The sequence below is a fragment of the Dama dama genome, chromosome X (genome assembly GCF_033118175.1).
Source record: "Dama dama isolate Ldn47 chromosome X, ASM3311817v1, whole genome shotgun sequence".
Taxonomy (NCBI): domain Eukaryota; kingdom Metazoa; phylum Chordata; class Mammalia; order Artiodactyla; family Cervidae; genus Dama; species Dama dama.
The window spans coordinates 10,784,633-10,928,811 of NC_083714.1; the positions used below are offsets into that span (position 1 = coordinate 10,784,633).

The window sequence follows — 144,179 nt, forward strand, 5'->3', positions numbered from 1 at the left end:
AAGAAACAACACCTCTATACCCGGGCCTCACTTATTCGCTCCAAAAACCGCTTTAAACTTTTGATTGGCAAAATCCACTTAGCTAGTGGCTGGACTCGCTTTGAAAGCACCCGCACCCAGTTCTCACCCCAATGGATTTTGGGAAATGTAGTCCCGCGCTCCGGGTACTTGAGTACAGAAAAGCGGAAAGAAAACTACAATTCCCAGAAGGGAAAGGAACAGGACTATTTCCCAGTCGGGCGTTAGCGCTGTGGGAGGGAATTGGCAATCTCGCTGCCTACGTGGGAGAGAAGGGAGGGTTGGGGGAAGTGTGGAAAAGCAGAATTCGAGAGGCTGCCGCCTGAGGCAGATTTGGTGGGAGGAGAAGTAGAGGGGAGGAAAAGAGTGGAGGGGTGAGGTGAGGAGGGCATCTGGGTGGCTGCTCCAGGGAGGCATAAAGTTCTTTGGGATGTGGCTGAAGCCCGAGGAAGTGCTCCTGAAAAATGCGCTGAAGCTGTGGATGATGGAAAGGTCCAATGACTACTTCGTGCTGCAGCGGCGTCGGGGCTACGGGGAGGAAGGCGGCGGGGGACTCACAGGTAAGCTGTGGCCATTACCCCCACCCTCCCTGCCTCGGGCCTCGTGTTCGCTGGTTCTTAAAAGGAGGTGAGGGACAGTTACTCGTCGCCTCCCGCCGCCTGATCCTAAACCCTGAGCGGGGAGGGTGCGGGTGGGTGGGACTCGGATTCTTCTGCCCCCGCCGCCACCTTTCCGTCGCCCTCACTGAGTCCTGAGAACGCCTCCCTGTACCAGAAGTCGCTCTTTGGGTGGGACGGCGAAAGGGAGGAGGGGGTTCTTTCTGAAGCCAAGGAAGAATCTGAGGTAAAGGAGGGGCGGTTTCAGAGGCAGAGTACCTGCTCTGTCGCTTCCCATGGGGGAGGGGCTGGTGACAAGCATTAGACGTGGGCAGATCGCTTTTAGGCTAGTGATCAGGGCCAGTTCGCAGTTGTGCACTTAACTTTTTCCCACAACTTCTCCTCCTCCCCCATCTTTAACCATCACCCTGGCGGGGGGGGGGGGGGGGCGCGTAATTGTGTGGGAGGACGGATGAGGAGAAAGGGAGGAACTCCAATCACATCTAGGGGGATCGGCGTCAAAAGAGAGATTCCGGAGTCAGGGTTGGGGGGGAAGAGTCGGAGTGCGGGGGGAAGGTGAGGATTAGGTCTCAGAATTGCTAATTCCGCCCCGTTTAGCGTTTTTCACTTTGTCTCCAAGTTTTCGATCCTTGGGATCCCCGGGATCCCCTCCCAAAGTAACCGTTGTACTCGTTTCTCTGTTGAGTGTTTGGCGCTGGCTGCCCTTTCTTTCAGAGCCAAGGTTGTAAAGCAAACCGATTGAACAAACGCAAGATTCTCTTCCCGCCTAATCCATCCTGCCTTCACTTCTTTGATTTACAAATCAAGAACTCTATTTAGGTCTAGTCTGGGAACTTTGTTTTGAGACCAGCCTTCTTGGGCAGGTGCAAACTTTTGGTCACTGGGGAGACCAGAGCTCATTTTCGTGACAACTTCTAGTTTGATATTGTGGCCTTGAAGTGATGGTCCAGGATTAATTCATCAGCGAGATGGAACGAGAAGGAAGTGTCTCAAAATTTGCTAGTTAGTCCCATCATAATCTGTTGAATGATGTTCGACAAATTCTTTCATTCATTCAACCTTAAGAGCCTACCGTGTGCCATGTCGAATGCTAGTATACAAAGATAATTAATATTCAGTTCCCTGTCTTTGAAGTATTCATAATCTAGATAAGTGGCAGAGGGTCGGGTTTGAGGGAAATAATCAGCAAACCAGGCAAATTCTAATTATGACCTGTAACTGCTAAACCCGGCAAATTGTAATTAGAACCAAATAACTGAAGGCATTGCTTTTTCTCTTCTGTTAAATGGTGTCTACCTCAGAGTTGAGAGGATAAAATGAAAGATTATAGGTGCCAAATCAGTATATTGTTGAGATGGTGATGAACATGTGCTATTATTTCCTTTTTGTCTTTTTTTTTTTTTCAAGATCCGGGTAGTGTGGTGAGAATTCTGAGGTCCTATGGGACATTTAAAAAAATATCTTGCATGACCTATTCATTCTATTCAGCTTCTAAAAGAGCCCTCTTGAAAATACCACCACAAAAATTGTCTGATTAAACTTCATGTTTTGCCACTTTATAATTTTCAAAAATTAGAAGTGTTATTTTGCTGAGGAGCCTTTCCATTTAATAGATGTATATATTTTCCAAATTAAAATTTGAGAATCAATGTTCATAATTACCCAGTGATGTAATTTGCCCATTTGAGTCCATTGAAAACAGATCAGAATATATTTAAAATATATTTTCCAGCCCAGTGTTACAGCATAAAATTTTGGTTCCCCATAATTTTATTTGACCAGAGTTTTTCTGGTGCTCCTGTCCACATTTACCAAAGTTTATTTCACTTTGTTACAACTACTGTGTTCCTGAAAAGTAATAGGTAAATCATATTTTTGAGAATCAAATCACTGTTATGTAGTAGTAAATATGTTTTTACTTGTTGTAAATTTTCTTTATATAATCACTCCTTGTTTTCTTTATTTGGGTTTTCATTTGACTCGCTGTTTTGTTTGATTGATTGTTTGTTTTTTGCTCTGTGATTTGTGGGACTTTAGTTTCCTGACCGGGGACTGAACCCAGGCCCCTTGGCATTGAGAGCCCAGGAGTCATAACCACTGGACCACCAGGGAATTCCTTTGATGTGCTTTTTGTTAAAGCATGCATCAGTTGCACCAGTTTCTTATCTCTCTCCCACCCATTCACATTTACTCTAGCCCCATCTCTCTAAAAGAAGAGAGGGTTTGTCTGAAGAAATAAACCAAGATTTCTGTCACACCTGTATGATGAGAACAGGTATAGCCCCATTTTTGTGGTCAGTTGGTATCTCACCATATTTGTCTTTTATCTGTGGTGTGGTAGAATGCTTGAAATTACCACATGAGAGCTACCACTATTATAGTTAATATAAATTAAAATGGATCAGAGTGGAGCAAGGAAGGGTTTTTAAGGTTTATTTGGTTCTTTTTGGTCCAAAGCAAAAGTGTGCGCTGATTTTCATGGCTGCTCAATTACTGTATTCTTAAAATTGTGACTCCAACAACTTTGCTGTGCTTTACCACAAATACACATTTGGATTCACTCTCATAGGAGATTGATTCTGTGCCAGCATAAGCTTGCCTTTGTCCATTTTGTTTGCTAAAATCCAATGCTACATGCTCCCCCTTTAAGAGTTTTGTTTATATATTTTATTTTAATGCAGAAAATGAACACCTAGAGATGCTAATATTGTACTTTTTTTAAGATTTCATTTCTTGGCCATATGATAATTGGCAATAAGCACCAGCAATGTAATGAATTTAGCTGTGGATTTGGTGAAGTAAGTTGGCTCTTTTTTTTTTTTTTTTTTTAATTCTAACAATGGAATTGGAGTAACAGAGAACCCTAGGATGATTTTAGCAGGTGACTAACATGGAAGTTAGAATTCTGACGTCCTTCTAAATTTTCTGAAACAGTTCTAGTGGATATCTGGTAGATTACTTAGCATTTGCCTAACTGTACCTTACTTAATTGTCCTAGTTCCCAGCAGGGTGGAATATCTTGTGAAAAATTTTTTATACATAAGATTATTTTTCAGATAAAGTGATTTTCATTTAGAGAAGTAATTCACCCTTCTAGATTTTTGCAGTTACCTTGCAGTATTACTTGTTCCTCCTGGATGATAAGGGTAATGACTTTTCTCTGGCACCTAGATTTACCACTTGGCTTTATGTAATTAAAAATAATTTATGCATATTTGGCTTATTAAGCACAAATCAACAAGTTGCTTCTCAGATGGTAGCTACTACATGAGTAAAATTATGGGGCTACAGTCTATTAAGTACTCTAGTATGGGACCTAGGAAGGTCTGCCAATTAGGAAGCTTTAATTTAGATAGTTTGTTGAGAGTATTTTACTTTTTTTTTTCTTTTTTTTCCCTTTATTTATTTATTTATTTTCCAGTGGGTTTTGTCATACATTGATATGAATCAGCCATAGGTTTACACGTATTCCCCATCCCGATCCCCGCTCTCACCTCCCTCTCCACCCGATTCCTCTGGGTCTTCCCAGTGCACCAGGCCCGAGCACTTGTCTCATGCATCCCACCTGGGCTGGTGATCTGTTTCACCATAGATAATATACATGCTTTTATTTATTCGGCTGCACTGGGTCTTAGTTGCAGCATGTGGGATCTAGTTCCCTGACCAGGGTCTGAACCCTGGCATTGGGAGCTCAGAGTCTTAGTCACTGGACCACCAGGGAAGTCCCAGTATTTTACTCTTGAATTTTCCATATCTGAATAGTGTGAGCAGGTTCTTGTGTGTTAGGCTGACAGTCTCCTTCAGTAGACCTTATTTTTTTTGTGATGTAGAACTAGACTAAGAAATAAAACATGAAAATGGAGGATGTTTCCTTATCCCTTCTTGCATCTTGGCACTGCTACTTTGAAATTAAACTATCTGTAAGCAGTAGAACATGATAACATTTGAAATGAGCTTCTCATTTTATGATATTTATATAAACTTAATAAATCACTATGTGTGTTATTATAAACACATACATAAAAATCAATTAGGTAGCCTTTAAAAAAGTTCTTCATGACCATCCCTCAAAAATACAAGGTTTTCTCTCCCTTTTCCCTACTCCCAACTCAAGGACCCAACTCTGAAAATGTTCTCAAGTTTTCCTTAGCAAAATATTCCTGCATTCCATACTCACAAAGGAACCAGCTGATAAAATTTTGGCCTCCCAGATACCTCATTACTGGGACCTGGGTGCCAAATAGTGGCCTTGACATTTCATTTTACATAAGGAAAAATCAACCCTCCCACCCAGTCCATCGCCCCCACCCCACCACACTGTAAATTAATAAATATCATTTTGGCTTATTAAAGAGAAAAATCCCATGGGGCAACCCCTAGGGAGGCAAATCACACTGTATGCTCCCCTCTCTTCTTCCCTTCCTGGAACGTGTATCCATGTGAAATCCAGTAAACAGTTGCCTTTAAAGATCTCTTAGAATGATGAAGGACAGCTTTGCAGGAGGTTTTGAGACATAAAGGATGGTCAGTGTCATCACTTTTTCTAGGTAGTAACGGAAGGATTATTGAGTGCATACCTGTGAGCTTCAGGCCTTTCTTCAGATACCTGTTAATAACACTGCTCTCTTGCCCTTTTCCCTACTCTTCTTGCTGCTAGGGTCTTTCCTCCCTTAAGCATAGCCTGAGAACCACCACTCCAGTTCACTCTAGGGTCCTCAATCCTCAAGAGTTAAAGTGATAATGATGTGGATTGTGTGCAAAGAGGTTGATTTCTTTTCTTTTTTTGGTTAAGATATTGGAGGTTTATAATGTAAGTGGGAAATTAATATTTGCTGTCAAGTAGATTTCATTCTAATGAAAAATGAATGCTAAGAAGTGATGACACTGACCAACCTTCATTTTTCAAAACCTACAGACCTGTTCTTGTCATATCATTCAAAGAGATCTTTGAAGGTAATTTTTACTTAATTTCACCTGTATCAAAATGTCCCGGAAAGGGAAGTGAGCACCGTGTGATTTCCCCTCCCCAGGGGTTACCCTAATGAGATTTTTCTTTTTAGTAAGTCAACTACAAGCCAAAATCCACAAATGCATGAATGCACCACCTAGTCCAGTGATTCCATGTACCCCATTAACCCTATTTCATTTATCTTCCTTGATTCTTTAATATTTTTATGTGTCTGTTCAGTTGTAATTGTTTTATAAAAGCTTTGTCACGTGTAAAATGGGAACAGAACTTATCTTCAGTATCTCATGGCAATGTTACATGAGTTAAATGAGTTTTGAAACTTGTGAGCAACTGATTAAACATTTGACACCCATTTATCTGTTAATAAAGGAATGATTTGTTTAGTGCCATTTTCTTTTTCTTAATTAATTAATTTAAATTAGAAGATAATTTATTTATAATATTGTGGTGAGTTTTGCCTTACTTCAACATGAATCACCCATGGGTGCACATGTGCCTCCTGATCCTGAAACCCCCTCCCTCCTTCCTCCCCACTCCATCCCTCTAGGCTGTCCAGAGCACTGGCTTTGAGTGCCCTGAATCATGCATCAGGCTTAAACTCTCCATCTATTTCACACATGGTAATGTACATGTTTCAATGCTATTCTCTCAAATCATCCCACACTCCCCTTCTTCCACCTAGTCCAAAAATCTGTTCTTTACACCTGTGTCTCTTTTGCTGCCTTGCATATAGGATTGTTGTTACCATCTTTCTGAATTCCACATATATGTGTTAATATACTGTATTGGTGTTTCTCTTTCTGACTTACTTCACTCTGTATCATAGGCTCCAGTTTCATCCACCTCATTAGAACTGACTCAGAGGCATTGTTTTTTATAGCTGAATAATATTCCATTGTGTATATGTACCACAACTTCCTTATCCATTCATCTGCCGGTGGACATCTAGGTTGCGTCCATGTCCTAGCTATTGTAAACAGTGCTGCAATGAAGATTGGGGTACATGTGTCTCTTTCAGTTCTGGTTTCCTCGGTGTGTATGCCCAGCAGTGGGATTGCTGGGTCATATGGCAGTTCTATTTCCAGTTTTTTAAGGAATCTCCACACTGTTCCCCATAGTGGCTGTACCAGTTTGCATTCCCACCAGCAGTGTAAGAGGGTTCCCTTTCCTCCACACCCTCTCCAGCATTTACTGTTTGTAGACTTTTTGATGGCAGCCATTCTGACCAGCGTGTGATGATACCTCATTGTGGTTTTGATTTGTATTTCTCTAATAATGAGTGATGCTGAGCATCTTTTCATGTGTTTATTAGCCATCTGTATGTCTTTGGAGAAATGTCTGTTTAGTTCTTTGGCCCACTTTTTGATTGGGTTGTTCGATTTTCTGGTATTGAGCTGCATGAGCTGCCTGTATATTTTGAAGATTAATTGTTTGTACGTTGTTTTCATTTGCTATTATTTTCTCCCATTCTGAAAGCTGCCTTTTCACCTTGCTTATAGTTTCCGTCATTGTGCAAAAGCTTTTGAGTTTAATAAGGTCCCATTTGTTTATTTTTGTTTTTATTTCCATTACTTGGGGAGGTGGGTGCTAGAGGATCTTGCTGTGATTTATGTCAGAGAGTGTTCTGCCGGTATTTTCCTCTAAGAGTTTTATAGTTTCTAATCTTACATTTATATCTTTAATCTAGTTTGAGTTTATCTTTGTGTATGGTGTTAGAAAGTGTCCTAATTTCATTCTTTTACACATGGTTGACCAGTTTTCCCAGCACACTTGTTAAAGAGATTGTCTTTTCTCTATTGTATATTTTTGTCTCCTTTGTCAAAGATAAGGTGTCCATAGGTGGGTGGATTTATCTCTGAGCTTTCTATTTTGTTCCATTGATCTATATTCTGTCTTTGTTAGTGCCATTTTCTTTACCTGAAGAGCAAATAAGGATCTATATTTGTACCATTTTTTTCTAGTAGTTACTTTTCCCATGTTGTACCCGACAATGGTTTGTATAGTCAAAGCTATGGTTTCTCTAGTAGTCATGTACGGATGTGAGAGTTGGACCATAAAGAAGGCTTGAAAGTGAATGTGAAAGTCACTCAGTGGTATCTGACTCTTTGCGACCCCATGGACTGTATAGTCCATGGAATTCTCCAGGCCAGAATACGTGAGTGGGTAGCCTTTCCCTACTCCAGGGGATCTTCCCATCCCAGGGATCGTACCCACGTCTCCTGCATTGCAGGTGGATTCTTTACCAGCTGAGCCACCAGGGAAGCCCAAGAATACTGGAGTGGGTATCCCTTCTCAAGCGAATCTTCCCAACCCAGGAATTGAACTGGGGTCTGCTGCATTGCAGGTGGGTTCTTTACCAACTGAGCTATGAGGGAAGCCCTTAGTGCTGAAGAATTGATGGCTTTTGAACTGTGGTGCTGGAGAAGACTCTTGAGAGTCCCTTGGACAGCAAGGAGATCAAACCAGTTAATCCTAAAGGAAAACAACCCTAAATACGCATTGGAAAGACTGATGCTGAAGCTCCAATACTTTGGCCACCTGACACGAAGAGCTGATTCATTGGAAAAGACTGTGATGTTGAGAAAGATTGAGCGCAGGAGAAGGGGACAACAGAGGATGAGATGGTTGGATGGCATCATTGGTTCAATGGACATGGGTTTGAGCAAACTCTGGGAGATGGCATGCTGTAGTCCATGGGGTCACAAAGAATCAGACATGACTTCATGACTGAACAACAAATTATAGAAATTGATTTGGAGTAGTTTTTGTTCAGTCACTCAGTCATAGCCAACTCTTTGCAACCCCATGGACTGCAGCATGCCAGGCTTTCCTGTCTTTCTCCATCTCCCGAAGTTTGCTCAAACTCAGGTCCATTGAGCCAATGATGCCATCCAACCAGCTCACCCTGTGTCGCCCCCTTCTCCTCCTGCCTTCAATCTTTCTCAACATCATGGTCTTTTCCAGTGAGTCAGCTTTTTGTATCAGGTGGCCAGAGTATTGGAGCTTCAGCATCAGTCCTTCCAATGAATATTCGTGACTGATTTCCTTTAGGATTGACTGGTTTGATCTCCTTGTTGTCCAAGGGACTCTCAAGAGTCTTCTCCAACACCACAGTTTGAAAACATCAATCCTTTGGTGCTCAGCCTTCTTTATGGTCCTACTGTCACATCCATACATGACTACTGGATAAGCAATAGCTTTGACTAGATGGACCTTTGTTGGCAAAGTGAAGTCTCTGCTTTTTAATATGCTGTCTAGGTTTGTCATAGCTTTTCTTCCATGGAGCAAGCATCTTTTAATTTTGTCTGCAACCCCTGTCTGCAGTGATTTTGGAGCCCAAGAAAATGAAATCTGCCACTGTTTCCAGTTTTCCCCCCTTTATTTGCCATGAAGTGATGTGACCGAATGCCATGACCTATACAATATGCAACGATAACACTGCAAAATCAAAACAGTGGTATTTAACTAAAATATCAGGACTTAGACTAGACTAAATAGCAGGACAGCATTTCTTTTTGATCTATTATTGCCCCAAACCCAGAAGTCCTCAAACAGTGCTTCTACAGATACAGGCATCACTTGTCTTTCTGAGTGGTGTTGAAGAGTGTGTGTAACTCTAGTTGTCTTTGTTATATTTTTCAAAACATAATACTTGGAGAAGAAATAACCATTCAGCTGGTGAAAGGCCATGCTTCTGGTGGACAGCTGTGGAAGGAGTATGGATGTAAAATAAGCTAAAAATTAATAAAATAAAGGGGACTATACTGTTTCCCATGTTGCTGTACAGCTATGACATGGATTTTATATTACTTTTATGTTAGAAAATCTGCCCAGTTTTCCTCCTTTTGCTGCTGCTATGTGAGCACCACAGATAAGAGTAAATCCTAAATGTGATATTACAAGATGCATTCACTCAACAGATAATTACCAAGTGACTTCTAAAAATCAAGCACTGTTTTAGGTGCTACAGATGACAGCAGTGAGCAAAACAAAATCCCCGTTCTCCAGCACTGAAACAAGTATACTATCAAGGGTGAAACAGATCACCAGCCCAGGTTGGATGCATGAGACAAGTGCTCAGGGCTGGTGCACTGGGAAGACCCAGAGGGATGGGATGGAGAGGGAGGCGGGAGGGGGGATTGGGGTGGGGAACACATGTAAATCCATGGCTGATTCATGTCAATGTATGGCAAAAACCACTACAATATTGTAAAGTAATTAGCCTCCAACTAATAAAAATAAATGGAAAAAGAAAACCCATTCTCATGGGGCTAACATTTTAGTTGAGGGAGGCAAATTACTATATGGCTGGTAGCAGTAAACACTATAAAGAAAAATAAGGTATAGTAATAGAGAGGGGAGGGGATTGATAGTTTAGATAAGTGTGGTTTAGGAATGCTTCCTTAAGGTGACCTATGAGTAGAGACCAGAGGGACTAAAGTACATGAGCCAAGCAGATATTGTGAAACAGACTGAATATACATAATTCTGTCTAGGAATTTCAGTGTGAAAAGAAGCAGAGAAATGGGTGGTAGCTGGCTACTGGTTTGGGTGTTGGGTATACAGTGGTAAATAAAACAAAAATAGTTTCTACCCCCACAGACTTTATAATCTGGTAGGACAGACAAATAATAAGTAAGCAAGCAAATATATAATTATTGGGGTAGTCAGTAATAATATCTGCCTGGTTTGAGTGGCTTATAAATAGTCACACATGAGGAGTATTTAATACTCCCAAAGCAATTTTCCAGGGCCAGATCTGGTATAAAGTATGCTTTATCTAATTTCCTGTTAAATGATACAAAGATTTCCTAAAAGCAGTGATTAATATCAATAGGTGGTATTCTGGTGGCAGAATTCCAGTGTGACATCTGTGGAACAACTTGTCAAAAGCCAGTTTGGATTGTTTTTTTAAATTAAATCAGCCATCTCTCAGCACTAACAAGATCTGGGATGTGGCTTGGTAGAGAAAACTGGGGAGGACATTGTAAGTGGGAGGAATAATATGCTAGTGCAGAAGCAAAAGATGGCAGTTGTTGGGGACACAGTAGGTACTCCAGATTCACTTATTTGTGGCTGAAAATAGGAAACTCAAGATATATTGCCCTTAGCAACCAGAAGGGTTTGTTGAAGAGCAACACCCTCATCTATAGAAGAGGAAAACCTGGAAAACTGGAGATAGAAAATCAAAAGGACTTGAGAATGAAACCTTTGTTGTTTTTTGTCTCCACTGCCCTTTGAATTCCAGTCTAGATGGTTTTGTTTTTTTCTCTTTCACTCCAGTATAAAAAAGTGAAGTTTTAAAACAAGAGGTAATCACATTTGTTGATTTTTATCCTTAAATTAGTTGCTCTCTTGTTTTAAACTAACCAAAATCACAGCCAGCTTTAGTTCTTCCAAACAATGTTTTTAAAATACTGTACTATATATGAGTTTCCATTTGCTGCTACACTTGCTTTTTTCTTTGCCCCTAGGAATTCAGATGTTGTTATTTTCTTTAATTTTCTTAGGGCTACTCTTTTTGTGCCTTGATGCATAAGTCTTGAAGTGTATTAAGGTGCTGTAAATAAAGATGGTAACAATTCTCATATTTCTCTGTTTTAATCTTTAGAAATATAGCTGTATTTGATGGATAATTCTTACATTCTTTTTTTCCCCATGACATTGTAATCTGCCATTTATGCTCAGTTACTTACCTTTACAAAATTCTAAATCCTTTAATGAAACAAAGCTTTATTTTCAGTTAGGGAAGGAAATGAGTGCTTATGTATATCTAGTTTTCAAGTGAATGTCTGTAAAAAATGCAAGGAGAGGGAAAATAACGCAAGAGAATTATTTTTATTAACTGTTTTCTAAAGCTTTTAGTGTAAAGTTGGCAGCTTTCAAAGTGTCAACTATGTCTATTGGATTATTGTAAAAGAAGAGTTCACAATCTTGTTTTAAGGACTTAGAACTGGCAGCAAAAGCAGTAGAAAGAGGAAGACCTGTGGCCTTTACTGAGAGCATTACTTTCTCCTATGTGAATGTATTTCCTACTAAGTTTACCAGTTAGTTTGTTCATCAACATTTAATGAACCTGAGATTATAAAAAATTCAGTAAAGGTTTGACTTTGTAAACCTGGCAACTGAAGACAAGATACAGAATCCATTATAAAGTTTCGACAGTTATTTCTATGGCCAAAGCTTATAACTGAGTGTCTTACTTAGAATGGAAATTATATGTTCTTTGTATTAGGAAGTGCATTTTAATAACTTCTGCAGCTGGAGCAGTGTTGCCTTACACAATGTCCTCAATCCAGTGTACAGGCAGAAAAAGCCACTTGTCAAATGAAAGTGTACTAAACTAACACATTGATAATGAGTACCATCTTCAAGCTTTGGCTATTATATAGCGTCCCTTCCTCCAACACTCAGCCTACTTGTTCATATTATTATTAACCTAATGTAAGAAAAAAATGTTTATCAAATTTGCAGGTGTCTGAAAATTGAAAGTGACAGTTAATACCATAGCTCAGTTTTCTCAATACTGGCTGCATGTTAGATTCAGCTAAGACCCTTTTTAAACAAACTAAATGACACTGGAGTATTTATGGGTAAAATTATATGATATTTGGGATTTACTTTAAAATACTCTAGGAGGGAATAATGATAGAAGATTGGCAAAATGTTGGTAATTATTGAAGCTATGTCACGGGCACATAGAAGTTTTAGTTTATTATTCTCTTTTTGAAAATTTTTATAAAACACAGTTAAGGAAAAATAGAATACCTGGGCCCTACCCCAGATGAATTAAATTAGAATCTTCAGGCTTTAGTGGTTTTAAAAGTTGAGCTTGAGTAGTTTGTAAAACTCCTCCAGGGCTTACCTGGTGCCTCAGTGGTAAAGAATCTGCCTGCCAATGCAGGAGACATGGGTTTAATCCCTGAGCGGGGAAGATCTCACATGCCCCCGAGCAACTAAGCCCTTGTGCCATAACTACTGAGCCTGTGCTCTAGAGCTAGGGAGCTGCAACTACTGAGCCCATGCACGCTAGAGCTTGTGCTCTGCAACAAGAGAAGCCACCACAATGAGAAATTCTCAGACCACAACGAGAGTAGCCTCCACTTGCCGCCACTAGAGAAAAGCCTGTGCAGTGACGAAGACCCAGAACAGCCAAAAATAAAATAAATTAACATAAATAAATCTTTAAAAAAAAACTCTCCCAAATGATTCAAACTTGCAGTTACAGTTGAGAATCACTATCATGGAAAATAAAGTCAAGATTCAGATAGATCTGGACAAGTTAAAAGCTCAGTTGAAATCAATGAGATAAAATTTAACATATGTAAATGTAAACTGCATTTATGTTTTTTTTTTTTAAATCAGCTGTACAGGACAGAGAATACTTAGGTTGGTGCTTGTGTTTGTGAAAAAGATCAAAGTAGGTTAATTATCACAAGGTTAGTATGATGATAATATGACATCATGACTAGAAAGCTAGTATGATCTTTGACAGCATTAATACAACCATGTAGCCTACAGTATAAAAAACCTGCATTTGTTCAGATCTTATCTCATATTCAGGTTTGAAAGACACATTTTATGAGGCTTTGACAAATAGGTATGTTAAGAGAATAGCAGAAGAAATAATAAGAGACTCAGACAATCTCTTACAACAAACAGATGAAAGAATTAGGTATATTTTAAGCCAGAAGATGAGAAGAATAAGCACAGGGAGACAAGAGAACTATAATCATATTAATAATATTTGAAGGCCTACCATATTGAATAGAGCATATATTTTGTATGGCCCCAAAGTTGCAAAAGTAGTACTTATCCTAAGGAAGACCATCATTTTCTATTTTTTTAAAGTGTGTAAGAAATACTTTCATTTTTCTATCTTAAATGTTAAAAAATGTTCATTTCAGAAAATATGTATAGGTGTGAAAAAGAAAATGACCACCCATCATCCTGCTGCCCAGAGATAACCACTGTAACCCAGATTGGCTACCTAATGTATGTGGCTCAGTGCAAAATGAAAATGCAGGGGAAAAAAGAAAGAAAATGTGCAGGGCTCTATGTTAAAAAATTAAGAATTTAAAGATGTAACAGCAGAGTATTAAAGCAAGCATGGGGCCCTTCTGGCATGAGGCCCTATGGACAGGTCATAAGCTCATGAAACCAGCTTTAATTATATAACATCTAGAAATTTACAGTTCACCATTGAACAACATGGAGTTTGAACCGCACGGGTCCACTTTATGTGGCTTTTTTCCCCAATAAATACAACAGTATTATACAGTCTTCAGTTTGTTGAATCTGCGGATGTGGAGCTTCGGACATGGAGGGCCGACTGTGAAGTTATATGCAGTTTTGACTTGCGTGGGGTCGACTCCTCTAACCCCTGCGTTGTTCACGGGTCAATTGTAAAAATATTTTAGAAATAAGTTTCTAATTAGTAGAAATTCCCACCAATGCAATAGGCTGCCTTGGGAGAACTCTGGAGTTAAAAAGGGAAAAGCTAGGCTTCCTATCAGGGATACTATAGACTAGATGAATGTGTCGGTGGTTGGACTATATGACATGCTAGGATATTTTTTCATCTCTGACATCAATGGTGCTCTATCTCTATCCATCCAAAAATAATTGGTTCATGAACAGTTCATTACCTACAAGTTGTCTGTTTTTTAAAATCATAGAACCTTGCTTTTTGTTATCTTGCTGTATCATTTAATAAAAAATATTTCATATCAACTGTGGTGATGGTTTCTTTCAGAAGTTTGTTGCTACTTATATGGCAGAGTGCTATAAACTGCACAGACCTTTAACAGGGTATAGAACATTACCTTGCTCAGTTATAGACATTCAAAGAATGATTTGAGTTTCTTGATATTTTTAACTCTCTTGTTCTGTCCTGCAGCTGACAGACAGTATTCTTTTCCCAATTTACTATTGCTATGCATGCGTACTAAGTCACTTCAGTCATGTCCAGCTGTCTGCGACCCTATGGACTGTAGCTTGCTAGGCTCCTCTGTCCATGGGATTCTCCAGGCAAGAAAACTGGAGTAGGTTGCCATGCCCTCCTCCAGGGGATCTTTTCACTTAGGAATCGAACCCATGTCTCCTGAGGCTCCTGCATTGCAGGCAGATTCTTTACCTCTGAGCCATCAAGGAAGCCCATTTCTATTGCTATAGAGCTTCCCATATGTAAGCTGATTCATGACCTTGGATGTTCAGGCTGTCAGATGATAAACCTCTGTGTATATGGAAAAGCAACCCAAAGTTCTCTGCTCATTTTCTTGTACTTCTAGAACCCAGACTTTGGTACATATTAATTCCTGAATGGCTTGCAGGGACTTGATGATGATTATAGCTTAATGAGCTGTAAGACTTCCCCAAGGGATTTGAAATGTATTGCACTAGCTTCCAAATTATTTGTTGCATGGTTTTGCACTAGCTGCCAGATTTAAAGCACTTACCAAAACTGACCAATTTCCTTTCTGCATAGTGTAAAGCACTTATAATCTTGCAAACACTTCTGTTGCAAAAAAAATTACCTTTCATGACAGTGATTTTGACTACTTTGTCCCCAGTCTCAAACTTTCTATCAAGGAACTAATTTTTCTTATGTTACTCAGGAATGATGATCTGTAGTCTCTCCTTTCCTTTCTCCCTCCTCACACATCCACACTCCCATGTTAACTTTCAGCTGAGCCAAACTTTTCTTTACCTCTTTGTTCTTTTTGCCATTCTTCTAATACTGCTTTTTCTAGTGTATATGAAGAAGGAAATAAACTTTGAGCTCCTTTTCTTTGAAATGTGGCAAAATGTGCAATAAATAATTCTCCGTGCAAATTTGCAAAAACTTTTTTGAAAGCTTTTGCTGTTTTTAATTAATGCTTTTATTTGAACTCCTTATTTTGACAGTTTTGTTAAGTCATTGCATGTTTATTTACATAAACAGGCATTCATATACATGATTCCATTTTTTCAACCTGAAGATAGTTCCCTCTTTTGGTTTTCTTTCACTGCCTCTTTTATCTTTAGTATTTTCACTTTCCCATCTTCAAAATGAAAACATCCTCCTTTTTTTCTATTTCCTGAGTAATTTCAGTTACATTGCTCTGAAGAAGCTATCTGCATATGTTTAACTCCCACTTTTCTTTTTCACCAGCTCCCACTTTTCTTACTTTATCCCTAATCTCTTAGCCAGATCTCCAGTTTCTCACAGTCACTTTTTCATACTGAGAGTGATAGACTTATTTTTCCTTTTATCTCCAGCCCTTCAGTAATTCCCTCATTAGTTGACATAGAATCACTTCCTATGTCTCGCGTCTTCATTCCCATTCTCTCTTCCCCCGTACCGTCTCTTTCATAATATTTGTCTGGGTGTTCATATTTCTTTTTCTTAGTCTTCAATTCATATTATAACTTTTTCATATCAGATAATTGCTTTTTTCTATAAGCTGCACATGTTGTGATTGCCAAAATCTTCTAAGACTGGCCTCTAAGACTGCTAATTGATATGCTGCATTTGTGACCCCTGTTTTTACTTTTTACCAGTTCTTACATCTCTCTCCCACCCTTTCCTTTCAACTGAGCCAAGTTTCTCTTTATTTCTTTGTTTTATCATCTACTCTTCTAATTTACTTCCCTCTATGCTTATAATAACTCCCTACCTCACATCTGCCAATGTACCTATATTCTCATTCAAATCTTGCTTGAAATCTTAACTCCCTTTAAGTGGGTAAAGGTAGGAAAATAGCCAAAGGCCTGTTTTATAGTTGAGTTATTTTTTTCTCAAGTTTGTATGCTAAATCAAAGAGGAATGCCTCATAAAGTAAAACCAACACTCAACCAGTCAAAGCTTCCAGAAAAGAAAGGTTGATTTATGTTTCTCAGCTGGCTCATTGATACAGTCAAGTCAACAAATTTTGCTCCTGAAAGTCAGGGATAGAAACCTAGAGGTAGAAGACATGGTTATTGTCCTCAGGGAATTAATAATCTAAGTAAGGAGGTAAAATTAATATACATGAAGTACTTAGAAAGTAGTTGTAATAACTAACCTAATAATCAGAATGCTGGGTTATATCATACAGACTTTAAGTGCTGTGTGTAATCAGAGACAAGGGAAGGCATAATTGCTTGGGGTTGCCAATGAAGATTTCATAGGGGAATTGGGTCTTGAAGAAAACATAGAATTTAGATTTGCCACACTGGGCTACAAGACTTCCATTAACATTTCTAGGTAAAAAAGAGACTTGCTTAGCAGAGACTTTTTAAGTTTTTATTTATTTATTTATTTTTGGCTGTACTGGATCTTTGTTGCTTTGCGTGGGCATTTTCTCTAGTTGCAGAGAGCCCAGGCTACTTTCTAGTTGCAGTGCCCAGGCTTCTTTTGTTGCTGAGCATAGACTCTAGGGCACATGGGCTCAGTAGTTGCAGCTCTCCAGCTCTAGAGCACTGGCTTAATTGTTGTCTCATGAGCTTAGATGCTCCATGGCACATGGAATCTTCCATGACCAGGGATAAAACTGGGGTCTCCTACATTGGCAGGTGGATTGTTTACCACTGAGCCACCAGTGAAGCCCAGACTTGCTATGCAAAGACTTTAAGGGAGAAATTAAGAAAACAGGAAACTTATTCTAGGAGGAGTAGAAAATATCAGATAATTAAATTGAAGCTAAATAATCAAAACCTTGAATTTGAAATTGAGGAAGTAAATGTTAAAAAGAAAAAATCCCCTTTAAGCATTTAAATTAATCAAGATTTTTATCTTGTTAAAATTCATTGTTTTTCTTATAGTATTAGCTAACACTGAGTCTTTTACTATGTGCTAAACATGGTGCTAAGTGTTTTATGTGTAATAATAACTCATTTTATCTTTCCAACAACCTTCTGTGGTGGGCTCCAGTTTTACCCCATTATTTTACAAATGAGGATGAAGAAAAGGTAAGTACAACTGGGTCAACTTGACACAAGTTAGTACTAGGATTCAAACCTAGGAAATCTCTGGTACTAGAATCTACAGTCTTATCTGCTCTATACATAACCTTGTAAAGGAGGTAAATAAGTGCTACAAATATATCATGAGGTTTAGACAAATTATTATAATAATAATTATTATTATTATTATATTGAAAAATAATTTTTTAAAGCACTACTGACATTGGAACACTAATCTCTTCATCCCGATTGTATTTTGAGTTAGAAATTTTTAAAAAAATCCATTGGTTGTTAGTCGTGTGAAGCAATATTGATTTTCTCTCTTCTAAGATCCTTGTTTCAACAGTCTCTTTATTACAACAGGACTTTTGGTTGGGACTCTTGATTCAGTCTTAGACTCTACTGCAAAAGTAGCTCCATTTCGCATCCTACATCAGACACCAGATTCTCAAGTTTACCTGTCAATTGCCTGTGGTGAGTATGATTTTTAAAACATAGAATTCAAACAGATAAGGATCTTAAGAAACTGAATATTTAAATTTATTTATACTCCCCAGTTTTTTAAAATTAATTTTTATTGGAGTATAGTTGACTTAGAGTCACAGATGTAGAAAACAAATGAGGTATAGGGGAGAGTGAAGGATAAATTAAGAGATTGGGATTGACATATACACACTACTACAAAATGGATAACTAGTAAGAACCTACTGTATAGCACAGGGAACTCTACTCAATACTTTGTAATGACCTATATGGGAATAGAGTCTCCCCAGTTGTTTTGATTTAGAATTGAGTTAAATGTGCGGCTCTACTTTGAAAGACTAGAAAAATATTTAAGAAGGATTACAGAGTTTTTAAAAATCCATTAATATGTGAGACCTGAAGCATGTGTTCTGGCAGTGTTGATTCTGAGCAAATTTTGGTCAGTGCTACTGCTAATCTGACTCCTTTCTTCAAGTCACCTTTCCTGCTTAACCCAACTGCTAGGAAGATGAGAACCTCCCCCATGAAGTTCTTTGTTTCATCTCTAATAATGCAGATGAGGAGAATCAAGCCCAAAACTTAAAGGCTGATCTCTAAGAAAATATAAGCCTGAAAACCTGAACAAGGCATCATATCCTTGAAATATGAAGGGATAACTTACACGCAGTGCAACATATTCATCCATGAATAAAATGCATCCATATTCAGGTGGTTCAGATTCTTCGACATGTATCTATTGTGGTAGAAAAGGAATTAGAATGATTCTTCTTAACATAGCAACTCAAAATTAAGAGAAAATACAGTGACAATTGTTAATTCTTTAATGATGCCATTACAATGTTGGTCTAAATTAGAATCTGAGATTTATGGGTTTTTTTAATGTTGAAAGGTTGCCTTTTTCTTATTCTTTCTCTCTTCTCCCTCTTTTTTTAAGTAGATATATTTAAAAAATACAAAAGCATGTGAATTTCTGGACAGTTCATATGTGTGAATGTATAGCATACAATTAATTTTTAAAACTGTGTGGCTTGATTTTTGCATCTCCCTCTCAGTTTCCTTTAGTGTTTATGAGTGTTTTCTCCTGACTGTTTCAAATTGAATACCATTTAAACTAAATATGGAAGATATTATACTTACTGACATCATGAGACACCTATAACCTCAACTCTAAGTTGAGTTGGAAGAAATTATATCCTCATTTCTTTAAAAAAAAAAAAAGGATGATTATACAACTTACTTCCCAAATTAACCTGATGCAGAAACACAGTGCATGTGTGTTCAGTCACTCAGTCATGTCTGACTCTTTGTGACCCTATGGACTGTAGCCTTCCAGGCTCCTCTGTCTATGGGATTCTCCAGGCAAGAATATGGGAGTGGGTTGCCATTTCCTCCTCCAGGAGAGCTTCCCGACCTAGGGATTGAACCTGCATCTCCTGCTTTGGCAGATTCTTTACCTCTGAGCCACCTGGGAAACGCACAGAAATATAGTAGTTATCTATTAGTGAAGCTTCTTTATACCTAAAGGGCCACAATAAAGGCCTTAAAATTTCCCCATGGCTTTTATTTGTGGTTCATTAAAGAAAGTTATTACACATGGTATGATGACTTGAGTAACATGAATATAGTTCTAACTGATCTGTAGGAAATAGGCAGTTTTTAAAGTGTCAGTACTTTTTTAAAAAAAATTATTTTTGGCTGCCACTGGGTCTTCGTTGCTATGTATGGACTTTCTCTAGTTGCAGTGAGCAGGGGCTACTCTTCATTGCAGTGCAGACTTTTCACTGTGGTGGCTTCTGTTATTGTGGAGTACAGGCTCTAGGTGCGCAGACTCAGTAGTTGCAGTGCGTGGGCTCAGTAGTTGTGAGGTATGGGGTTAGTTGCTCTGACGTATGTGGTATCTTCCCAGACAAATGATAGAACCCATGTTCCCTGCATTGGCAGGTGAATGAATTCTTAACCACTAGACCACCAGGGAAGTCCATCAATAAATTTTTTAATGTATCACTCTCCATGTGTCATAAAACATACTTAGAAGTCAGGGTATTTCTTTTGAGTGAGATTTGTATAATCTACAGTGCTGGGGAGATCTTAAAGCTATGTTGGTTATAGGGGAAAGTTGATAGATATTAAAATGTTCTTCAAACCAAAGCAACCCAGAGTTAAGTGTAATACTGACCGTCAATGCAAGTACTCTGACCCTTGGTAAACCACCTAACCTTGATTCAGCAGATCACAAGGATTTAACCTTGCTGTAGGATTTCTAATCTCTTTCATAAAATTTCTGTAAGTTGACTAGGCTTTTTAATGAAAGAGTTGACTGAGAGAAGTCTTCATACTCCTGGGAGTTGCCACAGTTGAGATCCATGTTTATGCAGTGTGCATAGGATTGTCATATGCATGCTATTTTCAGTCACACAGGCACAGTGCTGACTATTATTTGAAGACCAAAGATTAAATTATGTATATTTACATTCTGGTACTCTATATATTTGGGCTTCCCTGGTGGCACAGATGGTAAAGAATCCGCCTGCCATGTGGGGAACCCAGGTTCAATCCCTTGATTGGGAAGATCCCCTGGAGAAGGGAATGGCAACCCATTCCAGTACTCCTGCCTAGAGAATCCCATGGACAGAGGAGCCTGCGGGCTACAGTCCGTGGGGTCACAAAGAGTCAGATACGACTGAGCAACTGAGCACACACTTGGTATATTCTCTTAAAAGAACTGGTTACTGTAGGTACCAGTTACTGGCACCTTGTTTTCAAAATTTTATATCTCTTCTCATGAGTTGTAGTTACTTTTCTCCACTTTCATTAAATATTTTATTCTTTCTATTTATAATGAAAACTAGTGTTCATACTCACATTTAGGGATGACATGGACAATAAACACTGTATCCTGTTCCTTTATGATGATCATTTTTTAAAAAGAGCAAATATAATTTTATATCTTTTTAAACTAAGCATATAAATATCAAGAGCAGTTTTTTGTGTGTGTGAAGTTTTCTTTGAGTCTCTCTTTCTCTTTTATTATTAATCAGGAGCCAACAGAGAAGAAATAACCAAACACTGGGAATGGTTAGAAGAAAATATCATGAAGACCTTATCTGTGTTTGATTCAAATGAAGATATTACTAATTTTGTACAAGGAAAGATAAGAGTAAGTGGCATGGATATAGTTTTTTAGATGGAATACTAAACTCTTCGGCCCTTTTATTTGAGGATGAAAGTTGAATGGAACCTCATTGTTTTACTGGCACCTTTCAGGACTGGCAGAAGCACACATATGAATATCAGAATCAGAGCTAAAGAGAGTTGTAAACTTAGTGGTTAGTCTTTGGTGCCCTTGTGAGTGCACTTAGGGATATTTTCATTTCAGAATCTCTTTGAATGAACCCTTCACCCAATCAAAATAATATTTAGCACCTGTATTTTTGGTAGCTTCTTTTGAGGCATTAGGAAAAGATTAAGTTACAAAATTGGAGATTTAAAGAAATTGAATTACAAAACTAAAGAAGATCTGACCACCTCTGTCATAAGAGATGTAGGTATGTGTGTGTGTGTGTGTATACACAGTTTTATTCAAGGAACTGTTTAAACATGTGAGGTACATTTTTGTTGATGGGTAATTACTAATTTTCAGAAATTATTTTGTCTCCTTTAGGGATTAATTGCTGAAGAGGGAAAACATTCTTTTGCAAAAGAAGATGATCCTGAAAAATTTCGAGAAGCCCTTCTGAAATTTGAAAAATGTTTTGGTTTGCCAGAGCAGGAAAAGTTAGTGACCTATTACTCGTGCAGTTATTGGAAAGGACGGGTTCCTTGTCAGGGTTGGCTATATCTTAGCACCAATTTTCTGAGCTTCTATTCTTTTTTGTTAGGATCAGAAAGTAAGTGGTTTCTGTTGTTTACTATGACTTTGAATTTATAAACTTACCTATCAACTTTATGATGGTATTAGGTTGCATGTAAAGTAATAGGATAGATATTAAAGGTAATTAAACTATTCATTTAAAAGTTCACTTCATCTGGGGAAGAATACTTTTAAGACTGGTTGTTTAACATAAGAACCATTTGAATTGTATATAGAATGCCTTGCCTGTTGTGGGAAGCAAATGAATATTAAACGATGATGGTAATCTGACATATCCTTTTTTTCCCTTGGTCTAAACTATGCACTTTCTTCAATCTATATTTAAATAATTGTTTTAAACATACAATACACAATGTATGTTGTGTAATCATACTAATGATTATAGTAATCATAGTATAGTACCTAATGTATAGTAATCATAGTACCTAATGGCCTACAGCTACAAAGCAGAATCAAGCCGTACTGTTCATAACACATGTATAGCTTTTATACCAATAGTTATATAATTGTATAAATTGAAATACCAAATTTAATATCAGGTTTAAATATCAAATCAGAAAAAAAAGATTAAAAATTATTTAAAATTAGGGACTTCCCTGGTGAATTATATCTGTTCCTAAAATCAGTTGTTGTATGTTCATTGTTATGCTTCAAAATTTAAACTAATCTTGAATTCAAAAGCATTTTAGTTGTTCATAGCATTTTTTAAGTGACTATTGTTTGTCTTGAAAGACCTGATTGATAAACACTAATCAACATTGAGAAATTTAATCATATCTGCTTATAACTCTAATTTGCAGTCAAACTCGTTATCGCCTGGGATGCAGTCTCAAAACTTGAAAAGACTTCAAATGTCATACTGACAGAGAGTATTCATGTGTGTTCCCAAGGGGAGAATCACTACTTTTCAATGTTTTTGCATATTAACCAAACATACCTTCTTATGGAACAACTGGCAAACTATGCTATAAAAAGAATTTTTGATAAGGAAACGTTTGATAATGACCCAGTCCTTGATGATCCTCTACAAATCACTAAAAGGTATTCAAAGCTTAATTAATATTTGTTTTTTAAAGTATTGTTCGACCAAAGAATGGTGGCATTGAATAACATTAAAAGACGAATGGATAAAAAAGTTCTGATACATATACACAATGGAATATTACTCAGTTATTAAAAAGAACACATTTGAATCAGTTCTAATGCAGTGGATGAAACTGGAGCCTATTATACAGAGTGAAGTAAGTCAGAAACAAAAAGCACCAATACAGTGTATTAATGCATATGTATGGAATTTAGAAAGATGGTAACAACGACCATATATGTGAGACAGCAAAAGAGACGCAGATATAAAGAACAGACTTTTGAACTTTGTGGGAGAAGGTGAGGATGGGATAATTTGAGACAATAGCATTGAAACATGTATATTATCATATGTGAAATAGATGACCAGTCCAAGTTTGATGCATGAAACAGGGCACTCAGAGCTGGTGCACTGGGACAACCCAGAGGGATGGGATGGGAAGGGTGGTGGGAGGGGGGTTTGGGATGTGGGACACATGTACACCCATGGCTGAGTCATGTCAATGTATGGCAAAAACCACCACAATACTGTCAAGTAATTAGCCTCCAATTAAATAGATTAATTTTTAAAAAGTTAACTGTTCTATGTTATATGATAGTTTTTCTTTGGAGTAATCATTGATGTGTGAGTTTTTAAAGTTTATTCATATGCATTTCACAAATAGTATCCTCTATGAGAAATTTAATGTTAAGAAGTAATAGAAGTTAGATTTGAAAATTATTTCTTAAGATCTCAGTAGGATTTGCTCTGGAGTGCCTTTAGAAACATAGAAGTTTTTGTGTGCATGGTTAGTCTGAGGAGTAGCCTAGATAAATTTAAGGCTGAAATTGTTAAATGTATTGTTTATTTTTAAACACATTTTATAGGTAGTTTCATTTTTTCTTTGTTTACAAAATTTTATTGACATATAGTTGATTTACAATGTTGTGTTAATTTCTGCTATATAGACAAGTGACTCAGTTGGCTATACATATATTCTTTTTTATACTCTTTTCACTTATGGTTTATCAGAGGATATTGAATATAGTTCCCTGTGCTATACAGTAAGATCTTGTTTATCCATCCTATATGTAATAGCTTGCATCTACTAATCCCAAACTCCCAATTTTTCCCTCTCCCAACCCTCTCCCCCTGAGAGTTTCACTTTTTAGTATAAGGATAAGTTAGTAGAATCAATGGAACATGAGCTTCAGAATAAGATTAGAGCAACCCTGGGAAAAGTTGTAACCTCTCAGGACCTCAGTTTTCTCATCTGTCATTTGTACCTCAGAGAGCACTTGTGAGGAATGAGCAATATAACATGTGAAAGCACTTTGTAAAATATAAAGCACTAGATAAATAGTAACCATTATTAGTGCTTGCATCAGAAGTATCTGTCTTAGAGTTGTTTGCCACTATATTTGGTTTGCTGAAAGCAGCCAGAGCCCTTTCATCCTGCTCAACACTCAGAACAGTTGACTGAAATGAGTGTGCCAAAGGGGAGAGGATCCAGAAATAGCTAGTGAGAACCGCTTCTGGCAAGAAGGATGAGGGTATAGACTGTATGGGAAAGTGTAAATAAGAGGAAACTAAGCTGCAGTCCTGTGGATAGACCAAAACCTGGATGCTGTGTGATTGTTACATAGCCCTAACCTGGGTACCGTTGTTCCTCTTGCCTATTCTTAAACCATTCCTAGAATCTGTAGACATAAGGGTTCCCTTTGTGAGCCTTCTTACTTTTCTGGAAATAGATCAGCAAGGTGAATTTGTTTTACACCTTACTATCAAAATTAGGTCCCAGTGTGCATGGTTTATCAGTAGAACTCTATAAGGATTAAGAGTATAATTTATGTTATAGTGAAGCATTTGTTTATATAGGTTGTTTTGATTGGCCACCCTAAGCATAAACATTTTAGCTATTTTATTTCCCTTAAAATATCCTAAAAGTCCACTTATCAATGAGTTATTCATTACCAAGTCTGTATTTAAATGAGGTATAGTAGATTCATTTTTGGCTATGTGCATTTTTAAAAGAACCTATTGAAAGTTAGGGCTTCCCCTGCATACTCAGCAGTAAAAAATCTACCTTCAATGCAGGAGACATGTGGGTTTGATCCCTGGGTCTGGAAGATCCCCTGGAGGAGGAAGTAGCAACCGACTCCAGTATTCTTGCTGGGAAAATCCCATGGACAGAGGAGCATGGTGGGCTGGTAGTCCATCGGGTGACAAAGAATCCGACATGACTGAAGTAAATGAGCACACGCATTGAAAATCATATATATCTAAATCCTTTTCCCTCAGTCAGTTCAGTTCAGTCACTCAGTCGTATCCGACTCTTTGCGACCCCATGAATTGCAGCACGCCAGGCCTCCCTGTCCATCACCAACTCCCGGAGTTTACTCAAACTCATGTCCATCGAATCGGTGATGCCATCCAGCCATCTCATCCTCTGTCGTCCCCTTCTCCTCCTGCCCCCAATCCCTCCAAGCATCAGGGTCTTTTCCAATGAGTCAGCTCTTCGCATGAGGTGGCCAAAGTATTGGAGTTTCAGCTTCAGCATCAGTCCTTCCAATGAACACCCGGGATTTATCTCCTTCAGGATGGATTGGTTGAATCTCCTTGCAGTCCAAGGGACTCTCAAGAGTCTTCTCCAACACCATAGTTCAAAAGCATCAATTTTTCAGTGCTCAGCTTTCTTCACAGTCCAACTCTCACATCCATACATGACCACTGGAAAAACCATAGCCTTGGCTAGACGGACCTTTGTTGGCATCCTTTTCCCTAGTACATTAAAAAAAAAAAATAGATTATTTAGTCTTCGTCTCCAAATGACATTTTTAAAATAAAATGGAATATCTATTGCTTTGGTTTATTGTTTCTACCAATATGTATTATAGTAGCTAAATTCAGTGTATATCCTTCCAGGCCTTTTAATGCATGAATTAAAAAATATTTGCCAAAAGCATGAATGGGATTAAACGTCACATATTATGCTACAGACTACTTCCCCCCTTAAAATAATATATCACAGACATCTTTTCATTCATATAAAAAGATCTTATGTTTTTTAATAATAGTGGAAAAACCCACCAAATTGCAATTTAAGTGAGGTGAAAATTGTGATTTTCTGTTCATATTTATCAGAATTATTTTTTAAAGACATGGTGAACTGCCACATATTCAAACAGTATATGCTGGAAGGATAAATTTAGTTTTAACTTTTTTGGCTTAGAGTTAGAACTTGCATAATTTACTCACTACCCCAGATGGCTTTGCTGCTTAGCACAAGTGTTTAGTGCCTCAAGAAAAATTGTGCTATTTTAAGCAATTGTTTTTTATTTATATATTTATGTGTCAGTTAACAAGACATCTGTATTTATTGACACCCATCCTGTGCCAAAAACTGTGCAAGCAATGTTGTTTTATTGTGTCTCTACTTTGAATTTTTAAACATTCATTTATATTTTTGCTTCATTTGATTTTAATGTTATTTTTATGTACTAGTCTTCCCATCTAAATTTTGATGCTGCAAATTTTCATCGTTTTGTTTGAACTGGGTAACTCTCTTGATTTTCCTGATAACCAGGTGTAAAAATTATTGTCTTCCAAGATTGGTTTTAGCCATATTCACATATGAATATAATAATAGAGTAGTCTCCTAGCAAATCACCCTTTAACAGATGGTTTGAAGACCTACGTCATCTCTAACCGTTGTGCATTGGAATCTACTAATAATACAAAACTGGAAAAGAGAACAAACAAATTGGTTAGGAATCAGTGTGTTTCTTCCATTCCATAATTTGTTGAAGAGTGTAGCATGTAGTGTTTAATCGTTCAGTTTTACAGTGCACTTAATCAGTGTAGACATGTGTACACTTTATAAGGCATCATTTGAGCCTCTTCTTTTTTTCTTTCCTATAGAGGTCTGGAAAACCGAGCCCACAGTGAGCAATTTAATGCTTTTTTTAGGCTGCCCAAAGAAGAGACTTTGAAAGAAGTACATGAATGTTTCTTATGGGTACCATTCAGCCACTTCAACACTCATGGAAAAATGTGCATCTCGGAAAACTATATCTGCTTTGCTAGCCAGGATGGCAATCTGTGTAGTGTAATCATTCCATTACGAGAGGTAAAGTAAGTTTAGTTGCATATCAGTTTTTAGTTCAAAAATGTTATCATTCAAAGAGTAAAATACCCTTTAATTTTGTAAATTATTAAAAACAATGTGCAGCATCTTTTTAGTAATTTTTAAATAATCTTTTTTAAAGTTCCATAATATTCTCCAGGATAAGAGTACCACTCCTAAGGATAAGAGTACTAGGATAAGAACCTTATAGCTCTTACTGAAAATGAAAACAACTAAAAGTTTATATACAACATAAGGGTTTGGGGTGATGCAACATGGAGTATAATTACTCAGACATTTATGACATGAATGCCAAAACTTACACTATCACATTTGATATATATACATGGTCAGAAAGAATAGAATTGATAGCTTTTCTATAAGTCAAAAATCAGTTGTCAATATTGCAGCGTTGAATTTTTACATTTGTCATTTTTAAAGGTTACGTGTTAGTTAACCTTTTCCTTAAGAAGTGAAATAACTTGCGCTGAGATTGCTTGTATCAGTGATACTACTAGTACCCAAAGTCTACTCCTTACTAAGTCCTACAACAGACCAAAACTTGTTGCCACAAAAAACAAATAATAATAAGCTAAGCCATTTTGCCTGACCTTTTTGAAAATGAGAAAAAAAGTGATTCACTTATGTTTTTATCCCCCAGGTCTTAGCTATAGATAAGACAAATGATTCCAGCAAATCTGTCATCATTAGCGTCAAAGGAAAAACAGCTTTTCGCTTCAGTGAAGTAAAAGAATTTGAGCAGTTGGTGGCAAAACTCAGGCTCAAGTGTGGGGCAACTTCAACTCAATATCACAATATTAGCACAGAGGTAATTATATACCAATCAAATCATTTTGAAGAAAAGATTTATGTTCATGCGGTCCACTCTTTAAAAGGAACTCATAGTACCTTTCCTATTTATACTTATGTTTAGTTTTTATAAGATGAATACCAAAGAAATTGTATTCTCTAAGTCACATCATAAAGCAGAAGTGAAAATTAGGGACGTTATCATTTTTTAGGAATTTAGACTTTTAAAAAATTATCTTGTTATTTTTCTTGACTGTATTTGTTGTTTAATCATATATACATACCTTGTACTTTCATATAACTTGGCTTTTAACAATTCAGACTGTGTTTGAGAATTCAGTGAGGCATTGAAAAAGGACTCTTATTGCTGTAGGGAGATGGTCTGACAATCTTTTTATTTAACATCAAACAGGTCAGCCTTATTTATATAATCTGGGCCAAAGCAAAATAGTGACATATCTATTTACTTGTAAACTATTAGACAAGGCAAATATTCTTGGCAAAGGATAATTAAAAGCCTGATTTCAATGTTTTTCTTTTATGGAAATGTAGTTGCAATTCAAATTAATGTTTCTTTTTCAATCTCATGTTTTAATAGATTGATAAAACATTACATTATAACTACTTTATTTTAATCAAAAATTCAAAGAAAAAATCAACATTGGCTTCACTGGCTATATTATTTTACTTGGATTGGATTATAGAGGCTTTTATTTCTTCCCCTAGAGCAGAGACTGAAAATATTATGCTAAGTCAATTAGAATGCAGAATTGACAAGACTGACTCTCTACTTGATAATAGAAAAGTGCAGTGAAAGCATATAATTAAAAAACATGTATATATTTCAGTTTAAGAGTTGGACATGACTTAGTGACCGAACAACAACAACAATCTCTGTTCCAGACACAGAACCTTCATGTTGGCCATTAAGAGTTTTCATGCCCCAACTTGCTAATCTTTCATTCTCGTCAAATATATATACCCACAATATACCACAGTTTGATGTGAGGACATAGGTCTTGCTTGATCAGTCTTGCTCACATATTCTTGCTTATCTCACTTTTGTTTTTCAGTCCTAAGTCCATTTCAGATTCAGTCTCTGTGTTGGATGTAATGCTCTGCTTATCTGCTTTCCTTTAACTTATCTGTTTCTCTTAAACCTGAATACCTGGAATTTTTTTCCCCTGAAAATTCTTAGTTCAATATGCTCAATTGTCAAGAAAGGATTTTGTTTCAAAATGAGTTTGCCGTCTTTTCAGATGTATGTCAAAGTTCTAAGGTTTTCTAGTTTCTCTTAGCCATTTTTAAAGGTTTTAACAAAGATATGTATGAAATACCAGTTAGTAAACTGGCTTGCTTGGGAATGTTTTTTTTTTAATTGACATAACATTCTATTTTCACTTAAGATTTTTATCTTTGCAATGAGGAGGAATATTAACTTGTTTTACTATAATGTGTACTACATTTTTAAAAATAGTAAAGAGAGTGTTTTAAAGAGGAGCTGGTTCCATTTGATTTCTAAATGGCAGACATTGTAGTTATTTTATAGCTACACCTAGCATACTGAAACAAAGAAAAAATTATATTAAAAAATTATACACAAACAACAAGACTTTTTATTCTAAATCTCAACAAAGTCTAAATCAACAAATCTATATATGAATACAGGAAGGACTAGGAAATTTTTCCCATGAGTATATCAAATTGTGAAACAAAGAACAAATGCTCCCAGAAACAACTGGGAGTATGCATAAGTATCAGGTCTGTCTAAATTTTTAAATATGTCAATCAAAATTCTCCACATTTTGTTAAGTTAAAATCTGGGTGCGTACACAGGTTTTGAAAATTTCCAATCAAATGCTTAGAAAACAGATTAATCTTTTATTTTTTATTGACACGTATATATACTCAAGAAATATTTTTCAGAATTATAAGTGAAAGAAAAATGGGCCCTTTTAAGTTAGTTTTAAGCAAAGTGACTTAAGAGGGAAAGTACTGCTAAAGATCCTTGATGCTTTGCATCTACATTATAAGTGGATCATAGGAACTATAGAATGTCAAGAAGAGGTAGAAATTGAGCTATGCATTGGAGTGTTTAAAAGGGCAAAATCTACAGATTATTGAAGTGTTTATAAATATGCTTGTTTCATTAGTTTTCATAACCAACCCTATCTAATGGCTTCCTTATCCTCCATGATAATGCAGATAAGAATAATACTTTAGGGCTTCCCTGGTGGCTCAGTGGTAAAGAATCTGCCTGCCAATGCAGGAGACAAGGGTTCAATCCCTGATCCGGGAAGATCCCACATGCCATGGAGCAACTAAGCCTGAGTTCCACGACTTTTGAGCCTGTGCTCTAGAGCCTGGGAGCTCTAGAACCCATGCTCTGCAACAGGAGAAAACACTGTAATGAGAAGCCCGAGCACTGCAACTAGAGAAAAGTCCATGCAGCAACGAAGACACACCACAGCCAAAAATAAATAATTTCTTAAAAAAGAATAATCTAACCCACACAACTGATGTTTTCCTTGCTTTGTCAGAATAAAGTAATATATTTTCTGTAGCTATAATGTGAATTAGAGATGCTTAAGCTGTGTGGAGTAGCTTTATTTCAACATTTCTTGTTCAGTTGCTAAGTCATGTCTGACTCTTTGTGACCACATGGAATGCAGCATGCTAGGCTTCCCTGTCCTTCATTATCTCCCGGAGTTTGCTTAAACTCATGTCCATTGAATGCCATCCAACCATCTCATCCTCTGTCATCCCCTTCTCCTGCCTTCAATCTCTCCCAGCTTCAGGGTCTTTTTCAATGAGTCAGCTCTTTGCATCAGGTGGCCAAAGTATTAGAGCTTCAGTATCAATCCTTCAATGAATAATCAGGGGTGATTTTCTTTAAGATTGACTGGTTTGATTTCCTTGCTGTCTCAGGAGTCTTCTCCAGCACCACAATTCAAAAGCATCAATTCTTCAATGCTCAGCCTTCTTTATGGTCTAACTCTCACATCTGTACATGACTGCTGGGAAAACCATAGCTTTGACTATACGAACCTTTGTTGGCAAAATGTTGTCTCTGCTTTTTATTTATTTATTTATTTTTCAAATCAAGAGTTTTTATTGTCTCTTTAAAATATCACAACTGAGTCCATAGAACCATCTGCTATCTTGTTTCTGCAGCAGGATCACTGAGATCTTATTCATCAGCCTGCTGAACTGTTCCTTTTTCAGAAACATAGATACCATCCAAAAATTTTCTGATATCCTTGTTTTTAACTGTGGTGGCTTGCTGAATCAAAGCAGCTGAATTTGACACAAGTTCAATGTCATTTCCTTCAAGAATCAACTCATCTTTCTGGGCTTGAGATACTGAACAGGCAACCCCTGGCCTCATTCGAACCCTGCGTATGTATTTTTCACCCAAAAAATTTCGGATTTCCACAAGAGAACCATTCTCCTGAATAACAACGTTGATGGGGAAGTGGGCATACACTGACCTCATCTTGTAACGGAAGCCCAGTGTAACACCCTTGATCATGTTCTGTACGTGACTACAGATTGTTCGAACAGTGGCCAGTTCCTTTCTGTTTCCCTACCATTTGTCAACACAGAGCCTCTTCTTTTTCTTTCCAAGGAGACTGAGTTCTACATTGATGTGATTGAAGTCCCTCCACAGGGTGCCTCTGGAGCCCTTCACAATAACTGTCCGTCCCTTTTCTGAGATGTCAACAGTCTGATTGCTGAGAATGGTCTTCATTCTCACAGTAGATGTGGCAAAGAAAGAGCTGTCTCTGCTTTTTAATATGCTGTCTAGGTTGGTCATAGCTTTTCTTCCAGGAGTAAGCGTCTTAATTTCATGGCTGCAGTCACCATCCGCGGTGATTTTGGAGCCCAAGAAAATGAAGTCTGTCACTGTTTTCATTGTTTCCCCATTTATTTGCCATGAAGTGGTGGGACCAGATGCCATGATCTTGCTTTGAATGTTGAGTTTTAAGCCAGCTTTTTCAGTCTCCTCTTTCACCCTCAGCAAGAGGCTCTTTAGTTGCTCTTTGCCTTCTGCTCTTAGTATTATCTGCATATCAGAGGTTGTTGATATTTCTCCAGGCAATCTTGATTCCAAGCTTGTGATTCATCCAGCCTGGCATTTCGCATGATGTACTCTGCATATAGGTTAAATAAGCAGGGTGACAGTACAGCCTTGACGTACTCCTTTCCCAATTTGGAACCAGGCCATTGCTTCATGTCTAGTTCTAACTGTTGCTTCTTGACCTGCATACAGTTTTCTCAGGAAGCAGAGGTAAGGTGGTCTGGTATTCCCATCTCTTATAAGAATTTTCCACAATTTGTTGTGATCCACAAAGTCAAAGGCTTTAGCATAGTCAATGAAGCAGAAGTAGATGTTTTTCTGGAATTCCCTTCCTTTTTCTATGATCCAACGGATATTGGCAATTTGATCTCTGGTTCTTCTGCCTTTTCTAAATACAGCTTGTACATCTGGGAGTCCTTGGTTCACATACTGTTGAAGCCTAGCTTGAAGGATTTTGAGTATTACCTTGCTGTTATGTGAAATGAGAGCAATTGTGCTGTAGTTTGAGAACATTCTTCGGCATTGCCCTTCTTTGGGACTGGAATTTCAACATTAGGAAATCAGAAGTTTTATTAAAAATAAAATTAGCACTAATTTAAAGTTATGTACAATATACAGTCAAACCAGTCAATCCTAAAGGAAATCAATCCTGAATATATTCATTAGAAGGGCAGATGCTGAAACTGAAGCTCCAATACTTCGGCCACCTGGTGTAAAGAGCCGACACATTAGAAAAGACCCTGAAGCTGGGAAAAATAGAAGGCAGGAGGAGAAGGGGACCACAGAGGACGAGATGTTGGATGGCATCACCAACTCAATGGACATGAGTTTGAGCAACCTCTGGGAGGTGGTGAAGGAAAGGGAAACCTGGTGTGCTGCAGTCCATGGGGTTTCTAAGAGTCAGACATGACTGAGTGACTGAACAACAACAATGTACAAGAGCATATTTTAAGATAAGCTTGTGATATCTAAGGGAAGTATTTCTTTGTATTTTTGTTGTAGTTTTTGATTTTACAGGTCAACTGTGGCCCCCAGTCATCATTATGCTGAGTTTAATGAGATATTTTAATTTAAATCTGTGGAAAAGTTAAAGTTACACATACAGAAATATTCATCTTTCCGCTGCCTTTTCTTCACTTTTAGAAGCCATATGCTATTTCTAAAGTCAATAGCAGATACCAAAAACCAAACCAGTCTAAGAATTCCCTTTATAAAGTCAGCAACCTATGTTGCTTCTTCATGTGATTGGACTTTGCTCAGGCACTAAATGTCGGAAGAGTGCCAAATTTATAACCATCATAAGTGTGAGCATATATTTATATACAGCATATTCTAGATATCTATATAGCTATATGGATATATAAAATTGTTATGGCCTTGGGGTAAAATCCTCCCTTTCACAGTGTCAGAACAAAAATAAAAGTTAAGAAATTTAAGCTTATCTTCCTAATTCTTTATTATGCTCTTCAAATCAAATATTAAATTGATTTTTAAACAAACATCTTTGAAGGTAAATATAAAACATGAGATGCAGGTTCAATCCCTGGGTTGGGAAGATCCCCTGGAGAAGGGAATGGCAACCCATTCCTGTATTCTTGGTTGGAGAATCCCATGGACAGAGGAGCCTGGCAGGCTATGGTCCATAGGGTTACTAAGAGTCGGACACAACTGAAGCAACTGAGCAGCAGCAGCATGTTAATGTGGCTTTTGTGAATACTTGAAAGGTAATCATGGAGAGAAGTAGCACACTTGCCATCTGTTTTATATGTTGATACTTTGCATTTTATAAGAGTTATTTTTATTTTCCTTCTTGGCTACTTTTACTATAATTTAGATACACAACTGGAGTCTCAGTCATATGTCCTAAATTAAGAGAATGCACTTTACTTTGAGATCCAGACTACAACCATGAATTTTTGAATTGGTTTTGGAAAAACATAATCCCTAATTAGAGCATCAAAATTTAGCATTAATAGTAAAGTACACTTGTCAAGTAGAAAGGAAGATGGCAACCCACTCCAGTATTCTTGCTTGGCAAATAACACGGACAGAGGAGCCTGGCCAGCTGTAGTCCATGGGATCACAGAGTCAGACACATACTTGTCAAAACAAGCTTTTTTAAAAAAGAAAGTGTAACACAGGACATATACTGACTAATTGTTTTTTTTTCCTTTCTAAGATTTTCTGTCCTACCCTTATATTCAGACATTGTTTTGAATACTCCTTTTAATCTTTCCCTGAATCCTCTTAACTTTCAACCCTTCTGTGTTATATGTTCAGTCACTCAGTCATGTCCAACACTCTGTGACCCCATGGGCTGCAGCACGCCAGGCTTCCCTGTCCTTCACCATCTCCTGGAGCTTGCTCAAACTTGTGTCCACTGAGTGCCATCCAACCTTCTCATCTGTTGCCCACTTCTCCTCCTGCCTTCAGTCTTTTCCAGGATCAGGGTCTCTTCTGATATGAGTTGGCTGTTTGCATCAGGTGGCCAAAGTATTGGAGCTTCAGCTTCAGCATCAGTCCTTCCAATGAATATTCAGGGTTGATTTCCTTTAGGATTGACTGGTTTGATCTCCTTGCAGTCTGAGGAACTCTTGAGTCTTATCCAACACCACAGTTTGAAAGCATTCTTCGGCGCCCAGCCTTCTTTATGGTCCAACTCTCACATCCGTACATGACTACTGGAAAAATCATAGCTTTGACTATATCGACTTTGGTCAGCAAAGTGATGTCTCTGCTTTTTAATATGGTGTCTAGGTTTGTCATAGCTTTTCTTCCAAAGAGCAAGCATCTTTTAATTTCATGGCTGCAGTCACCGTCCACAGTGATTTTGGGGCCCAAGAAGATAAAATCTTTCACTGTTTCTATTGTTTCCCCATCTATTTGCCAGAAGTGATGGGACCAACTGCCACGATCCTAGTTTTATGAATGAGGGGTTGCCTTTCCAAAATTTTATATAACATACATATTCTTTTCAGACTGACTCCTTGGCAGTATGCATTTAAGGTTCCTCCTCCATATCTTTTTGTGATTTGATATCTCATTTTTTTTAATTAAAAAAAAATTCAACAGATACTTGTTAAACTTCAACTATGTGTATAAGGAACTGCCAGGTTCTTTTTTTCCCCCCAGATTTATTGTGATAATTGACAAATTTTGTAAGTTTAAGATGTATGATGTGATGATTTGATACACAGATATATTAAATTGGGCCTTAATATATCTATGTATCAAATCATCACATCATCAAAAAAAAAATCATCACATCATACAACTCAAAATAGTCATCATGCTGTACATTAGATTTCTAGAGTTTATTTCTCATATAAACTAGAAGTATGTACACATTAACCAACATCTTTTCATTTCCCCCTTTCCTAGCCCCTGGAAACCCCCATTCTACTCTGCTTCTGTAAAGCTGGCTATTTTAGATTCCACATATAAGTGAGATCATACAGTATTTGTCATTCTCTGTCTGATTTATTTCACTTAGTGTAATGTTTGCCCTTAATGTCTGCCAGTGTTGTTGCACATTGCAAAACTTCCTTTTTATGGCTGAATAATAATTTTTTGTTTATCTGCATACATTTTCTTTGTTGATTAACCTGTCAACGGTTAGGTTTATCTTAGCTTTTGTGAACAATGCTGCAGTGAACATAAGGGGTGCAGTTATCTCCTGAAGATAGTGACTTCATTTCCTTTGAATATATACTGAGAAGTGGGATTACTGAATCATGTGGTAGTTCTTTTTTAAAAACGTTATTTATTTATATTTTTGGTTGTGCTGGATCTTCATTGCTACACTCGCACTTTCTCTAGTTGCAGTCAGCAGGGGTTATGCTTCATTGTGGTACACGGGCTTCTCACTGTGGTGGTTTCTCTGCTTCTCTTTTTGCAGAGCACAGGCTCTAGAGGACAGGCTCAGTAGTTGCTCTCGGGCATGCGGAATCTTCTCGGACCAGGGATCAAACCCGTGTCCCCTTCCTATATTATATTGAGGCAGGCAGATTCTTAACCACTGTACCATCAGGGAAAACCCAAAGTGTTAGTTCTAGTTTTAATTTTTTTGAGGAACCTTCATACATGTTTTCCATAGTGCGGTACCAATTTGTATCATCATAAACAGTGTGGTTGTGCTCTCTTTTTTTCCATATTCTTCAATTCAGTTCAGTTCAGTAACTCAGTCGTGTCTGACTCTTTGCAACCCCATGAATCACAGCATGCCAGGCCTCCCTGTCCATCACAAAACCCTGGAGTCTACTCAAACTCATGCCCATCGAGTTGGTGATGCCATCCAGCCATCTCATCCTCTGCTGTCCCCTTCTCCTCCTGCCCCCAATCCCTCCAAGCATCAGGGTCTTTTCCAATGAGTCAACTCTTCGCATGAGATGGCCAAAGTATTGGAGTTTCAGCTTCAGCATCAGTCCTACCAATGAACACCCAGGACTTATCTCCTTCAGGATGGACTGGTTGGATCTCCTTGCAGTCCAAGGGACTCTCAAGAGTCTTCTCCAACACCACAGTTCAAAAGCATCAATTTTTTGGCACTCAGCTTTCTTCACAGTCCAACTCTCACATCCATACATGACCACTGGAAAAACCATAGCCTTGACCAGACAGAACTTTGTTGGCAAAGTAATGTCTCTGCTTTTTAATATGCCATCTAGGTTGGTTATAACTTTCCTTCCAAGGAGTAAGCATCTTTTAATGTCATGGCTGCAGTGACCATCTGCAGTGATTTTGGAGCCCAAAGAAATAAAGTCTGACACTGTTTCCACTGTCTCCCCATCTATTTCCCATGAAGTGATGGGACCAGATGCCATGATCTTAGTTTTCTGAATGTTGAGCTTTAAGCCAACTTTTTCACTCTCCTCTTTCACTTTCATCAAGAGGCTTTTTAGTTCCTCTTCACTTTCTGCCATAAGGGTGGTGTCATCTGCATATCTGAGGTTATTGATATTTCTCCCGGCAATCTTGATTCCAGCTTGTGCTTCTTCCAGACCAGCATTTTGTATGATGTACTCTGCATATAAGTTAAATAAGCAGGGTGGCAACATACAGCTTTGACATACTCCTTTTCCTATTTGGAACCAGTCTGTTGTCCCATGTCCAGTTCTAATTGTTGCTTCCTGACCTGCATACAGGTTTCTCAAGAGGCAGGTCAGGTGGTCTGGTATTCCCATCTCTTTCAGAATTTTCCATAGATTATTGTGATCCACACAGTCAAAGGCTTTGGTGTAGTCAATAAAGCAGAAATAGATGTTTTTCTGGAATTCTCTTGCTTTGTCGATGATCCAGCAGATATTGGCAATTTGATCTCTGGTTCCTCTGCCTTTTCTAAAACCAGCTTGAACATCTGGAAGTTCTCGGTTCACGTATTGCTGAAGCCTGGCTTGGAGAATTTTGAGCATTACTTTACTAGTGTGTGAGATGAGTGCAATTGTGCAGTACTTTGAACATTCTTTGGGATTGCCTTTCTTAGGGATTGCAATGAAAACGGACCTTTTCCAGTCCTGTGGCCACTGCTGAGTTTTCCAAATTTGCTGGCATATTGAGTGCAGCACTTTCACAGCATCATCTTTCAGGATTTGAAACAGCTCAACTGGAATTCCATCACATCCACTAGCTTTGTTCATAGTGATGCTTTCTAAGGCCTACTTGACTTCCCATTCCATGATGTCTGGCTCTAGGTGAGTGATCGCACCATTGTGATTATCTGGGTTGTAAAGTTGTTTTTGTACAATTCTTCTGTGTATTCTTGCCACCTCTTCTTAATATCTTCTGCTTCTGTTAGGTCCATACCATTTCTGTCCTTTATTGAGAGCGCCGAATCCTAACCACTAGACCACCAGGGAGCGTCTTATGTCCTTTATTGAGCCCATTTTTGCATGAAATGTTCCCTTGGTATCTCTAATTTTCTTGAAGAGATCTCCGGTCTTTCCCATTCTGTTGTTTTCCTCTATTTCTTTGCATTGATTGCTGAGGAAGGCTTTCTTATCTCTCCTGGCTATTCTTTGGAACTCTGCATTCAGATGGGAATATCTTTCCTTTTCTCCTTTGCTTTTCGCTTCTCTTCATTTCACAGCTATTTGTAAGTCCTCCTCAGACAACCATTTTGCCTTTTTGCATTTCTTTTCCATGGGGATGGTCTTGATCCCTGTCTCCTGTACAATGTCACAAACCTCCGTCCATAGTTCATCAGGCTCTCTGTCTATCAGATCTAGTCCCTTAAATCTATTTCTCACTTCCACTGTATATTCATAAGGGATTTGATTTAGGTCATACCTGAATGGTCTAGTGGTTATCCCTACCTTCTTCATTTTAAGTCTGAATTTGGCAATAAGGAGTTCATGATCTGAGCCACAGTCAGCTCCTGGTCTTGTTTTTGCTGACTGTATAGAGCTTCTCCATCTTTGGCTGCAAAGAATATAATCAATCTGATTTCGGTGTTGACCATCTGGTGATGACCATGTGTAGAGTCGTCTCTTGTGTTGTTGGAAGAGGGTGTTTGCTATGACCAGTGCATTCTCTTGGCACAACCCTATTAGCCTTTGCCCTGCTTCATTCTGTACTCTAAGGCCAAATTTGCCTGCTACTCCAGGTGTTTCTTGACTTCCTACTTTTGCATTCCAGTCCCCTATAATGAAAAGGACATCTTTTTTGGGTGTTAGTTCTAAAAGGTCTCGTAGGTCTTCATAGAACCGTTCAACTTCGGCTTCTTCAGTGTTACTGGTTGGGGCATAGGCTTGGATTACCGTGATATTGAATGGTTTGCCTTGGAAATGAACAGAGATCATTCTGTCGTTTTTGAGATTGCATCCAAGTACTGCATTTCGGACTCTTTTGTTGACTATGATGGCCACTCCATTTCTTCTAAGGGATTCCTGCCCACAGTAGTAGATATAATGGTCATCTGAGTTAAATTCACCCATTCAAATCCATTTTAGTTAGCTGATTCCTAGAATGTCGACATTCACTCTTGCCATCTCCTGTTTGACCACTTCCAATTTGCCTTGATTCATGGACCTAACATTCCAGGTTCCTATGCAATATTGCTCTTTACAGCATCAGACCTTGCTTCTATCACCAGTCCCATCCACAACTGGGTGTTGTTTTTGCTTTGGCTCCATCCCTTCATTCTTTCTGGAGTTATTTCTCCACTGATCTCCAGTAGCATATTGGGCACCTACCGACCTAGGGAGTTCCTCTTTCAGTATCTTATCATTTTGCCTTCTCATACTGTTCGTGGGGTTCTCAAGGCAAGAATACTGAAGTGGTTTGCCATTCCCTTCTCCAGTGGACCACATGCTGTCAGACCTCTCCACCATGACCCTACCGTCTTGGGTGGCCCCACACGGCATGGCTTAGTTTCATTGAGTCAGAGAAGACTGTGGTCCTGTGATCAGATTGGCTTGTTTTCTGTGATTATGGTTTTAGTGTGTCTGTCCTCTGATGCCCTCTCACAACACCTACCGTCTTAACTTGGGTTTCTCTTACCTTGGACGTGGGGTGTCTCTTCACAGCTGCTCCAGCAAAGCGCAGCCGCTGCTCCTTACCTTGGATGAGGGGTATCTTCTCACGGCCACCCCTCCTGACCTTGAACGTGGAGTAGCTCCTCCGGCCCTCCTGCACCCACGCAGCAGCTGCTCCTTGGAGGTGGGGTAGCTCCTCCATATTCTTGACAACACTTAACTCTTGTCTTTTGATAAAAGCCATTCTAATAAGTGTGTAGTTATATCTCATTTGTTTTTCTTGCTTAATTTCTCTGGCCTGGATGTATGGTACTTTGTTCAATTGTAGTAGTGACAGTGGGCACCCTTTTCTTGTTCTTAATCTTAGAAAGCTTTTAACCTTTCACCATGGAGTATGATGTTAGCTTTGGGCTTGTCACACATAGCCTTTATTATATTGAGGTATGTTTCTCTGTATCCACTTTATTGAAAGTTTTTATTGTAAAAGGATGTTGAATATGTTTCAAATAATTTTTCTGCATCTATTGAAATGATCATATGGTTTTTGCCTTTCATTCTATTCATTTTATCAATTTATATATTTTGAACCATCCTTGCCTTCCAGAGATCGTAGTTGATCATGGTGTATGATCCTTCTAATGTGCTGTTGAATTCAGTTTGCCAGTATTTTGTTGAGAATTTTTACATCTGTATTCATCACGGATTTTTTGGCCTGTAGTTTTCTTTTCTTGTAGTGTTCCCATCTGGCTTTGGTTTCAGGGGACTGCTGGCCTTGTAAAAGGAGTTTGGGAGTGTTGACTCCTATTCAATTTTTTGGAAGAGTTTGAGGATTAGCATTAATTCTTCTTTACATATTTGACAGACTTCACCCATGAAGCCAGGGATTTTTGTTGTTATTGTTGGGAGATTTTGTATTGGATTTAGTTTCCTTATATATCATTGGTTATGTTCAGATTTCCTATTTTTTATGATTACATATTGGTAGATTGTATGTCTCTGGGAATGTGTGCATTTCTTCAGTGTCATCCCATTTATTGGCATATAATCAGTCATAGTAGTCCTTATGATCTTTTTAATTTCTGTGTCATCAGACAAAGTCTCCTCTTTCATTTCTAATTTTGCTTGAATTCTCTTTTTTTCTTGGTAAATCTAGCTAAAGTTTTATTGGTTTTGTTTATCTTTAAGAAAAAACAGCTCTTAGTTGTGTTGATTGTTCATGTCTTTTTATTGCTGAAAAATATTCCATTTTTTGATCTATTTGGATATATATATAATGGATATAGCAGTGTTTACCCATTCACCTATTGAAGGATACCTTAGTTGCTTCCAGGTTTTGGCAGTTATGAATAAAACTGCTAATTCATGTGCAGATTTTTGTGTGGATGTAAGTTTTCAGCTTATTTGGGTATATCTGTCAGAGCACAGCTGCTGAATCATAAGGTAACCCTATGTTTAGCTTTATAAGAAACTGTCACACCATCTCTTAAAGTACTGTACTGCTTTGTATTCCCATCAGCAATGAGTTCTTGTTCCACATCTTCAGTAGCCCTTGGTGTTACCAGTATTCTGGATTGTAGCCATTTTAATAGGTATGAAATGGTATCTCACTCTTTAACTTTGCAGTTACCTAAATATATATGATGGAGAAGGCAGTGGCATCCCACTCCAGTACTCTTGCCTGGAAAATCCCATGGATGGAGGAGCCTGGTGGGCTGCAGTCCATGGGGTTGCAAAGAGTCGGACATAACTGAGTGACTTCACTTTCACTTTTCACTTTCATGCATTGGAGAAGGAAATGGCAACCCACTCCAGTGTTCTTGCCTAGAGAATCCGAGGGACGGTGGAGCCTGGTGGGCTGCCGTCTATGGGGTCGCACAGAGTCGGACATGACTGAAGTGACTTAGCAGCAGCAAAGATATATGATATTGAGCATCTTTTCATATGATTGTCATCTTTATATTTTTTTTGGTGAGGTCTCTGCTTAGGTCTTTTGCCTACTTTTTAACCGAGTCCTTTATTTTTTTAAAACAGTTTCCTTTAGTTCTTTGAATATATGTATAATAGCTGGTTTCCATTCTTAGTTTAAAAAAATCTAAGAAGTGAGGCCCTTCAGGGACATTTGTTGTTTGCCTTTTTTTTGGAAAAAAAATTCATTTGTATTTTAAAAAATAATTAATTAATTTTTTGGCTGTGCTAGGTCTTCGTTGCTGCAAGGGCTTTTCCCTAGTTGTGGCGTACAGGGGCTGCTCTCTAATTGCAGTGTGTGGGTTTCTCATTGTGGCACAGGCTTGATAGTTGTGGTGCACAGGCTTAGTTGCTCCACAGCATGTGGTATCTTCTTGGATCAGGGATCAAACCCATGTCTCCTGCATTGTCTTCTGTGTCTCCTTTACCACTGACCTACCAGGGAAGCCCCTTGTTTGTATTTTTAAGCCTGGATTCTTCGGATCACCCCCTCAGTCATTCTAAATCAGTGGTCAGCCAATGATGGGTCAGAGATTTCCTTAAGTGCCTTGAACCATTAAGTTCTCCACCTTTTACCAAGGGGATCTTTGTGTAAAGGTATTCCTCATACTTTAGGCAGTTTATCAGTCAGCCTTACTTTTCATTTCTTATTTCCAAGATCAGCCAGAGTTGAGTGACTGGGGCCTTCTGTCCCATCTTGATCCTGGGCAGGTTCACAGTCTTGTATACTCATGCATACTTTCAGATTCCCAAGAATATGTTGGAATCTTTCAAAGTTCCCTTATGGCCATCTGGTTTTCAAAGCCTTCCTTTAACATTTTAGCCAGGCTCTTGTTTGCTCCAAATTGAAATCATAGCCTTAGGCAGCTGTGATATTATCAGCAGATTGCTATGGTTTTCTTGTAATGCCCTGAGCAAAGTACTTTTTACAAAGAACTGAGCTAACTCCATGAAACTAAGCCATGCTGTGTGGAGCCACCCAAGATGGCTGGGTCATGGTGGAGAGGTCTGACAGCATGTGGTCCACTGGAGAAGGGAATGGCAAACCACTTTAGTATTCTTGCCTTGAGAACCCCATGAACAGTATGAGAAGGCAAAATGATAAGATACTGAAAGAGGAACTCCCTAGGTCGGTAGGTGCCCAATAGGCTACTGGAGATCAGTGGAGAAATAACTCCAGAAAGAATGAAGGGATGGAGCCAAAGCAAAAACAACACCCAGTTGTGGATGGGACTGGTGATAGAAGCAAGGTCTGATGCTGTAAAGAGCAATATTGCATAGGAACCTGGAATGTTAGGTCCATGAATCAAGGCAAATTGGAAGTGGTCAAACAGGAGATGGCAAGAGTGAATGTCGACATTCTAGGAATCAGCTAACTAAAATGGACTTGAATGGGTGAATTTAACTCAGATGACCATTATATCTACTACTGTGGGCAGGAATCCCTTAGAAGAAATGGAGTGGCCATCATAGTCAACAAAAGAGTCCGAAATGCAGTACTTGGATGCAATCTCAAAAACGACAGAATGATCTCTGTTCATTTCCAAGGCAAACCATTCAATATCACGGTAATCCAAGCCTATGCCCCAACCAGTAACACTGAAGAAGCCGAAGTTGAACGGTTCTATGAAGACCTACGAGACCTTTTAGAACTAACACCCAAAAAAGATGTCCTTTTCATTATAGGGGACTGGAATGCAAAAGTAGGAAGTCAAGAAACACCTGGAGTAGCAGGCAAATTTGGCCTTGGAGTACAGAATGAAGCAGGGCAAAGGCTAATAGGGTTGTGCCAAGAGAATGCACTGATCATAGCAAACACCCTCTTCCAACAACACAAGAGACGACTCTACACATGGTCATCACCAGATGGTCAACACCGAAATCAGATTGATTATATTCTTTGCAGCCAAAGATGGAGAAGCTCTATACAGTCAGCAAAAACAAGACCAGGAGCTGACTGTGGCTCAGATCATGAACTCCTTATTGCCAAATTCAGACTTAAAATGAAGAAGGTAGGGATAACCACTAGACCATTCAGGTATGACCTAAATCAAATCCCTTATGAATATACAGTGGAAGTGAGAAATAGATTTAAGGGACTAGATCTGATAGACAGAGAGCCTGATGAACTATGGACGGAGGTTTGTGACATTGTACAGGAGACAGGGATCAAGACCATCCCCATGGAAAAGAAATGCAAAAAGGCAAAATGGTTGTCTGAGGAGGACTTACAAATAGCTGTGAAATGAAGAGAAGCGAAAAGCAAAGGAGAAAAGGAAAGATATTCCCATCTGAATGCAGAGTTCCAAAGAATAGCCAGGAGAGATAAGAAAGCCTTCCTCAGCAATCAATGCAAAGAAATAGAGGAAAACAACAGAAGGGGAAGACTAGCGATCTCTTCAAAAAATTAGAGATACCAAGGGAACATTTCATGCAAAAATGGGCTCAATAAAGGATAGAAATGGTATGGACCTAACAGAAGCAGAAGATATTAAGAAGAGGTGGCAAGAATACACAGAAGAATTGTACAAAAACAACTTTACAACCCAGATAATCACAATGGTGCGATCACTCACCTAGAGCCAGACATCATGGAATGGGAAGTCAAGTAGGCCTTAGAAAGCATCTCTATGAACAAAGCTAGTGGATGTGATGGAATTCCAGTTGAGCTGTTTCAAATCCTGAAAGATGATGCTGTGAAAGTGCTGCACTCAATATGCCAGCAAATTTGGAAAACTCAGCAGTGGCCACAGGACTGGAAAAGGTCCGTTTTCATTGCAATCCCTAAGAAAGGCAATCCCAAAGAATGTTCAAAGTACTGCACAATTGCACTCATCTCACACACTAGTAAAGTAATGCTCAAAATTCTCCAAGCCAGGCTTCAGCAATACGTGAACCGAGAACTTCCAGATGTTCAAGCTGGTTTTAGAAAAGGCAGAGGAACCAGAGATCAAATTGCCAATATCTGCTGGATCATCGACAAAGCAAGAGAATTCCAGAAAAACATCTATTTCTGCTTTATTGACTACACCAAAGCCTTTGACTGTGTGGATCACAATAATCTATGGAAAATTCTGAAAGAGATGGGAATACCAGACCACCTGACCTGCCTCTTGAGAAACCTGTATGCAGGTCAGGAAGCAACAATTAGAACTGGACATGGGACAACAGACTGGTTCCAAATAGGAAAAGGAGTATGTCAAAGCTGTATGTTGCCACCCTGCTTATTTAACTTATATGCAGAGTACATCATACAAAATGCTGGTCTGGAAGAAGCACAAGCTGGAATCAAGATTGCCGGGAGAAATATCAATAACCTCAGATATGCAGATGACACCACCCTTATGGCAGAAAGTGAAGAGGAACTAAAAAGCCTCTTGATGAAAGTGAAAGAGGAGAGTGAAAAAGTTGGCTTAAAGCTCAACATTCAGAAAACTAAGATCATGGCATCTGGTCCCATCACTTCATGGGAAATAGATGGGGAGACAGTGGAAACAGTGTCAGACTTTATTTCTTTGGGCTCCAAAATCACTGCAGATGGTCACTGCAGCCATGACATTAAAAGATGCTTACTCCTTGGAAGGAAAGTTATGACCAACCTAGATAGCAAATGAAAAGCAGAGACATTACTTTGCCAACAAAGTTCCATCTGGTCAAGGCTATGGTTTTTCCAGTGGTCATGTATGGATGTGAGAGTTGGACTGTGAAGAAAGCTGAATGCCAAAAAATTGATGCTTTTGAACTGTGGTGTTGGAGAAGACTCTTGAGAGTCCCTTGGAGTGCAAGGAGATCCAACCAGTCCATCCTAGGGGAGATCAGTCCTGGGTGTTCATTGGAAGGACTGATGCTGAAGCTGAAACTCCAATACTTTGGCCCCCTCATGCAAAGACTTGCCTCATTGGAAAAGACCCTGATGCTTGGAGGGATTGAGGGCAGGAGGAGAAGGGGACGGCAGAGGATGAGATGGCTGGATGGCATCACCGACTCGATGGGCATGAGTTTGTGTAGACTCCAGGCGTTTGTGATGGACAGGGAGGCCTGGCATGCTGTGATTCATGGGATTGCAAAGAGTCAGACAGGACTGAGCGACTGAATTGAACTGAACTGAGCTCTGAATCAAATCCAGTGGTAACAACACCCTGGGAATGGAGTTTTCTGGGTAGCTACTAATTCGGTGAAAATATTGACTGTGTTCTAGGGATGCGGCTTTTAATGAACCTCCAGAAGATCCATTGGCTGTAATAGTGCTGGCGTTCATGACTACCATGCCTTTGAACTTGGAAGGGAGGGTGGATGGGAATAACCTCAAATTAAAACTTAACAGACTGGTGTTCTTACTGAGGTTCAATAGTTTTTTTTTTTTAATTGATACGTTTTAGTTTATTCTGTAACTTCGGTTAATTTCCAGTGTTCTGAATTGTTTTTTGCTTTTTAATATTTTGCCAGTATTTAATTGCCCATATAGAGGAATTCATTCACTAAAGTCCTGAGTTTGATGTTCTTGACATTGGTTTGTTGACATCTCTCATTTTGATAGAAAAACAATGTTCTTCTGAGACATTGCATTAATATTTATTATGTATATAAATTGTGGTTTGTAAATGACAGATAAAACATTAGTACTTTTTCCTCTTGCAGAAATTTTTAGGCATACATTTGGGACAATTATATTCTTTCCTTTTCAGGTTCCTGTTAGTTCTGATTCTGTAGACCCATCTGATGATACCGAGGTACAGTCTTTGACATGTCAGAGAGAATGCAGCAAAACTGTGAACACTGAAGCTTTAATGACAGTATTTCACCCTCAGAATTTGGAGACTCTTGATTCCAAAATGGTAGGAAAACAAAATATTTAAATCTATGGGTTGAAGCAATTGATTAAAAATAAAAATGTTAGACTAGAAGGTATTGCAACTGAAAATTCTTCTTTTAGGTCTTGAAAAGATTTTCTAGCAGATACAAAATATGGCTGTTATCTAGAATTAAGATGAAAGTTGAATCTTGGGTTTTATTTGCATAGATTTCTGACAGTCAATCCAAATTGGAGTGATTGATGAGAATGATAGTTCAAAGTTTTACCTCCTAAGTGTCCTGATTTTCCCATTTTAACGTGAGTTTAGCTAAGAACTAAAATAGTAAATTAAAGCTGTTATGCTCACATGGGTTTAGAAGATTTTTGTGATGACAGTGTTCCAGTGGTTAGCCCATCTGTGAATACCGAATTTGACTTTCTATGTTCTCATTTTCCATAGGTATTGTTTCTTGGTGAAGAAAGTTGTCAAGTTATTTGAAACTTAATTTCAAATTAAGTTAATTTCTCACCATGTTTAATTGCTTTGATTTTTTTTGTTATAGTTGAAAGAAAAGATGAAGGAACAGTCCTGGAACATTCTGTTTTCAGAATGTGGACGTGGTGTTAGTATGTTTCGGACCAAAAAGACTCGAGATCTGGTTGTAAGAGGGATTCCAGAGACCTTAAGAGGAGAGCTCTGGATGCTTTTTTCAGGTATTACACTTATTCACTTTATTCATTTAACAGACATTAACTATGCCCCAATAAAAATAATTACAAAGATGGCTAGAACAAAGTCTTACTCATCATCCCATCTTGAGTTCAGACTAGTCAAAGAGAGTACAATAGTTATGTGTACTTACCTTTATATACATACATCCATTGCCTGAGCAGATTAGTTTATGAGTCAATATATAGCTAACTGAAAGGGATGGAATGGGAACCTCTAGTGTCAGAGGGAAGTTAAGGGGAAATGACATTTCATGAAAATGTTATTCTTTTGGATAAGATTGGTGTCCTGATATTAGAGATTTTAGTGTGAAGCTTTTCCTTTTTTTTTTTTTAACTTATTTTTTGTTGAAGGATAATTGCTGTACAGAATTTTGGTTTTCTGTCAAACCTCAACATGAATCAGCCATGGGTATACATATATCCCCTCCCTTTTGAAACTCCCTCCCACCTCCCTCCCCGTCCCACCCCTCTAGGCTGATTCAGAGCCCCTGTTTGAGTTTCCTGAGCCATACAGCAAATACCCATGGCTATCTATTTTACATATGGTAGTGTAAGTTTCCATGTTACTCTTTCCATATATTTTACCCTCTCCTCCCCTCTCCGTATGTCCATTAGACCATTCTCTGTGTCTCTTTCTCCAATGTTGCCCTGTTAATAAATTCTTAAATACCATTTTTCTAGATTCCATATATATACGTTAGAATACAGTATTTATCTTTCTCTTTCTGGCTCACTTCACTCTGTATAATAGGTTCTAGGTTCATCTACCTCATTAGAACTGACTCAAATGTGTTCCTTTTAATGGCCGAGTAATATTCCATTGTGAATATGTACCACAGCGTCTTTATCCATTCATTTGTCAGTGGACATCTAGGTTGCTTCCATGTTCTAGCTATTGTAAATAGTGCTGCAGTGAACAATGGGATACATGTGTCTCTTTCAATTTTGGTTTCCTCATGGTATAGGCCTAGGAGTGGGATTGCTGCGTCATATGGTGGTTTTATTCCTAGTTTTTTTTAAGGAATCTCCATGCTGTCTTCCATAGTGGCTGTATCAATTTACGTTCCCACCAACAGTGCAAGAGCATTCCCTTTTTCTCCACACCCTCTCCAGCATTTATTGCTTGTAGACTTTTTGATGATGGCCATTCTGACCAATGTGAGGTGATATCTCGTAGTTTTGATTTGCATGTCTCTAATAATGAGCAATGTTGAGCATCTTTGCATGTATTAGCCATCTGTATGTCTTCTTTGGAAAAATGTCTGTTTAGGTCTTTTCCCCAGTTTTTGATTGTGTTGTTTGTTTTTCTGGTATTGAGTTGTATGAGCTGCTTGTCTATTTTGGAAATTGTTTGTCAGTTGTTTCATTTGCTATTATTTTCTCCAATTCTGAGAGTTGTCTTTTAACCTTGCTTATAGTTTCCTTTGCTATGCAAAAGCTTTTAAGTTTAATCAGGTCCCGCTTGTTTACTTTTGTTTTTATTTCCATTACTCTAGGAGGTGTGTTATAGAGGATCTTGCTTTGATTTATGTCATTGAGTGTCCTGCCTATGTTTTTTTTTTTCCCTCTATGAGTTTTATGGTTTCTGATCTTACATTTAGGTCTTGAATCCATTTTGAGTTTATCTTTGTGTATGGTGTTAGGAGGTATTCTAATTTCATTCTTTTACATGTAGCTGTCCAGTTTTCCCAGCACCTATTATTGAAGAGGCTGTCTTTGCCCCATTGTATATTCTTGCCTCCTTTGTCAAAAATAAAGTACCCATAGGTACATGGGTTTATTTCTGGGCTTTCTGTCTTGTTCCATTGGTCTATATTTCTGTTTTTCTGCCAGTACCATACTGTTTTGATGACTGTAGCTTTGTAGTATAATCTGAAGTCAGGAAGGTTGATTATTCCAACTCCATTCTTCTTTCTCAAGACTGCTTTGGCTATTTGGAGTCTCTTGTGTTTCCGTATGAATTGTGAAATTTTTGTTCTATTTCTGTGAAAAATGCCATCGGTAATTTGATAGGAATCACATTGCATCTGTAGATTGCATTTGGTAGCATAGTCATTTTCACAGTATTGATTCTTCCTACCCAGGAACATGGAATATCTGTTTACGTCGTCTTTGATTTCTTTCATTAGTGTCTTATAATTTTCTATGTACATTTCTTTTGTCTCCTTAGGCAAGTTTATTCCTAGATATTTTATTATTTTTGTTGCAGTGGCAAATAGGATTGATTCCTTAATCTCTCTTTCTGATTTTTCATTGTTAGTACATAGAAATGCAAGTGATTTCTGTGATTTTGTATCCTGCAACTTTGCTAAATTCACTGATTAGCTCTAGTAATGTTCTGATACTATCTTGAGGATTTTCTATGTACAGTATCATGTCATCTGCAAACAGTGAGAGCTTTACTTCTTCTTTTCTGATCTGGAGTCTGTTAATTTCTTTTTCTTCTCTGATTGCTGTATAGTGTGAAGCTTTTCATTTTGTTTGTACTCAGATAACACTTGAGCATAGAGCTAAATTTAAAAGTAATCCAGTTCTTCATGTATATATGTAAGTTGTAGCTTTTATATATTCCTCTTCTTTTGTGTGTCAATGTAATCATCTATACAGGTGCTGTTAATGACATGGCTGCTAATCCTGGCTATTATGCTGAAGTGGTTGAGCAGTCCTTAGGGACCTGCAACTTGGCTACTGAAGAAATTGAACGTGATTTGCGTCGATCCCTGCCTGAGCATCCAGCCTTTCAGAGTGACACTGGTATATCTGCTCTGAGGCGGGTACTTACTGCTTATGCATTCAGAAATCCCAAAATTGGATACTGCCAGGTATGATGTCATTATGAGCTCAACTATTTACATGTTCCAAATGATAAAATCATGTCAAATCCAGCTCTACTAATAAGAACAGAGGTTGGGCTGTGATTGATAGTGGATATTATTAACCTAAGAATGGTAGTAGAAATATTTAGAATTGATATTCCATTAATTCATTTTTCTTTTATATTTAACAACTATTCATTGTATTCCTGCTCTGTGAAAGATACTGTGCTGGGTACTCAGGACTACATAAAGCTGAATCAGATTAGAATTCTCCCCTTAAAAATATTTGGACTGGCAGGTATTAAAACAGATTCATTGGCAAATGAAAAACAAATGAGACAGTTTATTAGAGAATATAAAGTCTCACCAGGATTCATAAAAGGAATAAGTTGGAGGAACAGAAAAGACTTCATGGAAGAAGTGGCATTTATAGGTCTTGAAATCCGTGAATTTTGGATATATGGAGAAGGAATGAAAGACCATTCTAGATGAAGGGATCAGTGTAACCAGACACAGATAGAGGTAAATATGGAATATATGTAGGATCATGTTCTGTATTGGAGAAGGAGATGGCAAACCACTCCAGTATCCTTGCCTGGAAAATCCCATGGACCGAGGAGCCTGGTGGGCTGCAGTCCATGGGGTCGCAAAGAGTTGGGCATGACTGAGTGACTAACAGAGACAGATGTTCTGTTTAGTATAAGTGTAGAGTTAATGAAATGATGGTGAGAGGGGAGAATTGGGCGGTGAGAGGGGAGAATCAATAAGGTAGATTGGGATAAGTCAAGAGTTTGATTTTACTTTGTAGACAGTGGGGGAATCATTGAAAAAATCCTTTAGGAGGACACTAAAGGGCATGCTTGACTGCTAACAAATAATTTCAAACAGATAATAGCTGAAACACAGACATTTACTTAAAGGAATAAACAGAGGAGAGCAAGTTTTCAGGTCAGTAGGTAGCTCTACTCCATGTGATTATTCAGAGGTATAGGATGACAGCAGACTCTGTCATCTTCAAAACGTGCCTTCCACGGTGCTCTTTCATTGCCATTACTACTCACAGGAAGAAGGGAGAGAGCACAGAGAAACAATTATGGGAAATCATTTTGACCAGGCCTGGAAGTTGTATACATCACTTCACCCACATATATTGGAGGATTTTGGTCTCAGGTAACACATATTTATAAAGAAGTCTGCAAAAATCCCGCACGATTACACGCACGTACATCTAGATACTATGGGAGAAAGGGAGACTGGATTATGGTGACTAGCTAGCACTCTTAGCCACACATTTATTTATAATGAAGGCTCATCCAGTACTCATCACAATGAATGAAAATGGACCAAGTTACATCTCTGTGAAATTTGAGAATTCCAAAAGTGAAGAGAAAATCTTCAAACTTCGCAGAGAAGGGAGAAATACATCACCAGAAAGGAAACAAAATTAGAATGTCACCAGAATCCTCAGCGGTAACTCTTAAGGTAGTAAACAGTGAAACGATGCCTTTAAATCTTGAGGAAAAAATCTTTAACTTGGTATTCTATATTTAATCAAATGGTCAATTAGATGTCAAATACAAGCATTTAAAACATTTTTCTTCCATATATCCTTTCTTAAGAAGCTACTAGAATGTATGATTTTATTAAGTAAGTTGTGTGCCTGCATGTGTACTCAGTTGTGTCCGACTCTTTGCAACCCCATGGATTGTAGCCCATCAGGCTCCTCTGTCCATGGAATTCTCCAGGCAAGAATACTGGAGTGGGTTGCCATGCCCTCCTCCAGGGGATCTTCCTGACCCAGGGGTTGAACACATATCTCCAGTGTCTCCTGCATTGGCAGGTGGATTCTTTACCACTGAGTCCACCTGAAGAAGCCCACAAAATAAGCTGAGGAGGATGAAAAAAGGAAGAGATGATTCTCAGAAAGAGGACATCAACCTAGGGAAGGAACTGAAGGAAACATGCCTTGAGACCAGCTACTAAAGATTGAAGCAAGAGGCTAGATAGTTCTGTGAAGAAACCAAAAGAAAATTTGAATCAGTACATCTACTCATATGTTCAGATATTTGAAAATTACAGGCCTTTTACAGAGGTAATTACAGTGTTTTACAATCTCTGGTGGCTCAGTGGTCAAGAATCCACCTGCCAGTGTGTGAGACATGAGTTCAATCCTTGGATTGGGAAGATCCCCTGAAAAAGGAAATGGCATCCCACTCCAGTATTTTTGCCTCAGAAATCCCATGGACACAGGAGCATGGTGGGCTATAGTACATGGGGGCACAAAAAAAGTTGGACACAACTTATCGACTAAACAACAACAACAACAAACCATTATGACTATGTATCAATCCTATCTATCCATTGAAACTTATCAATAGAGAGGAAAGCTTGAAAAGTAATTTAAGTGAATGGATTATCTAAATAACAAGTATTTAGCCTGTTTTAGGGTCTCTGAAAGCTAAAAAAGAAGCATAATGCTTCTTTTCTCAAAGAGCTTACACTCACAAAGCCTGAGATATTATCTGTATGCAGTAGTTTTAGAGGCAGCTTCAAAGTAGGCAATACTCGATTTTTTACTTCTAAAAAATGAAAGCACAGTTAGAAACTTGGAGGGCCAGAGGAAAGTTACTGAGTTAGGTAACACTATGAGCACTATCATTCATGTGAAAATAAGTGGGCCATGGAGGTCAGACTGGCTAGGTTCATGCTGGACTCAAGAAGTAAGTAAGTTTGTGTGAAGCAAGATCATGGTGAATCTTTTAAGTTTGGGAAAAATTTGAATTTAATATGATAAGCAAGTTTTATTGCTTGTTATAAAAAACCCAGGTGAACCATACTGACTCATTATGGCTGGCTGACTGGCTTTCTCCCTTCTTTATCATCTTTACATTTTGTTTATCTTGTTATTGTTGAGTTGTAATGGTTCTTTATATATTTTGGATACTAATCCTTTATCAAATATAGTATTTGCAATTTTTTCTTCTATTCTGTGGATCATCTTTTCATTTTCTTAATGGTACTCTTTGAAGCACAAAAGTTTTAATATTTACTTTTATGTTTTTCTTTTGTTGTGTGTGCTTTTGATGTCATATTTAAGAAGCCATTGCCTAATCCAAGGTTAAAAAGATTTACTCCTATGTTTTCTTCTATGGGTTTTATAGTTTTAATGCTTAAATTTAGGTTTCTGGACCCTTTTAATGTTCATGTGTAGTGTATCAAAAAGGTTCAGCTTCATTCTTTTACTTGTGAATAGCCAGTTGTCCCAGTGCCATTTGTTGAAAAAACCAATCTTTTACTCACTGAATTGCCTTGGGACCCTGCTGAAAATCAATTGACTATAAATGTTAGGGTTTATTTTTTGACTCAAAATTCTGTTCTATTGATTTATGTTTCTGTTCTTATGCCAATGTCACACTGTCTTTTTTTTACTGCAGCTGTGTAGTAAGTTTTGAAATTGGGAAATTTGAGCCCTATAACTATTTTTCCAAAAATTATTTTGCATTTTTTAGATCTCTTGCATTTCCATATGAATTCTAGGATCTATCTGACAATTTCTGAAGAAAGCAAAAAAATCCTTATCTTCTAATCCATGAACACAGGATTTTTTTCTTTTCCCATTTAATTCTTTTTAGATTTTATTCAAGGTTGTTTTATAGTTTCCTATATGGAAGGCTCTAGATTCTAACTTCCTTTGTTAATTTTATTTCTAAATTTTTTATTCTTTCTGACATTGCAATAAATGGACTTGTTTTCTTGATTTTATTTTTGGATTGCTCATTTGCCACTATATAGAAATACAGTTGATTTTTGTATATATTGATTTTGTATCCTGTAATCTTGCTGAGCTTATTAGTTCTAGTGGAGTTTTTCTTTTTCTTTTTCTTTTGTGGATTTCTTACTTAGGATTTTCTGTATACAAGATCATGGAATCTGAATAGTGAATATTTTTACTTCTTCCATTTCAACCTGGATGTCTTTTTCCCCTCTTTTTCTTGCCTGGTTGACTTGGCTGTAACCTTCAGGTACAATGTTGAAGAAAAGTGGTGAGAATGCACATTCCTTTCTTGTTATTTATCTTAAAAGGAAGCAATCAGTCTTTCATCATTAAGTAGATGTTAGATGTGGGTGTTTTATAGATTCTCTTTATCATGTTGTGGAAATTCCCTTATATTCCTAGTTCATTAAGTGTCTTTATCATGAAAGGGTAGGGGATTTTAAGTAATTTTCTGTGTCTGTTGAGATAATCATGTGACTTTTCCCCTTTGTTAGTAATATCATTGTTGACCTGAAACAAATAGACCACCAGATATTTCTTCAGCAAAGATGGGTTTATTTAGGATGAGCAGAGATTTGGCAGTTTGGGGCCTACAACCATGGTGAGCCATAGGCAAGTCCCCTCATGGCAAGGGGAGGAGAAAACTTTTATAGAGAAGAAAAGGAAGTTGGAAGGGCTATAGTAAACTAAGAGTCCATAGCTTTGCATTGGCCTTGCCAGGAAAGAAAAGTTTCTTCCTGTTAGTCTCTGCTGTAGTTGCAGGGCATGCAGCACCCCCTTCTGTTCTCCAAACTCTTTAATTGAAGTTTCCATTTGTTAATTTTTTACATTGTGTATTACTTTTGTTGTCATGTTTCACCACACTTGTATTGCCAGGATAAATCTTACTGGGTCATTATGTGCAATCCTTTTTTTATAGACTATTGTGTTTGATTTTCTAGTATTTTGTTGGAGATTTTTGCATTTATATTCATAAAGTGTATTGATAATAATTTTCTTGTGATGTCTTTGTCTGGTTTTAGTGTCAGGGTGTGTCAGGGTGTCAAAGAATTGGGCTTCCCCAGGTGGCGGCTAGTGGTAAAGAACTGACCTGCCAATGCAGGAGACATAAGAGATGGCAGGTTCAATCCCACGGTCAGGAAGATCCCCTGGAGAAAAGATTGGCAACCCACTCTAGTATTCTTGCCTGGAGAACGCCCATAGACAGAGGAACCTGGCAGGCTATAGTCCATCGGGTTGCAAAGAGTCAAACATGACTGAAGTGACTTAGCACGCATGTACGCACGTCAAAGAATGAACTTGGTAATGTTTCTTGCCCTCCCATTTGGTGTTAATTCATCTTTAAATTGTGATAGAATTGGCCAATGAAACTATCTGTTCCTAGAATTTTGTTGTAGAAAGTTTTTTTTTATTAGTTCAATATCTTTACTTGTAATAAATATTGTCAGATTTTTCTTTTTCTTCTTGAGTTGGTCTTGGTTTTTCTAGGAAATTGTCCATTTTATCTAGGTTGTCTAATTTGTTAGCATAGAGTTGTTCCTTGTATTCCCTTAATAATCCTTTTTATTTCTATTAATGTTGGTAGTAATGTTCTCTATTTCTTGATTTTAATTTGAGTTAGTCTCTCTGTCTCTATTTTTTGTCTTTTTGGTTAGGTTACCTAAAGGTGTTTCAGGTTTTTAAATCTTTCTAAAGAACCAGCTTTTGATTTTGTTGAGTTTTCCCTATTTTTTCTATTCTCTATCACTTCCTGTTTGTACAGAGCCTCAAGATTAGCCAGGGATAAGAGTTTACGGCTTTTTCTGTTCTTTCCTGAATGTGCATACGGCTCTGGGCAGGCATAAAGCCATATCATGCACTTGGCCTTCTAGATTCCCAGGAATAAATTAGAGCTTTCCAAAGCCCCCCATGAATGTCTCGTTCTCCAGCTTTTCATTTTCACCCCTTATTATTAGCCTGTTGTTTGGCCCAATTGTTATCCATTACCTCAGAAAGCCACATGTTCAACAACTGCTTCTGATTTTTTCAAGGAAAGGCTGTTTGCCTTGGGTAAGCTTTGTGTTGGGTCAAATAAAGACAGCCCTGTGAGTGCAGTTTTCTAGGGAACAACCAGATAGGTCAAATAATGACAGTTCACTGCGAATGGGATGTTGGAGGCACTTCAGCCCCATTCTGTTTCCTCCCATGGCTGCTAGGTGCTGAGTGTTGGTTTTTCAGGCGTCTGTGAAGCTCAGGAGGGGTGGGACTTGGACAATTTAAAATGCCAGAGTTCACTGTTTTTACTGAGATTCAGCCATTTTATTAACTAATGCTTCCTGACTTGCTGTAAGCTTTTGGTGAACTTTCAAAGTTCTGAAAAATTGATTTTGATGATTTTTGCTAGTGTTCTTATTGCTTTTACTGAGGAAAGCTTTTTTCTGAGGGCCTTACTCTGCCATTTTCACTGATGGTGCTCCCATTATGGCTTCTTAAACAGGAAAGTGATGGAGTGAAAACTGAACTTGAAGTTAGATATTGCTCCAGGTCTGACAAAGGATTGATATACTTAATATACAAATCTATAAGAAAAGTATTGAGTTATATAAAATGAGCAATGGACATGAAAAGATTAGTCACAGAAAAAAAATACAGATAATAAAGTTTAAAAAAGAAGGTTCAATTTCAAAGAAAGTCAAATTCAAACCATGACATACTATTTTCACTATCAAATCAGTAAAAGCAATTATAATTGTCACAGTTCTTAGTATTGGCAAAGGCACAGGGAAGTAAACATTCAAATACTGTAAGTCAAGAATATAAATTGGTACAGTCTTTCTGGAATACAATTTGGCAGTAATATCAAGTCATTTAAAAATAATATTAATTGACCAAATAGTTTAATTTCTATGTATCTTTACTGAGCAAATAGTAAGCCACTTGGATGAAGATTTACATATAGAGAAATTCACTAACAGTGTTATATGTAATACTGAAACACTAAAATCAGCCTAGATGTCCGATAATAGTAGAATAGCTAAATCATTTATAGTATATTACACTTATTAGATTTTTTACAGTTATTAAAATACTATTTTAGAAAAGCTATTTGATGGTTTTATGGCATTGAAAATGTATAATGTTAAGTGAAAAAAACCAAACTTTAATATACAGTTTGGTCTAAATTTTAGAAGGCAGAAAAGAAAATAAAAACACAGAAAAAAGTACATCAGCTCATTAACAGTGGTGATCTCTGGCTAAGTAGGATGCAAGAGGTTTGATTTTCTTCACACCTTTCCATTCTTTCCAGATTCTATACATTATATTATCTTTACAGTAGGGGCTATGACCAAATGTTATATAAAAGTAATGATCTGACATCCGTATGGAAGATAGATTAGAAGAAGAAAGTTAGGGTGGTAGTCAGAATGGAGAGGTTAAAGCAAATCTAAAAGACATTTTAGGAATTCCCTAGTTGTCCAGTGGTTATGGCTCTGCAGTCCCACTGCAGGGGGCACAGGTTCAATACCTGATGGGGGAAGTAAGATCCCACATTCCATGCGGTGCAGCCAGGAAAATAAATACATAAAAATAAAAGACTTCTTATAAGAAGAAACCCTAGGCTATGAAGACAAATTGGATGTGGTAGATAAAGGGTTTCTAGCATGATAAAATGTATTGGGGAAGGAAATGGCAACCCACTCCAGTGTTCTTTCCTGGAGAATCCCAGTGACGGCAGAGCCTGGTGGGCTGCTGTCTATGGGATCGCACAAACTTGGACACGACTGAAGCGACTTAGCAGCAGCAGCAGTAACAGTAACATGATCAAAATTAAGGTAGCAAAGAAAATGCTATTTAATAGAAGAAAGAAGATTTAGTTTTAGACACAATTGAGAATGACATTTAAGGGATGTTACACTGTGGGTAGATGAAAATACAGATGAGGTTTGTTTTTCCAATCTTAATATGTCCTCAGTTCAGTTCAGTTCAGTTGCTCATTCATGTCCAACTCTTTGCAACCCCATGAATTACAGCACACCAGGCATCCCTGTCCATCACCAACTCCTGGAGTTTACTCAAACTCATGTCCATTGAGTCAGTTATGTCATCCAACCATCTCATCCTCTGTCGTCCCCTTCTCCTCCCGCCTTCAGTCTTTCCCAGCATCAGGGTCTTTTTCAATGAGTCAGTTCATCGCATCAGGTGGCCAAAGTATTGGAGTTTCAGTGTCAACATCAGCCCTTCCAATGAATATTCAGGACTGATTTCCTTTAGGATGGACTGGTTGGATCTCCTTGCAGTCCAAGGGACTCTCAAGAGTTTTCTCCTACACCACAGTTCAAAAGCATCAATTCTCCGGCGCTCAGCTTTCTTTATAGTCCAGCTCTCACATCCATACATGACTACTGGAAAAACCATAGCTTTGACTAGATGGACCTTTGTTGGCAAAGTAATGTCTCTGCTTTTTAATATGCTGTCTAGGTCGGTCATAACTTTTCTCCCAAGGAGTAAGTGTCTTTTAATTTCATGGCTGCAATCGCCATCTGCAGTGATTTTGGAGCCCAACAAAATAAAGTCTGTCACTGTTTCCATTGCTTCCCCATCTATTTGCCATGAAGTGATGGGACCAGATGCCATGATCTTAGTTTTCTAAATGTTGAGTTTTAAGCCAACTTTTTCACTTTTCTCTTTCATTTTCATCAAGAGGCTGTTTAGTTCTTCTTCACTTTCTGCCATAACGGTGGTGTCATCTGCATATCTGAGGTTATTGATATTTCTCCCGGCAGTCTTGATTCCAGCTTGTGCCTTATCCAGCCCAGTGTTTCTCATGATGTACTCTGCATATAAGTTAAATAAGCAGGGTGACAATACACAGCCTTGACGTACTCTTTTTCCTATTTGGAACCAGTCTGTTGTTCCATGTCCAGTTCTAACTGTTGCTTCCTGACCTGCATATAGATTTCTCAAGAGGCAGATCAGGTGAAGAATTTTGAAGAATTTTCTTGAAAAATTTTCCACAGTTTGTTGTGATCCACATAGTCAGAGTCTTTAGCATAGTCAATGAAGCAGAAGTAGATGTTTTTCTGAAATTCCCTTCCTTTGTCTATGATCCAATGGATAGTGGCAATTTGATCTCTGGTTCCTCTGCCTTTGCTAAATCCAGCTTGAACATCTGGAAGTTCATGGTTCATGTACTGTTGAAGCCTGGCTTGGAGAATTTTGAGCATTACTTTACTAGTGTGTGAGATGAGTGCAATTGTGCAGTACTTTGAACATTCTTTGGGATTGCCTTTCTTTGGGATTGGAATGAAAACGGACCTTTCCCAGTCCTGTGGCCACTGCTGAGTTTTCCAAATATGCTGGCATATTGAGTGCAGCACTTTCACAGCATCATCTTTTAGGATTTGAAATAGCTCAACTGGAATTCCATCATATCCACTAGCTTTGTTCATAGTGATGCTTCCTAAGGCCCACTTGACTTTGCATTCCAGGATGTCTGATTCTAGGTGAGTGATCATACCATCATGATTATCTGGGTCATGAAGATCTTTTTTGTAGAGTTCTTCTGTGTATTCTTGCCACCTCTTCTTAATATCTTCTGCTTCTGTTAGGTCCATACCATTTCTGTCCTTTATTGTGCCCATCTTTGCATGAAATGTTCCCTTGGTATCTCTAATTTTCTTGAAGAGATCTCCGGTCTTTCCCATTCTATTGTTTTCCTCTATTTCTTTGCATTGATCACTGAGGAAGGCTTTCTTATCTCTCCTTGCTATTCTTTGGAACTCTGCATTCAGATGGGTATATCTTTCCTTTTCTCCTTTGCTTTTTGTTTCTCTTCTTTTCACAGCTATTTGTAAGTCCTCCTCAGACAACCATTTTGCCTTTTTGCATTTCTTTTCCATGGGGATGGTCTTGATCCCTGTCTCCTGAACAATATCATGAATCTCCATCCATAGTTCTTCAGGCACTCTGTCAATCAGTTCTAATCCCTTGAACCTATTTCTCACTTCCACTGTATAGTCATAAGGGATTTGATTTAGGTCATACCTGAATGGTCTAGTGGTTTTCCCTACTTTCTTCAATTTAAGCCTGAATTTGGCAATGATCTGAGAAAGTATGTATTTTTTAAGACTTGTGCTAATTTATACTTTTTACTCATTGAAATTAGTCTGAATTAGAGAGGTTTTACTTAACTGTGTTCTATGTTCATCATGTTACTATTTCGTTTTCCTGGAATTTACCGTGTAAAATAACTGATTAGCAAATGATAGACTGACTTCAACTTGTTTTGCTTTGGACTGGCTCAGAGTTCTCATGTTTCCATTATGATTACTTTCATAGTTGTTCTTATTGCTGAAAACTACTATATTTGAACAAGAGATGTAATTATTACCCAAGCAACATTTATGTTTTATTTTTCTATGAATTTTAGGCAATGAATATTTTGACTTCAGTGTTGCTTCTGTATGCAAAAGAGGAAGAGGCTTTTTGGCTTCTGGTTGCTGTATGTGAACGAATGTTACCTGATTATTTTAATCGTCGAATCATTGGTAAAAAAAAAGCACACACACATGTATACATATACAAACACATATTTCTTTTCTAAAGACTTTATAGGCCTCTTGTCTATTCAGTTACCTGTCAAATGGAAGAACTGATCAATTAAGTTTTTGAAATGTATAAAATGTAAGTAATATCAAGATACCACATTCACTGACATGCTCAAGAGATGAGCTTCTTGCACTCGACATATGATTGGAAAGATTGCTTAATATATTGCTTTTTAAAAAGAAAGTACCTGGCCTGTTTCTTTATACAATCAAAGTTTTAAGTTTACTATTCTTAAGTTTCCTGAATGAGATTTTAATCAGCTTAAAATCTCCACATTTTTATGAATTTTATAGATATATGCAAGCTTGCAAAGAAGGATCAAGTTCTTAGTTTGTTAATTATATAATATTTTCTTCAGTCATCAAATATTTATAGATCTGTGATCCCTTACTTTAAAACCATAGGTGGTCTTTCCTTTGTACCTTCATAAGCCTTCTGTTTGCTTCCCTTATGGCTCAGCTTGTAAAGAATCCACCTGCAATTCAGGAGACTCGGTTTCAATCCCTGGGGTGGAAAGATCCCCTAGAGAATGGAAAGGCTACCTACTCCAGTATTTTGGCCTAGAGAATTCCATGGACTGTATGGTCCAAAGAGTCAAACACAACTGAACAACTTTCACTAAGTCTTCTGTATCATGGCTAGGTCACTGATTATATTATCTTGTGTTATAGTTATTTGTGTATTTATCTTAAGTTCGATTAGAGATTAAACTCTCTGAGGATGAGAACATTTTAATTAGTTGGTATATCTCTTATAGCACCTAGTACAGGTTTCTGCACATAATAAAGATTCTGTAAGTAACTGTCAAATGAATATGAATTGAGTTTCTCAAGTGCTTCTTAATGCATGATACTGCTATCAGATAAAGAGATGTGTGAAATATAGAAAAGACACTGAAGAAGTTCATAATTTACGGAAGAGAAATGAGATATCAGCCTACTAATAGTAGTAGGAAGGTATTGAAAACAAGTCCTTTTGAAAGGTGTTCATTTTTAAATTTCTTTTTATGTTCTCCAGGTGCCTTGGTGGATCAGGCAGTCTTTGAAGAACTTATCAGAGATCACCTTCCCCAGCTGACTGAACATATGACTGATATGACATTCTTTTCCTCAGTTTCTCTCTCATGGTTCCTCACACTTTTTATTAGTGTGCTACCTATTGAAAGTGCAGTGAATGTGGTGGACTGTTTCTTCTATGATGGAATAAAGGCCATTTTACAACTGGGATTGGCAATACTTGACTATAACTTAGACAAACTGCTGGCATGTAAAGATGATGCTGAGGCCGTGACAGCTTTAAATAGGTAATGTGAGAACCATAACATTTAAATCTGGAGAGCCTCTTAGAGATTATGTTGCTCAAGCCCTTTATTTTATAGGTGAAGAAACTGATCCCTAAAAACATTAAATAATTGGTCCAAAGTCACAAAGCTAGCTAGTTGAATGAAAAAGCTAGGCCTAAAGTCCACTCCTCTGTTTCCAAATAGAATATAACAAAAATCAGTTTGAAGGAAACTGCTAGGTTATATACACATTTACACTAATATTGTTGATTCAATATGCTGAGACTTTCATAGTCCCTGTTTGAGCTATAAAGTGTGTAAGAGTAATTTGAGGGGGGAATGTTGGTTGATAATATTAAATATACAGTGGGGGAAATTGTTCTGGTTTTTAGGTATTTTCAGTTACATAGACTGAGCTTTATTTTCCTGGTGCCTTTTCTGTGAATTCTATTTTGTATTAAAGCACATATATGGAGATGTGTGTGTGTGTGTGTGTATACACTATGTATATGTTAAATGAACGAATATATGAATATTTGGGTAACTGTTGTAATGATGCATCAGATTCCATTTATGTACAGAATAAAGTATAAACACCTCACTCTGGCATTTAGAACTCTCACTGTTAAGGCTTCAATGTATCTTTCTTAAATTATTTCTCCTTATATGCTTCTACATGCCCTAAATTCCATCTTAGTAAGTCTACCTCTGAAGTCATTACATCACCATCCCATCTCTCACTCCCATGTCCTCCTAATTCCCAACCATCTTTAAATTCTACTTCTTCATCAAACTGTCCCTTGTCCTCTCAGTTGAAATTAACCTTTGACTAACTAGGGAGAAATTAATTGTCATTTTCTCTGCATTTCTCTGCATACTTCTAATTCTGTGTTACTGTCACTTTTGGATAGGTTCTTCAACAATGTCACTAACAAGGATAGCCCACTGCCTTCGAGTGTGCAGCAGGGTTCAAATGTAAGTGATGAAAAAAGCAGTCATGTTAGAGTGGATATTACAGATTTGATTAGAGAATCTAATGAGGTAAGTTTTTCTTATTCCATAAATATAATTATATAGTGTATTTAAAATGATAGATACTATAGCTATATCTCTAGAGTAGTATGTTGAGAGTAAGATAATAATACAAGTAAAGATGTAGTAATTTAAAATCTGGCTTCACTTTAAAAATGAGTTCTGTGAACTGTTCCTCAGTTATATAGCTTCCTCTGCTTCAGTTTGCTTTTCATTAAATGAAATTACTCACATGATTTCACAAATAATGACCACTTTTAAATGTTCATCACTATATTTAAAGGTGAAAAATATTCTCTTCTTAGAGCCTAAGAATTTTTACCAATGTTCTTGTACTTAGTCTAGGCCCATAGTAGATGGAATGCTCTCCTGCAAATATATAGAAAAACTGAAATGTGGGAAGTGAAAATTTGCATAATCACTGAACAAGTTGGGAAAATAACTAGAAATAGAACCAAAGCCTCTGAGAATTGAATCTGATGAAAACCAACTGTAAGAGAAGTGGGTATTTATTATGAATGAGTATCCACTGAAATCATATTTCTTACAGAAATATGGTAATATTCGCTATGAAGATATACACAGCATGCGCTGTCGAAACAGGTTGTATGTGATACAGACCCTAGAGGAAACGACAAAGCAGAATGTGGTGAGTATCCACCGAATGGGGGAAACCAATTGGAATAACATTTTTTTTCCTCAACTTCTTTTAAAAAATTATCATTTCATGTGAAGAAAATAAAATAACTATACATTTGAGCTAGAGTCTTGTCACAGCTTAGCTTACTGTAAATTTTTTGAGAGGAAATAAGTGATTTTCTTCTGGTTGAAACATATTGGTTTCCCCAAGATGTTTTGTGTTATTTGACCTTTAATATTGAATGCTATGATGTTGGCATTTAAGCATAACATATTTGTGATGTACTTTATCAAGAAGAACAGCTGACCTACATAATAGTCTAGGTTGCTAGTATATATTATTATCCTTGGATACTTAAGATAAAGTATAAAAGGTATAAAACAATGTGTTTTAAGTAATCTTTTTTTAATATTTGGATGATTACATTAGAAGCTGTTAATATTGATTTTCTCTAGTGACTGGGATTAATAGATTGCTGGTTCAAAGAGGGAGCATTTTACTTTGTTGAAAGAATTCTTCTGGAGTAGAACATGGCAACCCACTCCAGTATTTTTGCCTGGAAAATCCCATGGACAGAGGAGTCTGGCGGGTTACAGACCATGGGATTGCAAGGAGTCAGTCATGCCTTAGCAACTGAACATGCACATATGCACATGAATCTTCTGTACTGTTCAAGCTTTTATCATGAGAATATATTGTTTTTGTAAACCTACTTAAAGATTAAGTCATCAGATATACAAATCTGGGAAAATTAACATTTCTGAATACATACTCCTTGTGAATAATTCAAATATATAGAAATGTAAAAAAGTAGAACTTACCTACTCTAGGAATAATCGACATTTAAAATGATTCGGCATGTATCCTTCCAGATCTTTTTTCTAAATATCTATAGACATATATATCTATGTGTGTAAGGGAGGGGTGAGAGGGACAATATAGCTTTCTAAGTGAGATCATACCATTTAGTTGCATGTTCTGCAACTTAACTTTTTTCACTCAGAAATATATCACAGTCATTGCATATCATTGTATAACTCACTTTTCTTAATGCACTGAATAGTATACCACAGTATGGATATGCTATACTTGACTTAACTCTTCCTTGTTGATATGCATTTAGTATGTCTACTCCCTTTCATTTTATTTTATTTTATTTTATTTTTTGCTCTTACAAGTAATACCTTATTTAAATCACATGGGTTTGAACTGTGCAGATTCACCTACATGTGGATTTTTTTCAATGAACATGTACTTTAGTACTACAGGATCCGTGGTTGATTGAATCTGCAGATGCAGAACGATGGATATGAAGGGGCAACTGTAAAGTTATATGAAGATTTTTTTTTTACTTATTCATTTTTGACTTTGCTAGGTCTTTGTTGCTGTGTGTGAGCTTTTTCTAGTTGTGGTATGTGGGCTTTTCATTGCAGTGGCTTCTCTTGTGGAGTATGGGCTCTAGGTTTTAGTAGTTGTGGCACATGGGCTAAGAAGTTGCAGTTACTGGGCTCTAAAGCACAGGCTAAGTAGTTGTGGCACACGGGCCTAGTTGTTCCAGACATGTGGGATCTTCCCAGATCAGAGATCAAACCTGTGTCTCCTGCATTGGCGGGTGTATTCCTTACCACTGAGCGACCTGGGAAGCCCTATATGCAGATTTTTGACTGTGGAAGGTCAGCACCCTTAACCCCCATGTTTTTCAAGGGTCAACTGTATTTCTAATCTTACACATTTGTAAAAATGTTTCTATAAGGTGGATTCTTGGAAGTGGCAGCTGGGTCAAAAGGTGTGCCCATTTAAAAATTGACAAGTCCTGCTCACTTGTCTTCTAAAAGATTTGTATCAAATTATAATCCCACTGACAGTATGTAAAAATGCCCTTTTCCCCACATCCCCACTAGTGTTACTTACTAAAAAGTATTAGTGGTGTTAATTCTTTATCAGTTATATTTGTGGCTAATATTTTCCCCCAATCTTGTTTCTTTAATTTTTTATGATGTATTTCAGGGTGTGTAAGTTTCAAAAAAATTTTTTTTTTTTAGTTTCAAAATTTTATGTAGTCAAATCTCTTTCTTCTTACATATTCTTTGGGTTTCATGTCAAACTTAGCAAGGCCTTCCCCATATAAAATTATATAATTTATAAACACACTTTCTCATATTAGCTTTTAATACTGGTATCGCTTTTTTTTAAACATTTAGATCTTTAATACACCTAAAGTATATATTTTGTTAATAGTGTGATACAGGACTCTAATGGTATTTTTTCCAGCTGAAACAATCCATTTTTTGAATACCATTTATTAAATAATCCATCCTTTCTATACTCTGCCTTTTTCATATGCTAAATACTTACATACATACATGGGTTTATTTCTGGAGTTTCTTTTTTTCCCTATAACACCACACTGTTAATTATTGTGGCTTTATAATCCATTTTGAAATCTGGTAGTGTGCTTAGTCACTCAGTCATGTTTGACTCTTTGTGGCCCCGTGAACTGTAGCCCCCCAGGCTCCTCTGCCCATGGAATTTTCCAGACAAGAATACTGGAGTGGGTTGCCATTTCCTACTCCAGGGGATCGTCTCGACCCAGGGATAGAACTTGTGTCTCTTGCATCTCCTGCATTGGGAGGCAGATTCTTCACCAGTGAGCCAGGAGGGAAGCCCTTTTTAAATCCATTTGAATGATGTCTTTTAAAATATACTTTAGTATAAAATTTTATTATTTTCATCATATAGATCTTACACATTTATTATTGGGTTTGTCTCCTGTGTAGTTTATGGTTTTGTTACTAATATGAATGAGATCTTTTTTCCTTTATATTTTCTAATTCATTTATTATAGTGTATATAAAACCTATTGATTGGTACATGTTGCTTTTTTAATGACTGTGTTACTGACTCTCATTAATTCTGATTTTTTTCAGTTGAATTTCTGAATAGACAGGCATATCTTTTCTAGGCTTAAGAGTTTTGACCCTTCCTAATATGTATACCTATTTTAGATTTTTATTTGTATTATTGTAATAGGTAGAATCTTCAGAGAAGTATTAAATAATAGCAGTAGAAGCAAGCTTCCTTGTTTCATTCTGGAATTTAATAGAAGTGCCTCTGGTGTTTTATTAAGTATGATGTTTGCTGTTAATTTTTGAAGGACTCCTTTTAATCAAAGTTAGTAGTTTCATTTAGTTTCTAGGTTAAGAGATTTGGGACATTTAAAAAATCAATATTGAATGTTAACTTTGATCAAATAATTTTTCCATATCTTGAAATTATATATTTTTCTACTTTATTAATATAGTAAAATACATTAAAGAATTCCTAGATTGAACTTCTGTTTAATTCTTGAGATGAATCCTATTTGTTCATGTTGTGTTATTCTTTTTTTTTCATTTATTTATATATATATAAATAAATATATGTATGTATAATATAAAGTAATTAGGAGGCTAATTACTTTACAATATTGTAGTGGGTTTTGTCATACATTGACATGAATCAGCCATGGATTTACATGTATTCCCCATCCTGATCCCCCCTCCCACCTCCCTGTGTTATTCTTTTAATATTCTGCTTTGATAGTTTTCCTGAATAGTTTAGCTAGGTTCTTTACATATGTTAAAGTGACATTGACTTACAGTGTGTGTGTGCTAACTTTATTTTTCATATTAGAATTGTACTCTTGTCATAGAATGGAGTTTTGAACAAATCATATTTTTCTATGTGCTGGGATAGTTTAAACTACATAGAAATTACTTAGTATCTGAAAGTTTGAGATGAACCTGTAAAACCATCTGGATCTGCTGCCTTTGGTGGGCATTTGATTACTTTTTCAGTTCTATCTATTCAGAACTTGTTCTTCCTGAGTTAATTTTAGTCATTTATATTTTTATAGAGATTACCCATTTCATCTAGATTTTCAGATATATTGTTTTACAGTTTGTGGAATTCATTGAACAGATAATTAATGTTACTTTCTATATGCTGGACACAATAATTTATATGTCTATGTTTATAGTATTCTTTTCCTTCTCAATGATATTTATTCATGCTTTCTTGTATCAAACTTGCCAGATATTTATTTTACTTTTTTAGTTTACAAACTGTTTGTTTTATTTATGTAGTATACTTTTTTTTTAGTTACTCCTGTTTCATTAATTCTAGCCTTTATCTTTACCCTTGCTTTAAGATTTCTTAAATACCAAAATCATTGTACCATCAGTGCTTATTCTTCCTGGAGTAGAATGATGTTGCATATTTTCTGAGATTATTCATTCTTGGGTTACGTTTTCTTGGCACAGAGAGGGAATGTACATCTCCCAGTGCCTTTGAAGTGTTTAATGACAACCCCACAGGGTGACTTGACAAATTGCCTATGTAGTAAGACAGGAATATATGGAAAAAGACATAAAATACTGTGGGTTATATTTCAGTTAGTTCAGTTCAGTCGCTCAGTCTTGTCCGACTCTTTGCAACCCGATGAACTGCAGCATGCCAGGCCTCCCTGTCCATCACCAACTCCCAGAGTTTACTCAAACTCATGTCCATTGAGTCAGTGATGCCATCTAATCATCTCATCCTCTGTCGTCCCCTTCTCCTCCTGCCTTCAATGTTTCCCAACATCAGGGTCTTTTCAAATGAGTCAGCTCTTCACATCAGGTAGCCAAAATATTGGAGTTTCAGCTTCCACATCAGTCCTTCCAATGAACACCCAGGACTGATCTCCTTTAGGATGGACTGGTTGGATCTCCTTGCAGTCCAAGGGACTCTCAAGTGTCTTCTTCAACACCACAGTTCAAAAGCATCAATTCTTTGGCGCTCAGCTTTCTTTATAGTCCAATTAACACATCCATGCATGACTACTGGAAAAACCATAGCTTTGACTAGACGAACCTTTGTTGACAAAGTAATGTCTCTGCTTTTTAATATGCTGTCTAGGTTGATCATAACTTTCCTTCCAAGGAGTAAGCGTCTTTTAATTTCATGGCTGCAATCACCATCTGCAGTGATTTTGGAGCCCAGAAAAATAGTCAGCCACTGTTTCCCCATCTATTTGCCATGACGTGATGGGACCCGATGCCATGATCTTAGTTTTCAGAATGTTGAGCTTTAAGCCAACTTTTTCACTTTTCTCTTTCATTTTCATCAAGAGGCTCTTTAGCTCTTCTTCACTTTCTGCCTTAAGGGTGGTGTCATCTATGTATCTGAGGTTATTGATATTTCTCCTGGCAATCTTGATTCCAGCTTGTCTTTCTTCCAGACCAGTGTTTCTCATGATGTACTCTGCATATAAGTTAAATAAGCAGGGTGACAATATACAGCCTTGACATACTCCTTTTCCTATTTGGAACCAGTCTGTTGTTCCATGTCCAGTTCTAACTGTTGCTTCCTGACCTGCATACAGGTTTCTCAAGAGGCAGGTCAGGTGGTCTGGTTTGCCCATTTCTTTCAGAATTTTCCACAGCTTATTGTGATCCACACAGTCAAAGGCTTTGGCATAGTCAGTAAAGCAGAAATAGATGTTTTTCTGGAACTCTCTTACTTTTTCGATGATCCAAGGGATTATATTTACAGACATTAACTGGCCGTCCTCTGGTGGCTATCTCTGGGTATGAAGAGACGAAGGTCAAATTACATATCAGAGTAGAGTTGAACTATACTCTATGCACAGCTTTTTTAAAGAACAAAATAGGTACATTTACCTTTTGTTATTCCTTAAAGTTTAAAATATTGTATTCTGGCAGAGGGAGTTTTCTAAATGGGTTCAAAGAGAATTTCTATACCAAAGTGTTAAATTCTAAATTGCTTTTAATCTTTTTAAAGTTGCGTGTTGTATCACAAGATGTGAAATTGAGCCTTCATGAACTGGATGAACTTTATGTCATCTTTAAGGTACTCTTTTTCTTCTTTAAATGAAAAATAATATTCTTAGCAGAATTTTACCACAACCACCCAACTATTTTATCTTTAATTATTTTAGTGGACAGGTTTAAAAAAATGTTATGAAGTTCCTTTGTCTGATTTAATGACTTTTCTCTTTTTTTCCATTTTTCAAATAGAAAGAGTTGTTTTTTTCTTATTATTGGTGTTTGAGTTCTCCAGTATTGAAGCACCATGATCCCAGTCTGCCATATTTGGAGCAGTATCAGATTGACTGCCAACAGTTCAGAGTGTTGTATCACTTGTTGAGTCCCTGGGCTCATTCTGCAAATAGAGATTCACTAGCTTTATGGACATTCAGATTGTTGGATGAAAACTCTGACTGCCTTATCAACTTCAAAGAATTCTCCTCTGCAATTGGTAGGATGATGTCCAATAACTTTTCTTCTTTAAAGCAGAAAAATAAAGGTACCCCTAGAAATACTTAGTACTACCTATCATTGCCAATTTAGTCAGATTTTATCAGCCTGATTTACACTATCTCTAGCTTTAGCAATAACTGGACCATTTTCTTTGTTTCTAAATCTAAATATTTCATCTCATCTTGCCCCAACCCTCCCAGAAAAAACAAGCTGTTAGATGTGGTTGTTTTAATGGTTAACATGAAGGAAGAGAATGTCCTGATTTCCCCACCTTCAGACATATGGATTTTTCAGGAGGATGTTCTACCTCAGTAAAAATGCAACTGCATAGCCTAGAAAAGTGGTAGAGAAACAGTCAACAAACATTTTGTGCCTGTAGATAGTCCACCAGTTATATTGTTCCTTTGCTTTTCCAGACACCCTAACGTGCTTTCTTATCAGGGATTGCCCGTTGAAGAAGAAGGAGTTCTCTCTTCTGATGAAACATTCAAAAGAAAAAGTAAATTTTAGATTGGGATTGGGGAGAGAGTTCAGTAGGAGAGCATTTTATTTATCCCTTTATTTTGCTTATATACTTCAGGGAGAGAATCTGGCCTACTGGGTGTTGGTTAACTGATAGTTTAAGTAACAGAAGGTTTCTGAATCCTGGCTCATACCTGTGTCTTAATTAATCTGTGTTGCTGTAATTGATTGAATGTTCTTTGGCTGTGATTATTTGCAATTTAATTTTATTGAACAGACATAATGTACAATGGAAGTTTTACTGAGAAGCTTAAGCTGCTTTTTAAGCTGCATATTTCTCCAGGTAAGAGTTTAATAGTTGTTAGTGATGTATAGAAGTTGACTCTATACATCACTTATACTTTTTAACAAGTATAATTACAGATATCATTCCATTTTAATGAATAATATAATTTTCCATATAGTATAAGGTCATCAGCCTGTGAATCATGTTAGCAATATTTTTGCTAATATATAGTTACACTGAAATCTGTAGAGGAGATTCTGTGCAACAGATAGGTTCATAGGTTTCCTTCCTGTTAGTGGTCAGTCAATTTAATAAGTAGTTTATGTGTAAGAACTATCATTTGAATATTGGCATAATGTTGAATTTTTATTGTTGTTGTCATTAGACAGTGAATTTAACTTTAGACAAACTGCCAAACTTGTGAAATACTACAAATTATTCAGAAAAGTGAGACCAGGCAGCAAGGGATATTAAACATTTGGAGGAGGAAACAAAATAAAAACTACCATTTATTGAGCACTTGTTCTGTTCAGGCATTTATATGAGTTCTTTTATTTAATTCTCATGATATCCTTGAAAAGTGGTATTATCTGTCCAATTTTGATGATATGGAAACTAAGAGGAAGATTAAATTTGCTGAAGACAACATATCTAATAAATTGCTTAGCTGGAATTCAGACTAAGGTTTGACTCCAAAACTCAGATTTCTTTCTTTTCTACCATACTGCCTTACTGTTACCACATCCGTTCTATTTAAGTGTTTCCCTATGAGCTCAAGAGGCTGCCTTTGCCAGCCTGATCCATAATTGGGAATCTAGTCTTAAACTTTAAAGAAACGTTGCAAAAGTACCTTTTAGCTTAAATAGGGAGATTCACCAAAAAAAAGAAAAAAAGCACCTCATAATTTGTCTAAAACTACACCTGAGGTCTGTTTTAAAGTCTTGCCAGGATAGCTGGGAACCATTCTTTACCACACCAAAAATCTAAAGTCATGTTTAACCTTCACAAACTCAAATCACAAACACAGTGTTAAAAACCAAAGACAAATCAAATAATAATTTAACTGTGAAGGATTTTACATTGTCAAGTCAAATTGTCATTAGATTGTCTAATATTGTAATGGAATGAATATGATTTTCCATAGAAGGATCAAAAATAGATAAAACACTGTATATCTGTTAGAGCACTCAGTTTCATATTTTCCTTATTATTAATGATGTTTTTAAATGACTGCGGTCACGTTTTCAGAGATTCCCGTGTCATATTTTTAAATTTCAACTTGTAATGGCTCTTGGAAAACTGTTAAAAAGCAAGTAATTTGGAGAAATAAGAGAATTCAAAGTGATCAAATACTTCTTGTTAAAATATTTGCTATATAGTAGAGTAGTACCACTTCCATACTTCTTCACATATGTCTTTCTTTTACAGGGACCCTTTGTTTAATTCTCTGTCCCCAGATTTAATTGATCCATTATAGGACCTGTTTCTGTCTCTCATTGTTGCAAATATGATCTGGATTATCTATTTTCAGCTTATACTGAAGTGCAGTATAAAGACCCTTCAAAGGGAGATGAACTTTCCAAGGAAGAATTGCTGTACCTGAGTCAACTCCATGGTAAATATCTGTTTTGAATATATCTGTTTTGCTGATTGTCACTTAGAGATCTTTCTGGTTTAAACATTCTTTACCCAGCTATCACTAGTAAAATTTGAGTTAATTATACCTTACACTTCTTTTGTGCTACCATAGCGCTTAGCATAGTCCTAAATGCATGGTAAGTATTCCATAAATATTTGGCTGATTAACTAAACTACATTTTGGATTTTGATTTATGGAATTTCTCGTTTACTGGAGAATTTGAAAGAAAATACATTTTGTTTCTACTTTTGTAGCAGAAATTTCTAAAATGTATCAGACTTTTTAAATGCCTTGTTAAAATGCAATGAAGACAATAGAATCTTTGATGATAGAAGGTCATAGCTATTATTCAAACAGTGAATACTTATTATAAATCACTGAGGGTGTAGGAGATAGGGTTGAGTCTGTCTCTGAGACAAAATTTGGAAGTATGGGCTTATTTTTGTGTCTTTTGCTGCTTTTTCATAAATACAAGTGTCTTAGAAGTCCTTATGTAACCTTGTGTATGGTTACTGTATGATGGTGTTTGAACATTAAGTTTGAAGCAACCTTACAAATCATCTAGTCAAGTCCCTTAATTATATAGAGGGCATTGAGGCCCAGAAGGGAGAAGTGACTCGTGTGAGATTTTTCAATGAGGTTTTACCAAAGTTAGGACTAGTAGCTCAGTCTTTTTTTTTTTTAGCTTAGTCTTTTGGCTCTCAATATGTTTTTTCCTAATAAAAGAAGTAATACTCTTCAATTTGAAGAAAATCACAAGGAAGGAAATATCACATACCACCCAGAAATAAATTAATAATTCATATACTTCTACCTAAGATTTTTTAATGTGGATTTTTTCCCCAGTGTTCTTTTTAAAGTTCTTGAATACTTTGTCTTCTCATGATAGGAGGTCAGATTAGCTATAATTGGTTTGTTGAATTGAAGAAAATAAAGTGTGCTTATGTCTATCAAAATACTATTTTACTTTCAAAAGGTATTTTTTAAATATTTTACAAAATGCAATTGTCCTCTTCTCCTCTAGTTTCCAAGCCTGCAAAGGAGAAGGAAGCAAAGTCAGCAAAAAACAGCCCTGAGAAAGGTACATGATTTAGGAGTATCATTTAGTTTAAGTTATTGTTTTTGTAAATAAGGTTAACTACACAAGGAGGAGGCATGGATTCCTTTTAAAATCTCTTGATTTGTCCTTAGAACTTTTTCAGTTCCTTTGTGTAAGTTTAACAACCTATTCTTCTCTGGATACTTCAGTCTCAGAAGTTATAGAAAATGTAACAGTAAATGACCCATATTTATTTATTATTTTAAAAATATTTATTTTAATTGCATAAGTAATAGATAATTCATATAAGAGAAATGTAAATAGTATAGAAATGCTCATATCCCCACCCAACCCCACCCTGAAGTAGATGTGAAAACAGTTTGGCCTATATTCTTTCCAGACCTACTTCTGCATATAAACAAATATAAATAGACATCTATTTTTAAAAAAGAAAAACTTCATTAATACCATTTGTAACTTGTTTTTTTATTTTATAGTATAACATGGACATCTTTTCATGTCAGTACATGTGGATCTGACATGTACTGAGTATTGGGGTACAGAGTTTGGTTGTATTGTCATTTATTTCAGTAACTTGCTCAATACTGATGAGCACTTTAGGTTATTTCCAATTAATTATATTGCAAACTATGCTCCAACAAACATTTTTATACTTACCTTTAATGATACTTTGGGGCATATTTATTTAAGATAGGATAAATTCATAGAGGTATGAGAATGCTGGGTCACAAAGAATATGCACATTTAGTATTTTGATAGAGACTGTCAAATTGTTCTACAAAAGTCCATCATTCTTTTTATGTTTTTGAGTAACAGCTAAAAAATAATTTTTGAAGATCTGCTTAGATATGACCGCTTCACCAGGTTGTTCAGTATATCCTAGTTTTCCAAGAGATCTAAATAATTATTAATAAAGTCACATTAACATCATTGTGATTAAACTCTTCAAAGGAATGAATGAGTAAGTACTGTTTTGAATTTTTGAAAGAGTCACCATAGACCACTTTGGTATCTGCATATTAAGAACATCATATAGAAGCTATTTTAAACTTAGTGGTATACATGAGAGCATCTACATGAAATTTACATCATCATGTCAGGGTGTACTGTTTAATCTAAAAGGCATTCTTCTTCCCCTCACCTTACATCTTCTCTAGTCCCCAACGTTTTCAAAGTAAAAGTTTTAGTTTAATGGAAATGGAGAATATTTTGAGAGCCAGTAAGTGAAAGAAAAGGTATAGTCAGATCAATTTCTGGAGAAAAAAGTGGAATCTTATATTTCAATGAAATATCTTTCAATAATAGTTCTTTTGAGGATTTTGGAAAATATAGTGGGCTGTTCATTATGAAATTATTTTATTCCCCTCATTTAGAAAAAGAAAAAGTCAATATTCAAGCATATCTAAGTCAATGGCAAGATGAACTTCTAAAAAAAGAAGAAAACATTAAGGATTTACCAAGAATGAATCAGGTATTCAGTTCATAAATTCTGGTTTTCTTATGTGTTTTATTAAAATGAATGTGGGTGTTTCCAAATCGAAAATAGCTAACATGCTATTACAAAAATAATCTCTGCATCATCTCTGTAAGTTTCAGATAAGTATATAAGAATGGGAGTAAATTTTTAAATGATTTTCTACTTTAAATACTTAAATGCATCTAGAGTTTCAGTACAGTCCTCTGCTGTGACATTTGTACTTACAGAAAAGATGTGTGTATAACAGTTATTTCAGTGTTTTCTACTTCCAGCTTTATTAGAAATGTTCATTTATTCAGTAGACATTTTTAGTGACAACTAGATGACATGCCCAATACTAGGTAGTAGGAATAAGAAATAACTGAAATAGGTTATACCCTGGTTCCTAATCATCTTGAATCTGCTCAGATAGTACTAACAACTACTGTTAACACAACTTTTTTTTTTTTGCCATGCCATGTAGCATGTGGGATCTTCGTTCCTGGACCAGGGATCAAACCCGCACTCTCTGCTGTGGAAGCATAGAGTCTTAAGCTCTGGACCATCAAGGAATTCCCTATTGACACAATTATAAACCCATCTCTTTCTTGCACACTATTCAGTCATTGTATGTTTGTATATTTTTTAAATAAATTCTTTTGGTACAGATACTGAGGATTGTCAGAACTTAACCAAAATGAGAAATATGAAATAACTTCATTTTTCTCAGTGGAGTAGGTAATTTGATAGTTAAATAAGTACTTCTTAAAATTTAATCAATATATTAATACTAAAATTTTAATGAATAAACAGTGTTACAGACTAAGAAAGAGAAAAATAAAGCTTAAAGTTTGGTAAAGTAAATTTTAATAAAGTGTATCTTTTAGGGGGACTTCCCTGATGGTCCTGGGGCTTCCCTGATAGCTCAGTTGGTAAAGAATCTGCCTTAAAAAAAAAAAAAGAATCCACCTGCATTGCAGGAGACCCCGGTTCAATTCCTAGGTCGGGAAGATCCCCTGGAAAAGGGAAAGGCTACCCACTCCAGTATTCTGGCCTGGAGAATTCTATGGACTGTCTAGTCCATGGGGTCGCAAAGAGTCAGACATGACTGAACGACTTTCACTTTCCCTTTCTCTGGCAGTCCAGTAGTTAAGAATCCATGCTTCCACTGCAGGGGGCATAGGTTGGATACCTTGTTGGGGAACTAAGATCCTGCATGCCTTACAGTGCAGCCCCTGCCCAAAGTATATCTTTTTTATTTGCTTTTTATTTACAGATAAACTTTTCTAGTAGGATGATTGACTTACAGGACTTTTGTGTTGGGAAAAAAATTTTATATTGGCAAGGATCTTTTAGGAACATCTATGGATTGTCTAGGGACAGTTAGCAAACAATCCAGTTTATTTCTTTACCGGGGCCCCTCCTTAGCCTTTAAAAAGAAACATGTCCACATGACTTCCTTGTATTACTGGATTGGTTCCAAAACATTCTTCGTTAAATTTAAATCATCCTAGTCTGTTCATTAAGATTGATTAATGAATTAATTATTTGTATGTAGGCAAATATGGAACTTTGCCTAATTAAAAGTATCACCTAACATTGAAGGAATGCTGGCAGATACTGCCCAGGAATTATTGTATATATAAAATATGTACATATATGTTGTTTGGGGGGCTTCCCTGGTGGCTCAGATGGTAAAGAATCTGCTTGCAGTATAGGAAACCCAAGTTCAATCCCAAGGTCAGGAAGATCCCCTGGAGAAGGGAATGGCAACCCACTCCAGTATTCTTGCCTGGAAAATCGCACGGGCTGGCGGGCTATAGTCCTTGAGGTCACAAAGAGTCAGACATGACTGAGCAACTAACACTACACACTATATATATATATATATAATTTACTGTTATTAGGCAACAGATGAGAAAACTTAAGTGAAATTTTCTTTCATAATTCATACCCATTTTTCTAGAACCAAAAGTTACTTGGGGATTAATCATCAGTTCTTATAACTTCTATGGTGAAAATTATGTGGTGCAAATTCTAAATAGAAGACTATTCACTTCTAAGTTCTCTTTATATATTTGCTAAGTCTAATATCTAATGTGATATTTCTAACTTGTGTCTTCTAGTCAGAATTTATTCAGTTTTCAAAGACACTATATAACTTATTTCATGGGGACCCTGAAGAAGAGTCATTGTATCAAGCCATTGCTGTTGTAACCAGCCTTTTGCTCAGGATGGAAGAAGTTGGAAGGAAACTCCATAGCCCTACGTCGGCAATGAAAGGACTGTCTGGTGTAGTCTGTGTTTCTGGAGTACCCATTGAGGGGCAGGCAGAGAAACCCTTGGAGAAAGAACCCTCCTCACCCAGGGAAGAACCTCAGTGGTCATTTGCATTTGAACAGATTCTTGCCTCTTTGTTGAATGAACCAGCATTGGTGAAGTTTTTTGAGAAATCCATAGATCTAAAAGCCAAACTAGAAAATGCAAAAACCTCTCAGTTAAGTTCTAGAACCAAGAAGTAAAGCTCTTAACAGGCATTTTACCAAGATTCTTATAACCGTCAGCTTGATTCCTGGAAATAGGGATCAGGGGTTTATCTTGTTACCAATATATTTGAAGGTTAAAAAGAAGATATTGTAAGCACAATGATTTATTCCTTTGGGGTAATATCTAATTTTGATATTCTATAATACAAATATACTTTTTATATTTCGCAAGATATGCAGTATTGGGGGAGTATGCTAAATGTCACCACCAGGGGGCACCACCATGTCACTTTTAGTAAGGAAATATCTAGTTTGTGCTGCTATTTACATATGAATTAGTGATGATTTTTGAAAATGTGGTGTTATGTTTGAGTACTAGTGATGCTGATATGCCATAATGATAAATCTTGCTTTCCAAATTGCCTCAGTCCTATTACAATGCTTTAGAAAATCAGACTCTTAGATCTGTAGCCTTAATTATCTAGAAGATTACCATATGGGAACCTCATTTTCAAGTTATCTAACTGAAATAATACTAACTTCTTAAAGTTAATCTTGCTCAGTCTTCTAGTATTACATGGTTTTTGTTTGTTTGTTTGTTTGTTTTTTAAGTAAATTCTACCTTCTCCCTAACCTGAGCAGTTCAGAAGTCACTGACACATTTCTAGCTCTGTTACTGACAAAAATAAAAAACTCAAATACTGGGCTGATATGTGGAAAAACGATATTGGATTTGGATTTGAGCTAGTTAAAATGAGCCAATTCAGAAGGGTAAATAAATGTACAGTTAACTCTGAACAGGTCTCTCATTGGACTGAGAAGTTACTTGAAATTCTGAGCACTGCTCTTCATGGTATTTTTCTCAGAGTAGTTTGGTTCTAATTTTAGATTTTGGATTTTCACCAGTCATATTTTAAGTTATAGTAGATAGATTGAATTATTGTATTAGTCTGACAAGTTCATAAAGTATACACGCATACCTTGTTTTGTTGCACTTTGCTTGATTGTGCTCCACAGATAGTACAGTTTTTTGTCTTTGTGTTTTTGTTTTTGGCCACCACGTGATTTGTGACTGGTGGGCTTGTGGGATCCAGGCTTACAGGATGGTAGTTCCCCACAGGGATTGAACCCAGACCCTTGGCAGTAAAAGTGAAGAGGCCTAACCACTGGACCACCAGGAAATTCCCACAGATACTACAGTTTATTGAAAATGAAGGCTTGTGGCGACACTGCATTGAGCAAGTCTAATCAATGCCATTTTTCCAACAGCATTTGCTTACTGTGTTTCTGTCACGTTTTGGTAATTCTCACAATATTTGGAACTTTTTCATTATTATTATGTTTGTCATGGTGATCCGTGATCAGTGATCTTTAATGTTACTAATGCAACTCACTGAAGGCTCATATGATGGCTAGCATTTTTTAGTGGTAACATAGTTTTAATTAAAGTTTGTTCCTTTTTTAGACATAATGCTATTGTACACTTAATAGACTACACTATAGTGTAAACATAACTCTTGTATGCCCTGGGAAACCAAAAAATTCATGTGATTCGCTTTGTTGCAATATTTGCGTTTATCCCAGTGATCTGGAACCAAACCTGCAACATCCAAGGTATGCCTGTACTTGTGCATAAGGATTGGTAAAATAATGTATAGAATTTTGGCATCTATCTAAAAAGCTGTAATTTATCTGATTTAAATGTGTAATTTCTATGTACTTTATGCTGCTTATATTTCAGTCATTACAATGAAAGTTCATTTAGAGATAATGGGCTTTGTTAGCACTTTAAAGAGGAAAAAAAACCCATAGCTATCTAATATTCTGTGCTGTTTCTGATAAAAGCAATTTATAAATCAGTTGATTTGGAAAACTGAGGAGAAGGCATCCATTGGAACTTCTTTCTTCACAAAAGACTTTGGTTTTAAGCCTTTTGACTTTTCAGATTTGAAACCATGAGAAGGCAGACATCCTTTAAGAATGACCCAAGAAGTCTCCCTTGTGGAAAAGAATTGGTATAATCAGCTTTTGGCAAGAATCCACTGTGAACAAGGCTTAACCCAGAGGGTTTCATCACCACAAAATGTGTTATTTTCAGAGAGATTCAAGAATTTTCAAGTTGACCCCTTGAAAATTTTGTAAATTAGACTTGGCCAAATTTAAATTTGTCTTTAAAATGATTTTGGCCAAATTTAAAGTAATGTCTTTAAAATTATTTTGTCAGCTTTGTCTTTTCAAGGAAATTACCACTTAAAGAGATAATTGCTAAATAAACATCTGTGCCTTTTCTCAGAAATGATTTGCCTGAAATGTGTCCAAATTTTAGACTTTAGTTAATAGTTTGTATGTGAACTATCACACATCTGCTTTTAAGCAATGGTTGTTATACTATAGTAGCTCTATAAGACACAAGGCTCTGTGCCTATATACAAATGCACTGTTGCACATTGTTCAATATTTTTCCAGTTGTATTTACAAAAAGATACTTTCTTAAGAGCATATGTTATTAATATTTGATATGATTTTAAGAATATTGAAGATTACTTAGTATTGTATTTTAGCCTAGATTAGTTAAAATTGAATACCTAAAGAGATTTTTGAGTTGCAAAAAGATTATAAGTGCAAGTTAAAAAGATAAACATTTATTTTCTGAGTCTGTAGGAGAAATAAACTGAACACATAGTTTTGTAGTCACTACCTTGTTGAACAAATGGGTTTTTCTTATATAGTTGTGTCACACTGAACCAGTGCATTGTACCTTATACATTAAATTAAGTGGTATAAGGTGGGCTTTACTTGTCTTTATAAAAATAAATGTTATAAATCTATTAAATAAACATGAAAATGGCTTACTTAGAGATCTTACTATTATTTATTATGATGTATTTATATTTAACTCTATCACTTGAGGACTTCCTTCCTATTAGTTAAGGTTCAGTTGCAGAGAACAGAATTCACTCTAATTAGTTTAGGCAGGAAAAGATTTATTACCAGACATTAAGTGGCTTATAGAATTATCAAGAGGACTGACTCTAAATTGAGCATTCAAGAACAGCTTCCAAAGCTATACCACAGCATCAGGTCACCAAGGGAGTTGCTAATTCTTCTCCAATTAGGAAACTGGACTTCCTACTCCATGATGAAAAGCCAGCTGTATGGTTCCTGTCCCCAGAACCACACTCCACCTGCTACTATTTACACCAGTGAAATGGATGCCAAGCATCCTGCCTCTCAGCACCCACAGGCTAGTAACTAAATTGCAATAGGACAATCAAACAGCTGCACATCCATGTTTACCAGCAGAAATGGCAGAAGCATAGCCTCCACCTTCCTTCTGCCAGTTATCTCACACATGTGTATCTGACTGCCCTATAATATGTCCAGAGTCCTGGTTGTGAGGGAATCTGGGAAATGTCCTTAGTTTCTTAGCCCCGACATTACAGAAAGGCACACTAAGAGACTGGAATGGACACTGAGCACTGTGTTTGCTTTCCCCTTGCTGGGTAACAAATTATCTCAATACACATTATTTCACCATAGTAATGGGTCAGGACTCCAGGCTCAGCTTAGCTGGTTTCTCTGCTTAGGATCTCACAAGCTGCAAAACCAAGGTTTTTTTCAAAGGTGGTTCTCATTGTAGAGGCTTAACTGGGGAAGAATCCACTTCCAGCCTAACTCAGGCTGTTGACAAGAGTTAGTTCCATATGGTTATAGGTCTGAAGGCCCCAGCTTCTTGCAGGTGGTTGACTGGAAGCCACCCTCAGCTTCTAGAGGCTTTACTCAGTTCCCAGCAACTGCTTCTTCAGGCTTCCTGACCTTGCCATGTGGGCTTCACCCAGATGGCCACTTACTTCATCAGTCTAGCAAGGACAGTCTCTGAAGCAAGTCTGCTGGCAAGATAGTGTCTTATATAATGTCACATGATCTCACAGTGTGACATATCCCCTTTGCCATATTCTGTTGGTTAATTAAAGGTAGGTCACAGGTTCTGTCCGCTTTCAAAGGGGGAAGGTTACACACGAACATCAGGAAGCAAAGGTTCTAGGGAGTGCACTGTGTAGTCTGTTCACCACAATAATCTATGTTCAGTTCAGTTCAGCCGCTCAGTCGTGTCTGACTCTTTGCAACCCCATGAATCACAGCACGCCAGGCCTCCCTGTCCATCACCAACTCCCGGAGTTTACTCAAACTCATGTCCATCGAGTCGGTGATGCCATCCAGCCATCTCATCCTCTGTCGTCCCCTTCTCCTCCTGCCCCCAATCCTTCCCAGCACCAGGGTCTTTCCCAATGAGTCAACTCTTCGCATGAGGTGGCCAAAGTATTGGAGTTTCAGCTTCAGCATCAGTCCTTCCAATGAACACCCAGGACTGATCTCCCCTAGGATGGACTGGTTGGATCTCCTTGCAGTCCAAGGGACTCTCAAGAGTCTTCTCCAACACCATAGTTCAAAAGCATCAATTTTTCAGTGCTCAGCTTTCTTCACATTCCAACTCTCACATCCATACATGACCACTGGAAAAACCATAGCCTTGACCAGATGGACCTTTGTTGGCAAAGTAATGTCTCTGCTTTTTAATATGCTATCTAGGTTGGTCATCACTTTCCTTCGAAGGAGTAAGCGTCTTTTAATTTCATGGTTGCAATCACCATCTGCAGTGATTTTGGAGCCCAAAAAAATAAAGTCTGACACTGCTTCCACTGTTTCCCCATCTATTTGCCATGAACTGATGGGACCAGATGCCATGATCTTAGTTTTCTGAATGTTGAGCTTTAAGCCAACCTTTTCACTCTTTTCATCAAGAGGCTCTTTAGTTCCTCTTCACTTTCTGCCATAAGGGTGGTGTCATCTGCATATCTGAGGTTATTGATTTTTCTCCCGGCAATGTTACCCACCTCTTTTCCCACACAGCCACACCCTTCTTCTCATACTTCTGCAGAAGAGCTAATAGCATCAGTGGTATGCTTCTGCCTGTCACAACAGAAATCCTCATAGCAAAAAAATGCACTAATCCTCTCTCCTAAGGGAGAATCCAAGTTTTTATTCTTAATTCAATCTCCATCCCATCTTACATGTGAACTACAAAAAGTTAACTACCATCAACTCACCTTATATAAAGTAGAGAAGTAGGGAAAGAAAGTGAAGTATATAATTCAGTTCAGTTGCTCAGTCATATCAGACTCTTTGTGACCCCATGGGCTGCAGCTTGCCAGGCTTCCCTGTCCATCACCAACTCCTGCAGCTTCCTCAAACTCATGCCCACTGAGTCAGTGATGCCAGCCAACTATCTCATCCTCTGTCATCCCCTTCTCCTCCTGCCTTCAGTCTTTCCCAGCATCAGTGTCTTTTCCAGTGAATCAGTTCTTCACATCAGGTGGCCAAAGTATTGGAATTTCAGCTTCAGCATCGGTCCAATGAATGTTCAGGACTGACTTCCTTTAGGATGGACTGGTTGGATCTCCTTGCAGTCCAAGGGACTCTCAAGAGTCTTCTCCAATACCGCAGTTCAAAAGCGTCAATTCTTCAGTGCTCAACATTCTTTATAGTCCAACTCTTACATACATACATGACTACTGGAAAAACCATAGCTTTGACTAGACGGACCTTTGTCAGAAACGTAATGTCTCTGCTTTTTAATATGCTGTCTGGGTTGGTCACAGCTTTTCTTCCAAGGAGTAGGCGCCTTTCATGGCTGCAATCAACATCTGCAGTGATTTTGGAGCCCCCCAAAATAAATTCTCTCACTGTTTCCATTTTCCCCCCATCTATTTGCCATGAAGTGATGGGACTGGATGCCATGATCTTAGTTTTCTGAATTTTGAGTTTCAACCCAGCTTTTTCACTCTCTTCTTTCACCTTCATCAAGAGGCTCTTTAGTTCTTTGCTTCCTGCCATAAGGGTGGTGTCATCTGCGTATCTGAGGTTATTGATATTTCTCCTGGCAATCTTGATTCCAGCTTGTGCTTCATCCAGCCCAGCATTTCTCATGATGTGCTCTGTATATAAGTTAAATAAGCAGGGTGGCAATATACAGCCTTGATGTTCTCCTTTCCTGATTTGGAACCAGTCTGTTGTTCCATGTCTGGGTCTAACTGTTGCTTCTTGACCTGCATACAGATTTCTCAGGAGGTAGGTAAGGTGGTCTGGTATTCCCATCTCTTGAAGAATTTTCCACAGTTTGTTGTGATCCACACCGTCAAAGGTTTTGGCATAGTCAGTAAAGCAGAAGTAGATGTTTTTCTGGAACTCTTGCTTTTTCCATGATCCAATGGATGTTGGCAATTTGATCTCTGGTTCCTCTGCCTTTGCTAAATCCAGCTTGAACACCTGAAAGTTCTCGGTTCATGGACTGTTGAAGCCTAGCTTGGAGAGTTTTGAGCATTACTTTGCTAGTGTGTGAGAAGAGTCCAATTATGTGGTAGTTTGAACATTCTTTGGCATTGCCTTTCTTAAGGATTGGAATGAAAACTGACCTTTCCTAGTCCTGTGGCCACTGCTGAGTTTTCCAAATTTGCTGGCATATTGAATGCAGCACTTTCACAGCATCATCTTTTAGGATTTGAAATAGCTCAACTGGAATTCCATCACCTCCACTAGCTTTGTTTATAGTGATGTATCCTAAATCCCAGTTGACTTTGCACTCCAGGATGTCTGGCTTAGGTGAGTGATCACACCATCGTGGTTATCTGGGTCATGAAGATCTTTTTTGTATCATTCTTCTGTGTATTCTTGCCACCTCTTCATAATATCTTCTGCTTCTGTTAGGTCCATACCATTTCTGTCCTTTATTGTGCCCATCTTTGCATGAAATGTTCCCTTTGTATCTCTAATTTTCTTGAAGAGATCTCTAGTCTTTCCCATTCTATTGTTTTCCTCTATTTCTTTGCATTGATCACTGAGGCAGGCTTTCTTATCTCTCCTTGTTATTCTTTGGAACTCTGCATTCAAATGGGTATATCTATCCTTTTCTCCCTTGCCTTTCACTTCTCTTCTTTTCTCATCTATTTGTAAGGCCTCCTCAGACAACCATTTTGCCTTTTTGCATTTCTTTTTCTTGGGGATGGTCTTGATCACTGCCTCCTGTATATAATTATGTACCTAAAAAAGAAAGGCAGAAACTATGGATAGCTATAGTAGTCCTCATTTCTACAACACAACCATAGTTGTGTTTTATTTTTGTTTTTTAAAAAAATTATCATACAATAAATTAGCTTTTTTTTTTATGTACACCTCTATGATTTTTTTTTTTTTGGTGGTGCAGAGTCTTTGTTGCTCCACATGGGCTTTTCTCTAGTTGCAGCAAGTAGCAGCTACTCTTTGTTGTGCTGCACAGGCTTCTCATTATGGTGGCTTGTCTTTTTGTGGAGAGCAGGCTCTAGGTGCACAGGCTTCAGTAGTTGCAGCACATGGGTTCAGTAGTTGCAGCTCGTAGGTTCAGTAGTTGCAGCTCGTGGGCTCAGTAGCTGTGGCACATGGGCTTGGTTGCTCTGTGGCATGTGGGATCTTCCTGGACCAGAGATTGAACCTGTGTCCCCTGCGCTGGCAGGCAGATTCCTATCTGCTGTACCATCAGGGAAGTCCCACTTAATATGAATTTTTAACACAGGTATGTGCTCCTGTAACCATCACCACAATTAGAGTACAGAACACAATTAGAATTCCATCACCCCCAAAACTCCCTGAAGCAGTCTGTCCTTTCATAGTCGCATTTTCTCCCTACCCCTAATAACCACTTATCATCAGGGTTTTGCCCAACATATAAAAGACCAGATGTTCTCTTTCCCCAAATCCCTGCCCCTTGTAGCCATGTGACAAAGAATTGGTTAATGACATGCTTCTGCTTGAATTTCTCAATCTATAGCAGAGCAGGAGAGAAAGCAGAGAAGACATTCTGGTGGCAGTAGTGACATCTTCACATCAACACTCTGGTTCTGAAGTAGGACTTCAAGCGCTTATAGATGCACAGACTTTATCCCCCCTTTTTGAAGGAGAGGAGCTTCTTAGTGCATCTCTTGCAGGGCCCAAGAATGGGCTCTTGTCTGACCTTGGAAATTAATTATCCAAGGAGACACACATGCTGACAAAGCAAAAACTTTCTTGGGAAGGAGCACCCAGGGAAAGAGCAGCAGAGTAAGGGAACCCAGGAGAACTGCTCGACTACATGGCTCACAGTCTCAAATTTATGGTGATAGGGTTAGTTTCTGGGTTTTCTCTGGCCAATAATTCTGTCTCAGGGTCCTTCCTGGTGGCATATTGCTCAACCAAGATGGATTCCAAGGAGAAGGACTCTTGGAAGTTGGTAGGACATATGAACTAGCATCTCCTCTCTCCTTTTGACCTTTCCTGAATTCTTCCAGTTGGTGGTGGCTTGTTAGTTCCATGTTCCTTACCAGGATCTCCTGTTGTAAGGTAATTCATGCAAATGGTTATTGCGGTACCCGGCCAGGGTGGGCGGTTTCAGTCAGCAATTCCCCTAACACATCTGTGAGCCCAACAGTTCAATAAAGTCTCTTTCTGCTTTTGCCAGCCAGAATCCGTTTCATTGGCTATCTAAAGTAAGGTTGATACATGTGACCCTGGGAGCCCTATGTAGCACCATCTCCCTTGAGGCCAGGCAAACAAATTATCCTGGTAGCTACATTCCTAGGCTTACACTCACTGGCAGAAGGGCATTTAATCCTTAATCTCACATTTTACTGCAGCTTCCATTTCTGTCATCAGAACTACGTTTTCCCCCCATCCCAAAATCGCCAAGCAGTAGATTTCCTATTCTCTAATCTATGTGTCTTCCTTTGAAGGTAATGTTTTTTCTTTATGGCTGCTTTTAAGATCTTGGTGTTGCCAATGTTCTGCAGTTTCTTATGATTTATCTAACTTTTTAAAAAGTCATGTTTGACATTATTAAATTTTTATTATCAACCATCAAACTCCAAGATCTGCATGCTTTTTGCACAAGCCAAACAGGCAAATTAAATGAGGATGTAATAGAAATCACCTCCCATACATACATACATCCTTCAGATATTTGGTGGGCACTCAGCTGTGTGATTTCCCTGGGGGTGCAGTACTGACAGATACAGTGAATTCTACTTGGCCATTTCTGCTATAAATAGCCCTTACTACACTGGTCAGGGAGCAAATGTGGTAGGTCTGCCAGTTGTTGAGTATTACTATTTCAAATATTCATTCATAAACTAAGAATCATATGATATAGTTGCAGATCTACTGGATCAATTGTAGATGGGTTTAGGATAAAATTTTATTTCTGGACTCCCTAAGCCCTGACTCTGACCAATCAATGACCATTGTGTTATAAACTCTCCCCCCACCGCCCCCCCCCACATTGGTCCTGGATGAATGTGAATTCATAATCAGTGTTCAAAACACTGAAAAGTGTGAATGTTTCTGTTACTGAGTCCAAGCTCACTCTGCTTGTGACATGACAGGCCATGTCACAGGAGACAAGATGTTGAGGCAAGGAATGATGACTTTATTTGGAAAGCTGGCAGACTGAGAAGATGGCAGAGTAGTGTCTCCAAAAAAAGCTTCTTATTGGAGTCTGGACACTAGATTCTTTTATAGAACAGAGGGAGAGAAGGTGAGGAAGTAAAGTAAAAAGGCCATTTATCTTGCAAAATAGGAGGGGATGTGTTCATCTTTTCTTCAGCCACTCACAGGTTGGCAGGGTCAGATTGTCTCCCTGTGAGCTGAACAAAGCCACTTTAACATTCAGGCAGAGGGGCAGGGTTCCCTGAGGCAGGCCATTATGTACGATTATAATAACAAAAGCAATGAAAAGCAAAGGCTAAAGTCAAATAAACAGATCTAACATGGAGTCAAAATTAGTTCTTCCCTGTCACATTACTGATTTCCTAGTGCATGGCTACCCTGGTAAATGACCAAAGGGCCCTCTGGCTAGAAAGAAAGAGGAAAGCTAGGGAGAAAATCTACAACACATGTTTATGGTATTGCTGAATCCTTCTTCAAGGAGGACCTGGCTTTCCCTTTCAGGGCCTCTGGGTATGTGAAATAGGCTTCATTCGGCCTCCATGACCTTCCCTGAGATCCAAGGAGCAGGTCCAAACATTTGCTAATTGCGGAAGGAAGAGGATGCAGAGACAAGATAGTCAAAAGAAACAGTAGTGCAGCCTTGGGGCAGAGTCCTGGTTCCCCCTCAAAGGATACATGTAGCACTATCTTTGAGCTGTTTTGCAGATACTGAAACCCCTACCAGGTGGGAGAAGTTAACAGTATGCTGCCCACACACACATAGACCTCAGACCAGTTGAAACCAGAAGGTTGATGATGTTCTTTCACACTTACCTCACCACCAACCAGTCAGAGGAATGTCCGTGAACTTATTATGCCCTCTTTTAATCATTACTATAAAACTCCTCACTACCCACTCCTCACTACCACACACAGTTTTGAGGGTATTAGCCCATTGTGGCCCCTTTTGCCTGGCAAAGCAATAAAGCTATTCTTTTCCACATCACCCAAAACTCTGTCTCTCAGAATTAATTCAGTATTGAGGTACAAAGGCTGGATTTGGCTTCAAGAGGCCATGAATCTCCATCATAATAACTCAAATTAGATCTTTATTCACCAGGTAGAACTGTTTCCGCTATGCAGATCAAGTAGGAATTAGTAGATTGCTCATCTATTTCCATCTGAAGAATAATTAGCCATTACCAAACTTCTCTGCAGGTCAGAACATTCAGATGATTTCTCTAGCTATGCTCCTGTCATGTTAGCCATGCTCACCCCATCTCTGGTCATTAAGTGCTGCCACTTATTCTCTGCTATCCTAAGATCCCATTATTCTCATTGAAATTAGCAAGTTACCTTCAGTGGGAGCATCTCTCACCTCTGTCTCTGGCCTACTGAAGACTTCCACTGTACCATGTTCCAAGAGTGATAAGGCTCCTCTTGTCAATGTATTTTTCAGTGTCTTGTGGTAGAGAACATCCTCTAGGTCTTATCGGGGGACATGGTTAGGATGTAGGTGAGTGGATCATATATCATAAATGTATTCCAATGTTTCTATTTCCTTAAGCCTTTGGAGAACTTCCTTTACATTATACCAAGGATGTCTGGCATATCACCTTCATTTAATATGGGCTAATTTTCAGCCTTGACTTCAGTCAACCAAGCAAATAGAACCACTTTCAAGTGGGCAAGCTAGTAATTGAATGCAGAATCTCTGATAAGTGGCCCAATTAAAATTACATTCCTTCCTCCAAGGCATAGTATCCTTAAAATACATTCGCACACATATTCTCCAAATTTCTGCTATTATAAATTAGCAAAATTTCACAATTTCCTCCTTCCAATTCAGACTTATATTTGTATTCTTAGAGCAACTGAACTGAACTGTTCAGTCACTTAGTCCTGTCCAACTCTTTGCGACCCCATGGACTGCAGTACACCAGGCCTCCCTGTCCATCATCAGCTCCCGGAGCTCGCTCAAACTCATGTCCATCTGCCATCCAACCATCTCATCCTCTGTTGTCCCCTTCTCCTCCTGCCCTCAGTCTTTCCCAGGATCAGGGTCTTTTCCAGTGAGTCAGTTCTTCACATCAGGTGGTCAAAGTATTGGAGTTTCAGCTTCAACATCAGTCCTTCCGATGAATATTCAGGACTGATTTCCTTTGACTGGTTGGATCTCCTTGCAGTCCAAGGGATTCTCAAGAGTCTTCTCCAACACCACAGTTCAAAAGCATCAATTCTTCGGCACTCAGATTTCTTTAGAGTCCAACTCTCACATTCATACATGACTATACTGTGATCTAACTCTAGTTGTAGGTCTGGAAGCAATGAGAGGTGGTAGGGATGGCACATGAGGAAAATTGGCATTCCCTTGCAAGTAACTTGAGGACGCTGAAGCAAGGCAGGGCCAGCTTCATCAACTAGGGATGGCTTTTAGGGCAAAGAAGTCTCATTGATGAGGTACTTAGAATCATCTGAATTCACTCAAATATCCTCATTTCTATTCTAGGAGCTCTCATCTGGTCAAACAAATGCCCTTACTTTCCCCAAAGTGACATATGACAAGGCTGTGAGTTCATTATATATTGTAATTCAAACACCTATAGGAACAAAACTCTAATTTTCAGCTATGTGAAGCTGAATCTGGCCTGTGTACCCTGACATTGAATTAATTCTTAGAGGTGGAGTTTTGGGTGAAGTAGAAAAGAATAGCTTTATTGCTTTGCCAGGTGAAGGAGGCCACAGTGGGCTAATGCCCTCAAAACTGTGTGTTGCAACCTGGAGAAGGTAGTGAGAAATTCTTTTAATAATGGTTCAAAAAGGGCATGATCAGCTCATGGACATTCTGCTGATTGGTGGGTAGTGAAGTAAGTGGGACTCAGCATCAACAACCTTCTGGTCCCAATCAGTCTGGGATCTATATCAATAAGAGATAATAGAAACTTACTGTCCTCTGTTTCTTGAGCTGGCAATTTAAATCTTAAGATTGCCATTTTATTTTTTTAAAAAAATTATTATATTTTGCTGTGCTGGGTCGTCATTGCTGTGTGCAGGCTTTTTCTAGTTTTGGAGGGAGGAGGCTACTCTTTACTTGTGGTGTGTGAGCTTCTCATTGTGGTGGCTTCTCTTATGGTAGAGCACAGGCTTTGGGGCACTTGGGCTTCAGTAGTTGCTGCACGAGGGCTCAGTAGTTGTGGCTTGCGGGCTCCAGAGTGCAGGCTCAATAGTTGTGGCACATGGGCCTAATTGTCCCTCGGCATATGGGATCTGCATACCGCACAATTGCACTCATCTCACAAGCTAGCAAAGTAATACTTAAAATTCTCCAAGCAAGGCTTCAACAGTATGTGAACCGTGAACTTCCAGATGTTCAAGCTGGAGTTAGAAAAGGCAAAGGAACCAGAGATCAAATTGCCAACATCCCTTGGATTATAGAAAAAGCAAGAGAGTTCCAGAAAAATATCTACTTCTGCTTTACTGACTATGCCAAAGCCTTTGATGGTGTGGATCACAACAAACTGTGGAAAATTCTTCAAGAAATGGGAATACCAGACCACCTGACCTGCCTCCTGAGAAATCTGTATGCAGGTCAAGAAGCAGCAGTTAGGACCAGACATGGAACAATAGACTGGTTTCAAATCAGGAAAGGAGTACATCAGACTGTATATTGTCACCCTGCTTATTTAACTTATATGCAGAGTACATCATGTGAAATGCTGGGCTGGATGAAATACAAGCTGGAATCAGGATTGCTGGGAGAAATATCAATAACCTCAGATACACAGATGATACCACCCTTATGGCAGAAAGCGAAGAAGAGCTGAAGAGCCTCTTGATGAAAGTGAAAGAGGACAGTGAAAAAGCTGGGTTGAAACTCAACATTCAAAAAATGAAGATCATGGCATCTGGTCCCATCACTTCATGGCAAATAGATGGAGAAACAATGGAAACAGTGAGAGAATTTACTTTTGGGGGCTCCAAAATCACTGCAGTTGGTGACTGCAGCCATGAAATTAAAAGACGCTTGCTCCTTGAAAGAAAAGTTATGACCAACGTAGACAGCATATTAAAAAGCAGAGACATTACTTTGCCAACAAAAGTCCATCTAGTGAAAGCTATAGTTTTTCCAGTAGTCATGTATGGATGTGAGAGTTGGACTATAAAGAAAGCTGAGCACTGAAGAATTGATGCTTTTGAACTGTGGTGTTGGAGAAGACTCTTGAGAGTCCCTTGGATTGTAAGGAAATCCAACCAGTCAATCCTAAAAGAAATCAGTCCTGAATATTCATTGGAAGGATTGATGCTGAAGCTGAAGCTCCAATACTCTGGCCACCTGATGGGAAGAACTGACATTGGAAAAGACCCTGAGGCTGAGAAAGATTGAAGGCAGGAGAAGGGGACGACAGAAGATGAGATGGTTGGATGGCATCACCAGCTCAATGGACATGAGTTTGAGTAAGCTCTAGAAGTTGGTGATGGACAGGGAAGCCTGGCATGCTACAGTCCATGGGGGTCACAAAGAGTCACACACGACTGAGTGACTGAACTGAGGAGCACAATTAGAAGTCATCCCACTCCATAGTTCTTGGGTTCATCATTACTGCCCAAATAATCTGTAGTAGCAGCTACCCGGACCATCAAACCTTGCGTTCAGTAGGCACTTCATTGTAGATGCCTACTGGTCATGATTTGATTGGTTTGCATTTTGTCTCATGAAATACCAGCATCTCTTCTTCTGAATACTAATAGAATTAGCACTACTTTCAAATCCAATCAGGCTATCTAATCAATTCCAATTTCCCGTTTTTCTGAAACACTTTTGGACCTCAAACAAAGCTGGTGGAGGTGGTGGAATTCCAGCTGAGCTATTTCAGATTTTAAAGGATGATGCTGTTAAAGTGCTGCACTCAATATGCCAGCAGTGGCCACGGGACTGGAAAAGGTCGGTTTTCATTCCAATCCCAAAGAAGGGCCATGCCAAAGAATGTTCAAACTACTGCACAATTACACTCATTTCACATGCTAGCAAGGTAATGCTCAAAATCTTTCAAGCTAGGTTTCAACAGTATGTGAACTGATAACTTCCAAAGGTACAAGCTAGATTTAGAAAAGGCAGAAGGAGCAGAGATCAAATTTAGAGCATCAGCTGGTTCATAGAAAACACAAGGGAATTCCAGAAAAACATCTACTTCTGCTTCATGGACTATGCTAAAGCCTTTGACAATATGGACCACAACAAGCTAGAAAATTCTTAAAGAAATAGGAATACCAGATCACCTTACCTGCCTCCTGAGAAACTGTATGCAGGTCAAGAAACAACAGTTAGAACTGGACATGGAACAACAGACTGGTTCCAAATCGGGAAAGGAGTACATCAAGGCCGTATATTGTCAGCCTGTTTGTTTAACTTCTATGCAGAGTACATCTTGTGAAATGCTGGACTGGATGAAGCTCAAGCTGGAATCAAGATTGCCAGGAGAAATATCAATAACCTTGGATATGTAGATGACACCACCCTAATGGTGGAAAGTGAAGAGGAACTGAAGAGTCTCTTGATGATGGTGAAAGAGAGTGAAAAAGCTGCCTTAAAAGTCAACATTCAGAAAACTAGGATCACGGCATCTGGTGCCATGATTTCATAGCAAATAGATGGGGAAACAATGGAAACAGTGACAGACTTTATTTTCTTGGGCTCCAAAATCAGTGTGGATGGTGACTGCAGCCATGAAATTAAAAGATGCTTGCTCCTTAGAATAAAAGCTATGACAAACCTAGACAGCATGTTAAAAAGCATGAGACATCACTTTGCCAAGAAAGATCTGTACAGTGAAAGTTATAGTCTTTCCAGTAGTCATGTACGGATGTGAGAGTTGTACCATAAAGAAAGCTGAGTGCCTAAGAACTGATGCTTTCAAACTGTGGTGCTGGAAAAGTCTCTTGAGAGTCCCTTGGACTGCAAGGAGATCAAGCCAATCAATCTTAAATGAAATCAACCCTGAATATTCAGTGGAAGGACTGATGCTGAAGTTGAAGCTCCAAAACTCTGGCCATCTGATGCAAAGAGCCAACTCATTGGAAAAGCCCCTGATCCTGGGAAAGATTGAAGGCAGGAGGAGAAGGGGTGACAGAGGATGAGATGGTTGGATGGCATCATCGCCTCAATGAACACGAGTTTGAGCAAACCACCAGAGATAGTGAAGATCAGAGAAACATGGGGTGCTGTGGTCCAAGGGGTCACAAAGAGTCGGACAAGACTAAGCAGCTGAACAACAGCAAGAACCACATGGAGACTTGGTGGGGAAGGGAGCTGTGAGGAGACAGGCCTTCCTCCATATCCTCTGCTTTAGTTCCTCTCCGAAGTATCTAGATAATAGTATTTGATACACATTTTCTGAGTTGTTTTGCAGGTGTAAAAAACCTTCCCCTGTCCAAGAATGGAAGATGTTAACTACTTGACAGAGTCCCAGGCCTCCTGGAGCCTAGGGACTGATAATGTTAACCCCTGTGATACCACCCTGCTGCCTCACCATCAGCCAGTCAGAGAAATGTGCACAAGCTGATCTCAGACCCTGCGACCCTCCTCCCTCACCTGTCTTATATTTTAAAAACTTTTTATTTTGTATTGGCATGTGTGTGTGCATGCTAAGTCACTTCAGTCATGTCTAACTCTTTGAGACCCTATGGACCATAGCCCACCATGCTCCTCTGTCAATGGGATTCTCCAGGCAAGAATACTGCAGTGGGTTGCCGTGCCCTCCTCCAGGGGATCTTCCTGACCAAGGGAGTGAACCTGTGTCTCCTAGTCTGCATTGGCAGACGGTTCTTTACCATTAGCACCACCTGGGAAGCCCATATTGAGGTGTAGCCAATTAAAAAACAATGTTGTGATAGTTTCAGATAGAGGGCGAAGGGACCCAGCCATCCATATACATGTATCCATTCTCCCCCAAACTCCCCTCCCATCTAGGCTGCCATATGACATTGAGCAGAGTTCCCTGTGCTATAGAGTAGGACTGCTGAAACTCTTAGGGGAGTTCCAGACTTTAGAGCTTGAGCCACCTGTCTGCTTGCATAGCCCTGCAATAAACCTTTCTCTTCTTCAAACTCCAAAGTTTCAGTTTATTTGGCCTCACTGTGCATTGGGCACCCAAACTTGCATTAACACTATTGCCTTTGAGCACTCGTGGTACTACACCCTTCATTGGTCAGGGTTCAGTTGCAGAGATCAGAAGCCACTCTAGCTAGTTTAAGGAGGAAGCATTGTAGGGAGATTCTTTACTGGCTGAACCATCAGGGAAGCCTATGCATCTGATTAGCTGAACCTAAATCATATTCAGAATCTCAGCTGAAAGGAAGTCCAGAAAGTGTGGTGTGTCTTTTTATACTTTCCATCAACTACATGACACACTAGGATCGGGGGTGGAATGGAGCTTAACACCAAGCTACCATACCTATCCTAACCCTCATGAAAGATTTAGTATATTTAGCTTGAATCCCAATTCCAGGATAACAGGAAACTCAGACTTCTTTCAATTTTCTTCTGTTTCTCTGAATCATTCTCTGCTTCTATGTGCACACAGACTTTCTAGTGCCTCTAATCAGAACCTAGCCAAAAACTTTAGCCCTCTCACCATCTTCTAAAAGAAATCAAAATGTTAGGGGAAACACTGACTGAAACCACCCTCCCGGGCCAGGCACCACAGTAACCATTTGCATGAGTTATTTTATGACAGGATGTCCTGGTAAGGAACACAGAACTAACAAGCCACCACCACTGGAAGAATTCAGGAAAGGTCAAAAGGAGAGAGGAGATCCCAGTCCATGTGTCCTACTACCTCCCAGAATCCTCCTGACTGGAATCTATCTTGGCTGAGCAACACCAGGAAGGACCCTGAGTCAGAAAGATTGGCCAGAGACAGCCCGGAAATTAACCACATTACCATAAAACCTGAGGCTGTGAACCACGTGGCAGAACAGTCCTCTTGGGTTCCCTTACCCTGCAGCTCTCTGCCCTCACACTCCTTCCCAATAAAGTCTCTTGCTTTTTCAGCATGTGTGTCTCCTTGGACAATTCATTTCTGAGTGTTAAACATGAGCCCACTCTCGAGCCCTGGAAGGGGTCTCCTTTCCTGCAACAAAAACACAATAAGTACTTGATGATTTTTGTCTTTTTCCTCAAGATTTGTGATATTATGAGAGAAAGACCATATCAAGGAACACGTGGCCATCTGCCATCTCACTGCATTCCTGACTGGTTCCATTTTTTTCCTCACTTACTTTTGAAGTTGATCCCTCAAGTTCATGTTCTTCCATGAATCCAAACTCTTTATATATGGCTCTTCCTGTGATACTTTCAATAATTTTATTTTTATTCCCGTTACTCTCCTTTTATCTTACTTTTTATGTTTCAACAAACGTTTTGGTCAGTTAAGATGTCTCCTACCATTTTTACTGTTGTTCTTATGCCAATTCTTTTATAGATTATTTTTAAGTTTTCCCATCACTTTAGAGAACTTTTAGAAATTTTCAGTATCTTTTTGGAATTTGGAATTTGAAAAGTCCTTAAAATGGCTTCTAGGAAAAAAAATCCATTTTCCTAACAAACACACTGACTACATTTGGAGTGGTATAGTATGTTCATTTTACTCAAACGTGAAGGCAGCGTAGATTTGCAGAAATAGTATGAACTGAGGATTTTGTAAGCCCTTGCCAATGGCAACTACCAAAAGTCACCACTCCCAACAACTCAAGCAAAACTATTATTCTGCTCCCATATTCACAGGTTTGTACACAGAGCCTCTTGGACAGATTTCCCAAGTTGACCAGGAGATGGAGTTTCCAGGAAAACTGGACAGGACATAAAAATGGCAGTATTTCAGCTACCTCTAGGAGTAAAGCCACGAGCTTCAGCTCCTCCAGTAATATACCTGAATGGCTTTTATGCCAGATCTCCAAGGGTTTCTCCTAGAAATTTCTGGGGCTTGTGCCTGCATTTTGAAAGGCAGACTATTATTATACTGAAGTTTCCTTCACGGTGCTTATTAAAATACAACTCTATATAAATTTTTTACAATTTTCAGAGTGATTTCACTATATAATCACCCACCCAAACCTCATTTCCAACAAACCCAAAGAAGCTGATAGGCTAAGGCCTGGCCCCCCTTTTAGAGATGAGGAAACTAAGTCAATAGTCCAACATATTACAGATAATAAATGACAGAACCTGAACAAGTACCTCAGTCAAGTCTCCTACTCATAATGCTCCCCCACCTCAGAAAATATTTGCCATAATAAAATCTGATAGGAACTTCACTGGTGATCCAGTGGGTAAGACTCCACCTTTCCAGTGCAGAGGTCATGGGTTCGATCCCTGATTGGGGAACTAAGAACTAAGATCCCACATGTCATGTGGTGCAGGACAACAAATGGCAATAGAAAACTTGAATACCTCTATGCAAAAACAGCAACAACAACAACAACAACAACAAAAAAACACAGCAACTGATCATACCTTGCACCATACACAAAGGTTAACTCAAAATGGATCATAGACCTAAATGTAAAACCAGAAGAAAAGAAGAAAAATGTCTGATAAGTTTGCATACAATGGATTTTTATTTTAAACTTTTCTTACCTGTGGAAATTGTCATCAGTTTTCCAAAGGTTCTTTGATAATTAAACAAGTTTTCTTGGATCTTTTTGAGCAGGGGACATTTTCACTGTTAGCCCAAGGTAAAACCACTACTCCCAGGCTCACAATTTCACAACATAGTCCTGTCATTCCTGGGTGTCCATGAAAGAGTTACATACATCTACAGACTCAATATGAAATTTGAATTTAAGTTGAATTTTCTCCCCCACATCCTCAGAGATCAGAGGAATGTGAGGAAATGGAACAAGTACATCCTTTCTGTCCAGTGTAGACATCGGTTAGGACAAGACGCTGACCCTAGACCAATCTTCCTAGGTTTCATTGGTTCAAGGAGGAGTTTTCATGCCCGAATCCCACCACTCACCCTTCTTCTCTTCAAAGTTTTCCACTGAGGTACTGATGAACCTATTTACAGGGAAGAAATGGAGACACAGACATAGAGAATGGACTTGTGGACACAACGGGGGAAGGAGAGGGTGGGACAAATTTGAAAGAGTAGCACTGACATATATACACTATTATGTGTAAAATAGCTAGCTAGTGGGAAGCTGCTATATAACACAGGGAGTTCAACCTGGTGCTCTGTGACAACCCAGAGGGGTGGGATGGGGAGTGGGTGGGAGGAAGGCTCAAGAGGGAGAGGATATATGTATACTTATAGCTGATTCACACTGTTGCACGAAACTAACACAACATTGTAAAGCAATTATCCTCCAATTAAAAAAATAAAATAAAACTAATAGTAAAAAAAAAAGGTTTCCACTGAGAAAGCTATAGGCACACAGAGTGATTAGAACAGCAAGCAAAGTGTCTTTTATTAATAAAAGCTTGATATGAGAATTCAGATACACTTGATAATCCCTCCTCCCCTCATTCTCTCTGTTTTAGGGTTCTCTGGTTTCACAAATTAATCAGAAAACACAACTTAAGCTACTCCTCCTCTGAATCTGAGAATCTAAGGTGGTCAGAACAAACGTGGCCTGTCCTGATAGCTCAGTTGGTAAAGAATCCGCCTGCAATGCAGAAGACCCTGGTTCGATTCCTGGGTCAGGAAGATCCGCTGGAGAAGGGATAGGCTACCCACCCCAGTATTCTTGGGCTTCCCTCGTGGCTCAGCTGGTAAAGAATCTTCCTGCAATGCGGGAGAGCTGGGTTTGATCCCTGGGTTGGAGAAGGGAAAGGCTACCTACTCCAGTATTCTGGCCTGGAGAATTCCATGGACCAGAGTTGGACAAGACTGAGTGACCTTTACTTAACTTAAATCATTCTGATCAGGTGGAACCAACAATATAGTCACAGATGTATAGATCACTTTTCACTGTGATGACCCTGCTCACCAGTGAGAAGTAGCGTAATGATTGATCTCAGACCCACCATATTAGCAGCTTCTATGCAGGAAGAGCTAAGAAAGAGGTATAGCAAACATCAGGTTGTAGGTAACAGAATTTGCTCTGCACCATGGACCAAAGCTGAAGCATGAAGAGGAGGCTTAAAAATGTTCCCTTTCCTAATATGAGAGAGAATACACTCACTGTTCCACATATGTTTGCTGGGGAGGAGTTGATTTTGATGTTGGCTCCCTCTCAGGTTGCCATGGTGATGACAGAGAGAAGAGTAAGTGACAGCATAAAGAGAAATCCAGTGTCATCCAGAGATGCAGTGTTCCAGGAGGAAGTAACAAGATTCCCCTAATAGTAGAACCAAACTTGCTGGGGCTTCCAAGTAACATAGGGTCTGAGGAAGAGGTCTTTGGGCTCAAAGACCTGTTATCTCTGCAGGGCTTGTGTTGCTACCAATGTGTCAGAATGAGAGGATCCTAGCCTCTGGTACTGACACTCAAGCCTGTGTTCATGTCAAATGACACTGAGGGCTATTATAATATTGCTTCCCTTAGTGCCTGCAAATAGGTGCTACCAATCAGGACCCACACTGATTGACACACATCAGCACCTCCCAATGTTTGTACTGACTCAGGGAAGATTTGCCCTTCTGAGGCCCTGATGGTTCAGTCCAACACAAGTGGCTAACCAAGTTGGCTGTGAATACAGGACAGCAGTTAATTTCTCCCACAGGTTGGCAGAGGAGATACTGTTCATCTCACCTCAAACCTATCATCTGACATTTATGTATTTTTGGCATGTGTTGGAGATGTGGCTATCTTGGGTAACCAGTCCAGGGAAGTTGCTGTCATTTCTTTTAGGAAAATAATATGGTTTGACAGTTTACAGCAGATGCAGTCCTGGCCTTAGAAACAGGAAACCTTTTGTCAGAGTGCAGTGATGTGGCTTCCACACAATAAGGCTGTATTTTGGTTTATAGATGCTTCATGTTTAGCCAGAGCTCAGAATGACTACAAGGGTTAGTAGAAAAGCCCTGGACTCAACATAAGATTTAGGGGTCCAGTCTTGGCTCCTGTACTGACTTGTGGGGCAAACTTGAACCAATCGTTTCTCTCATCATCTTCAATTTCCTCATTGAAAGATAGGAATATCTCATGGGGAGTAGTTAGAGACTCAGATGAGACCATGGATGCCAAGCTGCTCTGAAGTGCAAAAAGAGCCCAGCCTGTGTGTAAAGCCAGCTTACTAACATTCACAGGATAGTGAAGGACAAGGATGTACAGTCCAAGGTACTTGAAAGTATCCATGGAGAAAAACAAATGTTTTAACCCATTTCTTGCCCATAAGCCTTGGGTAAGTGTTGACAGTGCCTCCCTTCAGGGGAGACAGCGAGCTTGGAAGCACCAGGGATCTAATAGAGCCAAATAGGATAAGACAGGGAAACCTGGCGTGCTGCAGTTCATGGGGTTGCAAAGAATCGAACAAGACTTAGTGACTGAACAACCAGGGAAGTCAAGGGGAGCCAAGGATGTGATTACCAAAATGATACCATGATGGGGTTTCCCTGGTGGCTCAGATGGTAAAGAATCTGCCTGCAATGTGGGAGACTTAAGTTTGATCCCTGGGTCAGGAAGATCCCCTGGAGAAGGAAATGGCTACCCACTCCAGCATTCTTGCCTGGAGAATCCCATGGACAGAGGAGTTTGGCAGGCTACAGTCTATGGGGTTGCAAAGAGTAGGACACAACTGAGCCCTGAAGTGTGTGTCCAAAAAGGAAAATGATTATATATATGCACACATTTTTTTCCATTTATTTTTATTCATTGGAGGCTAATTACTTTACAATATTGTAGTGGTTTTTGCCATACATTGACATGAATCAACCATGGATTTACATGTGTTCCCCATCCAGATCCCCCCTCCCACCTCTCTTTCCATCCCATCCCTCTGGGTCTTCCCAGTGCACCAGCCCTGAGCACCCGTCTCATGCATCCAACCTGGGCTGGTGATCTGTTTCACCCTTGATAGTATACTTGTTTCAATGCTGTTCTCTCTGAACATACAAGCAATAAATGCTGGAGAGGGTGTGGAGAAAAGGGAACCCTCTTATACTGTTGGTGGGAATGCAAACTAGTACAGCCACTATGGAAAACAGTGTGGAGATTCCTTAAAAAACTGGAAATATGCACACATTTTATAAATCTATATCTACCTATCTATACACACACACACAAACACACACACGACACACAACACATGACACACTGAGTCTCAGAGTACATGCCATGTACTCTGCTAAGTATTTTACATGTATTATCTAATTTAAACTTTACAATTACCCTGTGAAAGTATTATCATGCCTGTCTTATAGATAAAGGAACTGAGGCTTAGAGACTAATTTGCTATTTTGCCTGTCATCGTTTAGCTAGCAAAGAACCCGTATTTGCAATACAGGTGTAGTGTGTGTAGTGTGACTCCACAGACTATTTGTATAACCACCCGGCACTAAATTGTTGGCCATAGAATCCCCTGGGTGCCTGGACCTCCTGATCCCTCACCCAGTGCCAAAGGTTTAGGGTCAGTTTAGAACTCAGCCACCAGAAGGCGCTGCCTCCCATGCTGTTAATGGGCAGCAGTTGAATTGATGAGGACTTGTGCATGCTGCGTGCTAAGTCGCTTCAGTAGTGTCCCCACCCTGTGCGACCCTATGGACTGTAGCCCGCCAGGCTCCTCTGTCCATGGGATTCTCCCAGCAAGAATACTAGAGTGGGTTGGCATGCCCGACCCAGGGAATAAAGTTGGGTCTCCTGCGTTGCAAGCAGATTCTTTACCATCTGAGCCACCAGGGAAGCCAAAGCTCTCTCAGGGAGAGAAGAATTCTGGAAGAACCCAGAGCCCAACTCCAGGTTGTTCTTGAGTTCTCACTCAACCCCTTTTAATTCACACTTAGCCCCAGGGCCCAGATTTCCCCAGTGATGGAGATAGAAAAGCCTTGCACATCAGTTTATATGCTTCTCTTCCATGTAGGCCACAGGAAACCAGGCAAGGTGCCTGTCTTCTCAGAACTCTGAAGGAGGAGCTGAGTGGTTAAGAGCCAGAACTCTGTGCCTACACTGTCTGGGTCTCCCTCAGGTTCCCCACTTTCTGGCCTTGCTGAGGTCATCTCAACTCTCTGAGCCCCCTTTTCCTATCTGTAAACATGAGGATAGCACCTCCCCACCCCACCCTGCTGGGATTTGGTGAGCCTTGTTCAGAATAAAGCATGTGGGGTGCTGAGCTCAGTGCCTGGTGCATCTCAGGAGAGCTGGGCTATTGAAAGTTTCTCCTTTTGGGCCCAGACCCTTCAGCCAGAAGGAAGCTCACCCAGCCAGAATGGAGTCCACACAGAGGTTGCACAGCACTGAGGGGTGGGAACAGAAGTCCCTCATCCGGCCCTGGCCTCTGGTAGCCCTGTGCCCCAAAGAGCCCAGGCTCTGTGAGAGGCTGCCACTGCCCAGCAGGAGGCCCTCAAATATCCCTCTCTTGGTGACACCTTTCAGCAGCCCTCAGCTCTTCCCGGCTCAGAATTGTTCCTAATCTCTGATTTACTTCCCTCTAGCTGGAGTTGAAACATTTTCTCTCTTGCCCTCTCACAAATTGAATCCTTCACCAAGCTCTGTAGACTCCACTTCCTAAAAGCACTGGGGCTCTGCCGTGAGACAGACCAGAAGCCTGGTTCTGCTGCTTATTACTGGTGTAACCTGGGGAAGTGCTGTAATCATTCAAATCTGGGCTCAGCCATTGATTCATGGTGTGACCTTAGGCAGATTCTTTAAACTCTCCAAATCTCAGTTTGTTAATTTCTGAAGTGGGGATAATAACAGTACTTATGTATCAGAGTTGTGTAAGGGTTAAATGAGGTAATAGGGTAAAGTGCCTCATCCTAAGAAGTGGCCATGCTTGTAGTAACCTCCACACAAACACACAAACCCAGGGACAAAATCCTTACTAACCTTAAGTTTATCATCCATAAATGGACATAACAGTGGTGTCTCTCTCAGGATTGTTGTGATTATAGTACCATAGGAGATCATGGTGGGTAATGTGAGCAGCAAGTGCCTTGGAGAATGTATGACTACCACTTCCTAAAGACTCGCTCTTTGCCAGGTTTTCTACCTGGGTTTGTGCACTTGCCCAGAGGTTGCTAAAAGCCTTGCCAGCTGGGGAGTAAACCCAAAACATAGTAACCAACACCAGGCCCCTGAGAGGTCCAAACAGTGAACTCAGGCCACCTAACAACTTTGTTTGGGAAGAGGATTGGCCACCATTTTACAACAGGGGCCTGGGTCGAAGAGGAGACCAACTGCCCACTAGATAACCACACAGGTACAGTCCGGGAGAAGAGGAGAGAGGTGGAGTTGATAACAACTGACCTTGACACCTGAGGGGAGTGGGCCTATGGATGGAACGAGCAGTGTCAGATATGGGATTTGAACTGAGGTACATCTGCCTCCAAAGCTCATGCTCTTAATCACTATAATATTAATGCCTGGCATGGAGGAGGTGCTCAATAAACATTCATTTAATGAAGGAATTCACACAGCTGCCTCTTTGTGGAAAGTTTTCTCTCTCCATCTCTACCTGGGCCCATCCTTCAAGGCCCAGCTCAAATGAAGACTTGCACTCAACCAAAGTACCCTGTTCTCATTGCTATTGGGAAAACAGGAGCTGGGATGAGGAAGTATGGGCAACTAGGATGGGCCAGTTAGGTGGAGCCAGAGGAAGGACTCAGTTTTGCAAAGATTTCCACCCCCTCCCGAGTCTGTGCACTGGATTTGATGTTGCTACAATGACTGGATACATCCATGACAACAAAGCAACTCACACTGTACTCTGATTAGTCAGAACAGTGACTTCCAATCACTTAGCAACTATGTGGAGGGAAGAGGATTGGAAGCCATTTCAGGGCAAGAGACTGGGATGAAAATGAGACAAAATGGCTGCCACTGCACATGCTCAGTAAGGGGGAGGAGAGAGGGAAGTGAGAGGAGCTCATTGAGTTAAGAATTACTGGCCCAAGGGTTTTAGGATCTTTAAGCCACTGGGGATTTAGGGATTTGTAATTCTATGCTACATAATACCCTAAAACCAAAGATATTGGGATTCCAAAGATTTTAAATTCCTACTACCTATGGTACAAGGACTTGAGCAATTTTTGAGCTATGAAATGCTCAAATGAAATGAAATGCTGGGAGCCTAGGACCCAAAACAAGGATTTTAATCTGAACACTGGACATGTTAAAAATACTAATCCCTCTTCAACTTCAAATCAACCTTGGTTTAACCCTTGGGATAGTGGTTTCAAATAGTCTTTCACACCATCTAGAGACCTCTGATGGTACCTCACAAAAAGGGAGTGAAGAGAGTTTGTTTACATAGAAAGGACACCAAAGTAGGAGTTCTGTGTCTCCCATTATAATTGCCAGGGCAGCTCCATCTTTATCTGGCTTGTATGTTGGCCCTCTGCATTCAATTCAAAAGAAGGGTGTTCCTGCTGAAGCTCAGAAGATAAGTTGAAGTCATATTTGCCCTCTGTTTCCTTTTGTTTGTTTGCTTAATGGGGGACAAACAATACAGGATGTGATTGGTAAACCATCAAATGGTGCCAGGGAGATCTGGTGGAGATGCCTGATAAATCAATCTTTAGTTGAATAAATCCAGTCATTAGTTGACTCTAGCCTGCTAGCTGATTTCTATCAAAAAATTAATGATAACCACTGCTACAACTATGATTACTATGAATACCATTACTTATTGTGTGCTTTTACTATGTGCCAGGAGTTGTGCTAAGTACTTTAAATATATTATCTCACTGAATCCTTACAACAACCCTGAGAGGAAGTATCATGACTTTTCCCATTTTACAGATGAGGAGACTGGGGTTCAGAGTGGATAAGTAACTAGCCCAAGGTTATACAGTTAGAAGATTGGTAAATTCCACTGTACCTGCAAGCAGAAACAGAATGGCCTAAAAGAATTAAAGTGATCAAAGGTCAACTGCCTGGCAGCCTTAATTAAGGAACGAAGTTAAATTTTGACCAATAGATGGCACCAGTGTATGTTTAGTGGGCTGCCCAAGGCTGTGTCCAATTAAGGGAAGTCCCAATGAGGGCTCAGAACTGAAGCAACCTGTCTTAAGTTGAGAGAGGAGAGAAAGAAAGATGGGCAGTGTTCTGCTCCTGAATCAGATAATGCTACCCTGTCCTGTCTGTAGCTCAGCAAAGACATGGGAAGTCAACAAGTGAGAAGATCTGCAAATCTTTTTCCTTCAACATTTTCTGGGCACCTCTCTTGTGCCAGACAGTGTGCTGTGCAAACAAGCCACGTGGTGATATCAAACACAGCCCCATTTTACTGCAGAGGAAGAGAGGTAGATGCTATGGTAGATGGTTGAGGTACTGAATGATGGGGGCACCCAGCCTGGGCTTGGGAGTCTGGGGAGACTTATCACAGGAGAGGTGTCTGAGCTAGTCCTGTTGGATGCATGGGAGCTTATCAGACACAAAAGTGAAAAAGCGTCCCAGACAGCATTAAAGCCACAGAGGGATTAGAATCCATGACACATTCAAAGACAGGAAGCATGAGCTTCAAGTGTTGAGGGATAAGTCTAAAGAGACTAGCAGAACCAGGCAATTGAACAGCCTAGAATATCAAGTTGAGGACTTGATTTGTGAATGTCTTCGTAGAGAAGCTACAGATTCCCAGGAAGATCTGCGACTTAAAAAACAAAGTCCAACTATTGCTGAGGCAATGAAAAGCTGTGGTAGGGCTTTGAGCAGGGAGCACAGTCTTTGATCTAGTGGCCTCTAAGTTTCCCAGGGGCACTAGTGATAAAGAATCCTCCTGCTAATGCAGGAGATGCAGAGACAAGGGTTTGATCCCTGGGTTGAGGAAGATCCCTCAGAGAAGGGCATGGCAACCCACTCCACTATTCTTGCCTGGATAATCCCATGGACAGAGAAGCCTGGTAGGCTACAGTCCATAGGGTCACACAGAGTCAGACACAACTGAAGCAGCTTAGCACACACGCACGCACGTGGAGGATGAATTGCAGCGGGACATGCTGGAGGCAAGAAAATGACTCAAAGGCTGTTTGGAACAGGGGTGGGCCTGAGGAGCTGAGCTATGGCAGATACAAAGGGATTTGAGAAGGTAACATTGTTAGGACTTGGTCACCTCTCAAGGCCACTCCCCACACGCACAGGCTCATCACCAAGGTTCAGCTGATGCTGCATCTCTCACCTTCCCCCACCTCCAGCTCTGCCTCTGACTTTTAAGCTGCCCTCTGAGGTCCTTTTTGTTCCCTTTCCAAGCTGTCTTTAAGGTTTAATCAAACCTGATTGCACAAGTTGACCAAAAAGGCCTGGCCCCATGTTGGGCCTCCCGTGGTACATCCCTGTGAAGAAAGATCTGTCAGTTGACCTCAGGTAGAGCAATGGATTGGCCTTGAGCTGGTTTCTGACCCTCTGCCCATGACTTCACAACATGGGCAGAGTTCAGTTAAGAAATCAGTCCAGTTCCAGGAAAAAAGGTAAACATCATCTAGTTTATTTTTCTTCTGATTTGTCTCATGCCAAAATACAGACCCCAGTAGATAACGGCCAAAAGGGAAGAGGTCCCCAAAGTAGACTGATGTTTTAGATGTCCCCTTTCCTTCCTGCAAGGTCCGTCAGAAAAGCACCCCAACTGGTGTTGGTATTGCATCCGTGGAAGTGAAGCCAGAAATCAGGCTTACCACAGAAAGACAGGACTTCATGGCCACCTGAATGGTTGGGGAGTCAAAGAGCCCTGAAGAGTGAAAGTTCTCTGCATAGGCATTCTTCATCCTCATCTGCTCCCTGGGGGGTTCAGAAAGCAAGTTTTCCTTCCCCTAGAGTTCCTAGGACCCTCTCACTGGCAACACAACAGCAACCCAATGAGATGCCAGAGGGCTGGGCTCACAGACCTATTGGGTGTAGCCAGGGTGAGCTGGTAACTTGAGGACCCAACTTTCAATCCAGAGAACTGTTCCTGGGGATTCCTGGCTAATCAACGCCCTGAAATGCTTCCAGGCATAATGAACCCCATCAGACTGACTGGTTCAGTTGGGACAGATCAGGGGCAGGGAGGGAGAATGAGCTGTGGCTCTGTATGGTGCTGACCCTGGTACCTTCACACACCCTTCTGGCCCCTTTCCATCTGCTTCCTCTTTCTTCTCCTCTTCTCTGTCCTCCACTTCCTCCTCCTCCTCACTGGTTGAGTCCTCATAGAGGTTGATGGTTGCCTGAACAGGGAAGTTCTGCAGTAAAATCTCCCCATCACTGTACAGGTAGTCAAAGGAGCAGGATTTAGGCCAGAAGAGTCTGTGGACAGAGAAGAAATATGGCCCCAACTTAGACAGGCTGCCATGTGCAGAGGTGTCAGTAGGGCCAAGAAGGAAACCAGCCCCTAAACTCCTTCTATTTTGCAGTAATGGGTTGAGGTGGAAAAAGAAGAAAGGGAGCTTTGAAACAGAACCTTCTGGAGTGTTACAAAATGGCTCTCAAAATGGCAGGAAGGTCATGCCTGGTGGGCCTACAGTTGTGAAGAGACCCAGGCCTGGCGTGTATCAATCCTGAAACTGATCCCACTTCATACTCCCCACCCCAGAAGGCCTGCAGCCAAGAATTTTCTAGCTCCGTATCCTCCATCTCCTACTAAGGCTTTCTTCACTGATCTCTCCACAGGGGCTCATTCTTAGGGGTCACTGACAGTGACTCCAGGGAAGGCAACCTTATCCAAGTCCCTTAACCTCTCTGAGCTTCCATTTCCTTGTCTGTGAAAGAGTGATCATAGCAGTACCTCCCTCCTCCTGCCTTATAGTGCTGTTGTGAGGATTTAAAAGGCTAATAGATCTACATCAGGCTCTGCGCCTGGTGCCAGAAGCTTACCTGACTGGGTGATGGAACTCAAAGTCAACCTTGGTGACCTTGGCACCTGTTGTCCCACTGGCGGCCTGTTCAAAGCAAAAAGTTAGCATGTGGCTCAAAGTGCATGGTCAGATAACTGCCTCTTCTGTATCAGGGGTCAGCAACCTGTAGGTAAGATGATCTAGAAGAGACCTTAGACATCTCTGGGTTTCAGTACTCCCCCATTAGGGGGGTCTGTCCTGCTTCTAGTTGAACAACAAGTGGATAGAGTCCGGGGGGTTGTTTGCTTTCCTGTCCTTGTTCTAACACCTGTTTGGAGATGGCCCAGGGGACAGAGTTCTACTGGAGCAGAAAAGACATGGGGGGGGGGGGTGGGGGTGGCAGAGAATGCCAGGGTTGGGTGCCAGGAGACCATGATTCTAGCACCAGCCCCACTGCACATGCACCGTGGAGCCTGCCCATGTCCCTCTCATGCTCTGGGGCTCAGCTTTCTGCACAGCTAAATTGCCCCAGAGGGCTCCCTGCCTTCCTCCTAGAGCTGTTGTGGGAATCAAAAGTGGGCAAGGCTGGGAAAGTGCTTTTCCAGGTCTGCAGCCCGAGTCGAAGGTCAGAGGTTAGGGGCCTCTCTGGCAAGGGACCAGGTCTGCGTGCCTGCACGTAGTCATGTGTATGCATGAACACGTAGGATAGGGGCTCCAGCTCACCAAATCCACATGTTTCCTCACCTGCCTGGGGAGGTGATTTGTAGAGGACAGCCAGGGCCTCCAGAGACAAGCTCCTCTAGGACAAAGAGGAGAGATTAGTTGGTGGAGGAGAAAGAGTCCGGGCTCCCTGAGATAAGAGAAGAGGCCCTCCAAAAACTTGACTCGCATTCCATCTCCTGCAGGAAGACTTTCCTAAGGACCCTGAGTCCAGGTCAAGACAGATGGCCCTCCTCTGCTTCAACAATGTTATCATACCCGTTGGATGATTATCTGTTTAGTTACCTTAGAGCTTCTTAAGGGCAGATTTATGTTGGATGGTATCTGAATCCCCAACACCTAAGCATAATGCCTGGTACACAGTAGGTGTTTTGGTCAATATTTAGTGAACGGTTAAACATTTGGAGGAATGAATGAGTGTTGGGTAGAAACTATCTTGCCCCCTACCTCCTGCCCCCAAAAGTAGATCTCACAGTTCTGCCCTCTTCCTGGCATGGGGAAAGAGGCCAAATATATTTCTGGGTCCACTGCTTCCTCACTAGACTTCAAAAGGTAAGAAAAAAAAGCAAATGGAAAGCTTATGGTGTGGTCAGGAAAGAGACAGTCCCTTGGTCATCAGCCTAGGGACCTCCTTCCCTGCTCTTCAGCCTAGGTCCTGTCCAATCCAGATTTCCTGGTAGTCTCCCCTTTGCCCCTCAGTGGACTGAGCAACTTGGCACGTGAGGGCCTGGCTGCTCAGTTTTCAGCTTTGCCCATTGTCCCCAAGTCTCCTCTTGTCAATCAGAGGGATTAGTGAGGTGAAGAGCCAGTTGAGATATTAGAGTCTGAGCTGTGGAGGGAGCACAGAAAACAGGGGGGCCCTGGACTTCTCATTTCCTTTGTTGTCCCAGGAACCCCACTAAGCTTGAGTTCAAATGACCAAAGGCCAAGTTCCACTTACCGTTCATGTTTATTTACTTCTTGTCCAGAGGAGAGAAGGGGCGATGGGTTTCCCAGGTAGGGCAGTGCCAGGGAGCCCTGTGCTAGGGCTGGAGCTGAGGCCAGGGCCAGGGCAGGGGTGATAGCAGCGGGGGCAGGAGGGTCCATCCTTAGGGTGTAAAGGCCAGGCAGGCTGTGGGGGCTGCGATTCCTCAGAATGTCCTGCACTTTTCTGGCTTTTCCTGGGAGACCTTTTTATAAGGCCTGCCTGGACTCATAAATTATTCAGGGACATGCCGGGATGAGATACCTGGGGAGCAGTGTGTGTGTGTGTGTGTGTGTGTGTGTGTGTGTATGTGTGAAGATTTAGGAAAAGGGCCTTGGGGAGGGATACCCGTGTTCCTGGGTGTGAAATTTCTCCCAGTTGAATAAACAGAGAGTCAATGGTGTGTGTGGGGGGGTTTCTTTACCTCCAAGTCAGAAAGGAAAACACAAAAGGGGCAAATCAAACACCATTTGTGCGAATTCCCCAGGTGGTAGCAAGGCCTGAGGGAAGGGAACAGGGAAGTGCCTTAGAAACCACAGAAAGCTGTCAGGCGCTGGGGAGAGAGACCTGCAGCAAAGCTGGTTTCCAGTGAGGAGGGACAACTGACTCAGCTGAGGCAAGTGAGACTCACGTTATTTCAGTTCAAACCCCAAATAGATTGGCCAGGTGGACCTGATACGGGGTGACTACTATGAAGCACATCCCCCGGGTTAGAGAAAAATGGTGAGTCTGGGTGGGGCTGGTCTGGCTGCCTGTGGGTTGGACCTCGGTCTTCTTTCCATGCCCTCCCCTTTACTGGGCAGTACATTTGCAGAAGTGCCTGACTGAATCCCCTCTCCAGCCTCAGCCATCAGTGGTTTGAGAAGGGAGCACAGGCAGCATTTGCGGGGTTTCCAGGTCAGATTGCTGATCTCAAAGCTCAGCTTCCAGTCCCGGCGCCAGGGTGCTGGGGGAGGTCTGCTGAAAGACTGTCTCTGGCCCCAGCGCCTGAGTTCCCAGTGCCTCGGTTCCCTCTAGTGTGAGAGGACGATGCAAGCCCAGTGGTCCCAAAGGGCCCTGTCAGGCTGAACACTCTGTGACGGGCGCTGGGTAAATGGGTACTGACCCCAGGCAAGCCCAGCACCTGGGTCACAATCCTCTCAGCCTCAGCCAGTCTTCTGGGCCTTTGCCAAAAAGTTTGCAGTTACAACTACTGGCAGGTTCCTTATGCTTCAGAGGTTTGAAAATATGACTACTGACCTCAGTGTCAAGCATCGGTGCGGATTTATTTAGCTTCTTGGATATTCATCACAGCTGGGTGTGTAATCATCAAAAATTAGAAACCACCTCAATGTCCACTGATAGGAAACAAGTTAGATTATTTAGGGTAAGTCCTTACCACCGAATACTAAGCAGGCACTCATGATTATGTTCTAGGAAGTATAATTATCAACACAGAAAGTTTAGGAAAAAAAGATGCTAAAAGTGTGAATAATTTGATTCCAGGGCTGTTTTTTTCTCTGTTCACATAACCCCCATTTCCAATTTCAACCCCACTGTGTTCTTTGTAGCAAAGGAAAACTGGAAACAAGCCAAATGTCTTACTTTAGAAAGCCAGTTAAATAAATCATTGAACAGTTACACAGGTTCATATTAAAACTGGCATGGTAGAAGATTGGGAAAAGGTAAATATATTGAAGAGTGAAAAAAAGGAGCCTTCACCATATAACTTGGAGGATGATCCTGTTTTAGTAAGAAAAAAAGAAGTGTAGAATATACAGTATGCAGGGGGGGAAAAAAGTCTGGTTAGAAGAAAGGAGAAAGTTACAGTGGTTTCTGGGAATAAGATTATGGTAGACTTTTACTTCCTTCTTTAGGCTTTTCTGAGTTTTCCTGAAAGTTCCACAAGCCCTGATACTGTTTGGGTAATTAAAAAGTAAAGACACAAAATTAAAAAGAAAGAAATGTTTATCCACAGAGAGAAAACTGCTGGGGAAATGACAGCCATTTTCAAATATCTGAGGATTTGACTGAAATGAGATTACACTTGTTCTGTGTGACTTCAAAGGGCAGGACTGAGGCCCATGGGTAGAATCTACAGGGTGACACATTTTGGCTCAGTCGAAGGAAAACTTTGTAACAGCCCAGCCGCCACCTAACCCAGAGACCTGGCACTGGATCGGTTCTCCATAAACAGAGCTTTATTATATGTGGTGAAATGAGTGGAGTCTTGGACTGGGCTAAGCCCTCTGTCCCTGAATTGTGTAAGTATGGGCTGGATCCCGGATCCTGGATCTTGGAGTGGAAAATCTAGAGGAAGGGGGGAGTGGGGGGATGGCGAGCAGAGCTGATGGGGAGCCCGAGTTTGTCAGTCTCTGAGGGTTCTTGCTAAATTTACCTCCAGGAGATGAAAATGTGCATGTATTGTGCCACTGGCTCAAAGGAGGGGGCGAGGCTGAGAGGTAGCCAGGATGAAGAGACTGGGCTGGAAGGAGATGGCACGTGAAGGAGATAGAAGCTGACCTATTGTCAAACCTGAGGATCTTTTTGACTTCTAGGTGGCCTGAAAATGGTCAGGAGCGGGGAAAGAGAGAAGAGGTAGATATTCCTCCAGAGCCCAGGGCTTATGCCCAACCATCTTGAACTTGTGTCCATTCAGCCACAATCTTTCACAATCAGGGCCATCCAGCCCCTTCACTTCCCTGAGCTGCAGGCCTGGGGGTTCCCCTCATGCCAGCTCCTGACATCTTCTCCTAGAGCTCAGGTAGCATTCAGGCCTGTGTCTGTGGATCTTTCTTCTCCAGCTGCACAGCTGCTGTGTCTCACTACCTCCCTAAGAATTGCCTCAGCCTCATTTAGCTTGTGGGAGGTGAAGCCACTGGCCCCTTTGGGGACTCCTCCTCGTTCTGAAGGATTTAAGAACCACAAGGGTTGCTGGGTAAGAATGGGAACCTGGCTGTTCTCCTTAGCCCTCAGCACATGAAAGGAGTGAGGTGGCCAGCAAGGTGGCAAGAAAGGTCTGGAATAATCAAAATGAAGAACTTCCTGTCACGGCAGTTATGATCCTACCTCTCTTACCCCTAACAGCCTTATGGTGCCTCTGGGTTTTGTCAATGATTGCTTTGCCAGAACATTCAGAGAGGGCTTGGTGCCTCCTCTGGGCCAGATACTTCTGGACCTTGTCAGGCAAGAGAATGAACTATCAAGAGGAACAGACTCTGCCTCACGGTGCTGACAGCTAGGGAGGGAGACAAGACCTGCATGGGATAGGCTCAATCAATGTCAGTGGTGCCTGGTACTCCCTACCACCCCGGAGCATGTTCCCTTGTCCACTCCTCAGCTCTCCCCAGCTCGAGTGTCCCCATTCCCTGGGCCACATTCCAAACTTGCTTCAACTCCTACCACGTTCCTGCCCCGCCCCTCTGCCCACAGAACAACCTCTCCTCCCACTTCCCTGAGAAAACACAGGCTTTGAAGTGTGAATTACCTCAGTGCCCTGCCCCACTCCTCCCAAACTGGCCTGCCTCTCCAATTTCCTTCCCCTCCAGCCCTCTCTTCTCAGGGGACAAGGTGCCCCTCTCGTTAAAGGCTAATCTGTTCACCCAGGCCTTGGCCTCATCCACCCCCTCCTTCTCTGGGGCCTTCCTCTGGACATTATGACCCTTCTCTTCAGGAAACTTTGGCTTCTTTATACCAGCTCTTTCCCTCCTGATTATAAAGTACCTGTCTCTGTTATCCCCCAGAATTAAGTCCCTCCTTTCCTAAAAGTATTCTCTTGCTCCCCTAACTCTCAGTATCTTTCTCTCTCTTCCCCTCCCTCCTTTTCTCTCTTTTCTTTCCTTCACCCTCAAATTTGCTGAACGTAGATTCTATACTTTTCCCAACTTCCCCTTCATACTTCAACCAACTGCCATTTGGCTTCAGCCCCATCCTCCTTGCGAAAGGGCACTACCAAAGATCACCAACGACCACTCAAGTGCCAAGTTCAATGATCTCTTTGAACTCTGGGTGGCCAAAGGCACTCTTGGCCAAGTCCTCATTTCTGAGGCTCTCCTTTCTTTCTTAGTCACTATCTGCTGGTTTTCCTTCCTACTTCTGGAACCACCCCCCTGTGTATCTTTTGATGACTTTTCTTCTGCTCAGTCCTCAAATATGTGGCTGTCAGTTACAATCCACAAACGAAGCTGATACACAGTAATGTTTTCAACGGGTCATGGCAAAATGGAAAAAACATCAAAAGTAGAGTTTTTCAATAATCTCAATGTATTTAATTATAAATGATTGTCCCTTATTCTGACATTCTGCCTTTTTAAAACTTTTTGGTGGCAAAATATTCTCTCTTTCCTGAAATGATGGCAATGGCATATATTAATTTATTTCTTTAACATCCCTATTTGTCAAGATAGAAATGTCCAGTCCCATTAATGTGTTATTCAATGAATGAAAAATTGAAATATATTTCCAGCCTGAAATGTTCTTGATAGGTGTCTCAAACCTGTTCCAAAACTGAACTGATTTTGTTCCCACCAACCTCCTCTGTACCTGCCTCGATAACCAGTATCATACTGGCCCAGTCACTCAAGCTAAAAGCCTCAGCCGCTAAGTCCTATTGATTTTGGGCTTGAGAAAATGAGAAAACCATTTCTCACATTTGTCTCCTCTGTGCTCCCCATTCTCTTGGTTGTTTCTTCAGTTACGGTCTCATCCATCCTCTCTCACATGGATGCTGGAAGCAGCTTCCAGATAGATTCCCCCATTCTTGACTTGGTCTTTCCAATCATCCTCCTCCCAGTTCATCCTGTGATCTTTCTATAATATGGGACGAACTTTGCTCTTTCTAGGCTTGAACACTTACAGTGATTCCCAGTTGCCTATGGGAAGTGTCCAGTCTCTTTTGTGTGGCAGTTGAACCCCTTTGCTGCCTAAGCCCAGCCTTCCTCTCCAGCCTTCTGCCTCCAAGGCCCTCCATGCACCCTCTACTGCAGCTCCCCTTTAGAGACCTCTACTCTATAAACAGGCCATGTCTTTCACCTGTAATCTTTTCATGGTTTAGAGCCTCTGAAGGTCTCAGTCCCATCCCGTATAGGGTTAATCTCAGGGAACACTGTGGGTCACAACCAGTGGCAGAGCTTAAAATTGATTTAGTGGGTTGCAGCCAGCATTTAACAAATTGAATGAACAGCAAATGGAAGAGTGAAACACATAGGGTAAGGGTATATATTGTTCTGTGAAGCTTTTGTTTTAGTCATATATCTCTAGATCTAGATTGAAAGATATATAAATGCATGTCTTTGTTTATGCCATAAAAAACATTTCCTACTGTGAGTCCCAGTCATAAAATTTGACCACACTTGAGGGACTAGATTGGAGCAGGAAATGGCAACCCACTCCAGTACTCTTACCTGGGGAATTCCATGGACAGAGGAGCCTGGGGAGCTATGGTCCATGGGGTCACAAAGAGTTGGACATGACTGAGCAACTAAGCACAGCACACACACACACACACACACACATACAAATGTGTGTGTGTGTGTGTGTGTGTCTGTATTGCTTGCTGATGCCTGTCTTCTGAGATTAGCACAACTAAGCAGGCATGCAAGGGACTATATGTTATTCTGGGACTCATATAATTAGTGCTGTTCATGTCAGAGTCTTGCTTTTGCTGGGGAGTGTAATAGAGGTCAGGAGAACAGGTGGTGCCAGGGAGGCCTCATGGAAGAGGGATGATTGAGCAGGGTGGGGCTTATGTGGGCAGACAGAATAGGGAATGTAATCCTGGCACAGGAGTGGATAGTAACAGGACAGAACATTTGTTAAACATTTATGTAGCAGGCACTGTCCTAAGCATTTTGCATGGATTAACTGGTCTCACAAACAACCTTGCAAAGAAAATGCAATTTCCAGCCTCATTTATTGGTGAGATTAACACATTATTGACCGGGGGTTGAGGGAGGATTACAGAAACTGATGGCTGTGGCATTGAAACGTCTCTGGTCAATAACGTGTTAAGGTGCTTGCCTAAGGTCACACCCCAGCTTCCCTGGTGGCTCAGAGGTAAAGAATCCGACTGCGCATTCAGGAGACATCGGTTTGACCCCTGGGTGGGGAAGACCCCCTGGACGAGGGCATGGCAACCCACTCCAGTATTCTTGCCTGGAGAATCCCATAGACAGAGAAGCCTTGTGAGCTACAAGTCCATGGGGTGGCAAAGAGTCAGACACAACTGTGCAACTAAACAACCACAAGGTCACAGAACCAAAAGTCACTAGGCTGAACTTTGAACTCAGGTGGTCTCTGTTCTCTTAACCACTGAGATCTGCCCTGCTACTGGGGATCTGGTGTGGAAAGGGGGCCAAGCAGGGTAAAGGGAGAGCCTGTGCCAGCAGGAAACTAGAGGAGGACTTAGAATGCCAGGTAGAAAAGTCCAGAAAAGGCTCTGCTCTCACCTCGGGAAAGGAGATGTTACTTGTTCCCTCTAGCCTTTGCCTCTTGGCCCAGGGTCCCTGGGGTCGCAGGCAGGAAGCCTAGAAACCAGAATGCAGGCCTCATGGAGGCGAGAAGCAAGACAGCCTCTGTTCTGAGAGAGGAGGGATGGGGGCGATTCTCTTCCCACCCAAGCCTGTCCCCAGAGCAAAACTAGCAAATGGCGCCTGGGGCCTCTGCCCTCAAGTCCAAATGTCCCAAATGTGCCAAGCCTTGGACCCAGCCTCTTAGGTGCCTGGGATGGGGGTCCCCTCTGGAGAACAGTTTGTTGCTGTGTCAGCTCTCCTCCTACACTTTTTTCCCTCTTGGCTGCCATTCAGTCCAGGGCCTGTGGCCCATGTGGTGCTGGGCTCTCTGGGCAGAGCCCCTCACAGCTCCCCATTTGCTCCTCATTTGGAATGGCAGGGGCTTAGAAAAACAGAGCACTGAGGAAGCAGGAGGGTGGGAGGGAAGGTGCCTGGGAATGTCACTCCCTCTTCTATTCAATCTGTCCAGCCCTGGCTCCTCTGGCCAGCCTCCTTTCCAAGCCTGGCCTGAGGCCTGGGGAAGATGCAGTGATGCCGAATTGTCAGTAGTACTGAATTCTCAGTAGTGCATTCTCTTCTCTTTTCTTTTTAGTCTTGGCATCCTGCAGATCCTGCCAAGGTAAATAACATACTGGTAACCAGCGGCAGATATCTTCTTGGGAAGTGGGTCCTGACAAACTAGTAAGAATAATCACCACCACAACAAAAATGTTCTGTTCTGTGCTTAGTTGTGTCTGACTCTTTGCAACCCTGTGGATTGTAGCCCACCAGGCTCCTCTGTCCATGGGATTCTCCCAGCAAGAATATTGGAGTGGTTTGCCATTTCCTTCTCCAGGGAATCTTCCCCACTCAGAGACTGAAACTGCATCTCGTGGATTGTAGGTTTCTTTACTGCAATTCTTTACTGAAATCCTGTGTTGCAGGATTAAATACTGCTGAACCACTGAGTAGGTGACATGCATGGAGCACTTCCTGTGGAGAAGGGAATGGCAACCCACTCCTGTATTCTTGCCTGGAGAATTCCATAGGCAGGGGAGCCTGGTAGGCTACAGGCCATAGGGTCCCAAAAGTTGGACACGACTGAGCAAATAACACTACTACTATGGAGCACTTGTGATGTGCCAGGCACTGTGCTAAGCACTTTATTGCTTTATTATTTCATTTGCTCCTATGGAAATATTAGGAGGTGGATACTATGATTCCTCCCATTTAAAGACATGCAGGAAACTGGGGCACAGAAGATTAAGTGACTTAGCAAGTAGTTAGTGAGGAAAAGATCTGAGATTGAGATTTAAGTCTGTTTTGTTTCAGTGCTGTCTGAGACTTTAGAATCCATCTCTGTAGGGTATGGTAGGGTATGGTCCTTGTGACAGTTGCCCTGGGTGCCCCACTTTGAGGCCCTTGTGCTGCTATGAAGTTAAGCAGATGGCAGAGGGGGCCAATGGAGGTGGGTGACTGGTGCCATAAGCCTAATACAACTCCATCATGGCCATCGCCAGTGCTCTGAGACTCGACCTGACCTGTCAACGGCACCGCTTCTTGACTAGGAAATGGGGACCACCAGAAGTGCTGTCTTTACTTGCTTCATGACAGTTCTGTATTCAGCCTTCAGTAGCCATTGTTATATAATGGTTTGGTTACCACTGTAGCTCAGGCCCTTATCCTCTAATGTCAGTATTTTTGCAGTAGACCTTAAAGTGAAAAGTTTGGGCTTTAGAGTTGGATCAATTTAGTGTGTGTCCCAGCTCTGGCACTTAGCTGTGTGGCCTGGGGCAAATAACTTTTCATATCTCAATTTTCCCATCTGTGAAATGAGATAATAATGGTGCCTATCTCACAAGGTTGTAGTGAAGGCTGAATGAAAGAATGTGTCGATTGTTCAACCTGACACATATTTAGGACCCAGTATATGTTGGCTGTAATCAGTTATTGTAATTATTCTGTTTTTCTCCTCACCACTGTAGTTATTCAGAATATTGGCTTCGGAAGCAGGCCTGGGTTGGAATCCCTCATCTGTAGTTTACCATTCAGGTGGTCTTGGGTATATTAACCAATCTCTCTGAGCCTCAACTTCCTGGAGATGAAAACAATAGTACCCATCTCATAGGGTTGGAGTGAAGATAGAATTAAATAGTATAGGTAAACTGGCATTAATTATTTTTCTCCCACACACTTTCAGGTGTTTTCTGTACACACAGCAAGATTCAGCTTTCTAAAATACACCTTCCAGGCTGCTCATACATCTGCACTGGCAACCCATGACCAGATAAGTCAGGCATTCACAATTTCCCCTATAACTTTAGCCTCACTTCCAATTCCACCCAGTTCCTCCTCTCACTTCCAGCAGTCTTGTTACTACACCGGCCCTGCACATGGCCATCTCTACTCCTGCCTGCCTACGTCTCTTTCCCCATGTCTCATATTCTACCTCTCCCTGCCCCTTTGACCCACAGTTACTCCAGGACATGCCAGTATCCACCTACTTCCATGGCTTTATCATCTATGCTCCTTTCTCAGATGTGAAGCAAGGTATCCTATTGAAGTGATCAGGGGAGGGGCTTGTGTCTTTGTCATCTCCCCACACCCCCTATCAGCACCCGGCACAGGACTGGGTACACAGAGGGCACTCATTCCATGTGACTGGGAAGCCATGCAACACAGGGTAATTGGTCTGAGAAGACTAATTTTAGTCAGTCTAGCAGAGCCTTAGGGGCTGTAGGGTAGGGGGACAAACAGCCATGACAGGTGCACAGGCCAGGATGGGTTTCTCTGTTTGTATTTTGGCCTTGTAAGACAGAGTATCCATGATCCCAGGATGGGGGAGTTTAGAAGGTAGCTGTTGACTTGGTTGGGGCAGCTCAGGAGCAAGGCAGGTCAGAAGTAAAAGGAGCTCAGCAGAGGTCCTTGGAGGGAAGGCATCTAGAAATTCTCTCCACCTTATCGCCAGTTATCTCCTCGATTGACAGAAAATTTATAAGCATGTTTAAAGTTTCACCTCCACCCTCCTTCTTCCCCTCTTCTCTAGCCTCAGCCTAGACCAGCAGGCCTAAAAGTGTGATCCAAAAACATCTGGGGGCTCCTAAGATTCTATCAGAAGTGCGCCAGCTGCGAAGGACCGCGCAGAAGCGTGGCCCGTGAGGAGCTACCCCTTGCCTAAGGTCAGGGGTAGCGACCGAGAGCACCAGGCTGTGACAGCGCAGGAGCCGCGCAGAGGAGGTTCCCCACGTCCGAGGTCAGGGGCAGCGGCCGAGAGGAGCAACCCCACCTCCAAGGAGCGGCTGCTGCGCGGGCACAGGAGGGCCGAGAGGAGCTACTCCACGTTCAAGGTCAGGAGGGGTGTCCATGAGAAGATACGCCTCATCCAAGGTAAGGAGCAGTGGTTGCGCTTTGCTGGAGCAGCCGTGAAGAGATACCCCACATCCAAGGTAAGAGAAACCCAAGTAAGACGGTAGGTGTTGCGAAAGGGCATCAGAGGGCAGACACACTGAAACCATAATCACAGAAAACTAGCCAATCTGATCACATGGACCACAGCCTTGTCTAACTCAATGGAACTAAGCCATGCCGTGTGGGGCCACCCAAGACGGTTGGGTCATGGTGGAGAGGTCTGACAGAATGTGGTCCACTGGAGAAGGGAATGGCAAACCACTTCAGTATTCTTGCCTTGAGAACCCCATGAACAGTATGAGAAGGCAAAAAGATAGGATACTGAAAGAGGAACTCCCCAGGTCAGTAGGAGCCCAATATGCTACTGGAGATCAGTGGAAAAATAACTCCAGAAAGAATGAAGGGATGGAGCCAAAGCAAAAACAATACCCAGTTATGGATGTGACTGGTGACAGAAGCAAGGTCTGATGCTGTAAAGAGCAATATTGCATAGGAACCTGGAATGTTAGGTCCATGAATCAAGGCAAATTGGAAGTGGTCAAACAGGAGATGGCAAGAGTGAATGTTGACATTCTAGGAATGAGCAAACTAAAATGGACTTGAATGGGTGAATTTAACTCAGATGACCATTATATCTACTACTGTGGGCAGGAATCCCTTAGAAGAAATGGAGTGGCCATCATAGTCAACAAAACAGTCCGAAATGCAGTACTTGGATGCAATCTCAAAAACGACAGAATGATCTCTGTTCGTTTCCAAGGCAAACCATTCAATATCACGGTAATCCAAGCCTATGCCCCAACCAGTAACACTGAAGAAGCTGAAGTTGAATGGTTCTATGAAGACCTACAAGACCTTTTAGAACTAACACCCAAAAAAGATGTCCTTTTCATTATAGGGGACTGGAATGCAAAAGTAGGAAGTCAAGAAACACCTGGAGTAGCAGGCAAATTTGGCCTTGGAGTACAGAATGAAGCAGGGCAAAGGCTAATAGAGTTTTGCCAAGAGAACGCACTGATCATAGCAAACACCCTCTTCCAACAACACAAGAGAAGACTCTACACATGGACATCACCAGATGGTCAACACCCAAATCAGATTGATTGTATTCTTTGCAGTGAAAGATGGAGAAGCTCCCTACAGTCAGCAAAAAGAAGACCAGGAGCTGACTGTGGCTCAGATCATGAACTCCTTATTGCCAAATTCAGACTTAAACTGAAGAAAGTGGAGAAAACCACTAGATCATTCAGGTATGACCTAAATCAAATCCGTTATGACTATACAGTGGAAGTGAGAAATAGAATTAAGGGACTAGATCTGATAAAGAGCCTGATGAACTATGGACGGAGGTTCATGACATTGTACAGGAGACAGGGATCAAGACCATTCCCATGGAAAAGAAATGCAAAAAGGCAAAATGGTTGTCTGAGGAGGCCTTACAAATAGCTGTGAAAAGAAGAGAAGCGAAAAGCAAGGAGAAAAGGAAAGATATTCCCATTTGAATGCAAAGTTCCAAAGAATAGCAGAGAGAGACAAGAAAACCTTCCTCAGCAATCAATGCAAAGAAAAAGAGGAAAACAACAGAATGGGAAAGACTAGAGATCTCTTCAAGAAAATTAGAGATACCAAGAGAACATTTCATGCAAAGATGGGTTCGATAAAGGACAGAAATGATATGGACCTAACAGAAGCAGAAGATATTAAGAAGAGGTGGCAAGAATACACAGAAGAATTGTACAAAAAACATCTTCATGACCCAGATAATCACAATGGTGCGATCACTCACCTAGAGCCAGACATCCTGGAATGTGAAGTCAAGTGGGCCTTAGGAAGCATTACTACGAACAAAGCTAGTGGATGTGATGGAATTAAAACTGAGCTATTTCAAATCCTAAAAGATGATGCTGTGAAAGTGCTGCACTCAATATACCAGCAAATTTGGAAAACTCAGCAGGGGCCACAGGACTGGAAACAGTCAGTTTTCATTCTAATCCCTAAGAAAGGCAATCCCAAAGACTGCTCAAACTACCGCACAGTTGCACTCATCTCACATGCTAGTAAAGTAATGCTCAAAATTCTCCAAGCCAGGCTTCAGCAATACATGAACCGCGAACTTCCATATGTTCAAGCTGGTTTTAGAAAAGGCAGAGGAACCAGAGGTCAAATTGCCAATATCTGCTGGATCATCTAAAAAGCAAGAGAGTTCCAGAAAAACATCTATTTCTGCTTTATTGACTACGCCAAAGCGTTCGACTGTGTGGATCACAATAAACTGGAAACTTCTGAAAGAGATGGGAATACCAGACCACCTGACCTGCCTCTTGAGAAACCTGTATGCAGGTCAGGAAGCAACAGTTAGAACTGGACATGGCTCAACAGACTGTTTCCAAATAGGAAAAGGAGTACATCAAGGCTGTATATTGTCACCCTGCTTATTTAAGTTACATGCACAGTTCATCATGAGAAACGCTGGGGTGGATGAAGCACAAGCTGGAATCAAGATTGCTGGGAGAAATATCAATAACTCAGATATGCAGATGACACCACCCTTATGGCAGAGAGTGTAGAGGAACTAAAAAGCCTCTTGATGAAAGTGAAAGAGGAGAGTGAAAAAGTTGGCTCAAAGCTTAACATTCAGAAAACTAAGATCATGGCATCTGGTCCCATCACTTCATGGGAAATAGATGGGGAAACAGTGGAAATAGTGTCAGACTTTAGTTTTGGGGGCTCCAAAATCACTGCAGATGGTGACTGCAGCCATGAAATTAAAAGATGCTTACTCCTTGAAAGGAAAGTTATGACCAACCTAGATAGTGTATTAAAAAGCAGAGACATTACTTTGCTAACAAAGATCTGTTTGGCCAAAGGCTATGATTTTTCCAGTGGTCATGTATGGATGTGAGAGTTGGACTGTGAAGAAAGCTGAGCGCCGAAAAATTGATGCTTTGAACTATGGTGTTGGAGAAGACTCTTGAGAGTCCCTTGGACTGCAAGGAGATCCAACCAGTCCATCTTAAAGGAAATCAGTCCTGGGTTTTCATTGGAAGGACTGATGCTGAAGCTGAAACTCCAATACTTTGGCCACCTCATGCGAAGAGTTGACTCATTGGGAAAGACCCTGGTGCTGGGAAGGATTGGGGGCAGGAGGAGAAGGGGACGACATTGGATGGGATGGCTGGATGGCATCACTGACTCGATGGGCATAGGTTTGGGTAGACTCTGGGAGTTGGTGATGGACAGGGAGGCCTGGCATGCTGCAATTCATGGGTTCGCAAAGAGTCGGACATGACTGAGCAACTGAACTGAACTGAACTGAAAATTCTATCAGGGGGTTCAGTCAAAGCTACTTGCTTGGTAATATGGAGACATTATTTGCCATTTTCATTGTGTTTACATTTGCACTGATGGAACAAAAGCAATAGTGGGTCAAAGTACCTAAGCATGGATCAAGGCAGTGGCACTAAACTGCATTCATGTTTTTCATCATCAATATATACCTGGTAAAAGAAATGTGAGTTTCACTTAAGAATGTTCTGGGAGGGGGAGGGGGAGAATGTTCTGGGGGACTTCCCTGGCAGTCCAGTGGTTAAGACTCTGCCTTCCAATGCAGGGGTTGAGTTTGATCCCAGGATAGGGACCTAAGAACCTGAATGCCACAAGGTCTGATCAAAAAGGTAAAAAAAAAAGCTTTGATTGAACAGTGAAATTTCATTTTAATATAATAAATCTCAACCCTTTGAGTATATTTTGTTTTTAACAGTTTGCATGACAAATAGGAAGGATATCTAAGACACTTCTACCTTGTATTGTAGTATGATGTTGGCTTGAGGAAAAGCACTTGTTTGATTGAATTGCAAGCTAAACCATCCAGTTTTTCATGGAACATTTTTTTTTTTTAACTTGAAAGAACAATTGACATGAAAACTATGGTTATTTAGACTTCAGTATTTGGCCAACATTTTGTTGAAAATGAATCAAGTGATCCTGTCATCTCAAGGGAAATAACTGATAATATCTGTTGTCAATGATAAACTCTAATCTTTCAAGTAAGAAGTCAAATTTTGGAAAACCTATAACTGTTACTGTAAGCTTGAGAATTTCTCAATACCATAAAGACATTTTTGATAAGATTAATAGTTATATTAATGAATGTGAGTGTTTATATTGTATTATCACAAAATGAGTCAACAATTGGAAGATCTGTATAATTGGGTGAGTCATTTTCCAAATGACTAACGTATAATGTTACAAAATCATGGATAATAGATCCATTCAAAGTGCAAGCTAGACCAATGGATTTTAATGTAACAGAGTACAAAAGGTTCATTGATATGGTTTCAGATTCAACATTGCCAATAAACGTTAAGAAATTACCACTTGTGAAGTTTAAGTGTAGCATCAAAGAAGAATATTCACAGTGTATTAGTTTTATATTGCTGCCATAACAAGGTACCACAAACTTAACAACTTAATATGATAACCATTTATTACTTCACACTTTTGTAGGTCAGAAGTCCAGGGGGTTTCACCTGAGTTCTCTGCTTAGCCAAGTTGTTAGCTGGGCTGGATTGTTACCTAGAAGCTCTCGGGGGAAATTTTCTGCTCCCAAGCTCACTCAGAACATTAGAAAAGCTTAGTTCCTTCAGGTTGTAGGTTTGAGGTCCTTGTTGCCTTGCTGGCTTGTCATCTAAAAGCCACTCTCTGCTCCCAGAGGCTGCCCACATTTCCTCTCATGTGGCCCCTTCCATGTTCAAACCATCAATGGCATATTGTCATGCTTCCAATCTCTCTTCCTTCTCTGCCCCTAGCCAGAGAAAGCAATCTGCTTTTAAAGGATTTATATGATTAGATGAGTCCCACTGAGACTCTCTCTTTGCCAAAAAACTAACATAACCATGGGAGTGATAAACATCGTTAACACCCACTCTCAAAGGAGAGGACATTTATTCACAGGTGAGGGTCATTTTGGGGATCGTTCTTAGAATTCTACCTAAAAACTATTAAATAACTCCCTTCTCTAACTACATATCTTTGTGAGGCTATATTCTCCTCATATACTTTAACCAAAACAACATATTGCAACAGACTGAATGCAGAAGCAGGTATGAGAATCCAGCTGTTTTTTATACCATCGGATATTAAAGAGATTTGTAAAAATGTAGTACAATGCCAGTTTTCTTGCTAATATTTTTTGTTTTGGAAAATAGTAATTTTTCATTAAATCAGTTCAGTTTAGTCACTCAGTTGTGTCCGACTCTTTTCGACCCCATGGACTGCAGCACACCAGGCCTCCCTGTCCATCACCAACTCCCAGAGTTGACTCAAACTCATGTCCACTGAGTCGGTGATGCCATCCAGTCATCTCATCCTCTGTCATCCCCTTCTCCTCCTGCCTTCAATCTTTCCCAGCATCAGGGTTTTTTCCAATGAGTCAGTTCTTCTCATCAGGTGACCAAAGTATTGGCGTTTCAGCTTCAACATCAGTCCTTCCAGTGAATATTCAGGACTGATTTCCTTTAGGGTGGACTGGTTGGGTCTCCTTGCAGTCCAAGGGACTCTCAAGAGTCTTCTCCAACACCACAGATCAAAAGCAGCAATTCTTTGGCGCTCAGCTTTCTTTATAGTCCAACTCTCACATCCATACATGACTACTGGAAAAACCACAGCTTTGACTAGACGGACCTTTGTTAGCAAAGTAATGTCTCTGCTTTGTTAATATGCTATCTAGGTTGGTCATAACTTTTCTTCCAAGGAGTAAGCGTCTTTTAATTTTGTGGTTGCAATCATCATCTGCAATGATTTTCGAGCCCCCAAAAATAAAGTCTCTCACTATTTCCATTGCTTCTCCATCTATTTGCCATGAAGTGATGGGGCCGGATGCCATGATCTTAGTTTTCTGAATGTTGAGTTTTAAGCCAACTTTTTCACTCTCCTCTTTCACTTTCATCAAGAGGCTCTTTCATTCTTCTTCGCTTTCTGCCATCAGGGTGGTGTCATCTGCATATCTGAGGTTATTGATATTTCTCCTGGCAATCTTGATTCCAGCTTGTGCTTCTTCCAGCCCAGCATTTCTCATGATGTACTCTGCATATAAGTTAAATAATCAGGGTGACAATATACAGCCTTGACGTACTCCTTTCCTGATTTATTAAATATATGTTAATATGCAACAGCTTTATTATTGTGATTTTGAATTAAAAAGTTTTAAATTTTATCCATTTTAATTTCTATTATGTTAAATATCAAATGATATAACCCATTAATAGTAAAGCTTTTTTGGAGTCTTTAATAATTTTTTTCAAACTTTAAACTTTTTATTTTGTATTGGGGTATAGCTGATTAACAATGTTGTGGTAGTTTTGGGTGAACAGAAAAGGTACTCAGTCATACATATACATGTATCCATTCTCCCTCAAACTCCTCTCCCATTTAGGCTGGGATGTAACATGGAATCTTTAATAGTTTTTTTTTTTAATAGTTTTTTAGCTAGTACTTTTTATTTATTTATTGTTAAATTGACATACATGTCATTCTATATTGTGTGACCAAATATGAAAAGATACTTAAAATTCATTCTTTTGGGTGTACAGTTCCATGAATTGTAGACTTATACAACAATCTTTATAGTTACAACATCCAAAACAATTCCTGTGCCACATCATTGTAGTCAACTGCTGTCCCTACTCCCAGTCCCAGGCAACCACTAATCTGTTCTGCATTCCAGTAGCCTTGTCATTTGAAGAATGTCATATAAAGGGAATCACACAGTAAGAGGCCTTTTGAATCTGGCTTCTTTCACTCAGCATAATACATATGAGCTTCATGCATGTGGTTGCCTGTATCAGTGTTATTAATACATCCTTTTTATTGCTGAGTAGTATTCCGTTGTGGAGTTCCCAGGTGGCACAATGGTAAAGAATCTGCCTGCCAATGCAGGAGATGCTGGAGACGCAGGTTCAATCCCTGGGTTGGGAAGATCCCCTGGAGGAAGAAATGGCAACTCTCTCCAGTATTCTTGCCTGGAAAATTCCATGGACAGAGGAGCCTGGCATGCTACAGTTGGAGGGGGGCAGTCACAAAGAATCAGACTCGACTAAGAATACAGACACATACACAGAGTATTCCATTGTACAGATGTGCCATAGTTTATTTATCCATTCAGTAGCTGAAAGACATTGAGTTGTTTCCTACATAGTTTTTAAAAGTTTAAAGTGGTCTTATATGTGGAATCTAAAAAGAAATGATGCAAAGGAATTTACTTACAAAACATAAATGGATTATCTAAGGAGAACAGACTTATGGATGCCAGAGGGAAGGACGGGGGAAGGGATAGTTAGGGAGTTTGGGCTGGATATGTGTATATGTGCTTAGTTGCTCAGTCATGTCCAACTGTTTGTGATACCATGGACTATAACGTGCCAGGCTCCACTGTCCATGGGATTCTCTAAGCAAGAATACTGGAGTGGGTTGCCATTTCCTTCTCCAGCGGATCTTCGTGACCCAGGAATCAAACCTGGATCTCCTGCATTGCAGGCAGATCCCTGGGTCGGGAAGATCCCGTGGAGAAGGGAATGGCTACCCACTCCAGTATTCTTGCCTGGAGAATTCCCATGGACAGAGGAGCCTGGCAGGCTACAGTTCATGGGATCACAGAGAGTCAGACAAGACTAAAGCGACTTAGCACACACACACACACATGCACATCAGTATATAAGGGTCTGGATTTCAGAGGGGATAGGGTTGGAAGGATTTAAAGATCAGATGCAACGGGGTGTGGAGGGTCAGAGAGAGAGAAAAGAGTGACATTAACTCTGAGGTTTCTGGCTTAAACAGCTAGCTTTTTCCAAAGGAAAAAAACTGAGGGAGGATTGGTTTTAGTTCAAAGGCAATCCAGGATACAATTTTGAACATGCTGATTTTGAGATGCTTTTGAGGTATTTAAATGGAGATGTTTCCAGGTGGCATGGGCGTCCCAGTTGGTGTTAGTGGTAAAGAACCCACCTGCCAATGCTGGAGACACAAGAGACCTGGGTTTGATCCCTGGGTGGGGAAGATACCCTGGAGAAGAGAATGGCTACCCACTTCAGTATTGTTGCCTGGAGAATCCCCATGGACTAGGAGCCTGGCAGGCTACAGTTCATGAAATTGCAGAGTCAGACACTACTGAAGCAACTTAGCACACAAACACAGATGCACATCAGTATACAGGGGTCTGGATTTCAGAGAAGTCTGGGCTGAAAGTGATGATTGGAAGTCATGAGACTATAGAGGGTCACTGAAACCGTAAGAGATAAATGAGACTTCCAAGAGTGGAGATACAGAGTGAGAGGGGAAGAAGTCCTAGGTCAGGCTCCTGAGAAACACATATAAAAGGGAGGAGGAATCAATGAAGAAGTAGCCAGAGAGATAGGAGGAGTATCAGGGGAAAGTTATATTACAGAGGCCAGAGGAAGAAAACATTTCAAGAAGCGCAAAGTTATTGGGGACATTGAATTCTGCATGGAAGTCAAGAAGTTAAGAATTGAGATGTGGCCTTGGGATTTGATGACTTTAGGGGTCATTCATGGACTTGATGAGAATTTCTTGGTTTGGCATGTGTCTGACCCTCTCTGCCATCAGCCCTGATTCCTCCCATGGTCTTTTCATGCCTCCCCTCTTTGTCCCTAGAACCTCTATTTTTTTTAAAGTATTTATTTATTTGGCTGGGTCTTAGTTGCGGCATGTGGGATCTTAGTTCCCTGACAAGAGGTTGAGCCCGAGTCCCCTGCACTGGAAGGTGGATTGTTAAGCACTGGGCTACCAGGAAAGTCCCCCTAGAATCTTTTTTTATTTCTCCTTTTTGTTCAGCTGCTAAGTTGTGTCTGATTATTTGTGATCCCATGGACTGGAGCATGCCAGTCTTCTCTATCTTTCGCTGTCTACCAGAGTTTGCTTAAACTCATGTCCATTGAATCCAACCATTTCATCCTCAGCCATCCACTTCTGCTTTCAATCTTTCCCAGCCACAGGGTCTTTTTCAGTGAGTCGGCTCTTTGCCTCACATGGCCCAAGTATTAGAGCTTCAGTTTCAGCACCAGTCCTTCTAATGAATATTCAGGACTGATTTCCTTTAGGATTGACTGGTTTGATCTTCTTGCTATCCAAGGGACTCTCAAGAGTCTTTTCCAACACCACAGTTCGAAAGCATCAATTCTTTGGCACTCAGCCTTCTGTATGGTCCAACCTTCACATCCATACATGACTACTGGAAAAACCATAGCTTTAACTAGACAGACCTTTGTTGGCAAAGCGATGTGCCTACTTTTTAATACGCTTTCTAGGTTTGTCATTGTTTTTCTCCTTCTAGACTCCTCTTTTTATAGCACCATCTCCTCCCTCTCCCTCAAGACCTCACTTTATACAGATCTCTCTTAGATTTTCTTTCTCAAAGTCCCCACTCCTGCCTCTTCTCCTGCTCTCTTCCCTAAGCCATCTCTTCCCAGAACTAATTTTCCTCCCTTTATTCTCTCACCACGGACTCCTCTCCTTCAACAGATACTGCTTTTCTCAGACTGCTCTTCTTTTTCCTTTCAGACTCATCTCTGTTCCCTTACTATCTAGGCTCCCTGGATCTCAGCAGGTGTCCTAGCAGATATAGCCTCCTAGCCTTAACACTGACGAATCAGAGCATGGCACAATTCCATCAGGATCTGACAGTGCTGACCTGGAGGAAATGCAGCATTAGAACTTAGTCCTTGAGTGGCTGCCAATCTGCTAACCACATCCTGCCCTCATCCGCCCTGGCACTTGCCCCTGAGGTTCTGCCTTTTCCTCTACTCAGTTGCATAGAATCACTGTGAGCTGATAAGGTGCCCTTCTACTACAAATTCTATCGTGATTCAACCAGCATTTTCTACATATCAAAATGTCTTCCTCTACGTAAGCTTCTCAAGCAGACTTAAGAAGTCAGCAGGAGAAAGATAAGAAGACTTGCCCTAGGTCACACAGCTGGGTAGAGGATTAGAATGTTCTCCCTCCTACCGCTTTGGTCTTGCTTGCTTTCATGCCCACAGGCCTCCTCAGGCTTGTGCTCAGGCATGGCTGCCCTTTTAGCTTGACCCAGCCTGCCATGGGGTAGCCCCCTGGAGACACCCTGGCTTAGGAACATTGTCTGGGGGTCAGTACCACATCTGCACCCGGAAGACAGTTATAGGCCACCTTTGGGAGAAAGATGGTTTCTGATTTGCTTTGTTTAATTCACACTAGGCAGCAAATCTCTTTGCTTTGATATTGCTTCCAAAATGGAGTCGAGAGTGAGGATTAAGAGTCAGGCTCCAGGGTGGACTCTTAATGCCCATACGTGGTTCTGCTCTGCAGTAGCTCAGTCAGTTGATGTACATGAAACCCTGAGCACAGTGCCTGACACCTTGAAAGTGTTCAGTGAATAGTGGCCATTGGCCTTATCATTTTTACTGAGGAATTCTTGGTAGGGAGTCAGTGTGATGCACTGGCAAGTTTACTGAACCAGACATAGAGAGCCCTAGATTCCAGGTCTAACTATTACTGCTCAGCTTGAGTTGCTGGGTGAGTCATTCATTTCATCTCAGTGGGCCCAGGTTTTCTCCTCTGGAAATATTAATAGCTGCCCTACTTCTGTAATATGCTATATAAGCCTTTAAAGCATTCATAATCTTTGACCTAGCAATTCTATTCCTAGGAAATTGTTAGTATTACATGCAAAGATGCTAGGTTATAATAGTAAAAAATGGAAATTAAAAAATGTCTAATAGTTAATGGTTTAATTATATTCCTATATGGTAGAGTGTAGCATAAGAGAATGAAGCAGGTTTGATTTTCAATTGACATGAAAATAGGGCCATGTCAATGGATCTTGTCAATGTCATATAATTATATTATTTAGAAATGATAGCAGATTACAGAATTGTAGAGAATAAAGTGATTCAGTTGTGTAAAAAAATTATTTTGATGTCTTTTATAGTATACCAAAGTGTTATCAGTGATTAAAACTATGTTTCTTGCTTGTGGTTTTACAGAGACCTTTATTTTTCTCTTTATACTTTTAAAAAATTCTTTGCAATCACATCTAGCATGTTTCTAATCAGAAAAAAATAATAGGAAAGCTTTTCATTTTCCATTTGGAGAGGAAACCCATGGCTGTACTCCACTCCACAGAACTTTGGAGAGACTGAAGTGACATAGAGTGTGGTACAAAGGGGAGGCCCACCATGATCATGGCTGCCTCACTCCCACCTTGTAGGCACCAGGACCTCCTCTTTGAAGTCACCAGAGTCTGACCCTACAGTTCACAGGTCTGCCCTTGGAGTCAGTTTTAGGGGTGGGGTAGGGCTGGGGTTTGCTGGAGAAGAAGCTGGGTGGACGAGTCTGTGGGGTTGTGGGCAGTGCAGGGTTGCTGAGGTACTAGCTTACCAGGGCCACGTTTATGAGGCTTACTTCCTGCTGGCCCTCAGGGCCACTAGCCAGGAACACCTAATGGGGGTTAGCAGAGCCCCCTCCTCTCCCCATCCCAAAGCTGAAATGTTCCAAATTCCTTCTTGGGCCAAACCCCTCTCCCCCCAAGATCTTTCCTGGGCTTACAGAGGTCACCACACAAAAGCCCAGCTGGAGTTTTTGACAGGAAAAACACAAAACTCACCAAAGTTTTTTTTTAAGTACCTCAATCTTTCACAGCCTCCAGGGGTTTAATTCTGATCTGTAATAAGTCTCTGACTCAAGGTTGAGATTTGCAGATGGATTTTGCAAAGCTGCGGCTAACAATTAGAAATCCTTTATCATCTCAGCCTGGGGCCCCTTGCACCCTCCTACCCTCCCCCCAGGATCCCTTCCTTCCTCTCCAGGGCTATACATCTCGTCCAAGGCTCTGCAAAAGAACTGCTTCGTAAGTGTCTCAATTCTGATTTTTTTGCTACCTTTTAAATTTCTAGTTGTTAGCAGTTTGGCCTATGGTGAAGCCAGGATGGGCCACTTTGGGTTTCTGATGGGAGGGCATGGGAGGGAAAATTCAGGAGGCACCTGGACTTGTAGTATTTGTTTCCTCAAGGCTACCACAAAGTTTCCAGTCTTTGAAACTGCGGGGCCAGAAGAAGCACTCTCCAAGTCAGATGATAATTTCTGGATGGAGTTTTTGAGGGCAAAAGGACTGCGATCAAGGGATGGGAGTAAAGGAGGTACAGTTTACCCTTCTGCTTAACTGTGGGTGTGAGGCACTGAAGAGGACTGGAAGGGTGCTTCCTCATGACCAGTTCCAGTGCCTTTCTTGCCATGAAGGCTCATGGAGTAGGCAGAAGATGGATTTCTGAGTGAAGTCCTAAAGTCTCCTCTTTAAGCCCTTAAATAACTCTCTCCCACTGGTCTCCAAGTGTCTCATTAGAAAGTCCTTCTTTGAAGAAAATCCTGTTATTTGCAACAATGTGGATGGATCTTGAGGGCATTATGCTGAGTGAAATAAGTCAGACAAAGACACATACTGTATGATCTCACTTAATGTGGAATCTAAAACATGAAAACGAAAAATGAGCACATAGATACAGAGAACAGATGGATGGTTATCAGAAGTTGGGGTGGGGATGGGTGGGTGAAATGGGTGAAGTGGGTCAAAAGGTACAAGCTTCCAGTTATAAAATAAATAAATCCTGAGGATGTAATGTACAGCATGGGAACTATAGTTAATACCGTGCTATAGATTTGAAAGTTGCTAAGAGAGAAGATGATAGAAGCTCTCATCAGAAGAAAAAGAAAAAAAGTGTGTAACTCTGGTGATGGATGGTAACCAAACTTATTGTGGCCATCAGTTTGCAATATATGAATATATCAAATGATTATGCTGTACACCTAGAATGAATAACTAATGACACTTTTGTGACCCCATGTACTGTAGCTCACCAGGCTGCTCTGTCCATGGGATTTCCCAGGCAAGAATACTGGAGTGGGTTGCCATGCCTTCCTTCAGGGGATCTTCTCGACCCATTATATCTCAATAAAAATGAAATTCCTTTTTTGGACTGAGACATTATTCTCTCCAAGTGGCCTCTTTAAAAAATGGAACTGGAAACATTAACAGCACTCACAGCTGGGGAGGTTGTAGGTGATCTCTGTTTTTTAAAATTCTGTCTTTCTGTGTTTTCCAGCATTTTAACATGAGAGTGTTTTTTTTTTACTTTGATGATCAGGACAAAAAGCAACTTCTTTTTTTTTGTATACAAAGTATAACTTTACTTTTATGAAACAAACAAACAAAAACTTGTATCTGAATATATATGTCACTGAGGGCACACACAGAGGTGTATCCATGTGCAGAGAGAGTTGTAAAGGAATATCATGCTTCAAACATTGTTTTTCTCCTGACACTTTTCATTTACTTTCCCACAATTCTGTATACTGTAGTATTTTGTTGTTGCTGTTGAGTTGCTGAGTCGTGTCTGACTTTTTTGCGACCCCATGGACTGTAGCCCGCCAGGTTCCTCTGTCCATGGGATTTCTCAGACAAGAATATTGGAGTGGGTTGCCATTTCCTTCCCCAGGGGCAACTTCTCTTTAAAGCAATTAGAAAATCCCTCCATCCAGTTGTAGTTCGCTGTGAACTGCTCCAAGGACAAGCTTTCCAGAAAATCGGGCTTCAAAAGAATGGCTTTGCCACTTATCAGAATGCTTGGGAGCTGGGGGTGAGATGTGGAGTGGAAAAAGTGTCTCAGATTTCTGGGAGGGACTGTGAGATCAAGGGCTGGAGAAATGAGACTGGCTGAGAGAAGAGAGCTGTGGTGGCCTCCATCTCCTCCATATCCTTCCTTGCACCTGCGGATTCCACCTATCCCACAGAGTCTCATGAAAGTACCCTCAAAGAAAGGGTACCACTCACAAGACTCTTAGAGGAAGAAGTGGGGAATGGCAGGGCAAGGACCTAGGCAAGAAAGGGTTAATTCAGAAGCTGCTGTCCGTCTTGACTCTCTTAATCCTCTCCTGCAGTTCCAGTCCCTCCCCTAAGGAAGATTAAGTAAGAATCCTAAATGAAGCCTTCTTGCGCAGCCCCTGGACAATGAAGTGTGTTGGCCTCATGCCCAGAAGACAAATTCAGCTGGCCAGACCCAGAGTTCTCTGTCCCTCCAAAGCCACCAGGGCTTGGCTTCTAGGAGGACCCTTCAGAGAGAGGAGCTGCGTTCAAGGGACAGCTGTTCAGTTTTCTAGTTTTCTGTTCAGTTCAGTTTTCTGCTTCTAGTGACAGCTGTTCAGCTTTCTCTGTTTGTCCAAGTGGCTTCCTGTCCCCATGGCCTTAGTTGAGACTCAAAACTTTTCATCAAACTAGGGCCTGGAGAAGTGAGGGAACTTCCTCAACAGGTTCCCAGCAGAACCGAGACGAGAAGTTAGTCTTGATTCTCAGGCTAGGACTGGTTCTCTAAACCCTCTACTGTTTATCACACAAACCAGAGCAGAATCTAGACTGGCTCACTGTTCAACCACTTGCTATTTTGTCCACCCTATGCCTTCCTGAGCCTGGCTAAAAATTGACCCCATCGGGCCATTTCTTCCAGTTGAATAAGCTCCAACAACTTGCTCTTCCTCCTGATCAGCTCTGCCATATCAGATTCTTTAGAGATTCCAAGCCTCAGTGATGGCATTTAAAAAATTCTTGTTGCTTTTTCCTTGCTGCTTTTACTATTTATTCTTTGTGTTCAATTTTTGTTAGTCTGATTAATAAGTGTCTTGGCATATTTCTTCTTGGATTTATACTGTATGGGACTCTGGGCTTCCTGGACTTGGATGGCTGTTTCCTTCCCCATTTTAGGGACGTTTTTGACTATAATCTCCTCGAATATTTTCTCATGCCCTTTTTTTTTTGTCTTCTTCTGGGACACCTATGATTTGAATGTTGGGGCAAAGGAGACACAGACATTTTGGACACAGTGGGGGATGGAAAGGGTGGGATGATATGAGAGAATAGCATTGAGACACATACATTACTGTATGTAAAATAAATAGCCAGTGGTAGTTCGATATATGACACAGGGAACCCAAAGCCAGAGATCTGTGACAACCTAGAGGGGTGGGATGAGGAAGGAGGTGGATTCAAGAGGGAGGGAATATATGTATACCTATGGCCAATTCATGTTGATGTATGGCAGAAACCAACACAATATTGCAAAGTAATTATCCTCTAATTAAAATACATATATAAATTCTGCCTACGCTTTCCCCAAACCACTTCCCACTTACTTCTACTGAGTCAGGACTGGCTCTGGGGAGAGGCTGTCCTCTTGGGGACACTGTTGACTTTCATAGGAAACTTAAACCAGGCTCTTCTGCCACCATCCCAGGAAAGCTGAAGCAGTAGCTGCTCCTCTGGGAGGCAGGAAGTCTTCTCCCCATGAATCCTCAAGATAGCTCACCAATCACAACTGAAAGCTCAGATACGGATAGGAAGTACAAAGGGGAAAGTGTTAAAGCCAACTTGGGGGGAAGAGTGGTACAAGGAAGGTTTCAAGGAGAGGATGAGTCCTGAAGATAACTAGAAATTACCCAGGCAAACGTTGGGTGGTTGAATAGCATGCTTAAGGGTTTGGAGACACATAGAAAGGCAACTTCGGAGAAGTACACATACATGTTCAGGTAGCATTAGAGTGTGTGTGTGTGTGTGTGTGTGTGTGTGTGTGTGTGTGCACGCGCGTGCACATGCACACAGGAACATAAAGCATGAAGTTGTAGGTTATTGCTGAGAGATGAACTTGGGATGAAGAGCAGGAGTCAGACATTGGAGGGGTTTCCTGGCTTCCTGGGCTAGAGAGTTTTAACTTCATCATGAAAGCAACAAAGAAGTCCTGAAGTTTTTTAAGTGTGGCCAAGAGATGGGGTGATACTAATTGTTTGATTTCCATTTCAGAAAGAGCCTTAGCTACTGGATAGATAATTGATCCAGGGACAGGGCAGAAGTGGAATTAGAGGGACCAATTTGAGACCCCTGAGAGGTTTGCAACTGGACAAGAGATAATATCAGGTTTGAACTAAAGTCTAGGTAGTGCAGATGGAACAAAGTGGATGCATTTAGGATATATTTTGAGGATAGATCTCATAGGGCTTCATAACTGCTTATATGTCAAGAAGAGGTGAGGAACCAAGGATGACTGACTTGGGTTGCTGAATGAATGATAGTCTCACTGAGCTAGGGAACACTGTGTGAAGAATAGTTTGGCAGTGGAAAGAGAATAGTGAATATGATTTCAACTTTGCAAAATGTTGAGTCTGAGGTGCCATTAAAACATCCAGATGGGGTCATTCCAAATGAAGTTGCATATAAAAATCTTGAGTTCAAGAGAGAGAGAGAGATCTGTGCCAGATATATGGATTTAGGAGTCACTGGCATAGAGATGGAGTGGATGATGTCACTCATGGAGAATGTAAAGAAAAAGAAGTCTATCTGAAACCCTGGGGGTGGGGGAATAGTCAGATTTATAGAGTGGGTAGAAGAGGAGGAAGTTATAAAGGAGACCTAGGAGAATCATTCTGAGGAGCAAGGAAAACTGGGAGTGATGCTACAGAAAACAAATGAGTAGATAATTTTATGAAGGAGGAGGACAAGGTGAGATGACAGAGATATGAGGGATTTGGGGACAAGTTTGGTAACCTTGGTGAGAACATTTTCAGTGGAGGACTAATGGCAGAGGCCAGCCTTCAAAAGTTGAGCAGTGAGTGGGAGGGGGAAGAAGTAGAGACACCGGTATTAAATGGCTTATTTAAGAATTTTGGCTGCAAAGAAAATGATGAGGAGAGGGTAATAGCTGTGTAGGAAAGAGGTAGAGTATAAAGCTCAGAAAGTGGTAAGTATTTGAAGTGGTCACCAGGAGATGTTCACCAGGGACAAGTAGAAGGACTTCCAAACAGCTCTAAAGATACCACTGAAATACAGAATCATGATCAGATAAAATTATGCCCATTTTAGCAATAAGAAAACCAATGGCTGAAAAAGAGTTACTTGCACAGCATCTCTGCTGATAAGGTGACAGAGCCAAGATTAAAGTAGATTTCCCTCTGCACCTCCCATTAAATGTTTTCTGGCCCCTGCTCTGCAGTGCTTTGCATCCACATTGGCATCGTCATATCCATCACTGATGAATAGTATTGATTATCAACCATGGGTCCAATGCTGCAGAGGCACAATAGAGGTTTCATATATGGTTTAGAATTTGGTTTGAGGAGACAAGATAGTCAACAAATGCATGTACTTATAAAATGGTGACGAGAAATCTCTTCAAGAAAATTGGAGATATCAAGGGAACATTTCATGCAAGGAAGGGCACAGTAAAGGACAGACAAGAAAGGACCTAATGAAAGCAGAAGAGATTAAGAAGAGGTGGCAAGAATACACAGAGGAACTATACAAAAAAAAAAAGTCTTAATGACCCAGATAACCATGATGGTGTGGTCACTCACCTAGAGCCAGACATCCTGGAGTATGAAGTCAAGTGGGCCTTAGGAAGCATTACTATGAACAAAGCTGGTGGAGGTGATGGAATTCCAGCTGAGCTATTTCAAATCCTAAAAGATGATGCTGTGAAAGTGTTGCACTCAATATGTCAGCCCATTTGGAAAACACAGCAGTGGCCACAGGACTGGAAAAGGTCAGTTTTTATTCCAATCCCAAAGAAAGCCAATGCCAAAGAATGTTTAAACTACTGTACAACTGCGCTCATTTCACATGTTAGTAAGGTTATGCTCAAAATCCTTCAAACCAGGCTTCAACAGTATGTGAACTGAGAAGTACAACCTGGGTTTAGAAAATGCAGAGGAATCAGAGATCAAGTTGACAATATTCACTGGATCATAGAGAAATCAAGGGAATTCCAGAAAAACATCTAATTCTGCTTCATTGACTACTCTAAAACCTTTGACTGTGGATCACAACAAACTGTGGAAAATTCTTCAAGAGATGAGAATACCAGAGAACCTTACCTGCCTCTTGAGAAACCTGTATGCAGGACAAGAAGTAACAGTTAGGACCAGATATGGAACAACAGATTGGTTCAAAATTGGGAAAGGAGTATGACAAGGCTGTATATTGTCATCTTGCTTATTTAAATAACATGCAGAGTACATCATGTGAAATGCCAGGCTGGATGAATCACAAGCTGGAATCATGATGACAGGAGAAATATCAATAACCTCAGATATGCAGATGATACTACTCTAATAGCAGAAAGTGAACAGGAAATAAAGAGCTTTTTGATGAGGGTGAAAGAGGAGAATGAAGAAGCTTGGTTAAAATTCAACATTCAAAAAACTAAAATCATGGCATCTGGTCCCATCACTTAATGGCAAATAGAAGGGGGAAAAAGTGGAAACAATGACAGATTTTATTTTCTTGGGCTCTAAAATCACTGTGGATGGTGACTGCAGCTGTGAAATTAAAAGACACTTGCTCCTTGGAAGGAAAGCCTAGACAGTATATTAAAAAGCAGAGACATCAGTTTGCCACAAAAGGTCCATATAGTCAAAGCTATGGTTTTTCCAGTAGCCATATACAGATGTGAGAGGTGAACCATAAAGAAGACTGAGTGCTGAAGAATTGATGCTTTTGAACTGTGGTGTTGGAGAAAACTCTCGAGATTCCCTTGGACAGCAAGGAGATCAAACCAGTCAATCCTAAAGGGAATCAGTCCTGAATAATCATCAGGAGGACTGATGCTGAAGCTGAAGCTTCAATACTTTGATGCAAAGAGCCGACTCATTGGAAAGACCCTGATGCTTGGGGAAGCTGAGGGCAGGAGGAGAAGGGGGCGACAGAAGATAAGATGGTTGGACGGCATCATTGGCTCAATGGATATGAGTTAGAGCAAACTTTGGGAGATAGTGAAGGACAGGGAAGTCTGGCGTGCTGCAGTCCATGGGGTCACGGAGAGTCGGGCACAACTTAGTGACTGAAGAATGACAAAATCAAATGGTGAAACTCTCTCTCTCTCTCCTGTGTTCCCCACCTCCTCTTCATTCCCTTATTCTTCCTCTGATTCTTTCTCTCAATCCTCTTTCCCAACATTGAGCAGCTCTGGTCCCTTACATAAGTGTCATTGGTTCATTTAGAAAGTCTGTTGTAAAGTAAAATAAATAAATAATTTAAATTAAAAAAAAATCAATAAACACAACTCCTCATAGGAAAAAAAAAGTCTGTATCTTATAGTCCCTCAAACCTCCTTACCACTTTTGTTTATTCATTGAGAGGATATTTTTGAACATCTGCTTTGAGTGTGAAATGGATGGGTAATGCATGGTGCAAGGCATTAGAGATACAGAAATGAGTAAGACATGGTCCTTGCCCTCAAGGAGCTCACAGACTAGTGGGAAAGAATAAGGATTTAAACAAGAGACTGCAATATAGTGAAATATAAGGAAATATACTACATTTCCTTAAGTATACAATAGGGATTAGTACCTACCACAAGACATGGTTGTGAATTAAGATGCATAAACTGTTTATAATGGTTGCATGGGATATGAGTGCTGCTATTTTACCATCATTATTATTAGTAGTAGTTGTACTATGATGGAGGTAAGTAAACACAAGATACCATAAGAACACAGAGAGGGCGAACTTGACCTTGACTAAAGTTGTCTGAGTTGAGCCTTAAAGGATGAGAAGGTGCTAACCAGAGAGAAAGAATGCCAGGCATTCTGCATTGTAGGAACAGCCTGAGCTCAGGCTTGGAAGCAAAAGACAGGACATGACTGAGGAATATAAAGTAATTTATTTCAGCAAGAGCATAGAACATGAGAAGGGCAATGGCAAGAGATGAAGTCTGACAAGTCATAGAGTCCAAACATGTTTGAACTTTATCCTTTAGTTGATGGGGAGACACTGGAATGTTGTATGGAGAGTAGAGACTTGATCAGATTAATGTTGAAAGATCACCTTAGCAATGGCATGGAGAATGAATTGGAGGAGGCAAGATTGGAAGTAAGACCAGTTAGGAAGTCATTACTATAGTCCAGGGGAGAGAGAATGATGAAGCCCTGGACTGTGGAAGTAGCAGTGGGGATGGAGAGAAGGGTGCTATGGAATCACTGTGGACGGTGACTATAGCCATGAAATTAAAAGACACTTGCTCCTTGGAAGGAAAACTATGACAAACCTGAAAGTGAAAGTGAAAGTTGCTCAGTTGTGTCCAACTCTTTGTGATCCCATGGACTGTTCAGTCCATGGAATTATCTAGGCCAGAATACTGGAGTGGGTAGTCTTTCTCTTCTCCAGGGGATCTTCCCAAGCCAGGGATCGAACCCAGGTCTCCCACATTGTAGGTGGATTCTTTACCAGCTGAGCCACAAGGGAAGCCCATGACAAACCTGGATAGCATATTTAAAAATATATATATTACTTTTCTGACAAAGGTCTGTGTAGTCAAAGCTATGATTTTTCCAGTAGCTATGTATGGATGTGAAAGTTGAAGACTGAACACTGAAATATTGACGCTTTCAAACTGTGGTGCTGGAGAAGACTCTTGAGAGTCCCTTGGACTTCAAGGAGATCAAACCAGTCAATCCTACAAGAAATCAACTGCAACTATTCATTGGAGGGACTATTGCTGAAGCTGAAGCTCCAATACTTTGGCCACATGATGTGAAGAGCCAACTCATTGGAAAAGACCCTGATGCTCAGAAAGACTGAAGACAAAAAGGGATATCAGAGGATGAGATGGTTAGATAGCATCACTGACTCAATGGACATGAATTGGAGCAAACTCTGGGTGATAATGAAGGACAGGGAAGCCTGGCATGCTGCAGTCCATAGTATCACAAAGAGTCAAACAGGACTTAGTGACTGAGCAACAACAACAAGAATTGGTGAGACTGTGACAGTAGAAGGTGACAGGTATGTGTGAGAGAAGTGTCAAGAATCACTTCTAGGATTTGGGTCTGGTGCAAGGAGATAGATATCATAGGTATCATTCAGTGAACCCATGGAAGAACTGTTTGGGGAAGGATGCAGTGGGGGTGTTTGTGATGAGGCCTCTTTTGAACGTGTCAAACTTGAGCTGCCCATGAGATTTCCAAGTGGATGGTGATTGGTCTGGAAGTCTTGAAGCTCAGGAGAAAGGTCTATGCTGGAAACACAGATTTGGGAGTGCCAGGGGATGGGTAGGAGGTTACATCATGGGGGTGGATACATTTGCTCAGGGACAGAGTGTTGATTGAGGAAAGGATGGACTTTGAAGGAATACTCACATTTAAGAGATGATTACAGAAAGAGCAGTCTTGAATAAGGCTAAAATTGAACAGCCAGATTTTGGTAGGTTCAAAAACAAGTGGGTCAGAGGGTCTTGAGGTGGATGGAAGCAAGGATGTGCCCTTGACCCTTGGTGTCTTGAACCTTGGTAAGAGTCGGGAGCACCTGTGTGGGATGCTCCTTGAACACTTGAAAACCCTGAGCAGCGCTGTGATTCTAAAGGATTGACTTGGATGACTGCCTCTTACAAAGTCCTCCATTCTGGAGCAGCTGCCTTTTCCTCTGTATACCTTAGTGCCCCTAACAGATAGCCCAGGAATGTCAGGGCTCCCTCCAGGCCCTGGAACAACCTTCGCTCTTGAATCCTCCCACATCTCCTGAGAGGCCTAGGGGATGGTGGCGCAACTATTAGGAGAGCAGACAGGAAACGTCTGGGTGTGTGATACATGCGGGAGGCCTCAGGTTAGTCTGTGGAGGAGGATTGGGGCAGGGCTGGGAGGACTTGAACTCTGAGAGTGTGGACAGATGCCCCGTTGTCTGCCCCAACCTGCCCTGGAGTCGACTTTCACCTTGGACAGGGTGACCCAGGGCTATAACCACTGATCTCTAGGCTGCTGTAGAGTCAAGAGGCCTCTGAGAACCTAGAGTCCAAGGTTATATCTTAGGGTCTGTTCCTCCTGCTCCTGTGCCTTGGAATTTGGCCCCAAGGTGCAATTGAGGGGCCCTGTGGCACCGCTGCTGGGCAATGCATTAAACAGCAGGGCTTGGAGACAGAGCCAGCTGACAGTGTGACCTGGAGTTAACATAGTCACCACAACTGACCCTGCCATTGCCACCTTCTCAGAAAGCAGCCACCTGTCTGGCTCCTGGTTTTGTCTGGCTGCCAATATAAAGCATGTGCCTACGCAGGAGCTGATGACATTTTGGCTCCACTTTCAAAGTTTTTTTTTTTCTTTCTTTCTCATGTGTTTTTTCTAAAGATAACAAAGGTCAAAAGGCATCCAGCATTTTCTGGTTTCTCATAAGCTTCTGGTCAATATTTAATCTGGTTTATGGATTTTTTTAAGGTCTTCTAGCTGCCTTCTTGAGCCTGCTTGTGGCCACCCACAGACACTTGTAAGGAGGAGAGAAGTCGGCCTGGCAGAGACACTGTGAAATGAGGGATTAGAGGCTGGGATCCAAGGAGCCAAAGCTACAGCCAGCAGACAAGGGAGCCTGCCGTGAAGTCGCGTGTGCTGAGAGGTCTGCCATGGCCTCTATTGGCCTCCAGCTTGTGGGCTACATCCTGGGCCTTCTGGGGCTGTTGGGCACCCTGATTGCCATGCTGCTCCCCAGCTGGCGAACAAGCTCCTATGTTGGTGCCAGCATTGTGACTGCGGTTGGCTTCTCCAAGGGCCTCTGGATGGAGTGTGCAACACACAGCACAGGCATCACCCAGTGTGACATCTACAGCACCATGCTAGGCCTGCCCGCTGACATCCAAGCTGCCCAGGCCATGATGGTGACATCCAGCGCCATGTCCTCCTTGGCCTGCATTGTCTCTGTGGTGGGCATGAGATGCACAGTCTTCTTCCAGGAGTCTCGAGCCAAAGACAGAGTGGCGGTGGTGGGCGGAGTCTTCTTCATCCTTGGAGGCCTCCTGGGCTTCATCCCTGTTGCCTGGAATCTTCACGGGATCTTGCGAGACTTCTACTCCCCGCTGGTGCCTGACAGCATGAAATTTGAGATCGGAGAGGCTCTTTACCTGGGCATTATTTCCTCCCTGTTCTCCCTGGTAGCTGGAATCTTCCTCTGCTTTTCCTGCTCACCCCAGGGAAATCGCTCCAACTACTACGATGCCTATCAGGCCCAGCCCCTGGCCACTAGGAGCTCTCCAAGGCCTGGTCAAGCGCCCAAAGGCAAGAGTGAGTTTAACTCCTACAGCCTGACAGGGTATGTGTGAAGAACCAGGGGCCAGAGCTGGGGGTGGTGGCTGGGTCTGTGAACACCAGTGGACAGTGCCCCCCCACGCCCACAGGTGAGGGATATTGGCACCGGATCGTGTCAGAAGGTGCTGCTGAAGATAGACTGACTTTGGCCACTGGATCAAACAAAGGCAGAAACAGGAGCTGGTGTGACAGCATGCAGGTTAAACTATCAAGACTCTTGCTAAGCCAGACTTTCTGTTTCCTTCATTTTGGCACCTTCCACCCCCCTAGCCCTGGAATACACAACCCTCAACTCCAACCACCCCCTACCAGAAGCCAGGCCCCAGCATCTCCCCTTTACCCTTTGATTTACCTGGGAGTCCATCCAAAAGCCCACTAAGTGTGTCCCACTGATTGACCCTCTCTGTGATCAAAGACCCTTCCTCTTGCTGAGGTTGGCTCTTAGCTCATTGCTGGGGGGTGGGGGTGGGTGCGAAGGGGTGGTGGCTCCTATGGGCATGGCACCAATCTCCTTTGCAAGCCTCCCTCCAAACAAACTGACTGGCCAGTAATGGGCCCTGGAGCCTCCTCCATCCCACTCTTATGACTCCACATGTCTAGACTGAATGTGTCTAACTGAACTTGTATGAACTGAAATAAAGCCACCCCACTGTACTGAGGGAACAGACAGCAATGGGGTGGAGAATGAGAGGGCAAGGACCAAAGCTGAGGACCAAAAAAAAAAAAAAAGGCCATAATCATGGCCCAGGGACCTAGCTTCCAGAGAGAGGAAAGCACAAGGAAAGAACATATGACAGAGCACTCAAGGGGGCAGTAGACTCTTGACTGTACCAAGAAGCTCCCTCAAAAGCTACAGCTCCAACTTGCACTGAAGCCCCTGTCTCCCTCTGACCTGGCGTCCTGCTAGCAACAGGCGAAAGGGCCTGCACAATGGTTTCTGTAGGAAAAGGAAACTGGTTTGGTTTGGAGATGGCCCTTGGCTGGGGGTGACAGCATAGGAGCATGGGTGGACACGGGTGGGAACTACAATGAGTGTTTTTATTGGGCCAGAGAGAGGCAGCCCCCAGGAGTCTTCAGGCTTAATGGAGAACTAGCCTGAAGGCTGAGATCAGGCCCCCAGGGTCTGCCCACAGAGCACAGTAGCACCTCTGAAAGACCACAGCCCCAGATGGGCCCCCTGTCAGTCACCTTCATGTTCTCCCGACCATCCTTTACCAGACATGGTGGAATTGCTAGAAGGCATCGAAGGGCTCCAGCATGGAGTCATCCTGACCCAGGTGCCATGGCCCTCACCTGAGTGATAGCTGAATTGCCGCCTGGGATTTTGGTTGAGATGGACGAGTAGAGGATTCCTAGGCAGACAGTTTCAGCTGGCTCCAAGATTTCAAAATGCCCCGTTTCCCCTGGGGGTGGAGGTGGGGGTGACAGTCACAAACAAACCAAAGGCTTGAGCATGACTAGCTTCTGACAAACTCCAGTACACTGCCCCACACCTCAGCGCCAGCAGGAGGGGTCCAGTCATTGTCTATAACATGTCTTTCACAATTCTTGCTTGTATTTAAGCTCCTCTCCTAAGCGGGAAGGCCCTCTCCCCTTAGCCAAGTCTTCCTCATGCTTGAAGAAGTTGCTTGGCACCGCCTCCTTCACCGAGCCTCCTCTGACCACTCCGTCCCTCTCCTACCCCTCCATCCTCCAACCCTCAATGTAAAAAATCACTCTTTGATGCTTATTATTCACAATTTTTGATGGATAATTATCTTTCCATGTGTATGTAACCAATTTCACAAGTACATTGTAAACTCTTGAAGGGTAGGGTCCATATCTTAGCCATGTGTATATTTTTCAGACTATCTGTAAGAGTGCTGAGCACATAGTAGGTGATCAATAAACACTTGTTGATTGAACAACTGTTTTATTAATTCTAATTAATTCAGACAGGGCAGGTGTGACTGAGGGAACTGGGCAAAGGGGAGGGTAGAATGAAAATTGGTCTTTCCCTCCACCAAGTGAATAGAAAATTCTAGACCTTACTGGAGACATTAAGAAAGCAAGATGCTCTTGCCCCTTCTTAGGGAAACATTAACCTTTTCATAATGTCCAGGGACCCTCCCTTCTTACAAGTTATTTCCTTTAAGTTATTTGCTAAATGCTTACATATTTATTCCACTCATCTCTGAACCACCATTATGAAGAAGGTGAAATAGATCAACAAATCTCCATTTGGCAGATGGAGAAACTAAGGCACATATCAGTAAAGAGATTTTTGCAGGGCCACACAGCTTGTATAGGTGCCTGAGTTTCCTGACTCCCAAAATAGGATTCTGCCAATAAAACAATATTAACAGCCAGTACCGAAAGCCTGCCAGAGGTTGCAAGTTGTCTGAGGAAAACAATGTGTGGCCAGTAAGGTAACACTGGGGACATATAGGGTCTGCTGGTCTCCCATGAGAGAAATCTGGGCAAGCAGGATCAATTCACTGAGTGAACCACTTGGAACTGCCTGTCCTGCCATGCTGGCCAGTTGGCCAGCCTGGGTCCAGCTAACTGGCCCATTAGGGGGAATGCCAAGCTTACATTTAAATTAGACATGACACCTCAACTCCAATTCCTCTACCTCTGGAGGCGTGGGAGTTTGGAAAGCCAATGATTTAGCACTGTTCTAACCTCAATGGGAATTAACCAAGTCTGATGTGTAAACATGTTGAGTGTGGCAACCCTGACAAGAATGGAGCCCTACAAGACTCAGCCTCCCCAGTCCCTAGACCTGGTGGGCCTCAGCACACAGGAGCCTGTTATAAGACACACTACCCTTGCATTCCTGAGGTGAGCCTTCTTTGTGGCAGAGATGGTAGGACCCTACCATCCAATCCCATTTAGAGGGAATAGTGGCAGGCAGGAGTAAGGGCAGTGGGGAGAGGGCTCTCTGAACACATGTGTAATAAAAGGTCATATCTCTGGCCTGGTACCAAGAACCCCAGAGCCCTTGACTGGGGGCCACTGGAATTTGGTAAATGGATTAGCCTTGCTGACTCTGCTGGGCTGTGTGTGCTTAGTCACTCAGTCGTGTCCAACTCTTTGTGACCCCTGGACTGTAGCCCGCCAGGCTCCTCTGCCCATGGGATTTCCCAGGCAGGAATACCAGATGGGTTGCCATTTCCTCCTCCAGGGGATCTTTCTGGCCTAGGGGTCGAACCTGTGGCTCCTGCCTCATCTCCTGCATTGTAGGTGGATTCTTTACTGTCTGAGCCAGTGGGTTGCAACCTGATATGAGCTCTGATGACCCACCACCTGGTAGCCAAAGCCCTTTCAGATCCATGATTTCACTGCCTCCTCAAAAT

The 144,179-nt window shown here is 40.5% G+C and overlaps 3 protein-coding genes and 1 pseudogene across 6 annotated transcripts; 2 read left to right on the forward strand and 2 right to left on the reverse strand.

The window, feature by feature from the left end:
• Positions 1–325: 325 nt before the first annotated feature.
• TBC1D8B (TBC1 domain family member 8B) lies at positions 326–79,607 on the forward strand. Of its 2 annotated transcripts, none has more exons than XM_061137320.1 (21): positions 326–578; positions 17,893–18,003; positions 21,051–21,169; positions 21,674–21,899; positions 22,684–22,924; positions 26,916–27,075; positions 27,734–27,901; positions 46,086–46,235; positions 46,756–46,906; positions 49,532–49,746; positions 59,925–60,042; positions 61,121–61,406; positions 62,297–62,426; positions 62,968–63,066; positions 68,881–68,949; positions 69,117–69,357; positions 70,099–70,164; positions 71,639–71,722; positions 72,771–72,827; positions 74,180–74,277; positions 76,389–79,607. In XM_061137320.1, the coding sequence occupies exons 1-21, from the start codon at positions 449–451 to the stop codon at positions 76,782–76,784; spliced, it is 3,315 nt and encodes a 1,104-aa protein (XP_060993303.1). In that variant the 5' UTR covers positions 326–448; the 3' UTR covers positions 76,785–79,607. The 2 variants fall into 2 exon arrangements, with proteins under 2 accessions (XP_060993303.1, XP_060993302.1); XM_061137319.1 differs by having other exon boundaries at positions 327–578; positions 26,868–27,075.
• Positions 30,974–31,633, reverse strand: LOC133052432 (large ribosomal subunit protein uL6-like; annotated as a pseudogene).
• A 25,269-nt stretch (positions 79,608–104,876) lies between the features above and the next one.
• On the reverse strand, positions 104,877–107,988 carry RIPPLY1 (ripply transcriptional repressor 1). 3 transcript variants are annotated; one of them, XM_061136947.1, is made up of 5 exons: positions 107,798–107,988; positions 106,861–106,936; positions 106,178–106,242; positions 105,418–105,610; positions 104,877–105,106 (listed from the first exon to the last, which is right to left on the reverse strand). In XM_061136947.1, the coding sequence occupies exons 1-5, from the start codon at positions 107,941–107,943 to the stop codon at positions 105,047–105,049; spliced, it is 540 nt and encodes a 179-aa protein (XP_060992930.1). In that variant the 5' UTR covers positions 107,944–107,988; the 3' UTR covers positions 104,877–105,046. The 3 variants fall into 3 exon arrangements, with proteins under 3 accessions (XP_060992930.1, XP_060992931.1, XP_060992929.1); XM_061136948.1 differs by having other exon boundaries at positions 104,877–105,610; positions 106,882–106,936; XM_061136946.1 differs by having other exon boundaries at positions 104,877–105,610.
• A 31,768-nt stretch (positions 107,989–139,756) lies between these two features.
• Positions 139,757–142,732, forward strand: CLDN2 (claudin 2). The gene has a single exon (XM_061136276.1). The coding sequence runs from the start codon at positions 140,163–140,165 to the stop codon at positions 140,853–140,855; it is 693 nt and encodes a 230-aa protein (XP_060992259.1). The 5' UTR covers positions 139,757–140,162; the 3' UTR covers positions 140,856–142,732.
• The last annotated feature ends 1,447 nt before the right edge of the window (positions 142,733–144,179 follow it).

Excerpts from the sequence above, each read along its gene's own strand:
- TBC1D8B (XM_061137319.1), top strand. The coding sequence starts at position 449 with ATGTGGCTGAAGCCCGAGGAAGTGCTCCTGAAAAATGCGCTGAAGCTG. Across the intron at positions 18,004-21,050 it reads TTACCTGTCAATTGCCTGTG|GAGCCAACAGAGAAGAAATA; the intron begins GTGAGTATGATT and ends ATTATTAATCAG. Across the intron at positions 74,278-76,388 it reads ATTTACCAAGAATGAATCAG|TCAGAATTTATTCAGTTTTC; the intron begins GTATTCAGTTCA and ends TGTGTCTTCTAG.
- RIPPLY1 (XM_061136946.1), bottom strand. The coding sequence starts at position 107,943 with ATGGACCCTCCTGCCCCCGCTGCTATCACCCCTGCCCTGGCCCTGGCC. Across the intron at positions 106,243-106,860 it reads TGAGGAAACATGTGGATTTG|GCCGCCAGTGGGACAACAGG; the intron begins GTGAGCTGGAGC and ends TGCTTTGAACAG. Across the intron at positions 105,611-106,177 it reads GAGTTCCATCACCCAGTCAG|ACTCTTCTGGCCTAAATCCT; the intron begins GTAAGCTTCTGG and ends CTCTGTCCACAG.
- CLDN2 (XM_061136276.1), top strand. The coding sequence starts at position 140,163 with ATGGCCTCTATTGGCCTCCAGCTTGTGGGCTACATCCTGGGCCTTCTG.